The 144,179-nt window shown below is 42.9% G+C and overlaps 1 protein-coding gene across 2 annotated transcripts; it reads left to right on the forward strand.

Moving 5' to 3' along the window:
• The first annotated feature begins 48,651 nt into the window (after positions 1 to 48,651).
• On the forward strand, positions 48,652 to 119,046 carry ACE (angiotensin I converting enzyme). 2 transcript variants are annotated; one of them, XM_073607680.1, is made up of 26 exons: positions 48,652 to 49,033; positions 49,113 to 49,377; positions 67,570 to 67,737; positions 78,827 to 78,920; positions 81,200 to 81,343; positions 83,669 to 83,860; positions 89,247 to 89,344; positions 89,891 to 90,063; positions 90,807 to 91,030; positions 92,511 to 92,655; positions 94,057 to 94,155; positions 94,470 to 94,592; positions 95,545 to 95,756; positions 97,594 to 97,730; positions 99,271 to 99,429; positions 100,772 to 100,856; positions 102,244 to 102,387; positions 103,253 to 103,444; positions 106,814 to 106,911; positions 107,300 to 107,469; positions 110,150 to 110,373; positions 110,518 to 110,662; positions 112,488 to 112,586; positions 113,378 to 113,500; positions 115,514 to 115,695; positions 118,534 to 119,046. In XM_073607680.1, exons 2-26 carry the CDS (start codon positions 49,165 to 49,167, stop codon positions 118,743 to 118,745), a joined length of 3,855 nt encoding a protein of 1,284 aa, XP_073463781.1. In that variant the 5' UTR covers positions 48,652 to 49,033; positions 49,113 to 49,164; the 3' UTR covers positions 118,746 to 119,046. The 2 variants fall into 2 exon arrangements, with proteins under 2 accessions (XP_073463781.1, XP_073463779.1); XM_073607678.1 differs by having other exon boundaries at positions 48,652 to 49,377.
• The last annotated feature ends 25,133 nt before the right edge of the window (positions 119,047 to 144,179 follow it).

A 144,179-nucleotide genomic window follows, 5' to 3' on the forward strand; every position in this document is an offset into this window, starting at 1 on the left:
AGGAGGAGGCGGCAGCACATCACCAACGAGGCAGGATGCCCTCCAGGGGCCAGCCTAAGGGCAGCACATTGACTGCATCACACCCCAAAGCTCCACATGTGCAGGGCGCTGCAGTCTCTGCGCGTTATTCAAAAAGTTCTTTGGTGTGGGCCTTTTTTGAGACGAGTGCATCAGATCGCACCGCTGCTATTTGCAACATATGTCTCAAGCGTATCTCGCGTGGCCAAAACATCTCCCGCTTGGGTACCACATGCTTGACCAGACATATGTTGACCTGCCATGCAGTTCGTTGGCAAGCGTATCTAAAAGACCCACACCAAAGAACAAAGAGGATCTCTCCTTGCTCCTCATCAGCTGAGATTTCCAACCCCACTAGACCTTCAGTCCTCTCTGAGACCTGCAGTGAGAGGAATGAAGGTGTAGAATTAGGTGTGTCACAGCCAAGTACTTGTGGGCAATCTGCTTTTGGTACACCGACGTCAGATTGTACCAGGCAAATTTCCCTGCCCCAGCTGCTGCACCGCCGAAAGAAGTTTGCTCCCAGCCATCCACATGCCCAGCGGTTGAATGCTAGCTTGGCAAAATTGCTAGCACTTCAACTGCTGCCTTTTCAGTTGGTAGACTCTGCCCCCTTCCGTGAGTTTGTGGAATGTGCGGTTCCTCAGTGGCAGGTACCCAAACGCCACTTTTTCTCACGGAAGGCGATTCCGGCTCTCTACCGGCATGTGGAAGGCAATGTCCATGCCTCGCTGGACAGGGCGGTCAGCGGTAAGGTGCATATTACCGCTGACTCATGGTCCAGCAGGCATGGACAGGGACGTTACCTAAGTTTCACGGCGCATTGGGTGACTCTGCTGGCAGCTGGGAAGGATGCAGGACAAGGTGCAGTAGTGTTGGAGGTTGTTCCGCCACCACGCCTCCAAAATGCTGATTGTGACACACCTCTCTCCTCCACCCCCTCCTCTTCTTCTTCCTCCATGGCCTCTTCCTCGGAACCAGCGGTGCTCCGTAGGCGTTCAAGGGGCTACGCAAGTACGCAGGCCAAAAGATGCCATGCGGTGCTTGAGCTGGTGTGCTTGGGGGACAGGAGCCACACTGGGGCAGAGGTTCTGTCAGCTCTGCAGGGGCAGGTTCAGAGGTGGTTGACGCCACGCCAACTTAAGGCAGGAATGGTGGTTTGCGACAATGGCACCAACCTCCTCTCTGCCCTCCGACAGGGACAAATGACCCATGTGCCCTGTTTGGCTCACGTCCTTAACTTGGTGGTGCAGCGGTTCTTGGGCAGGTACCCGGGCTTACAGGATGTCCTGAGGCAGGCCAGGAAAGTCTGTGTGCATTTCCGCCGGTCATATAATGCCAGTGCTCGGCTGACGGACCTCCAAAAGGAGTTTAACCTGCCCAAGAACCGCCTAATCTGTGACATGCCCACCAGGTGGAACTCAACGTTGGCCATGCTGCAGCGGCTGCACACGCAGCAGAGGGCCATCAATGAGTACCTGTGCGACTATGGCACCAGGACAGGGTCAGGGGAGCTTGGTTTTTTTTCCCCACGCCAGTGGGCCATGATCAGGGATGCATGCACTGTCCTGTCACCATTCGAGGAGGCCACGAGGATGGTGAGCAGTGACAGTGCATGCATCAGTGACACTGTCCCCCTTGTCCACCTGTTGGAGCACACGCTGCGTGGAATAATGGACAGGGCACTTGAGGCAGAACAGAGGCAGGAAGAGGAGGACTTCCTTAGCTCTCAAGGCCCCCTTTATCCAGACAGTGTTCCTGCGTGCCCGCCGATCACACAGGAAGAGGACGAGGAGGAAGAGGAGGAGGAGGAAGATTGTGTCAGTATGGAGGTGGAGCCTGGCACTCAGCATCAGCAGCAGTCTTTAAGGGATCAGTCCCAAGAAACACATGGACTTGTACGTGGCTGGGAGGAGGTGGCTGCGGACCATGTCGTTCTTAGTGACCCAGAGGACTCCGGACCGAATGCCTCAGCAAACCTACGCTGCATGGCCTCCCTGATCCTGCAAAGCCTGCGTAAGGATCCTCGTATTCGTGGTATCAAGGAGAAGGACCAATACTGGCTGGCAACCCTCCTTGATCCACGTTACAAGGGTAAGGTTGCGGACCTTATCTTGCCATCGCAGAGGGAGCAGAGGATGAAACATCTTCGGGAGGCCTTGCAGAAAGGTCTGTGCAACGCGTTCCCAGAGACTGGGAGGTTACAAACTCCTGTTTCTGGACAACGTGTTGCTGAGGCTTCGGTCAGTCAAAGAAGGAGCGGTGGAGAAGGTGGCCGTCTGACCGATGCGTTCAGACAATTTTTTGGTCCGCAGCCCCAAGGTATGATCGGTTCCAGCAACCATCGCCAGCGTCTGTTTTACATGGTGCAGGAATACCTAGGGGCAAGATCAGACTTGGACACCTTTCCCACCGAAAATCCTCTGGGTTACTGGGTCTTGAGGATGGATCACTGGCCAGAGCTTGCACAGTATGCAATTGAGCTACTGGCCTGTCCTGCATCCAGCGTTCTTTCGGAACGCACATTCAGTGCTGCTGGAGGCGTGGTAACCGATCACAGGGTGCGTCTGTCCACCGACTCGGTCGATCGGCTGACCTTCATAAAAATGAATGAGTCTTGGATCACCACCAGCTACCAAGCACCTGATGCTGATGTAACCGAATAATTTTTTTTGAAATCTCAGATCCCTTCAAAGACTGCCTATGCTGATGCTGAGTGACTATCCCTGAGTAATTATCCTCTTCCTCCTCAATCATCACGCTGATAGCTTGTAAGAACATTTTTGGTTCTGGGCGCCACCACCAGTGCCTAAGGCACAATTTTTCAGCCCCTGTTTAACAGGGGCGTGTAATTACAATTTTTGATGTAATACTTTGCAGCAGGGCTCGTTCCTGCATTCCAACTAGAGTGTCTGTGAGGGGTTGCAGTGTTGTGGCACCAGCACCAGTGCCTAGGGCCCAATTTTTCTGCCCCTGTCTAACAGGGGCGTGTAATTACAATTTTTGATGCAATACTTTGCAGCAGGGCTCGTTCCTGCGTTCCAACTAGAGTGTCTGTGAGGGGTTGCAGTGTTGTGGCACCAGCACCAGTGCCTAAGGCCCAATTTTTCTGCCCCTGTCTAACAGGGGCGTGTAATTACAATTTTTGATGCAATACTTTGCAGCAGGGCTCGTTCCTGCGTTCCAACTAGAGTGTCTGTGAGGGGTTGCAGTGTTGTGGCACCAGCACCAGTGCCTAAGGCCTAATTTTTCAGCTCCTGTTCAACAGGGGCATGTAATTACAATTCTTGATCTAATATTTCACAGCAGGGCCCTGTGAGGGCTTACAGTGTTGTGGCCACAGCAACACCTAAGGCCCAAATTTCTGCTGAGTATATAGGGCAGGACCCTACTTTCAAACATCTAACTTACAAACGACTCCTACTTGCAAACGGAAGGAGACAACAGGAAGTGAGATGAAATCTACCCCTAGGAAGGGAAATTCTCTCCTGTAAGAGTTAATATGGGAAAACAAGTTCTCCTTTCCACTGATGCTTTCCAATCCTTGTTCCACAAAAAAACCCAAATTTTCAAAAAACATTTTTCATTGGGACAAAAAAGTGAGGTGAAATCTTCTGAAGAGGAGGAAAGACAGCAAAACAAATGTCACAGGGGTGATAACCCTTCCCTATGTTTTCCAAAAAGCTTAGAAAAGATTTTTTGGCTGGAGCTAAACACGTTAAAAATGTTCAAAATTACAAACAGATTCTACTTAACAACAAACCTACAGTCCCTGTCTTGTTTGCACCGCCTGTATACTGCTGTTCAGAGTATATAGGGCCTGGTGGCCCCACACCTTTCCTTATTTTAATTTGGGTGCGGGGTTCCCCTTAATATCCATACAAGACCCAAAGGGACTGGTAATGGACTGGGGGGTACCCATGCCGTTTGTCTCACTGATTTTCATCCATATTGCCATGACCCGACATGACATTAAACCCGCAAGCAGTTTTAAATGAGATTTTTTCCTTTAAAAATGACATTTGGTGCAGGGACTGTTCTAAACATGGGAAACACGCGTCACTTTACAGGCATACTATAGACACCCCCCAGGTACGATATTTAAAGGAATATTTCACTTTTTTTTTTTTACTTTAAGCATCATTAAAATCACTGCTCCCGAAAAAACGGCCGTTTTTAAAAGTTTTTTTTGCATTGATACATGTCCCCTGGGGTAGGACCCGGGTCCCCAAACCCTTTTTAGGACAATACCATGCAAATTAGCCTTTAAAATGAGCACTTTTGATTTCGAACGTTCGAGTCCCATAGACGTCAATGGGGTTCTAACGTTCGTGCGAACTTTCGGTCCGTTCGCGGGTTCTGGTGCGAACCGAACCGGGGGGTGTTCGGCTCATCCCTAGTACTGATTCTTGTTCCAGGGATACCCATAGTTTATGGGTGGAATGTCTACACCAGTCGGACACTCTGTTCAAATGGACCGTTGTGCAGTAGAGAGCTGGGTCAGGGAGGCCAACGCCTCCTCTAAGCTTTGGTCACTGTAAGAGTGATCTCTTGAGTCGGGAAGGTTTACCCTGCCAAACATACTTAAAGAAAGTCAGATCGGAGCTTGCGGAAGAAACTCTGAGCAATCTTAACTGGCAGGGCTTGTAGGAAGTTTTGTATTTAATCAGTTTCTTCCTCCATTCAATTTTCCTTTATAATCAGAATTTTCATAAATTTCTAGTTCAGTTAACATTCATTAAATATTGCTATATTTGTGCATAAATCTAAAACATATTTAAAGTGAAACTACGAGCTAAATAAAAAATGTTGCAATCTGTCGCTAACATTAACATAGACAATTTTGTTTTTTTATGAGAACTTCCTGTAACTTTTTTTTAACCTGTTGATCCTGCCAGTAGGGCCTTTCAGCAAAAACAGCAGTCACAGTTGGGATAAATCCTATTAAATTGGTGGGGGTACATACAATGTTCAGCTTTTTATTCATATGGCCTAAACCTTTTCTATAAAGAAAAAAAACTGTTTAAAAGCAATAGCTGGTTTTGGGCTTTAATGTGTTTGTCTTCCACTTAAAGCTGAATTCACAGTATGAACTTAATTGCATACTTACATGGGTCCAGCAATATTTACTGTGCGTAAAGAAGACAGTTTACTAAGCAATCTCTACAGTATGGGAGATGCAGCAGTATCTTGACAGGTCCAAAGTCACCTTGGAAACCTTTCTAAATATAACAGAAACTGGTAATATTGTTTCTAAGTCCCTTGTCAGAAGGTTTGCCTGTTCACTGGAGCTCCTCTTCCGACCCCTTTAAATCTCTGTTGTGGATGGCACTATTTTTAGTTGGGGACATTTCCGCTCTTATAAAATGCCTGTTAAGATGTCTATTGGCCTGCTTCACCATGAGTCTGTCTCCTTCTTTGTTCTACCACAAGCCATGTCTGTGCTCACCCTGGGCTTCCCCTGGCTCCAATACACCCGAGTGCTGTGCATTTTGGCTCAATATATGCATGACCAGGTTGTCTATTCCAAATGCAAGGTGGATTAGTTGCCAGTACATCGTGCCTATGATTGTGTCATCAACCTTTTTCCAGGCTCTGTACCTCTGCTGATGTACATATGATTCCCGAAACATACACTGGGGACCACAACTACTACTCCACTAGGTGTGTCATCTAAGGTCTGTGAGAAGACGTGTTTCTGTTTTCAGGAGCGTCCGTGAATGGTGGTCTTCAAGATAATGATAGAATTGCAGGAGGCAGCCACCACTGAACCACTGGTGTCTGAGATTTTTGTGACTCATGAATTTGGACAAGTTTTTCAAAAAACAAAACATGGACTTCTATGTGGGTCTCAATGGGTTTGAGGAGTTTGCGGTGTACGTATCTTGGTTTTTCTTGGGTTCTTTTTCTCTGAATATCACAGAGTGGCATGCCTGGAATGGGCTATTGTAGGAAAACTCCAAGGACTTCATATGGTGTCTGCAATTTTCCTTGCTGATGTGTGCCTTTACGTTGGACAGGCACTCTGTCCCTGAGTTGAAGGTCAAAGTCTGATGCTTCCAACTCTCCAGGAAACCGGAGTGTGTTCAAGTTCTTCTGTGGGAACTGCAGTTCATAGGTTTGTGAGTCCCTTAAGATTATGGGCAAACAAAAGGATGAGCAATCTGTCGAGGAATGTAATGTATGGTTGTATTTCCAAACCACTTTGGCTATGTAATAGGTCATTTTCTTTGTTTATGATTAGCTAAGTCTCTCAGCAGTTGTATCAGGGTGCAATTAAATCTTTCATATGCCCCATTGCATTGTGGGTGGTTTAGGGTAGTGTATGACACTGAACAGACCACACAGTGTTGGCAAACTTGTTTAACCAACTGGAACAGACCAATCAACATGACTTATCTCTTGAACCAGGTGAATGTTTTGTGGATACCCCAGTGTTCCTCTACATGTGGAGTCTCTCTGCAACAGAAAGGGCCTGTCCCCCTGACATTACAACCTGCCAGGTCGCTGATGAGTAGGGATGAGCCGAACACCCCCGGTTCGGTTCGCACCAGAACCTGCGAACGGACCGAAAGTTCGCATGAACGTTAGAACCCCATTGACGTCTATGGGACTCGAACGTTCGGAATCAAAAGTGCTCATTTTAAAGGCTAATTTGCATGGTATTGTCCTAAAAAGGGTTTGGGGACCCGGGTCCTACCCCAGGGGACATGTATCAATGCAAAAAAAACTTTTAAAAACGGCCGTTTTTTCGGGAGCAGTGATTTTAATGATGCTTAAAGTAAAAAAAAAAAAAGTGAAATATTCCTTTAAATATCGTACCTGGGGGGTGTCTATAGTATGCCTGTAAAGTGGCGAGTGTTTCCCGTGTTTAGAACAGTCCCTGCACCAAATGTCATTTTTAAAGGAAAAAATCTCATTTAAAACTGCTTGCGGGTTTAATGTAATGTCGGGTCCTGGCAATATGGATGAAAATCAGTGAGACATACACCATGGGTACCTCCCAGTCCATTACCAGGCCCTTTGGGTCTTGTATGGATATTAAGGGGAACCCCGCACCCAAATTAAAATAAGGAAAGGTGTGGGGCCACCAGGCCCTATATACTCTGAACAGCAGTATACAGGCGGTGCAAACAAGACAGGGACTGTAGGTTTGTTGTTAAGTAGAATCTGTTTGTCATTTTGAACGGGTACATTTTTAACGTGTTTAGCTCCAGCCAAAATATCTTTTTTAACCACTTGCCGACCGCCGCACGACTATATACGTCGACAGAGCGGCACGGGCAGGCAAAAGGACGTATATGTACGTCCTTGCCTGCCCGCGGGTGGGGGGTCCGATCGGACCCCCCCCCGGTGCCTGCGGCGGTCGGCAAATCTCCCCCGGCGATCGGAGGTGAGGGGGAGGCCATCCATTCGTGGCCCCCCCCTCGCGATCGCTCTCAGCCAATGGGATCATTTCCCTGCCTCTGTATTGTACACAGAGGCAGAGGAAATGATGTCATCTCTCCTCGGCTCGGTATTTTCCGTTCCGGGCCGAGGAGAGAAGACTGCAATGTAAGTGCACCAACACTACACACACAGTAGAACATGCCAGGCACACTAAACACCCCGATCCCCCCCCCGATCGCCCCCCGATCCCCCCCCAATCACCCCCCCCCCGTCACAAACTGACACCAGCAGTTTTTTTTTTTTTTTTTTTTTTTTTCTGATTACTGTATTGGTGTCAGTTTGTGACAGTTACAGTGTCAGGGCAGTGAGTGTTAGGCCCCCTGTAGGTCTAGGGTACCCCCCTAACCCCCCCTAATAAAGTTTTAACCCCTTGATCACCCCCTGTCACCAGTGTCGCTAAGCGATCATTTTTCTGATCGCTGTATTAGTGTCGCTGGTGATGCTAGTTAGGGACGTAAATATTTAGGTTCGCCGTCAGAGTTTTATAGCGACAGGGACCCCCATATACTATCTAATAAATGTTTTAACCCCTTGATTGCCCCCTAGTTAACCCTTTCACCACTGATCACTGTATAACCGTTACGGGTGACGCTGGTTAGTTTGTTTATTTTTTATAGTGTCAGGGAACCCGCCGTTTATTACCGAATAAAGATTTAGCCCCCTGATCGCCCGGCGGTGATATGCGTCGCCCCAGGCAGCGTCAGATTAGCGCCAGTACTGCTAACACCCACACACGCAGCATACGCCTCCCTTAGTGGTATAGTATCTGATCGCATCAATATCTGATCCGATCAGATCTATACTGGCGTCCCCAGCAGTTTAGGGTTCCCAAAAACACAGTGTTAGCGGGATCAGCCCAGATACCTGCTAGCACCTGCGTTTTGCCCCTCCGCCCAGCTCGGCCCAGCCCACCCAAGTGCAGTATCGATCGATCACTGTCACTTTCAAAACACTAAACGCATAACTGCAGCGTTCGCAGAGTCAGGCCTGATCCCTGCGATCGCTAACAGTTTTTTTGGTAGCATTTTGGTGAAATGGCAAGCACCAGCCCCAGGCAGCGTCAGGTTAGTGCCAGTACCGCTAACACCCACGCACCGTACACCTCCCTTAGTGGTATAGTATCTGAACGCATCAATATCTGATCCGATCAGATCTATACTAGCGTCCTCAGCAGTTTAGGGTTCCCAAAAACGCAGTGTTAGCGGGATCAACCCAGATACCTGCTAGCAACTGCGTTTTACCCCTCCGCCCGGCCCAGCCCAGCCCACCCAAGTGCAGTATCGATCGATCACTGTCACTTACAAAACACTAAACGCATAACTGCAGCGTTCGCAGAGTCAGGCCTGATCCCTGCGATCGCTAACAGTTTTTTTTGTAGCGTTTTGGTGAACTGGCAAGCACCAGCCCCAGGCAGCGTCAGGTTAGTGCCAGTAGCGCTAACACCCACGCACGCACTGTACACCTCCCTTAGTGGTATAGTATCTGAACTGATCAATATCTGATCCGATCAGATCTATACTGGCGTCCCCAGCAGTTTAGGGTTCCCAAAAACGCAGTGTTAGCGGGATCAGCCCAGATACCTGCTAGCACCTGCGTTTTGCCCCTCCGCCCGGCCCAGCCCAGCCCACCCAAGTGCAGTATCGATCGATCACTGTCACTTACAAAACACTAAATGCATAACTGCAGCGTTCGCAGAGTCAGGCCTGATCCCTGCGATCGTTAACAGTTTTTTTGGTAGCGTTTTGGTGAACTGGCAAGCGCCAGCGGCCTAGTACACCCCGGTCGTAGTCAAACCAGCACTGCAGTAACACTTGGTGACGTGGCGAGTCCCATAAGTGCAGTTCAAGCTGGTGAGGTGGCAAGCACAAATAGTGTCCCGCTGCCACCAAGAAGACAAACACAGGCCCGTCATGCCCATAATGCCCTTCCTGCTGCATTCGCCAATCCTAATTGGGAACCCACCACTTCTGCAGCGCCCGTACTTCCCCCATTCACATCCCCAACCAAATGCAGTCGGCTGCATGAGAGGCATTTTTATGTCCTCCCGAGTACCCCTACCCAACGAACCCCCCCCAAAAAGATGTTGTGTCTGCAGCAAGCGCGGATATAGGCGTGACACCCGCTATTATTGTCCCTCCTGTCCTGACAATCCTGGTCTTTGCATTGGTGAATGTTTTGAACGCTACCATTCACTAGCTGAGTATTAGCGTAGGGTACAGCATTGCACAGACTAGGACACACTTTCACAGGGCTCCCAAGATGCCATCGCATTTTGAGAGACCTGAACCTGGAACCGGTTACAGTTATAAAAGTTACAGTTACAAAAAAAGTGTAAAAAAAAAAAAAACACAAACAAAAATATAAAATAAAAAATAATAGTTGTCGTTTTATTGTTCTCTCTCTATTCTCTCTCTCTCTATTCTCTCTATTGTTCTGCTCTTTTTTACTGTATTCTATTCTGCAATGTTTTATTGTTATTATGTTTTATCATGTTTGCTTTTCAGGTCTGCAATTTTTTATACTTTACCGTTTACTGTGCTTTATTGTTAACCATATTTTTGTCTGAGTACAGCATTCACGACTTTGAGTGGTTATACCAGAATGATGCTTGCAGGTTTAGGTATCATCTTGGTATCATTCTTTTCAGCCAGCGGTCGGCTTTCATGTAGAAGCAATCCTAGTGGCTAATTAGCCTCTAGACTGCTTTTACAAGCAGTGGGAGAGAATGCCCCCCCCCCCCCACCGTCTTCCGTGTTTTTCTCTGGCTCTCCTGTCTCAACAGGGAACCTGAGAATGCAGCCGGTGATTCAGCCAGCTGACCATAGACCTGATCAGAGACCAGAGTGGCTCCAAACATCTCTATGGCCTAAGAAACCAGAAGCTACGAGCATTTTATGACTTAGATTTCGCCGGATGTAAATAGCGCCATTGGGAAATTGGGGAAGCATTTTATCACACCGATCTTGGTGTGGTCAGATGCTTTGAGGGCAGAGGAGAAATCTAGGGTCTAATAGACCCCAATTTTTTCAAAAAAGAGTACCTGTCACTACCTATTGCTATCATAGGGGATATTTACATTCCCTGAGATAACAATAAAAATGATTAAAAAAAAAAAAAAATGAAAGGAACAGTTTTAAAATAAGATAAAAAAGCAAAAAAATAATAAAGAAAAAAAAAAAAAAAAAAAAAAAGCACCCCTGTCCCCCCTGCTCTTGCGCTAAGGCGAACGCAAGCGTCGGTCTGGCGTCAAATGTAAACAGCAATTGCACCATGCATGTGAGGTATCACCGCGACGGTCAGATCGAGGGCAGTAATTTTAGCAGTAGACCTCCTCTGTAAATCTAAAGTGGTAACCTGTAAAGGCTTTTAAAGGCTTTTAAAAATGTATTTATTTTGTTGTCACTGCACGTTTGTGTGCAGTTGTAAAGCATGTCATGTTTGGTATCCATGTACTCGGCCTAAGATCATCTTTTTTATTTCATCAAACATTTGGGCAATATAGTGTGTTTTAGTGCATTAAAATGTAAAAAAGTGTGTTTTTTCCCCAAAAAATGCGTTTGAAAAATCGCTGCGCAAATACTGTGTGAAAAAAAAAAATTAAACACCCACCATTTTAATCTGTAGGGCATTTGCTTTAAAAAATATATATAATGTGTGGGGGTTCAAAGTAATTTTCTTGCAAAAAAAAATAATTTTTTCATGTAATCAAAAAGTGTCAGAAAGGGCTTTGTCTTCAAGTGGTTAGAAGAGTGGGTGATGTGTGACATAAGCTTCTAAATGTTGTGCATAAAATGCCAGGACAGTTCAACCCCCCCCAAATGACCCCATTTTGGAAAGTAGACACCCCAAGCTATTTGCTGAGAGGCATGTCGAGTCCATGGAATATTTTATATTGTGACACAAGTTGCGGGAAAGAGACAAATTATTATTATTTTTTTTTTTTTTTTGCACAAAGTTGTCACTAAATGATATATTGCTCAAACATGCCATGGGAATATGTGAAATTACACCCCAAAATACATTCTGTTGCTTCTCCTGAGTACGGGGATACCACATGTGTGAGACTTTTTGGGAGCCTAGCCACGTACGGGACCCCGAAAACCAAGCACCGCCTTCAGGCTTTCTAAGGGCGTAAATTTTTGATTTCACTCTTCACTGCCTATCACAGTCTCGGAGGCCATGGAATGCCCAGGTGGCACAAACCCCCCCCCAAATGACCCCATTTTGGAAAGTAGACACCCCAAGCTATTTGCTGAGAGGTATAGTGAGTATTTTGCAGACCTCACTTTTTGTCACAAAGTTTTGAAAATTAAAAAAAGAAAAAAAAAATTTTTTTTTTTGTCTTTCTTCATTTTCAAAAACAAATGAGAGCTGCAAAATACTCACCATGCCTCTCAGCAAATAGCTTGGGGTGTCTACTTTCCAAAATGGGGTCATTTGGGGGGGTTTTGTGCTACCTGGGCATTCCATGGCCTCCGAAACTGTGATAGGCAGTGAAGAGTGAAATCAAAAATGTACACCCTTAGAAATCCTGAAGGCGGTGATTGGTTTTCGGGGTCCCGTACGCGGCTAGGCTCCTAAAAAGTCCCACACATGTGGTATCCCCGTACTCAAGAGAAGCAGCAGAATGTATTTTGGGGTGCAATTCCACATATGCCCATGACCTGTGTGAGCAATATATCATTTAGTGACAACTTTGTGCAAAAAAAAAAAATAAATAAATAAATTGTCACTTTCCCGCAACTTGTGTCAAAATATAAAATATTCCATGGACTCAACATGCCTCTCAGCAAATAGCTTGGGGTGTCTACTTTCCAAAATGGGGTCATTTGGGGGGGGTTTGTGCCATCTGGGCATTTTATGGCCTTCAAAACTGTGATAGGTAGTGAGGAGTAAAATCAAAAATGTACGCCCTTAGAAATCCTGAAGGCAGTGATTGGTTTTCGGGGCCCCGTATGCGGCTAGGCTCCCAAAAAGTCCCACACATGTGGTATCCCCATACTCAGGAGAAGCAGCTAAATGTATTTTGGGGTGCAATTCCACATAGGCCCATGGCCTGTGTGAGCAATATATCATTTAGTGACAACTTTTTGTAATTTTTTTTTTTTTTTTTTTTTTCATTATTCAATCACTTGGGACAAAAAAAATGAATATTCAATGGGCTCAACATGCCTCTCAGCAATTTCCTTGGGGTGTCTACTTTCCAAAATGGGGTCATTTGTGGGGGTTTTGTACTGCCCTGTCATTTTAGCACCTCAAGAAATGACATAGGCAGTCATAAATTAAAGACTGTAAATTCCAGAAAATGTACCCTAGTTTGTAGGCGCTATAACTTTTGCGCAAACCAATAAATATACACTTATTGACATTTTTTTTACCAAAGACATGTGGCCAAATACATTTTGGCCTAAATGTATGACTAAAATTGAGTTTATTGGATTTTTTTTAGAACAAAAAGTAGAAAATATCATTTTTTTTCAAAATTTTCCGTGTATAGCGCAAAAAATAAAAACGGCAGAGGTGATCAAATACCATCAAAAGAAAGCTCTATTTGTGGGAAGAAAAGGACGCAAATTTCGTTTGGTTACAGCATTGCATGACCGCGCAATTAGCAGTTAAAGCGACGCAGTGCCAAATTGTAAAAAGTGCTCTGGTCAGGAAGGGGGTAAATCCTTCCGGGGCTGAAGTGGTTAAGCTTTTTGGAAAACATAGGGAAGGGTTATCACCCCTGTGACATTTGTTTTGCTGTCTTTCCTCCTCTTTAGAAGATTTCACCTCACTTTTTGTCCCAATGACAAATGCTTTTTGAGAATTTGGGTTTTTTTGTGGAACAAGGATTGGAAAGCATCAGTGGAAAGGAGAAATGTTTTAACTCTTACAGGAGAGAATTTCCCTTCCCAGGGGTAGATTTCATCTCACTTCCTGTTGTCTCCTTCCGTTTGCAAGTAGGAGTCGTTTGTAAGTTAGATGTTTGAAAGTATATACGTATATATGTTTGAATGTATATACTCAGCAGAAATTTGGGCCTTAGGTGTTGTTGTGGCCACAACACTGTAAGCCCTCACAGGGCCCTGCTGTGAAATATTAGATCAAGAATTGTAATTACATGCCCCTGTTGAACAGGGGCAGAAAAACTGGGCCTTTGGTGGTGCTGGTGCCACAACACTGTAAGTCCTCACTCGCTCTTGGTGGGTGCAGAAATGGGCCCTGCTGTGAAATATTAGATCAAGAATTGTAATTACATGCCCCTGTTGAACAGGGGCAGAAAAATTGGACCTTTGGTGGTGGTGGTGGTGCTGGTGCCACAACACTGCAACCCCTCACAGACACTCTAGTTGGAACGCAGGAACGAGCCCTGCTGCAAAGTATTGCATCAAAAATTGTAATTACACGCCCCTGTTAAACAGGGGCTGAAAAATTGGGCCTTAGGCACTGGTGCTGGTGCCACAACACTGCAACCCCTCACAGACACTCTAGTTGGAACGCAGGAACGAGCCCTGCTGCAAAGTATTGCATCAAAAATTGTAATTACACGCCCCTGTTAAACAGGGGCTGAAAAATTGTGCCTTAGGCACTGGTGGTGGCGCCCAGAACCAAAAATGTTCTTACAAGCTATCAGCGTGATGATTGAGGAGGAAGAAGACCACCTATTGGTTCAGAGGTGGTCCTGTGATGTCTGTCCTGCGGGAAGAAGCCGAGCAATTGAAAGATCCGGAGGAGGACTCATCTCGGAGAGGACCGAGTGAAAGGCTGGTATCTCAAGAGGAGCCTGGTGACTCAATTGGAGGATGCATCCTAACCAAATCTACCTCACAGTACTGCCGGGTCGGCTTAAAGGTTCTGGTACTGTGTTGCTGTGTTCGTTCAACTAATACTAAATCCTGTGGCAGAGGATCGTCCAACTAATACTAAATCCTGTGGCAGAGGATTGTTCAACCATTATTGTTCCTATCAAGTCTGTGGCAGAGACTTTTGTCCGTGCATCATTCCGGCTGCTAGGTCAGTGAGAGAGGCCTATCCGGGTGAGCAAGATCCGTTGACTGAAGGAGTACTTGTCTACCGGATCTAAAAGTTCCTCAGTGATCTGCACAAGGTATCTGAACTTTCCCTTAAACCCTCCATCCCTCTACTGCTCAAGTTGTTAAAAAAAAAAGCATTGGAAAAAAAGAACTAAATGACTTGTGCATATATAGGTGGGCGCGAGGCCCAGTACAGACTCCAAGTTTCTAGTGTGGTTAACTGTGAGTAAGGGGTAGCGGCAAAGACCCAATTTAAACCCGCAGCTCCTTCAGGGGTTAGTGATACACATCTGTTGAATATTATTAACCCTGACAAACAACTGTGATACCATAGGTGGAGATTGCTGTTTCCACATGCTGGGGATGCATGCCCTCGCTGCATTCAAAAGATGTTTCAACAGGGATTTAGGGGAATTTGGCCATTTCAGCTATCCTGCAGTACCTGCGAAGTTACAGCAATGTGGGTTCAATCAAAGGGTGTGGGGTCGAAAATCGGGAGTAAAAAAAAACACAGTCCATGGAAGGCCAGCTAAGGAGACCGGTACTGATTCTTGTTCCAGGGATACCCATAGTTTATGGGTGGAATGTCTACACCAGTCGGACACTCTGTTCAAATGGACCGTTGTGCAGTAGAGAGCTGGGTCAGGGAGGCCAACGCCTCCTCTAAGCTTTGGTCACTGTAAGAGTGATCTCTTGAGTCGGGAAGGTTTACCCTGCCAAACATACTTAAAGAAAGTCAGATCGGAGCTTGCGGAAGAAACTCTGAGCAATCTTAACTGGCAGGGCTTGTAGGAAGTTTTGTATTTAATCAGTTTCTTCCTCCATTCAATTTTCCTTTATAATCAGAATTTTCATAAATTTCTAGTTCAGTTAACATTCATTAAATATTGCTATATTTGTGCATAAATCTAAAACATATTTAAAGTGAAACTACGAGCTAAATAAAAAAATGTTGCAATCTGTCGCTAACATTAACATAAACAATTTTGTTTTTTTATGAGAACTTCCTGTAACTTTTTTTTAACCTGTTGATACTGCCAGTAGGGCCTTTCAGCAAAAACAGCAGTCACAGTTGGGATAAATCCTATTAAATTGGTGGGGGTACATACAATGTTCAGCTTTTTATTCATATGGCCTAAACCTTTTCTATAAAGAAAAAAAACTGTTTAAAAGCAATAGCTGGTGTTGGGCTTTAATGTGTTTGTCTTCCACTTAAAGCTGAATTCACAGTATGAACTTAATTGCATACTTACATGGGTCCAGCAATATTTACTGTGCGTAAAGAAGACAGTTTACTAAGCAATCTCTACAGTATGGGAGATGCAGCAGTATCTTGACAGGTCCAAAGTCACCTTGGAAACCTTTCTAAATATAACAGCAACTGGTAATATTGTTTCTAAGTCCCTTGTCAGAAGGTTTGCCTGTTCACTGGAGCTCCTCTTCCAACCCCTTTAAATCTCTGTTGTGGATGGCACTATTTTTAGTTGGGGACATTTCCGCTCTTATAAAATGCCTGTTAAGATGTCTATTGGCCTGCTTCACCATGAGTCTGTCTCCTTCTTTGTTCTACCACAAGCCATGTCTGTGCTCACCCTGGGCTTCCCCTGGCTCCAATACACCCGAGTGCTGTGCATTTTGGCTCAATATATGCATGACCAGGTTGTCTATTCCAAATGCAAGGTGGATTAGTTGCCACTACATCGTGCCTATGATTGTGTCATCAACCTTTTTCCAGGCTCTGTACCTCTGCTGATGTACATATGATTCCCGAAACATACACTGGGGACCACAACTACTACTCCACTAGGTGTGTCATCTAAGGTCTGTGAGAAGACGTGTTTCTGTTTTCAGGAGCGTCCGTGAATGGTGGTCTTCAAGATAATGATAGAATTGCAGGAGGCAGCCACCACTGAACCACTGGTGTCTGAGATTTTTGTGACTCATGAATTTGGACAAGTTTTTCAAAAAACAAAACATGGACTTCTATGTGGGTCTCAATGGGTTTGAGGAGTTTGCGGTGTACGTATCTTGGTTTTTCTTGGGTTCTTTTTCTCTGAATATCACAGAGTGGCATGCCTGGAATGGGCTATTGTAGGAAAACTCCAAGGACTTCATATGGTGTCTGCAATTTTCCTTGCTGATGTGTGCCTTTACGTTGGACAGGCACTCTGTCCCTGAGTTGAAGGTCAAAGTCTGATGCTTCCAACTCTCCAGGAAACCGGAGTGTGTTCAAGTTCTTCTGTGGGAACTGCAGTTCATAGGTTTGTGAGTCCCTTAAGATTATGGGCAAACAAAAGGATGAGCAATCTGTCGAGGAATGTAATGTATGGTTGTATTTCCAAACCACTTTGGCTATGTAATAGGTCATTTTCTTTGTTTATGATTAGCTAAGTCTCTCAGCAGTTGTATCAGGGTGCAATTAAATCTTTCATATGCCCCATTGCATTGTGGGTGGTTTAGGGTAGTGTATGACACTGAACAGACCACACAGTGTTGGCAAACTTGTTTAACCAACTGGAACAGACCAATCAACATGACTTATCTCTTGAACCAGGTGAATGTTTTGTGGATACCCCAGTGTTCCTCTACATGTGGAGTCTCTCTGCAACAGAAAGGGCCTGTCCCCCTGACATTACAACCTGCCAGGTCGCTGATGAGTAGGGATGAGCCGAACACCCCCGGTTCGGTTCGCACCAGAACCTGCGAACGGACCGAAAGTTCGCATGAACGTTAGAACCCCATTGACGTCTATGGGACTCGAACGTTCGGAATCAAAAGTGCTCATTTTAAAGGCTAATTTGCATGGTATTGTCCTAAAAAGGGTTTGGGGACCCGGGTCCTACCCCAGGGGACATGTATCAATGCAAAAAAAACTTTTAAAAACGGCCGTTTTTTCGGAGCAGTGATTTTAATGATGCTTAAAGTAAAAAAAAAAAAAGTGAAATATTCCTTTAAATATCGTACCTGGGGGGTGTCTATAGTATGCCTGTAAAGTGGCGAGTGTTTCCCGTGTTTAGAACAGTCCCTGCACCAAATGTCATTTTTAAAGGAAAAAATCTCATTTAAAACTGCTTGCGGGTTTAATGTAATGTCGGGTCCTGGCAATATGGATGAAAATCAGTGAGACATACACCATGGGTACCTCCCAGTCCATTACCAGACCCTTTGGGTCTTGTATGGATATTAAGGGGAACCCCGCACCCAAATTAAAATAAGGAAAGGTGTGGGGCCACCAGGCCCTATATACTCTGAACAGCAGTATACAGGCGGTGCAAACAAGACAGGGACTGTAGGTTTGTTGTTAAGTAGAATCTGTTTGTCATTTTGAACGGGTACATTTTTAACGTGTTTAGCTCCAGCCAAAATATCTTTTTTAAGCTTTTTGGAAAACATAGGGAAGGGTTATCACCCCTGTGACATTTGTTTTGCTGTCTTTCCTCCTCTTTAGAAGATTTTACCTCACTTTTTGTCCCAATGACAAATGCTTTTTGAGAATTTGGGTTTTTTTGTGGAACAAGGATTGGAAAGCATCAGTGGAAAGGAGAAATGTTTTAACTCTTACAGGAGAGAATTTCCCTTCCCAGGGGTAGATTTCATCTCACTTCCTGTTGTCTCCTTCCGTTTGCAAGTAGGAGTCGTTTGTAAGTTAGATGTTTGAAAGTATATACGTATATATGTTTGAATGTATATACTCAGCAGAAATTTGGGCCTTAGGTGTTGTTGTGGCCACAACACTGTAAGCCCTCACAGGGCCCTGCTGTGAAATATTAGATCAAGAATTGTAATTACATGCCCCTGTTGAACAGGGGCAGAAAAACTGGGCCTTTGGTGGTGGTGGTGGTGGTGCTGGTGCCACAACACTGTAAGTCCTCACTCGCTCTTGGTGGGTGCAGAAATGGGCCCTGCTGTGAAATATTAGATCAAGAATTGTAATTACATGCCCCTGTTGAACAGGGGCAGAAAAATTGGACCTTTGGTGGTGGTGGTGGTGCTGGTGCCACAACACTGCAACCCCTCACAGACACTCTAGTTGGAACGCAGGAACGAGCCCTGCTGCAAAGTATTGCATCAAAAATTGTAATTACACGCCCCTGTTAAACAGGGGCTGAAAAATTGGGCCTTAGGCACTGGTGCTGGTGCCACAACACTGCAACCCCTCACAGACACTCTAGTTGGAACACAGGAACGAGCCCTGCTGCAAAGTATTGCATCAAAAATTGTAATTACACGCCCCTGTTAAACAGGGGCTGAAAAATTGTGCCTTAGGCACTGGTGGTGGCGCCCAGAACCAAAAATGTTCTTACAAGCTATCAGCGTGATGATTGAGGAGGAAGAAGATAATTACTCAGGGATAGTCACTCAGCATCAGCATAGGCAGTATTTGAAGGGATCTGAGATTTCAAAAAAAATTTGGTTACATCAGCACCAGGTGCTTGGTAGCTGGTGGTGATCCAAGACTGATTCATTTTTATGAAGGTCAGTCGATCGACCGAGTCGGTGGACAGAAGCACCCTGTGATCGGTTACCACGCCTCCAGCAGCACTGAATGTGTGTTCCGAAAGAACGCTGGATGCAGGACAGGCCAGTAGCTCAATTGCATACTGTGCAAGCTCTGGCCAGTGATCCATCCTCAAGACCCAGTAACCCAGAGGATTTTCGGTTGGAAAGGTGTTCAAGTCTGATCTTGCCCCTAGGTATTCCTGCACCATGTAAAACAGACGCTGGCGATGGTTGCTGGAACCGATCATACCTTGGGGCTGCGGACCAAAAAATTGTCTGAACGCATCGGTCAGACGGCCACCTTCTCCACCGCTCCTTCTTTGACTGACCGAAGCCTCAGCAACACGTCCAGAAACAGGAGTTTGTAACCTCCCAGTCTCTGGGAACGCGTTGCACAGACCTTTCTGCAAGGCCTCCCGAAGATGTTTCATCCTCTGCTCTCTCTGCGATGGCAAGATAAGGTCCACAACCTTACCCTTGTAATGTGGATCAAGGAGGGTTGCCAGCCAGTATTGGTCCTTCTCCTTGATACCACGAATACGAGGATCCTTACGCAGGCTTTGCAGGATCAGGGAGGCCATGCAGCGTAGGTTTGCTGAGGCATTCGGTCCGGAGTCCTCTGGGTCACTAAGGACGACATGGTCCTCAGCCACCTCCTCCCAGCCACGTACAAGTCCATGTGTTTCTTGGGACTGATCCCTTAAAGACTGCTGCTGATGCTGAGTGCCAGGCTCCACCTCCATACTGACACAATCTTCCTCCTCCTCCTCGTCCTCTTATTGTGTGATCGGCGGGCACGCAGGAACACTGTCTGGATAAAGGGGGCCTTGAGAGCTAAGGAAGTCCTCCTCTTCCTGCCTCTGTTCTGCCTCAAGTGCCCTGTTCATTATTCCACGCAGCGTGTGCTCCAACAGGTGGACAAGGGGGACAGTGTCACTGATGCATGCACTGTCACTGCTCACCATCCTCGTGGCCTCCTCAAATGGTGACAGGACAGTGCATGCATCCCTGATCATGGCCCACTGGCGTGGGGAAAAAAAAACAAGCTCCCCTGACCCTGTCCTGGTGCCATAGTCGCACAGGTACTCATTGATGGCCCTCTGCTGCGTGTGCAGCCGCTGCAGCATGGCCAACGTTGAGTTCCACCTGGTGGGCATGTCACAGATTAGGCGGTTCTTGAGCAGGTTAAACTCCTTTTGGAGGTCCGTCAGCCGAGCACTGGCATTATATGACCGGCGGAAATGCACACAGACTTTCCTGGCCTGCCTCAGGACATCCTGTAAGCCTGGGTACCTGCCCAAGATCCGCTGCACCACCAAGTTAAGGACGTGAGCCAAACAGGGCACATGGGTCATTTGTCCCTGTGGGAGGGCAGAGAGGAGGTTGGTGCCATTGTTGCAAACCACCATTCCTGCCTTAAGTTGGCGTGGCGTCAACCACTTCTGAACCTGCCCCTGCAGAGCTGACAGAACCTCTGCCCCAGTGTGGCTCCTGTCCCCCAAGCACACCAGCTCAAGCACCGCATGGCATCTTTTGGCCTGCGTACTTGCGTAGCCCCTTGAACGGCTACGGAGCACCGCTGGTTCCGAGGACAAAGCACAGGAAGGGGCCATGGAGGAAGAAGAAGAGGAGGGGGTGGAGGAGAGAGGTGTGTCACAATCATTAGCATTTTGGAGGCGTGGTGGCGGAACAACCTCCAACACTACTGCACCTTGTCCTGCATCCTTCCCAGCTGCCAGCAGAGTCACCCAATGCGCCGTGAAACTTAGATAACGTCCCTGTCCATGCCTGCTGGACCATGAGTCAGCGGTAATATGCACCTTACCGCTGACCGCCCTGTCCAGCGAGGCATGGACATTGCCTTCCACATGCCGGTAGAGAGCCGGAATCGCCTTCCGTGAGAAAAAGTGGCGTTTGGGTACCTGCCACTGAGGAACCGCACATTCCACAAACTCACGGAAGGGGGCAGAGTCTACCAACTGAAAAGGCAGCAGTTGAAGTGCTAGCAATTTTGCCAAGCTAGCATTCAACCGCTGGGCATGTGGATGGCTGGGAGCAAACTTCTTTCGGCGGTGCAGCAGCTGGGGCAAGGAAATTTGCCTGGTACAATCTGACGTCGGTGTACCAAAAGCAGATTGCCCACAAGTATTTGGCTGTGACACACCTAATTCTACACCTTCATTCCTCTCAGTGCAGGTCTCAGAGAGGACTGAAGGTATAGTGGGGTTGGAAATCTCAGCTGATGAGGAGCAAGGAGAGGTCCTCTTTGTTCTTTGGTGTGGGTCTTTTAGATACGCTTGCCAATGAACTGCATGGCAGGTCAACATATGTCTGGTCAAGCATGTGGTACCCAAGCGGGAGATGTTTTGGCCACGCGAGATACGCTTGAGACATATGTTGCAAATAGCAGCGGTGCGATCTGATGCACTCGTCTCAAAAAAGGCCCACACCAAAGAACTTTTTGAATAACGCGCAGAGACTGCAGCGCCCTGCACATGTGGAGCTTTGGGGTGTGATGCAGTCAATGTGCTGCCCTTAGGCTGGCCCCTGGAGGGCATCCTGCCTCGTTGGTGATGTGCCGCCTCCTCCTCCTCCTCCTCCTCCTCCTCTCCTATCAGGCACCCACGTTGAGTCAGTGACCTCATCATCCCCTCCCTCCTCATCACTGGAGCAAACCTGGCAGTATGCTGCAGCAGGGGGAGCATGACTGCCAGATTGCTGTCCTTCTTGGGCACCCCCTCTGTCCGTGCTCATGTTACTGCCTTCATCAAGCTCAGTATCATCATCAGAGCCTTCCAAACGCTGGGCATCCTCCTGGAGCATGTACCCAACACTGTGGTCAAACAGTTCGAGGGACTCCTCAGGAGGACATGGTGGGGCTAGGGAAGGAGTCACTGATGACATTGAGCCGAGGGAAGAGGCCGCTGCTTTGCCAGACAAAGTACCCTGGGCATGGGTGAGAGAGGATGAGGAGGATGAGGACGGCTTGGTCATCCACTCGACCAAGTCTTCCGCATGTAGCGGCTCAACACGGCCAGCTGCCGAAAAAAAGGCCAAGCGTGTCCCATGGCCACGTGCTGATGAGGATGCACCGTCTCCACGACCAGCACTAGACACAGAGCCTGCTTGCCCTCTCTTATTGGCTTGTGACTGTCTGCCTCTCCTTCTTGGCCTTCCAGACATACTAATGGCCTGTAGCTGCACTAAGCTGGGATATATATATATATATATATATATATATATATATATATATATATATACTGCAGCTAGCAAAATCAACTGCCTGCCTGTAGTATGAGAACACCACCAACCTTCTACAGGTAGCTTTAGCTGAACACTGTGCAGAGCTCGCAAAAAACTAACTTGTAGCTTTTTTAGCTGCCTGCGGTAGTGATAGGATCAGGAAAACACCACCAACCTTCTACAGGTAGCTTTAGGTGAACACTGTGCAGAGCTCGCAAAAAAATAACTTGTTTAGCTGAACACTGTGAGGTGGACGCACCACACTAACTTGTATTTTTAGCTGAACACTGTGAGCAGGACGCACAGCACTAACTTGTAGTTTTAGCTGAACACTGTGAGCAGGACGCACTGCACTAACTTGTAGCTTTAGATGAACACTGTGTAGAGGTCTCACTACACCAACTTGTAGGTTTAGCTGAACACTGTGAGCAGGATGCACCGCACTAACTTGTAGGTTTAGCTGAACACTGTGAGATGGACGCACCACACTAACTTGTAGTTTTAGCTGAACACTGTGAGCAGGACGCACCCCACTAACTTGTAGGTTTAGCTGAACACTGTGAGCAGGACGCACTGCACTAACTGTAAATAGTCTAGCTGCCTGACTGTGGTACTAATAGGATCAAAATAACGCCAGCAATTTTATTCAGGTAGCTGTAAATACTGTAACAAGACAAGCCTGCCTTTCAGTAAGAAGATAACAGGAACGGATCTAGCTGAACACTGTGAGCAGGACGCACAGCACTAACTTGTAGTTTTAGCTGAACACTGTGAGCAGGACGCACAGCACTAACTTATAGTTTTAGCTAAACACTGTGAGCAGGACGCACTGCACTAACTTGTAGCTTGAGATGAACACTGTGCAGAGGTCTCACTACACCAACTTGTAGTTTTAGCTGAACACTGTGAGCAGGACGCACAGCACTAACTTGTAGTTTTAGCTGAACACTGTGAGCAGGACGCACTGCACTAACTTGTAGCTTTAGATGAACACTGTGCAGAGGTCTCACTACACCAATTAGTAGTTTTAGCTGAACACTGTGAGCAGGACGCACTGCACTAATTTGTAGCTTTAGATGAACACTGTGCAGAGGTCTCACTACACCAACTTGTAGGTTTAGCTGAACACTGTGAGCAGGACGCACTGCACTAACTGTAAATAGTCTAGTTGCCTGACTGTGGTACTAATAGGATCAAAAGAACACCAGCAATTTTATTCAGGTAGCTGTAAATACTGTAACAAGACAAGCCTGCCTGTCAGTAAGAAGATAAAAGGAACGGATCTAGCTGAACACTGTGAGCAGGACACACTGCACTAACTTGTAGCTTTAGATGAACACTGTGCAGAGGTCTCACTACACCAAATTGTAGGTTTAGCTGAACACTGTGAGCAGGGCGCACCCCACTAACTTGTAGGTTTAGCTGAACACTGTGAGCAGGACGCACCACACTAACTTGTAGGTTTAGCTGAACACTGTGAGCAGGACGCACCCCACTAACTTGTAGGTTTAGCTGAACACTGTGAGCAGGACGCACCGCACTAACTTGTAGGTTTAGCTGAACACTGTGAGGTGGACACACCACACTAACTTGTAGGTTTAGCTGAACACTGTGAGGTGGACACACCACACTAACTTGTAGGTTTAGCTGAACACTGTGAGCAGGACGCACTGCACTAACTGTAAATAGTCTAGCTGCCTGACTGTGGTACTAATAGGATCAAAAGAACACCAGTAATTTTCTTCAGGTAGCTGTATATACTGTAACAAGACAAGCCTGCCTGTCAGTAGGAAGATAACAGGAACGGATCTAGCTGAACACTGTGAGCAGGACGCACTGCACTAACTGTAAATAGGCTAGCTGCCTGACTGTGGTACTAATAGGATCAAAAGAACACCAGCAATTTTCTTCAGGTAGCTGTAAATACTGTAACAAGACAAGCCTGCCTGTCAGTAGGAAGATAACAGGAATGGATCTAGCTAAACTGAATACAGTGTATATATATATGCAACACCTGGGATGCATATATATACACAATGCACTGTAAGTGCAGCTAACTGACTGACTGTTCTGCCTAATCTATCTAACTCAAATCAAATGTCACTGTCTGTCTCTCTCAATGAACGCCGAAACACACACTACACAGGACCGCCGTGCAGGCGGCCTTATATAGTGTGGGGCGTGTACTAAATCCCCTGAGCCATAATTGGCCAAAGCCTCCTTGGCTTTGGCCAATTACGGCTCTCTGTTCAGACGGCGCTGTGATTGGCCAAGCATGCGGGTCATAGTGCATGCTTGGCCAATCATCAGCCAGCAATGCACTGCGATGCCGCAGTGAATTATGGGCTGTGATGCGCCACACGAATTTGGCGCGAACTGCCCATATCGTTCGCAATTCGGCGAACGGGCGAACAGACGATGTTCGAGTCGAACATGGGTTCGACTCGAACACGAAGCTCATCCCTACTGATGAGATATGCAGAACATTATTCTGCTGCACGTTATTCCATTCTAGACCATTCACTCAGAGGTTTGATGGTTTCTGGTAGTAGTCTCAATCTTTGACTAGGATTGGGCCAGTCACCTCTATTAGGGAGGCCACCCCTAGATCTTTAACTCTGTGCTTATTACCAATTATGCACTTCTAGTACATCCAGTACATGGATTTACCTGAGACAATTGAGTGTGACCTTGTGTAAAATCTTCAATAAAAACTCTAGTAGTAAAGGCTTTTTATACTCACAAAAGGTGCTTAAATGATAATTTTACCTTTTGTAAAATAAATAAATGCACATGTGTAGCACTTACTCTCCTCGGAGCTGCTGGTTTAAGCGGGCTTGTTACCTTCACTCTCCTTCCCTCTGTTTCACCGGCACCGGGTCTAGGGTTCCGTTGAGTTTACCTCCGGACGATACAAGCACCAACACTTGAGTACATTTGCTTTATTGAATAATTAACAAAGGAAGTAGCAGGAAAGAGGCAGAAGGGAAACTGCAGGGAAAACTCAAATACCTTTCTGTAGGATTCTCGACAAATGTCCATTAGAGTTGAATATTACAGTGGAATGTGCTCCCCTGGTGGGACACACTCTTTGCTCGCCTGGATAGGCCTCTCTCACATGCCTAGCAGCCAATACGTAGCACGAACTAAAATCTCTGCCTCAGACTTGCTTGGGATGAACCCGTACGATCCTCTGCCACAGGATGTATTGGTTTTGCGGTGAATGTCAGTCACAGTGCTTGAACCTTTAAGCCAAACCTGGCAACACTATGCTGTAAAGTTACTTTAGGATACGTCCTCCAACCGAGTCACCAGGCCCCTCTCCAGACCAGCACTCTGCATGATCCTTCCATGACGGGTCCTCCCCTGGGATCTCCTCGGTTGTCCTGCTTCTTCACTCTGGATAGACAGTTCAGGACCATTCCTTGGCTGCTGTGGTAGGCCCCAGACAAGCTTCTGGGCCCACCCATGCGCCGCATCGACGCGGGCCTCCGGAACGGAGGACCACGAGGTAGCACTCTAACGCATACCAGGAGGGCCAGCAGGTGGCTGTAAAACGACCCCGTCTGTCCCATAAATACCCTCTCCCAGAATCCCCCTCGGAGGAGCACCTCCACCGAGTTGTCTCCGGGACAGAAGAGCATCCATACCCTTTGACACGTTGCCTTTCCAACACTAGCCGATAGCAACAACGACACCCACCGGCCTAGTATGGAAACACATGCAACGTCAGCCAAGCTGGAACAGAGGCAAATCTAAGTTCAACTAACGAGAAATTTACTAAATTTACCTATCAGATGGTAGATCGCAAATCTATACTGCAGCTTGGATCACGGGTGCAATGTCTGGCTCATGCAGACATTCAATACAGTTGTCTGCCCATATCTCCTGTCACTGAATTGTGGGAAAAATCAATGAACTATGACAGCGCTCATCATTGCAGTTAATTGAGAATTCAAGCCAGTGACTGCATCTAATAGTATTCAGTCATTGTGCAACATATAAAGTTTCACCTAGCTCAGCTGATTTTTACTTCAACTTTTTTCAAGCTGGGTGATGCTTGCAGGGCCACTAAAGGCTCAGATTTAAGCTGATTTGGCAGGAATCTGTTAAATTTGAACCTTCTATAGGGGCCTTAAGCCTAGGTTCACACTGAAGTGATTAGGCATGCGATTTGACATGTCTTGCCGGCAATGGCACCGTCCGAATCGGTGTGACGCTGACTTTGCGGCACCGCACTGATTCCCAAAAGTAGTTCCTGTGCTACTTTTGACGACTCAGGGAGACGATTTGTATAGACATCTGTGCATGAACCCGCACAGATGTCTGTCAAAGTCGGACTGCATTACCGGGTTGAAACATGCAAGTTCAGCTGAACTCATAAAACACAGACTAATAAGGTTCTCTGACATTATCTGAGCTGTAAAAAGCATAGGCTATAACTGGGCTTTAAACATGAGTACCAGTACTCTATAATACACCATGTGGAGCTTTAGACATTAACCACTGCATTACCTGTACCCAAAGGTGGCTCTCTAATTAGGCAAATTAGGTGGTCGCCTTAGGCCTCGCTATCAAAGGGGCCTCGCGGCTCCCTAATTTGCCTGATGTGTGTGTGCGAGAGAGGGAGGGAATGTCCCTGGTCCGTGTCCCCAAGCTGGACTGGTAAAGCGTCTTATTGTATACAGCGCTGCCTGCTGTAAGTTGTAGGGGTGGAGGCGGGGCTGCCGGGCCACTGCTGAACCCGTTAGGAGGTAGGGGCGGACTGGGCTGGGGAGCAGGGAAGTTTCTGATGCCTCGTAAAAAAGGCCGCTTGCTCCGCACTGCTGCAAACAGGCGTGACACCCGCCGCTACCCTGTGTTCTATCTGAGTGGTGCACATAGCGAGTATGCTATATGCACCAGCACACAGAGTCCAAAGCAGTCACTTCTGTGAGGTGGAGTGATCTCTGCCCGACAGGAGCTTTCTAGTCCCGCCTGGCGTGATGTCATTCACAGGCCGGGAGGCTGGATGAAAAAGGCAGAGGAGAGGGAGTGCTGCTGCCAAGACCTGCGAGGAGCCAGTCAAGCCCCGTGCAACAGTGCAAGTGAGTTTGCAGAGGCTATAAAACCGAAGGCACTATTGTGTCAGTATCTTAGTTGTGTGAACTGCCTGAAATGATTAACTCCTTGGGGGGGTTGTTCATTTGTAACGCTATTAGTAATATGCAGCGTGGAGGGGGTTCATGTACTGCCACTGGCCACTGATGCATTAGTGACCAGTGGCAGTTAATTAACCCCTCTGTGCTGCATTAGTGGCACCAGTGTCAGAGTTTATTAACCCCTGTATGCTGCAGCATGAAGGGGTGAATAAACCCTGACCCTGGTGCCACTAATGCAGCACAGAGGGGTTAATTAACTGCCACTGATCACTAATGCATCAGTGGCCAGTGGTGTATTTTATTTTTGTGCTACCCTAGGCAAACTAAAATTGAGCACCCACCCCAATCTAAATTTGTCCCACCCCAGGCGCAGTATACTGTTATTGTCTCAGGGTCTGATGGGGAAACCACAGCCATTCACAGTGAACAGCTGCGGCTTCCTCCTCAGACCCCGAGACATCGGGGTAGAGGATGGGGTTGGCAGGACAGAGGATGTGACAGCACTGGTGGGCACTGATATGCGGCATTGGTTGGCACTGATAGGGAGGCAGTGATGAAGCTACACTGATATGTGGCACTGATGGGAACCGATAGATGGCACTGATGGACACTGGTTGTCACTGATATGTGGCACTGGTTGGCACTGATAAGGAGGCAGTGATGAAGCTACACTGATATGTGGCACTGATGGGAACCGATAGATGGCACTGATGGACACTGGTTGTCACTGATATGTGGCACTGGTTGGCACTGATAAGGAGGCAGTGATGAAGCTACACTGATATGCGGCACTGATGGGCACTGGTTGGCACTGATAGACGGCACTGGGCACTGGTTGACACCGATAGACGGCACTGATAGGCACTGGTTGGCACTGATAAAAGGTACTGATGGGCACTGGTTGGCACTGATAAGGAGGCAGTGATGAAGCTGCACTGATATCTGGCACTGGTTGGCACTGATAGAGGGCACTGATGGGCACTGGTTGGCACTGATAGACGGCACTGGTTGGCACTAATACACAGCACTGATAGGCACTGTTGGGGCTGCACTGATCATCAGGACAGGGGCGATCAGTGTCCAGGTTATCAGTGTAGATGTCCCCTTTTACACTAGCCATTTACTGGCTCTCTCCTCTTTTCAGGCTGTGACAGCATGAGGAAAGGAATGTCGATAACCGGCAAGTTTACATCGTGATTAGCGATGATTGAACTCAGCTGATCATGTAGCAAAGAGCTTCTGTGATTGGCTTTTAATCCTAATTTTTGATCAGCTGTTCTGAAGGACACAGTGATCAGAGTGCACTGGGTGTGTGCGCCGCACCTGGATGACCACACTGTAGCCGTCATTCAGTTTTAGTGCGGTCCTCTGGGGGGTGGCACCACTCCAGGCAAATGCCTTGTTTGCCTCACAGCAGATACTCTCCTCCATACTGCCTATTAAAAATAGCATTGTAAATTAAATAACCTCCACCCCCCCCCCCCCAAAATATTAAAATGGTTATAAAGCTGGCCATACACTATACAATTTTCTTACTCAATTGTCATTAGATTTATCTTTAACTATGTAGTGCAAGGGCCTGCCTGACTGCATACAAACTGAAAGTGCTTAGATTTGACCTCCTATTATATTTATATATGGTAAATCTAAAGGAAAGTTGTACAAGAAAATTGTATAATGCATGGCTAGCCAAAAAGCTGTAGGTTTTTTACTTTCATGCATTTTATGCATGCAAATAAAAAACATTTTGTGTGCTACCCCTTGATACTTACCTGAGTCCTTTCCCAGTACTGTTAACAAGAGTATGGAAGAGCCGAACACCCCCCGGTTCGGTTCGCATCAGAACATTCAAACGGACCGAAAGTTTGCACGAACTTTCAAACCCCGTTAAAGTCTATGGGACGCGAACGTGAGAAATCAAAAGTGCGAATTTTAAAGGCTAATATGCAAGTTATTGTCCTTAATAGGGTTTGGGGATCCTGCCCCAGAGTACATGTATCAATGCAAAAAAAAGTTTTAAAAAATTGCCTTTTTTTGGGGAGCTGTGATTTTAATGATGCTTAAAGTGAAAAAATAAAAGTGAAATATTCCTTTAAATATCATGCCTGGGGGGTGTCTATAGTATGCCTGTAAAGTGGCGCGTGTTTCCCGTGTTTAGAACAGTCCCTGCTCAAAATGACATTTCTAAAGGAAAAAAAGTATTGGAATCAAAATGGGGGGTGGGTACAGCGCTACTCCAGTGATGTTATAAAGGTAATTACACAATAAGCAGCTAACACACCTCTAAGACAAAGACAGAAGTAATTGGATCGACAAATATATATAACGTGTAGCGCTATGTGTATAAACAAAAAAACTTAAGTTGGAGCCATCTTTCAATGGCCAAAAGTGAACATGAAAAATACTTCAAAAATGAAATAAAAGTGACTCTATACAAAAAGTGCACTATATAATACAAAATGATATGTAAAACATAATAATATCAACAATACACCAGTAAAATGTGAAGACAGGACCAAATTATAATTAGATGGGAAATCAACCCAAAGAAAAGTCTGTAAATAATTAAAATTGTGTTCCTGGTGAAAATCAAAAACCACCACCGACAGTCTTTGAGGATTAACTGATGAAAACAACAACGGAATGTCACTGATGGGTGAGGAGGTAAAACACCAAATGAAATGTGACGTCTTGAATAGGTAACAGGACCATCACCAAATCATCTGCGGAGGCTTACCGGAAGTAGGGGACTTGAAAAGACATACGTCTTACAAGTCTCAAAACGCTTGTTTAGCCGCCAAGGCTGGCAGGATAAAACATCGGGTATCCACAACTTCAATTCAAGGAGGGGGGAAGATCTCAACAGCTCAAACCGTCCAGACGTATCCACAGACCCACCGGATGTTTATTTAAAAACCATGAGAGGAAAAAAAACTCACATGGCATAATATCGTTTAAAAAACATACATTTAATGGAACAAATAAAAAAAACACTCACATGGTATATGATCATAAACAGCTCAAATAATGTCAAACGCGGTGATCATAGGGAATCCACCCAACATGTTTCGGCTGCCAAGCCTTCATCTGGGGTGTGGACCCCCCCTATCCCACCGCTATTTAAACTAAAAATGACCCCCACTGGGAGTGTCACAACACAGGAAGTGGCCGACTGACGTCACTTCCGGTTCTCAAATTAGTGTGTACATACTATATATAAAATGTATCATAGAAACAGTAGGCGATGTTTATATCGCCAATCAAAAGATACATAGTCAGAAGTAAAAGATGTAAAAAATGCTGATATTGTAGCCGGCCGGTCCGGAAGTATTCGGGGTTAAAGCCAAGCCACCTTCTCGGCCCGGCCAGATTGTATGGGACAGAGCGTCATCACGCTCCGCCCCCTTCTTTTTCCCTCGGTCAGACCCTGGAGCCATGCGCGGAAGCGGAACTCACAAACAGGAAGTTCGCCCGCGCACCACGCCTCGCTTTGGGCGGTGGATCGTATAGGTCGAGGCACCACAACGCCACGCCCCCGGATCTCGCATCTATGTCTATTAAAAGTGCGGCCGGCCTCATTGAAGGTCCGCCCACATTACCGCCCACATAGCTAGAGAAAGCCCAACCTCCTGTCCACAACGGCATGTAAACTCCCTATATGGAGAGCCGTAGTTGGACGGAGAGGGCCGGAAATGAGTCATAGCGCTCTGGCCATGAAAAGCAGTGTCAGCAAAGGTGGTAAAAACGAACATTGTGTAAAACATATATGCCGTGGGTCAAAAAATCCGGCGAAAATAACAGGGAGTGAATATTAAATTTGGGAAGATGGTGACACTACCAATGGGGGGCATCCCACCTAACATATATACTCCAACATATGTAGGTATGTAGATATAAATTCCGAATATTTGTTCCAAAAGGTGCAAAGATAAAATGGAATAAAATGAATGTACCAAAAAATTGGAGGTCGTAGATAAAATAGCTAAGCCTGATTGATAAATGAGTTGATGTCCCACTCCACGTTAATACCTTGCGGAAAGTGGGAACCCAATCAGGTTGGAGACCTACTGGATTTATGAATTGGGTTCCCACTTTCCGCAAGGTATTAACGTGGAGTGGGACATCAACTCATTTATCAATCAGGCTTAGCTATTTTATCTACGACCTCCAATTTTTTGGTACATTCATTTTATTCCATTTTATCTTTGCACCTTTTGGAACAAATATTCGGAATTTATATCTACGGTAGCTTATCATTGCTAGTTGTAGTGTTTTGATTACTAACAATTTATTTTTGTTTTTTGATTCATTTTTTGATCTAATCTTTCCCCATATGGCAAATGTTTCCCTTTGCATAGGATTTTTACTGTCAGTTCTCCCTACATATGTTGGAGTATATATGTTAGGTGGGATGCCCCCCATTGGTAGTGTCACCATCTTCCCAAATTTAATATTCACTCCCTGTTAGGCTTCATTATTTTGTTATTTTCGCCGGATTTTTTGACCCACGGCATATATGTTTTACACAATGTTCGTTTTTACCACCTTTGCTGACACTGCTTTTCATGGCCAGAGCGCTATGACTCATTTCCGGCCCTCTCCGTCCAACTACGGCTCTCCATATAGGGAGTTTACATGCCGTTGTGGACAGGAGGTTGGGCTTTCTCTAGCTATGTGGGCGGTAATGTGGGCGGACCTTCAATGAGGCCGGCCGCACTTTTAATAGACATAGATGCGAGATCCGGGGGCGTGGCGTTGTGGTGCCTCGACCTATACGATCCACCGCCCAAAGCGAGGCGTGGTGCGCGGGCGAACTTCCTGTTTGTGAGTTCCGCTTCCGCGCATGGCTCCAGGGTCTGACCGAGGGAAAAAGAAGGGGGCGGAGCGTGATGACGCTCTGTCCCATACAATCTGGCCGGGCCGAGAAGGTAGCTTGGCTTTAACCCCGAATACTTCCGGACCGGCCGGCTACAATATCAGCATTTTTTACATCTTTTACTTCTGACTATGTATCTTTTGATTGGCGATATAAACATCGCCTACTGTTTCTATGATACATTTTATATATAGTATGTACACACTAATTTGAGAACCGGAAGTGACGTCAGTCGGCCACTTCCTGTGTTGTGACACTCCCAGTGGGGGTCATTTTTAGTTTAAATAGCGGTGGGATAGGGGGGGTCCACACCCCAGATGAAGGCTTGGCAGCCGAAACATGTTGGGTGGATTCCCTATGATCACCGCGTTTGACATTATTTGAGCTGTTTATGATCATATACCATGTGAGTGTTTTTTTTATTTGTTCCATTAAATGTATGTTTTTTAAACGATATTATGCCATGTGAGTTTTTTTTCCTCTCATGGTTTTTAAATAAACATCCGGTGGGTCTGTGGATACGTCTGGACGGTTTGAGCTGTTGAGATCTTCCCCCCTCCTTGAATTGAAGTTGTGGATACCCGATGTTTTATCCTGCCAGCCTTGGCGGCTAAACAAGCGTTTTGAGACTTGTAAGACGTATGTCTTTTCAAGTCCCCTACTTCCGGTAAGCCTCCGCAGATGATTTGGTGATGGTCCTGTTACCTATTCAAGACGTCACATTTCATTTGGTGTTTTACCTCCTCACCCATCAGTGACATTCCGTTGTTGTTTTCATCAGTTAATCCTCAAAGACTGTCGGTGGTGGTTTTTGATTTTCACCAGGAACACAATTTTAATTATTTACAGACTTTTCTTTGGGTTGATTTCCCATCTAATTATAATTTGGTCCTGTCTTCACATTTTACTGGTGTATTGTTGATATTATTATGTTTTACATATCATTTTGTATTATATAGTGCACTTTTTGTATAGAGTCACTTTTATTTCATTTTTGAAGTATTTTTCATGTTCACTTTTGGCCATTGAAAGATGGCTCCAACTTAAGTTTTTTTGTTTATACACATAGCGCTACACGTTATATATATTTGTCTAAAGGAAAAAAAGGAATGAGCCCTGCTGCAAAGTTTTGCATCAAAAATTATTATAATTTTTATAATTTTTAAAATATTTTGTGTTTTTTGGTGAGTTTTTCTGGTTTCTTTGGTGAGATATCAGGGGTCTAAAGAGCCCAGTCCTTCTCTGTAGCCTCAGCTGTACTGCAGTTTGAATAGGAATGAATAGGAGACAGAGGCTCCTATTAATTCATAAACAAAAGCATAGTAAACACAATTTACTAGGCTTCAGTTATGAATGAACACAGTGAGCGATCAGTACCGATCACTCACTGTGTTCATTTAGAAAAGAAAGGGGTTGGTAAATTACATTTACCAGCCCCTTTTCCCGGCCCCCATCCTAAAGATCCCCTATAGCAGTCAGCGGGAGATAAGCCAGCAGCGCTGTGGGGGAGGGGCACACAGTTATTTTTTATCGCTTTTATTAGACATGTGCACTGCCAAAAAATTCATTAGTTTTTCTTACATTTGTTTATTGTTTTTTCCGTCTTTCGGGTCATTCGTTATGATCGCAATTGGTAAATTCGTACATTCGTACATTCGTAATTTCATAAATTCGTACATTCGTACATTAAATGTAAATTAGAAAATTCGTATATTCGTAAATTCGTACATTTGTAAATTAGAAAATTCGGAAATTTGCAAGTTCGAAATTTGAAAATCCAAAAACCCGAAAATCTGAAATAGTAACTAACTATTAAATTATAGATATTGTAATTTCCTTTCAAATTTGGCTGTTAGTGAACGTAACAAATACGAATTTATCCAAATTACGAATTATCCAAAATAACGCATGCTGCATCTAAACAAATGGAACGCAACAAATTGATAATAAATAATAATAATAATAATTAAAAAATGTTATTATTATTATTGTTATACATTATTATTCATTATGTTCCATTAGTTTGGATACGGCATTCGTTATTTCGGATAATTCGTAACTTCGGATAAATTTGTATTTGTTACGTTCACTAACAGCCAAATTTGAAAGGAAATTACATTACCTATAATTTAATAGTTAGTAATAGTTAAGTTATTATTAGTTAATTATTATTTCAGATTTCCGAATTTACAAATTCACTAATTTACTAATTTACGAATATACTAATGTACGAATGTATGAATTTATGAATGTACGTATGTACGCATTTACGAATGCACGAATTTACAAATGCACAAATTTACGAATGCACAAATTACACAAATGCACGCATTTACGAATGCACGAATTTACGAATGTACGAATGTACGTATTTACGAATGCATGAATTTACGAATGTACGCATTTAAGAATGCACGAATTTATGAATGCATGATTTTATGAATGTACGTATGTACGCATTTACGAATGCATGAATTTACAAATGCACAAATTTATGAATGCACGAATTTACGAATGTAATTTATTTACGAATGTACGTATTTACGAATGCATGAATTTACAAATGTACGAATTTATGAATGTATGAATGCACGAATTTATGAATGCATGATTTTATGAATGCACAAATTTACGAATGTACGCATTTATGAATGCATGAATTTACGAATGTACGCATTTATGAATGCATGAATTTAAGAATGTACGCATTTAAGAATGCACGAATTTAGGAATGTACGAATTTACAAATGTTCAAATATTCGAATTTACGAATATTCGTAAAAAATTGTTTTTTTATTTATGAATTTGTTGAAATTCGTTAAAAAACTAATTCGGAAGAAAACGAATTGCACACGTCTAGCTTTTATTATTTTTCCCATTGCGGGCGTGAGTGGGGCCTCATGTCTAAGTTTTGCCTAAAGGCCTCACAAAGCCTAGAGCCGCCCCTGCCTGTACCTGCTGTTAGAGAGTGCTTCAAGTAGCAGGAATCAGACACCTAATTTCAACATCAATGGAAGATATTTATAAAACTAGGGCAAGCTAAAAACTGGGCAGTTTCTAAAGAATTAAAAAAAGATGCAGTTTTGCTTATTAACACCTGACAAAGTGGTATTAAAAGCAACTGCGTTTCATAAAGCATGCTTTGTAAAAGATATCATTTCTAAAAAAAAAAAAAAATAAACACCACAGGAAAAATATGCCTGGTGCAAAAGCATTTATTTCAACTTGACCCAGTTTTATATGCAAATATCTTTGATGTGCAGTGGCCCTTAGGATAGCTTAACGAAAGTTCCCCTTTAAGGGATAACTCAGCTTATGAGCAGACAAATCAAGTTAATTAAATACGACTCTCTTGCAGGTAGTCAAGCAAGGCTGTGGTTTTCGATCCCCACTGAGGCTGATGATAAGACTTTGCTTTTCTGCTAATATTAGGAGGAAGCCATAAGTAACAAAAACATACATTTCATTTGTGCTTTTAAGCAGTATGTGTTACAAACTATAATCTGCATTGATATAACCAAAGTCTGTACAGGTAAGTTTATCAAATTCTATAGATATACTAGGTCTATGCTATGAAGTCATGTCCAACATGGTCTGTGGAAAGGTTGGAGCAATTGTGAAAGGCATGAATTGGAGCAAATATCTACTGATACTTCTAGTGCCACACTAGTTACATTGAATTTTAAACATCTGTGTACTGATTTTTTTTGGCTCTGCAGATTGGGAAGTTCGTGCAAGTTGTATGCATGTCTCAGAACTACACAAAGTCAGGAAACCACAGCTCAGACCGCTTTTTATTGGTGTTGATACATACATGTTAATGTCATGGCTCTGCTAGTACTGTATACATCTAATGTTCCCTACTTCTGTGAGGAACACCATGCATATACTACATACCTCCCAACTGTCCTTGATTTCGAGGGACTGTCCCTGATTTGGAGCAATGTCCCTCATTCCTCCTCATTTGTCCCTCATTTTGGTCTGATTTATATTATTGTTTTCTAAAATGCACTACTGATCTTTCAAAAAAGTGTTTCTCAGTGCTAAACTTTTCACCCAATTTCTAAATTGTTGCAATTGTAAATGTCAAAAGCCAAAGGAATAGTAGTGGTTAAAAAAAAAAAAAAAAGTTAATTCACCCCCCCCCCTTCTTTTTTTTTTTTTTTTTTTTTTTTTTTTGTAGTTTTTTTTTTTTAATTCTTATAATTCTCCTTTTAAGGGGGCATGGGGTGTCCTATGCCTACATACATTTGCTAATAGGTGTCCCTCGGTCCCATCTTGAAAAGTTGGGAGGTATGTATACTAGCAAAGCCTTGCTGTTTGTTGAAAACTACTGCTTTTGGCAAATGTATTCTGGTCTTCCATGTAATCCTCCTTCACCCCTTATACCTGCCAGTGTCTGCAAACACTTTTTTTCTTTTTATAGAGCATAGATAGGACTCCAGAGATTAGCGTTTAATAAAAAAAAAAAAAAAAAAAAAAAAAAACTCATAAAAAAAAAAAAAATGATCAGCTTGTAATATGGTGTTATAAAGGCCTACAATCAAATGTATTACACGTACTGTAAATAAGACCTCAAAAGATCTTGCAAAGAGGTAGAGAGAGATATACAGGGCTTTTTTTCAGCGGGAACGTGGGGGAACGCAGCTCCAGCATTGAATGTATGTAATAGCGTGGGGTGTGCTGGAGGGTCTATTTATGTTGGCTGCTGGGGGATCTATTGTCACTGGTGGGGATCTGATTTTGTGTGAGCATCTATTGTTGCTGATGGTGAATCTACTGTTGCTGGAAGGGATCTACTATTGAGGGAGAGGTCTATTTTTGCTGGCTGCTGGAGGATTTATTGATACTGCCTGCTGGGAGATCTGTTGTTGCTGCTGGGGGGGGGGGTCTAATGTTGCTTGGGTGGATATTTTGTTACTGGGTGTGATATTTTGTTGTGGGTAGTTCACTGTTGCTGCAGGATATCTATTGTTGTGTGGGGATCTATTGCTGGGATTATATTGTTGCTGACTGCATGGGATCTATTTTACTGCTTTTCTTTTTATCATCATGTTCCATACGAATGATTTAGCACCACAAAACGATACTTCGTTCTGTGTTCTCTAAAAGGGGCAGTACTGGTAGGTGGGTAGGGGGTGGAATCAAGGGACGGTGGTCAGAGGTGGGTAGGGGGCAGAGACAAGAGGTGACTCAGACGGGGGGAGTTCCTGCACCTCTTCTCAGAGAAAAAGACCTTCTGCTCTCTCATCACCTCCTCCCATGCTTGCCCCCAGGACTTTTCCAAAGCCACCCCAATCTGTCCGCCTATCTCCTACTCTATTAGCTTTTAGACGATCCCTGAAAACACTTCTCTTCAGAGAATCCTACCCTATCCACACCTAACAACAACTGTTTTTTCATTTTCTCCATCAGCTCACCCCCCACAGTTATTACCTTTTGTTCCGATTGACCCTCCCTTCTAGATTGTAAGCTCTAACGAGCAGAGCCCTCTGATCCCTCCTGTATTGATTTGTATTGTAAGTGTACTGTCTGCCCTCATGTTGTAAAGCTCTGCGCAAACTGTTGGCGCTATATAAATCCCATATAATTTTTTATATATACACACACACACACACACACACACACACACACACGACAGAAAGTATTCAGACCCCCTTAAATTTTTCACTCTTTGTTATATTGCAGCCATTTGCTAAAATCATTTAAGTTCAATTTTTTTCCTCATTAATGTACACACCACCCCATATTGACAAAAAAACACAGAATTGTTGACACTTTTGCAGATTTATTAAAAAAGAAAAACTGAAATATCACATGGTCCTAAGTATTCAGACCCTTTGCTCAGTATTTAGTAGAAGCACCCTTTTGATCTAATACAGCCATGAGTCTTTTTGGGAAAGATGCAATAAGTTTTTCACACCTGGATTTGGGGATCCTCTGCCATTCCTCCTTGCAGATCCTCTCCAGTTCTGTCAGGTTGGATGGTAAACGTTGGTGGACAGCCATTTTTAGGTCTCTCCAGAGATGCTCAATTGGGTTTAAGTCAGGACTCTGGCTGGGCCATTCAAGAACAGTCATAGAGTTCTTGTGAAGCCACTCCTTAGTTATTTTAGCTGTGTGCTTAGGGTCATTGTCTTGTTGGAAGGTAAACCTTTGGCGCAGTCTGAGGTGTGTCGGAAAATCGTGAAAAATCGTATTTCTCTGGACATTTCCCGGGAAACAATAAAATCGTGAAAATAGTCTAAATCCCAGAAATGTCCCGGGAAATTCGGGACAGTTGGTAAGTATGCATGTGGAAGCATGTAATGCTTTTCTGTAGCTGAATGCGCTCTAAATTGTCACGTGCTTACATGCGTTTTTGCTGTTTAAGACCAGGCTAAAGGGTCCTGAAACCAAATATTTCTTTGTGTAAACGCAGCCAGACTGAATGCACCTAGACAAAACTTTCAAAATTTTTTTTTTTTTTTTTTCAAAGGAAACCCTGGAAATAATTTTCAAGCCTCGGGGAGCCCCAGTGGTGGTCAGGCTGCCACCCTTATAAACAGCTAAAAAAAGAGATGTGGTGTTATGTTGCTGGTTCTTCCAAGTGGTGTTAGCCCTGGAACAATGCAGGCACAATCGCATGGGAGGTCAATCAGCCACAGCTCATGTAACCTATGGAGGAACTCTAGTTGAGAACGGCTGACCTAGACGCTCCAAAACATCTAGGTGTGCATTCAGCCGTAGAAAAGCATTACAAGCTTGTAGATGTATTTAGCAAAGTACCTCCAAATGCATCTGGAGGCATGTATTTTAAATGCCATTGTGCATGGGGACTTTTTTTAACTAAATGGGCCCCCAGGTGGTTTATGCCATAATGTGCTAGTATGCACCACATATTCCCACATTCTGACTTGCCTGTCAAAGGAAGCCCTCCAATTGCTTCCAATTTTGCCAAGTTTTGGGAACCCCTTTTGGGATCTGACTGTTCCGCCGATTGAATGGACCAGCCGGGTTGATTTCACCCTCGCGCATGCGCACGGGAGTTACATCATCATGGAACAGAGTGGGTGTCAGAAATGTACTCTGAGCTGCCCATGCACAGCTTAGTGTATGTTACAGCTCACAGGCAGAGGGAAGCATTTGACAGAAAAAGACTGATAGGGTCTCTTCTGTCATAAAAACCCTACCTGACTGCAATTTTAAAAAAACTTGAGTTGAGTACCACTTTAAGCTTACTCCCCAGATAATTTTTCCTGCAATTAAATATAACAAATGCAGGAGGTCTGTGTGAATGAGGGCTTAACGTGGAACTAAACTGTATCTGAGCACCACAAACTTAAAATGCTATTCAATTCAGTCTTAATATGCAAAGCAAACCCACCCATCCATCCAAGTCTCCATGCTTTATTTTGTTAAGAAGACACTTTGAAAAACACCCCCAGCGTTTTCTAGCTGTGACCATCTTAAGCAAGGGCAGATGGTTCATTTAGTGTTTAGTTCCTAAAATCTATCAGCCTTTAGCTTAGTAACGCAGGCAGGAGGGTGTGCTTAGCTTAGAAAGCCCCTCATCCTCTGCTCCACGTGAAAGGGGAAAAAGACATTGACAGGTAGATTCCTGGGATGTATGACATCATTTTGGCCTAGGCTAGAAACCACAAAGCAACTAAAAAAAAGTAAAAAAAAAAAAAAAAAAGGTTTGAAGGGCCTCAATATAATATAGCTTTCTACCCATTTACAATTCTAGTAGCAAAAGGATCAATGGTCAATGTTGAGTGAGCATTTAGTTCCACTCTAAGGAGAACAGTGGCGTCACCTCACTGCCTACAGCCATAGAAAAGCATTACTGCTTCCAGATGTGTTTTAGAAATGACTTCCAAACCCATCTGGATACATGCATTTTGACATCTGTGTGCCAGAGATTTCAAGTTTTTTCGTGCTTTCCCCAATCCATTTCTCCTGCATTTATTAAAATAAATGCATGAGGACTTAAAGAGGAAGTAAAGCCTCTGAAAAAAAAACAAAACAAAAAAAACGCCCTGCAAGACAAAGGCATAATGAGCTAGTATGCATAGCATACTAGCTCATTATGAATTACTTACCTGAGATCGAAGCCCCCGCATCGGCCCTCGTTCGCCTCCTCCGACGGTGCCATCTATCTCAGAGTGACTTCCGGGTATCGCAGCTCTGGCCAGTCACAGCGCTGGAGCCGCGATACCCAGAAGTCACTCCGAGATAGATGGCGCCATCGGAAGAGGCGAACGAGGGCCGATGACGTCACTCCCACGCGTGTGTGCTGGTGCCGCCAATAACGGCATGATCGCCGTTAGAAACGGCACGCTCAGTGTGCCTGCAGTCAATGTCTACGTAGACATTGGTGCAGCTATTTCTGCAAAAATCTCATAAACCTTTTAGGTTTGGGAGATATTTCTTGCACCTACAGGTAAGCCTTAATCTAGGCTTACCTGTAGGTTAAAGTGGTTGTAATTGGTTTACAACCACTTTAAAGCCTAACTCCGGGAGGACTATAAGTCCTCTTTTGCAGTAGGGTTGTACCCACAATGCAAGGTCAACTGCTGGTTTCCCCTGCAGATCTTGTACTTTTACCCACTTACAAAGAAATGAAATGAAGAAATGATAGGTGCGTTTTAAATGATAGAGACAGAATTTAAACAAAAAATCCAGAAAAACTCCAATACAAATGTTATAAATTGAGTTGCAGTTCAGTGAGTAAAATAAGTATTTGATCCCCTACCAACCAATAATAATTCTGGCTCCCACAGACTGGCTACAGTATGTGCTCATGTGGTACACAGATTAGTCCTGTCAATTTTAAGAAGGTGCTCCTAACGACAACTCGTTATGTGTATAAAAGACACCTGTCCACAGAATCTTTCTTTCATTCAAACTTCACCATCATGGGTAAGACCAAAGTGCTGTCAAAGGACGTCGGGAACAAGATTATAGACCTGCTGGAATTGGCTACAGACAAGGCTGGAATTGGCTACAACACCATCAGCAAATGGAAGAAATGCAAGATAATCATCAATCGCCCTCGGTCTGGAGCTCCATACAAGATTTCACCTCATGGGTTAAGGATGATCATGAGAGAAGTGAGGGATAAGCCCAGAACTACACGGGAGGAGCTTGTGAATGATCTCAAGGCAGTTGGGACCACAGTAACAAAACAAACTATTGATAACACAATACGCCGCCATGGATTGAAATCCTGTCGCGTTTGCAAGGTCCATGTACAGGCCCATCTGAAGTTTGCCAATAAACATGGTAATGATTCGGAGAAGGATTGGGAGAAAGTGCTGTGGTCAGATGAGACCAAAATTAAGCTCTTTGGCATTAACTTGACTCTCAATATTTGGGGGAAGAAAAATGCTGACGATGACCCCAAGAACACCATCCCTACAGTCAAGCACGGAGATGGAAACCTTATGCTTTGGGGCGGTTTCTCTGCTAAAGTTACAGGCCAACTTTGCCGCATTGAGGGGCCAATGGACAGAGCCATGAATTGTAAAATCTTGGATGAGAACATTCTTTCCTCAGCCAGAACACTGAAGATGTGTCGTGGATGGGTCTTCCAGCATGACAATGACCCAAAACATCCCACCGAGGCAACAAAGGAGTGGCTCAAGAAGAAGCACATTAAGGTCATGGAGTGGCCTAGCCAGACTCCAGACCTTAATCCTATGGAAAATGTATGGCGGGAGCTGAATCTTCAAGAGACCTTAAGGATTTAGAGAAGATTTGTAAAGCGGAGTGGACCAAAATCCCTCCTGAGATGTGTACAAACCTGGTAACCGACTACAAGAAACGTCTGACCTCTGTGATTGCCAACAAGGGTTTCTCCACCAAGTACGAAGTCATGTTTTGCAGAGGGATCAAATATTTATTTTACTCACTGAACTGCAACTCAATTTATAACATTTGTATCGTTTTTTTTTTTTTTTTTGGTTGATATTCTGTCTCTATTATTTTTAAATGCACCTATCATAAAAATTATAAATCCTTTATTTCTTTGTAAGTGGGAAAACTTACAAAATCTGCAGGGGATCAAATAATTTTCCCCACTGTAGCCATCCTGAGAGTCTGCCTGACAATGCACCCGTGATCTGCTGATCATGTGCGCAATGCTTTACAGGCTCCTAGGAAGAAAAAAATAATAGAGGGGGGAAAAAAAGCACTTCTTCTTCTCTTTAAAATCAAAGGAGCTGGTCAGAAAATTATTGTCTAAAGAGTAGCTGCATCCAATCAAATGCAATCGCTGTTGGGTATTCTGACATCTGTGAGTGTCAGATGTATAAATACAATAGCTGGCAGGAGAGATTCTTCTATCCATACTGTAGGGGGAATCTATCGATTTTTCTCTTTCACATGGGGCTGAACAAAAGGAATATTACAATGTATGGCCAGATTAATACGGGTTGTATGTAAAAATAGATGCTTGCTTACAGGAATATGCAACTGTAGTTGTGTGTGTGTGTGTGTGTGTGTGTGTGTGTGTGTGTGTGTGTGTGTGTTTTTTTTTTTTTTTTTCCTTTCTATCTGCTAGAAGTTCAGCACTGAGTTAACCATGTAACCAAGGATTATAACAAACTTTGTTGTAGAGTCCTAACTATTTCTGTTCTGAAGGAATAGCTCTTTGTTCATGTGTTGTGCAGAATTGAATCTGGATGGGTGATATAGATATAGATGGATGTGTGAAAATTTTTTTTTCTTTTCCCCATTTTTGATAAGCTGATGCACTTTGCAGGGCTCTATTGAGGAGAGTGGCAGGGTCCGCATTCCTTTTTAGAAATTCGCTTTTAGAAAAATCTCACAAACTGGATATATATAATATATACTTTTTTTTTTCACCTCCTGGATTGTCATATTTTACAGAAAATAGCCCTGTAGATTGAAAAAGAAATATAAGTTCTAATACCAAATAAATTACAATATTGCCTGTGGTTGCTTGTGTGTGTGTGTATATGTATGTGTGTGTGTGTATATATGTATATGTGTGTGTATATATGTATATATATATATATATATATATATATATATATATATATATATATATATATATATATATATAAATATTATCTGTGTGTATGTATGTAAAATCTATCTCGTTAGAGATATATATTTATATTTTACCAAAAGTATTGTGACGCCTGCCTTTACACGCACATTAATTTTAATGGCATCCCAGTCTTCGTCCGTAGGGTTCAACATTGAGTTGGCCCACCCTTTGCAGCTATAACAGCTTCAACTCTTCTGGGAAGGCTGTCCACAAGGTTTAGGAGTGTGTCTATGGGAATGTTTGACCATTCTTCACCATTCTTCTCTGCTCTAATTCATCCCAAAGGTGTTCTATTGGGTTGAGGTCAGGACTCTGTGCAGGCCAGTCAAGTTCCCCCCCCCCCCCCCACCACCACCACCACCACCCCAAACTCGCTCATCTTTATGGTCCTTGCTTTGCACCGGTGCAAAATCATGTTAGAACAGGAAGGGGCCATCCCCAAACTCTTCCCACAGTTAGGCGCATGAAATTTGTTCAAAATGTCTTGGTATGTTGATGCCCTAGGAGTTCCCTTCACTGGAACTAACTTGAACCTTCGGCTCCCTCCACATATTTTCTATGGGATTAACGTCTGGAGACTGGCTGGGACACTCCAGGACCTTAATGTGCGTCTTCTTGAGCCACTCCTTTGTTGCCTTGGCTGTGTGTTGTGGGTCATTGTCATGCTGGAATATCCATCCACTACCCATTTTCAATGCCCTGGCTGAGGGAAGGAGGTTCTCACCCAAGATTTGATGGGTATATGGCCCCGCCCATCATCCCTTTGATGCAGTGAAGTTATCCTGTCCCCTTGGCAGAAAAACACCCCCAAAGCAGTGGCAGCCTGTCCATTATGCCCCCCCCCCCCCATCCATGAGCTTTGCAATGCAGGGACGCCGAACCATGGATTCCAATGGGGGGTTGGTTTTTCTTAAGCATGTGCTCTAATAGGCTTCAAAAAAGGGTGGGCTCTGGGTGCAGAGCATTGCGCCGGATGCCAACCCAGTTGTGTGATAACGAATATTTATCTCCACACTAATCTTCCTCTAGGCCAATCAGGAAGCGGGTCTGAAACCCGTCACCTGATTGGCTGAATGAACAGGTGATCCTTTTGGACGCCCAGCAGGTGGAAAGAAGAGACGCAGGGCAGAAGCATGGAGGATACAGGAGCCACCGCCTGACCCACAGCTCGCTGCTGTCACACGCTGCCTGACCCGCCTCCCATCCCACAGCTCACCGCTGTCGACCGCTGCCTGACCAGCCACAAAGTTGGGGTAGGTGCCAGGCAGACAGTGAGCAGGCGGGCGAGAGGAGTGCTGGTAAATGCCGCCGGGGGGGGTTTAGGGTTGTGCTGGTTAAGTGCAGCAGGGGGGTTGTGCTGGTTTAGTCCTGCTGGGGGTGGGGTCAGTGGTGGTTGTTTGCTGCCCCCCCCCCAAAAAAAAAGCCCACCAGCTGCCACTGCCCCAAACATTTCCACCTCTATGTTTGATGGCGGGGATGGTGTTCTTGGGGTCATAGGCAGCATTCCTCCTCTTCCTTCTCCGAGCACAGCGAATTGATGCCTCTGTTCGCCTCTGAATCATTCAGATGTTCATTAGCAAACTTCTGATGGTCCTGTACATGTGCTTTCTTGAGAAGGGGGACCTTGCGGGCGCTGCAGGATTTCAGTCCTTCATGGCGTAGTGTGTTACCAATTGTTTTCTTGGTGACTATGGTCCCAGCTGCCTTGAGATCATTGACCAGATTCTCCTGTGTAGTTCTGGGCTGATTCCTCACTGTTCTCATGGTCCTTAAAACTCCCACAAGGTGAGATCTTGCATGGAGCCCCAGACTGTTATTTTGTGTTCCTTCCTTTTACAAATAATCGCACCAACTGCTGTCACCCTTTCACCAAGCTGCTTGGCGATGGTCTTGTAGCCTATTCCAGCCTTGTGTAGGCCTACAATCTTGTCCCTGACATCCTTGGACAGCTCTTTGGTCTTGGCCATGGTGGAAGAGATTGGAATCTGATTGCTTCTGTGGACAGGTCTTTATATACAGGTAAAGAGCTGAGATTAGGAGTACTCCCTTTAAGAGTGCTCCTAATCTCGGCTTGTTACCTGTATAGAAGACACCAGGGAGTCAAATCTTGCTGATTGATAGGGGATCAAATACTTATTTCACTTATTAAAATGCAAATCAATTTTTAAAGCGGAGTTTCGCTAAAAAAAAAAAATTTAGATGTCAGCAGCTGCAAATACTGCAGCTGCTGACTTTTAAAATAAGGACACTTACCTGTCCCGGGGTCCAGCGATGTCGGCACCCGAGACCGAACCGTCCCTCGATCCTCGGGTGCTGCCGCCGCCATTCTCACTGAGGGAATCAGGAAGTGAAGCGTTGCGGCTTCCCTGCCCGGTTCCCTACTGCGCATGTGCGAGTTGCGCTGCGCGTCTACACTGGTCCCCGTTGTGTTGTGGGAACTGTGTATTTCCCACAACACAACGGGGATGGGCGGGGAGTCTGCAGCTAGCTATACCCGGAAGTGGGTGCAGATACCTGTATCATACAGATATCTGCACCCCCCTCCCCCCTGAAAGGTGCCAATTGTGACACTGGAGGGGGGGAGGAATCCGATGAGCAGAAGTTCCACTTTAGGGTGGAACTCCGCTTTAACTTTTTTTTAACTTTTTTAAGTTAAAAAAAACCTTTTTTAATTTTCTGGATATTTTTGTTATTCTGTCTCCCCGCTGTTAAAATAAACCTACCATTAAAATTATGTGCTGATCTTTTCTTTGTCAGTGGGAAAACATATAAAAACAAAAGGGGATCAAATACTTTTTATTCTCGTGTGTGTGTGTGTGTGTACATACATACACTTCCCTTTTTTTTTTTTTTTCTTTTTTTTTCCCAACGAAAGTGAGATTACCTTTTTAAAGACTATGTGCAGCACATTTAGGCTGTCATATGGAGAGGACAGTGCAATATAGCGCATTGGTATGCATGTGGAATAGGACATGGATATTGTGAAAGGGCAGTTGATGTGATGTTGTTTCCCGTAGGGGGAATTTGACATAGATATTTGAAAAGGGCACTTTATACACTCTCTGTGCACTGTGAAAGGGCAAATGGTGCAGTTTCCTGTACGGGGGAAAAGGACATAGATATATGGAAAGGGCAAATGATACAGCGTAGTTTCCGGTGTGTGTGTGTGTGTGTGTGTGTGTGTGTGTGTGTGTGTGTGTGTGTGGGGGGGGGATAGGACACAGATATTTGGAAAGGGCAGATGGTGCAGTTTCCTGTAGGACAGTGGTTCTCAACCTGGGGGTCGGGACCCCCTCGGGGGTTGAATGAAGATTTGCCAGGGGTCACCGAATCCTGGGCTGTTCCTAAAGCCCACGCTCCTCTCCCTGCCTTTTCGCTGTTGCCCAGCAGGGCTGTCCCTGGAGCCCACAGCCGCCCACTCAGCCTCTTCTCAGCCACCCATTCAGTTCACGGCATGGCTGGGGGACAGAGACTAGAGGTCAGCTGACTGGTGAGGAATGTGAAGTGGGAGGGGCTGGAGGAGACCCTATCTCCTGATTCGGCATAGGTGTCACTGCTGGGCGACACCACAAAGTCAGAGACACAGTGAACCTGTGATTAGAGTTGCCATTAAAAATCCCCAGTACAGTTTTCAGATAGTAAATGACCTTGATCAAGAGCACCCAAGTTGGCTGATCAGAACTCCCCCCAGCACTGCCACTTATGCCAACTCCCTGCCAAGGAGTAAGAGAAGGAATAAAAATGGAGAATGGAAGGGAGAGGAAAAGAGGTGGAGGAACAAAGAAAAACGGAGAGAGAGAATAAGAGAACAAGAAAGGCGGCTAGAGAGAGGGATGGGGGGGGGGGGACAAGAAATTAAGATAGAGATGAAAGGGAAAGAAAGGAGAACAAAGAGAAAGAGTGGTACATCCTAAAATGTACCATAAGGGGTGTTAATACTGTATGAGTGGAAGGGACTGGGTTAGGGGCAGGGGCAGATCCAGAGTCTAGTCTCGGGAGGGGCACTGCCAGAAAAATTTTTTTTTTTTCTGGGTACATGTATCGGGGAAAAGGCTGGTGTTGGCGCTTCAACCATCACGGCACCATGGTTGTTATGGTGTCAGGATGATTGAAGCGCATTATTACTATTATTACATTGTTGTAAAAAATTAAATAGTTTAACTCACCATAATGCAGAATCAGTGGAAGCCCCGAGTTTGTCACTTGCCACGTCACCTGTCACCAGCTGCAGATTGTCACTTGCCACATCGCCTGCCACATGTTGCGGATTGTCTCTTGCCACGTCGCCTGTCACCAGATGAAGATTGTCACTTGCCACCTGCTAAGGTGGTCTCTTGTGTCCCAGAGACAGGCAGCAGAGAGATGTTGTAATCCCCCATTAGTATAGAATTGCCCCTCAGTGCAGAGCCCCCATTAGTATAGAATCCCCCCTCAGTGCAGAGCCCCCATTAGTATAGAATCCCCCCTCAGTGCAGAGCCCACATTAGTATAGAATCCCCCCTCAGTACAGAGCCCCCCATTAGTATAGAATCCCCCCTCAGTGCAGAGCCCCCCATTAGTATAGAATCCCCCCTCAGTGCAGAACCCCATTAATATAGAATCCCCCCTCAGTGCAGAACCCCCATTAATATAGAATCCCCCCTCAGTGCAGAGCCCCCCATTAATATAGAATCCCCCCTGCACATGTCAACCCACATATACATGAAGTTTACAGACCTCAGAACAGCGCAGACAGATGCACACAGCCGTGTGTGTCCCTCGGGCTCCTCCTCCTCCTGTGTGGATGTAAACAGAGAGGAGGGGGAGGCGGCTTCAGTCCGCTGCGCTGAGGCACACAGACAGCGCAAGACCTGAGGATCAGGTCAGCGGGCGGTGTTAGCGGTGCGTGCCGCTACCTACGGGTGTCACCCCTCTGGCGGGTGTCACCCGGTGCGGACCGCACCCACCTAACAGCGCCACTGCCGCTGTCTCCCTCCGCAGAGCCGCCCGGCGGCTCTTTCACATATGGAGCCGCCCGGCGGCTCTCTCACCTACGGAGCCGCCCGCCGGCTCACTCACCCGCATTCCCCCCCCCCCCCCCCCCCCCGGATCTGCCCCTGGTTAGGGGCACAAATTACTTGTCTTGCCTTGGGTGCTGACAACCCATGCTACAAAAATAATTATACTGTTAGGGGTCCCCACAACTTGGGAAATTTTATCAAGGGTTCATGGCACTAGAAGGTTGAGAACCACTGCTATAGAGGGAATAGGACACAGATATTTGGAAATGGCACTGTATAGACTTGCTGTACACTGTGAAAGGGCAGATGATGCAGTGCAGTTTCCTGTAGGGGGCAATATGTGCAGTGTGATAAAACTATGAAGCAAGTGCTAGGATGTGGGCACAGTGTGTAGGGCACAGTGTAGGGGGGGATATGGAAGAAGAGGGCAGAGCATATACTAATAGACTGCTGTGTGACAGAGGGCAGTGCAGATAGACGAAGAAGGGCTATGCTGGAAGTGCAGTGAGAAGTAGAAGACTGTGTATTGTCTTCTCTCCTCGGCAGACCATGGGATTACAAGCAAGGAGTTGAGATGCTGTTGGATGTGGTGCTGAGAAAGACGAGAGAAGAAGGCAGCAGCTGTCAGAAGAAGGTGGACGAGGTGTTGGAAGGACTTTGGAATCGTGTGATGGGTGACAATGCTGTAGAATGGAGAGGGACAGCCCGTGTCTTATCTCTATGAGGAGGTAGCAGAGGGTTGGCTTTCTCTCTTTTTTTTTTTTATTGATATAAAGACCTTACACCGTGACTCTTGTCTCACTACAGGGGAGGGGGGCGAAGGTGAACCGGGGGAGCACCTGCTGGTCAGAGCGCTGAGATGGTCCGGATGGTCCTCCTGGGTTTGCTCCTTCTGGGGAGCTCTCTAGCCTTGGACAACAGCTACCTGCCCGGCAATTATGGGTCCACAGAAGCGGACGCACAGCGATTTATCAATGACTTCAACAGCACAGCCGAACTGATCCTGTACAAGAGTGTGGAAGCCAGCTGGACCTACAACACCAACCTAACAGAACATAACTCCCAGCTCCAGGTAAGCCGACCAGAAATAGACCTCAGCTAGTCCGACATTGCTGACCGCTCTCAGCGGCTCTTCCCAGCGCTGAGCTTCACCTTTTTTTACTATAGTTCGCTACCCAATGTTAGATTGTATTCAGCGAGCCGATAAACCATGGAAATGATCGAATGGTCTCAACCTATAATAGATCAGATGGGTCTGTACTGGGCAAAATAGGCAAAACCCAAACATTCCACCCAAATCCTATAGAAGTTGAGGAAGAGCCACAGGTTTTGATGCAAAGTACAAGATCTGAAAAGGTAGCTGAGGAATGCATGGTTACACTACATTCATACATTGCTTATTGTTAAACAATCCTGACTGCAATTATTAGCTAATATTATACAGGATTTATATAGTGCCAACAGTTTGCACAGCACTTTACAATATAAAGGACCATATGGTCACAATACAAAAGGGTTAGGAGGGTCCAGCTCATGACCGCTAACAATCTACAAGGGAGGGGCAAGTGATACAAAATGTAGTAACTGAGTGGGGATGAGTTTAAAGAAGTTAAGGTTCCCAAGCCCACCCAAAAAAAAAAAAAAAATTATTCTGCCTAGGTGGATCTGATGCTGCATTTGTCCCTCGCCACCTCTACAGTGAGAACTGAGCAATCAAACACTGCTGATCGCTTAGTTCCCCCCTCCAGCGCTCACTAGAGTTCAGAGCTGTGCAGAGGCGAGAGGGGCTGGCTCAGTTTCCCGGTGGCTCACCGAGAGGCCCGGCCAGCTGCCGGTCCATGCTGCTGGGTTGATCCCAAATGTAAAGTCGGGAGATCAATCCAGTGTCTGGACCGGCTGAGTGATGCCTGAAAATGGGTCATAGGACTGCATTCCTGTGATCCATAGAAGTAGAGAAATATTCCCCCCTAGGTGGATCTGATGCTGCATCTGTCCCTCACCACCTCTACAGTGAGAACTGAGCGATCAAACACTGCTGATCGCTTAGTCGTCCCCCCCCCCCCCAAGCGCTCACTGGAGTTCAGAGCTGTGCAGGGGCGAGAGGGGCTGGCTCAGTCTCCCAGTGGCTCACTGAGAGGCCTGGCCAGCTGCCGGGCGGATCCCAAATGTATAGTCGGGAGATCAATCCAGTGCCTGGACCGGCTGAGTGATGCCTGAAAATGGGTCATAGGACTGCATTCTTGTGATCCATAGACATAGCGACTAAAAAAAGCTTTGGCCGTACTTCTCCTTTTAATGGAGAACGTTAAAGTGGAATTCTGGGATAATTGCTCATAAACTGCCCACTTCAGTCTGGTCAGCCAGCAACGCTGCAGGGAGAGGAGGGAGCACTGACAACAGATGGACCACTGAAGCCTATGGGCAAGGTCATCGTTCTAAGCTTTATTAGTCTTTGTCAGAGCGCTCTCCCCTGCCACTGGCTGTCTGACAGGGGAGATTACATGACCAGACCAGAGCAGCCTGAAAATAGGGAATATACATCTTTCTTACACACGTTAGTATAGGTTATCCCGGAGTTCTACTTTAAAGTTTAGTTGTTAGGTGAAGATGGGATAGACTTTCCTAAAGAGATGAGGTTTTGGAGACCGTCTAAAGGTGGACTGAGTAGGAAATGGTACAACAGATTGAGGGAGCGAGTTCCAGAGGATGGGAGAAGCTCAGTAGTCCTGGAATCCACCTGCTCAGGAGGGAATCTGTCCGCCGAATCCCTGCTGAGCAGGCAGATGGCTGTTCTGTGTCCGCTCCGTTTATGCAGAGCGGACACACACGGCCTGCTCTTCTCTATGAGCAGTTGAATGTAAATGGACAGCTTGTCCATTTACAACCTACTGTCATCCCTTCCTATCCACCAGACAGATGGGGAACATCTGTTTTTAGCAGATCGGATCAGATGTCGGTGGGTGTCAACGGACACATGTCCGTTGACACCCACTACCCCATAGAGGGCAATGGATGGTCTGATCTGGCCCGCCTAAAAAAAAAAAACTGACAGGTGGACCTGATCGGTCCGCCCATGGGAAAGGGGCCTTAGTCTCTGACCTGAAACAAGTATGCATATCTGGAAAGTCAGACACCATTACTCTTCTAGTTTCAGGTAAAATGCACAAAATATTGCAGCTAGTGGGCAAATCTAACTGTAAGCAAACTAACATCTGCAGAATGGGAGGTAGCAATTTTAATCTTTATGTTGTTCCCAGGAAGGGTTTCCTTCAAAGTGACCCTTCCACCACAGGGTGACATATATAATAAAGCCAGCTCTGTAAAAGACCTCATCTATTCATTCTTTTCATTTGAATACTTTTCTCTACTGACTGGCACTCAAACAAAGGACAACGTTGCATGGCAGAAGTGCTAACCATGAAGTCACTGTGCTGCCCCTATAGCTATACTTAAATTTGCCCTGTGTCTTGAAACGCTGCTTCTATGCCCCTGCTCCTTCTCTTAAAGAGCTGGTCTTGTTTTATATCTGGCGACTTTATAAAACAACTTTTGAGTGTTTGGTCTATTAATTGCTATATGATGGCCCATTCTCATGGTGGACCCTGGTCTTCCAGAATGCAAGGCCTCAGCCATAGTAGGAAATGGGTCGAGGGTTGTAGAGTAGCATATGGATGTGGCCCAGGCCTTTTCTGCAAAGTAAGTGTGGCTCTGGTCTGGGCCCCTCAGTGAAGAACTTGAGAGCGGAGCTAAAAGTTTGTGTTTAGATGGGTAGCTGCCACTCCGGTTAGGAAAACAATTAAAGGACAACAAATATGACATCTTTTAAGTATATAGCGGATGAATGTGGGACTCCTAGGTCTTGTATACTTTTCTTTCACCTTACAAAATACCACTAGGAAAAAAGTCTTGTACACTTCAAACAGCAGTAATCCTTATGCCGCGTACACACGAGCGGACTTTACGGCATACTTTGCCCGGCGGACTTTTCGACGGACTTTACGACGGACTTTCCGAATGGACGGACTTGCCTACACACGATCAACCAAAGTCCGACGGATTCGTACGTGATGACGTACGACCGGACTAAAACAAGGAAGTTGATAGCCAGTAGCCAATAGCTGCCCTAGCGTCGGTTTTTGTCCGTCGGACTAGCATACAGACGAGCGGACTTTTCGGCCGGACTCGAGTCCGTCAGATAGATTTGAAACATGTTTCAAATCTACGTCCGTCAAACTTTTGAGAAAACAAAGTCCGCTGGAGCCCACACACGATCGAATTGTCCGCCGAAATCCGGTACGCCGGACCAAGTATGCCGTAAAGTCCGATCGTGTGTACACGGCATTAGATATCAGACATTATCTTGCATAGCTTGAAATGCTTGCCAGCTAAAAAAACGAATAATTCTTGCTGCTTAGGGTTAGAACAGCCATACAAAGAGGAAGGCATACTATTCAGTTTGAGAAAAGATTACATCTACCTGTTCCTGTAATTACCGGCATGTGCCCGAGCTGCAGTGAACTGACTGCCCTCAGGCACCCCTGATTTTTAGTGCTAGAGAAGAATGTTTAGCTTGGCCAATGATTCTTGTTTGGGCAATGGAGAGAGAAAAATAGACTGTGCTGGCAGATACCGCTGGCATCGCTTATTACAGGGAGAAACAATAGTAAGGTTAGACAACCTGTCATGATGGCTAATTGATGGTGGTTCCTAGTTGGCTGACAGTCATGCACCAGACTTTATGGATACATGGTTTTCATTTGACAGTTGATGTCCCTGACATGGGACAGCAGATCTGACCACCAGGATACTCTTCTGTATGTTGTGTCCTAAGCCTTTCCTTACTGTCCTCCACAATGCACACTTTGCTGGTAACCATACATGCACAGATAGTGTTCCAGTAGTGTAGTTTAGCTACCTCTGTGGATATACAAGTTAGTGGGACTTCAGGAAAGATACGTGAGCTGATTTCTCATGATTTTGTCTGGGAAATCTATTGCAGTCAATTGGCTGACCAGGGGGCTGCCCTTATAGGTTGTAGTGTGCCCTATTTTCACCAATCGGCAATATGACTGTGGTCAGGTGACGTTCATCTTATATCTATGGGTACTCTTATACTACAGTATTTTGTTACATTTGTGAGTTCACGTATTTAAACCCTATACTGCCTAAAATTAGGGGTTAGCAACCAGTAGATCGTGGTCTGGGCTTGTTGTCTCTCCATCCAAGAGCATCAAACAGAGAGCAATGCAGAGGGACTACTTGTAAAGTTGGATCTGCAGTAGAGCGCAAGAGCTGCATAAGCTGATGCCTCCTCTCTAGTGCCGGCTTCTGTCCCATGTAGAGTAATACCAACTGCACTCCATCTCTTATCTCGGCTAGCACTGCTGCTCCTCTGAAAAGTGATCAGAATGTGTTTGACAGATGGCGAGGATATGTTGCCTCCTCTCCACCTGATTTAAACCCATGATTGTTGTGCAATGCACTTGATTGCGACACAGTAGTACAGCAGTTAGAGGTTTTAAATCCAGTGTGAGGAGGTGACACTGTGCCCAGTGATCTTTGACTTCTCCCATGTTTTTCAGGTAGCTCTCCCCCTCTTTAATCATTTGCCACCTGCCAAATGACGGAGGAGTGGTGCGGCTCTCATTCTGGGATGACGTCATATGACGGCTCCCTAGAACGGCCGCTGTGGGCGCGTGACGTTTTGCGGCCGCGCCATGTTCCTAGGACACTGTGCTACCCCGATCTCGGTAAAGAGCAGATGATGCGGCTCTTTAAGCATGTGATTGGCTGTGTCCAATAAGTGCCGCCTATCAACGCCCACCAGTGCTGCCCATCAGTGCGGAATATTGATGCCACCTCATCAGTGCATCCTATTGGTTCCGCCTCATCAGCGCACAAATGTATTTATTTTTCAAAATTTTCAGGGTTATTTCTTACAAAAAAAAAAAAAATCCAGCAGTGATTAAATGCCACCAAAAGAAAGCTCTATTTGTGTGGGAAAAAAATATAAACATTTAATTTGTGTACAGTGTAGCATGACCAAGCTTAATTGTCATTCAAAGTGTGACAGCGCTGGAAATTGGCCTGGGCAAGAAAGTGCCCAGTAGGCACGTAGTTAAGGTTGCCTACCCCTGGCCTAAATGTTTGATTGGTAACAAACATTTGTGTGCAGCTAGCTGTTCTGCAAACCATTTCCAGTGGTATAAAATTGAATCTGGTACAGTTTTGTATCATAGTTACATAGTAGGTGAGGTTGAAAAAAGACAGAAGTCCATCAAGTCCAACCTATGTGTGTGATTATATGTCAGTATTACATTGTATATTCCTGTATGTTGCGGTCGTTAAGGTGCTTATCTAATAGTTTTTTTTTTTTTAAACTATCGATGCTCCCCGCTGAGATCACCTCCTGTGGAAGGGAATTCCACATGTTTGCCGCTCTTACAGTAAAGAACCCTCTGTATCTTTACAAAGAATCCATTTTTAAGTGGCACCAAGATCTCAGTACTTTGCAGCTTTCTGCTTTGGAGTCAGGGAATGAAGTAAATGGAGCTCGGTTTTCCACTGATTACTCAACAAAGACAGCAAATATGACTTTCTCATTTTAAACTTCTCTACAACACTGTTATATATGCTTTTGTATGGACAGTCTTCTATAACCTTGCAACTCGGCATAGTTTTTAATTCCTTTGTTATGGCTGACATTTCTGCTGGTCATAGGTATGCAGTTAGTTGCCAATTTCTTTCCTCTATATTAAGCTGTATTGCCAGTTCCTAAGGTGTTAGGTTGTGCATTGAGCAATAGATCTTGCTTTACCTTCTGTGAAAATACTACATTTTTACTACAACGTGGCACGTAACTCAGGAAATCAAGGATATTTCTTTTGTCAAATAGGTAATATAGTGATCACATTCTCATCCTCATAAAATGGAGTGCTGGCTTATCAGTCCTACACAGACCATGTAAGGAAAATCTCTCAGGCTAATTAACCAATGTCATGCTCCAGTATAGTAAGAATAAACCCTGACCGTAAGCATCTATGTTTCCTGTACTCCGCTTTGGGCCGTGTCAGAGAATTCCCAAAATAACTTGAGAAATAGAGGGGGAAATTGAAACATTGCCTAGGGTAAAAGTGCATTTCAGGATAAAAATGAAAGTGAATCGTAAAACAAGAACATCATTTTTCATATAGTGAGGAGGAATCGTATGTATTTCTTCTCTGCTGTCACATTTTCTATTCCTTTTATAGATGCTACACAGGCTAATTTGTGTTTTATGTCATCCGTTAAGTGCATCATTGTAGGGCGAGAGATCAAGCTCATCCAGTGTCGCCAACGGTCAATATTTTTACTGCAGCCAGTAAAAAATGGGCACTTTTCTCCTACCAGTAAATGCCAGTGACAGGAAAAGGTTGCCAGAAACATGGCTGACGCTCAGCTCAGAACTGCACATGCACAGTTTCAGTCCGCAACCAGCCAAGATCATCCGAGTGCCTGCTACAGTGTGTTTGGGCGGTGCCAGCGGGTCTGGTGGAGGCGGTGCCTGAGCGTGACTTGTGTCTGTCATAGTGCATGGGACCTGGGTGGCTATTGTGAAAGATAATGTTACACCGAGTAAATTGATACCCAACATGTAATGCTTCAACATTGCGCCCACTCATGGAATGGCGACTAATTTTTACCATTAAAAATCTCCATAGGCGACATTTAAAAAATTCTATAGGTTGCATGTTTTGAGTTACAGAGGAGGTCTAGAACTAGAATTATTGCTCTTGCTCTACCGATCGCGGCGATACCTCACATATGTGGTTTGAACACCATTTTCATATGCGGGTGCTACTCACAAATGCGTTCGCTTCAACACCCGAGCTCGGCGGGACGGGTGCGTTAAAAAAAAAAAAAGTTTTTTTTTTTTTTAAACTTATTTTACCTTTTTTATTTTTTATTCTTACACTGTTTAAAAAAAATGTCACTTTTATTCCTATTACATGGGATATAAACATCCCTTGTAATAGAAAAAAAAGCATGACAGGACCTCTTAAATATGAGCTCTGCGGTCAAAAAGACCTCAGATCTCATATTTACACTAAAATGCAATAAAAAAAAAAAAAAATTTGTCATTTAAAAATTTTTTTTTTTTAAATTTCCCTTTTAAGACGTATGGGCGGAAGTGACGTTTTGACGTCGCTTCCGCCCTGCAATGTTATGGAGACGGGTGGGGGCCATCTTCCCCTCACTTGTCTCCATACCCAGCAAGGGGTAACATCCGATCGCCTCCGCTGCTGCCGACAGGTCCTGTAAGCGGCGGAGGACACTGGAGTGCGGCAGGAGGCCCTCTCCCGCCATTGATAAAAGTGTTCTCTCAAGATCGCTTTTATTGGAAAGCAGACCACCGGCCGAAGAAGAGGATACCGGGGTTATGGCAGCTAGCTGCTGCCATAACAATGATATTCCTCTTCAAAGTTAGGACGTGTATCGGCGTGCGATGGTCCGTAAAGTGGTTAAAGCACATTGCTACTTGCATATTTTACTGGTTTGTAGCCTAAATACTTACTTTTTCCCTTTTAAACTGTAATTTTGTAACTGTTGGAAATGGCAGTAAAAACGTGGCGGTGTCAGTAAATTTTGCGTGTTGTGTCAGTAACTTCCAATCTTTTTAGGTTGGCAACACTGAGCCCATCCATCTTTTACAGCACAGGTGCATTACGTATCAGTGATTTGCTTTATTCAGCTCCAGCCTATCTCCACCTATTACCAGACATTTCAGCATTGCAAATGTGCTGGTGAGCTGAATACCCCTCTAATGTCATGTAACTCATGGGGACTCTAGTGGTGAAACCTCCCCATTGCAGTTATTCATCGTCCCCCTTCCACATGTTTGAAATAATAAGGTTATTGAAGCATCGGAACATCCCAATCATTTTGGCTTTTGTATAAAGTGGGGTTGATTTATTAAAGCTGGAGAGTGCAAAATCTGGTGCAGCTGTGCATGGTAGCCAATCGGCTTTTAACTTCAGCTTGTTCAATTAAGCTTTGACAATAAAACCTGGAAGCGGATTGGTTTTTATGCAGAGCTGCACCAGATTTTGTACTCTCCAGGTTTAATAAATCAACCCCTATGTCCAAGCCAAGTTCAAGGATGGGCTGCAAATGTATTTGCATCTTCATCATTGGGCTGCCCTTACATCCTGTGTAGATACCGTTTTTATCGGCATATAACACGCACTTTTTTCCCCTGAAAATAGGGGGATATTCGCGGGTGTGTGTTATACGCTGACAGCGTACCTCGGAGGGGAATAAGGGGGACGAGTGCCGATGGAGATCACCGAGCCGCCATCTCCTCTCCACTTAGCCCTCCAACACACAGTCCCGCCTCCGCCACTGGCATTGGACCAGTGTTCTGTCTATCACAGGAGCTGGTCCAATGCCGATGGCGGAGGCGGGACTGTGTATGTGACTGCCGACTGAGAGTGAGGAAACGGATGACGGCTCGGTGATTTCATACGAGAAATGGTGAGCTGCATTTAGGGGGCGGATGGGCGCTCAACAGGCTGCGGATGGGCGCTCAACAGGCTGCGGATGGGCGCTCAACAGGCTGCGGATGGGCACACAAACATGTATTTTTTTTTCCTGAAACTTCCCTCTTAAATTGGGGTGCGTGTTATACGCCGATAAATACGATAATTGGTAACTGGAACAATTTATCTCTGGCCCTCGGCCATCTCTGGCCACTAGCAAAGACAGCACAGGGTAGCATGGAGTGAAAGTCTGAATCCCAAAAGAAAAGAAAAAACAGTGCAGTCCACGCTAAGGATGCATCATAGGTTTTCATCCTGCGTTGCCCCTGTGGCTATGCTAATTACCTCTTCAAGGGTTATTGGGTCTTTGATCCTTTATTTGAAGCATGGTTGGGTTGCTATAAGATGCATACTGCAGCGCAGCTGGAGGGGCAGTTTAGGAAAAGCCCTCACGTTTATTTACCCTAAGCTGCATACTTGGTACACTGAGCAGAGTATGCATCCAGCTGCTAACAGAATAGAGACCAAATTTCAGAATATGCTCAGTGGTGAATTTAAAATGAATTTCTAAGTAGGGCGGCACAGTGGTGTAGTGGGTAGCACTCTCGCCTAGCAGTAAAAAGGGTCGTTGGTTCGAATCCCAACCACGACACTACCTGCCTGGAGTTTGCATGTTCTCCCTGTGTGGGTTTCCTCCGGGTACTCCGGCTTCCTCCCACACTCCAAAGACATGCTGGTAGGTTAATTGGCTTCTGTCTAAATTGGCCCTAGTATATGAATGTGAGTTAGGGACCTTAGATTGTAAGCGCCTTGAGGGTAGGGACTGATGTGAATGTACAATGTATATGTAAAGCGTTGCCTATATTGACGGCGCTATATAATAAATAATAATAAGTCAATCATCCTAGCTAAACTTTTTTATATGTAGTATATTCACTATTCTAACCTCAATGACCAGATGACAAAAAGATTGAGAGCCCAGCTCAGGTGCACAGAAGCATTTTAAAGGACAAATTCGTAAAAGAGCTCCTAAGGCCCCTTTCACACTGGGGCGGTGGGGCGTCGGCGGTAAAATGGCGCTATTTTTAGCGCCACTTTACTGTTTTAGCGGCGGTATTTGGCCGCTAGCGGGGCAGTTTTAACCCCTGCTAGCGGACGAAAAAGGGTTAAAACAGCCCGCTGCGCTTTGCCCGCGGTATAGCCGCGCTGCCCCATTGATTTCAATGGGCAGGAGCGGTGAAGAAGTGGTGTATACATCGCTCCTACACCGCTCCAAAGATGCTGTTTGCAGGAGGTTTTTTTTTCCCTCCTGCCAGTGCACCGCTCCAGTGTGAAAACCCTCGGGCTTTCACACTGGAGACACAACAGCGGCAGTTTCAGGTTGGCTTGCAGGCGCTATTTTTAGCGCAATAACGCCTGCAAATCGCCCCAGTGTGAAAGGGGTCTAAGTGTGTGTGTGTGTGTGTGTGCGGAGAAGTTTATACATTTTGCCTGTATGAGCAGCCATTGTAGGCTAAAGCGGACTCAAAAGTGACAGATATTAACCGACAAGAATAGTGACCCACTGTACCTCCTTTTTTGAATATGGCCTTTTTGATAAGCTTGGACTCCTGACATTTAAAAAAAAAATGAATGTTCTTTTAAAGCCTTTTTTTATATACGTCAACGTAACAAAATAACCAGACAGGTATAATGAGTGAGATTGATGATTCGTGAAAGGCTGCACATAATTAAGCCTGTACGTTTCAGCGTACAACAATAAAATAGTCGTGTTAACAGTTGTCATTCAGATGGTTTTTCTTTCCCTTGTCAAGAATGAATCCATGTTTAGGCAACAGTAGTAGTATGGAGCATGATTAGAAGCTGTTCTGACTCTGTTGCTGTACGGCTCTGATCTGCATTCCCAACGTGTCTGTGAAGACAGATGTTAAAACAGATAAAGAAAGCAATTAGGCTTTAAATGCCTACAGTATATCCAGCTGTACAAGAAGTGGGACAAACAACAAAAATAAACAACCCTGAAAAAATGAACTCAAGCTGAGTAGTGAGCTAACGAGCTGTAATCAGCAGAACGCAATGGCGATTAAATAATAATTGGATGGGAGAGGGAGCGGTGCTGTTGGAGTAGTGATAGGACTGTGATGTAGAGTGACTTTGTCTTTGGGGCCGGATTACAGATGTCCGTAGACGACGGTGCAGCTAGTAGAGGATTAACTGCTTAACAAACTCTATAACCACTCTCCTGCCTGGGTAAAGTTTAAGAGCCAGGGGTATAGAATAATGAAAGGTGTGTGTTGTTGGTTGTTGTTTTGGTGGTTATTGTTGTGGTGGTTGTGGTTGTTGTTATGGTGGTTGTAGTTGTTGTGTGGTGGTTGTAGTTGTTGTGTGGTGGTTGTGGTTGTTGTTATGGTGGTTCTAGTTGTTGTTTGGTTGTTGTGGTGGTTGTAGTTGTTGTGTGGTGGTTGTGGTTGTTGTTTTTTCTAGTGTAGATTGTCTAAGCAAAGCTTGGATCATGGTCACACCAAACTCCATTTCTATAATAGGAACCTAGTGGGGTTTTGAGTGAAGCCTAGTGATAAGGGTGATTTTTAGGTAGCTTGGTTAGGGTTGCCACTTTTTCTTCAAGCCAAACACTTTAGCGGGGCACAGAAATTTTTTAAAATACACTATAGGATTGGGAAACCTTTTTTGGGCACTCCAAAGAGAATAGTAATGTGGCAAACATAGCGACGCCCCCCACTCTCCTGTCAGGCCCTGGTCCGAGCCACATTCCTATCTGAACAATGTGTCTTGGTTTTTAGGTGGACTGAAACCTGGACACATGATTCAAAACCTGGACACTCTGGGTTAATCCCAGACAGGTGGCAACCCTAAGCTTCGTATCACTACTGAAATCGCCAGAATTGCATCGCTGACTGATGGGACAACTGCTTCTATGGTATCGGCTAAATGAGAAGAATTTTAAAGGAAACCTTTCCAGAGAGAAACTTAAAGGCAGCCATTGCGCAATTCTCATTCTAGTAGTTGCTGTCTGGTCTGATGATCCCTCCCATCTGAATATCCAGTCTTTTTACCGGTTTCCTTACAGTTTTATATCTTAAAAATAAAAAAAACTAACTCCAAGCAAATTTATTCTTTTTTTCAGTTTTTAAATAAAGTGGGAGAGTTCCACTAGGGATATTTTTTCTTCCATTCCCATTTGGTTTCATGTACAAGGGATGTTTGAAAACCTCTCCTGACCGCTGGAAATTGACCGCTAGTAACCGACGATTAAAAAAGTCAATTTTTCCACATTTAGCGGTGTTTGCGTTTTTTTAGAACTTTTTACATTGTTAATGGTTAGACATGTATCCCCATTGAAAATTCCTATAAACGAAACGCTTATCAATGCGAGTTACCGCGTTTGCACGCTGTTACAAGCATTTGGCGTTTCAAATGCCAGTAAACTTCCATCCTGAACGCAACTTTTTGCTTTAAAAAAAAAGCCACTAAACTCAACTGCCTCTAAACAACTGTAAACTACTCGGTGTACATGGACAGATAAGATGCCATTGAGGAGAGTTCAGGGGCTGCTGAAAAAAACGCCCAACTGCTTCTAAACATCCATTTATCAGCAGCAGTGTACATGAGGCCTTTCTGTGATGCAAAATGTGGGAAGTCTTTAGGTTGTCGGCAAGGTACGGACAGCAATAAAACCTTTGCCAAGCCTTTTAACTCTACCCCACTAAAAATGTGCTCCCTGTTGGAAAGATTTCCTATCTTTACAGGAAGTCATGTAATATGTCCCTAGTAGCGGCACAGGTGGAAATCAACTCCTGACAGTTTCCTCTGCTTTTATTCATAATAAAGGAAAATGTGCATGGATCTGAGCTTCCAAAAAACTACAATTCCCTTTTTAAAAGAAAGTCAGTGTGTACTGTACCATGAGGTCAAATGTAAATTGCAGAAGTAAAAACGCACAATCTATGAGTTCATTAACAAACTGGGTACCCTCTTGGCGCATGTGTTGAGGCCGGTAAGTGAGGACCTACGTGACTTACACTACTTATTCTGAAGATTCCAAAGTTATGAACTCGGCCTAGATCGCTCAAACTTTCCAGCATTTCTATCGCAAATGATATAATCTTAGATTCCAATTTGGACTCCTTCCTCTAAAATGGACCTGATTGACAATTTTTTTTACAGTCCTTGGCTATGCCCACATTCTCCTTGCATGGTAGAAAAGAGATTGAAGGCCCTATTACAGTTGAAGAATTGTTGATTATGATTTATACCTCTAAGCCCCGGGACCAGATGGGGTTTTTCCCTCGGCTACTACATGTCTTTCCAAGAGATCCTCTCCCCTCACTTTGTGCAAGCTTACAATTCTGTCAGGGCAGGCCAATATCCTCCACAAAATCTATTGAGGGCCCACATTACGGTAATGCCGAAACCAGACAAAGACCTCACCCATGCAGTAATGACAGGAAATTCCCCATTTAAACATTGACCTCAAACTGTTCTCAAACATTTTAGCTAACAGGATACTTCCATATGTTCCCCAGCTGATCCACAGTGACCAGGTGGGTTTTGTTCCGTTCTGAGAAGCAAGAGACAACGCTACAAAAGTCATTGTGTGGTTTTTTTTTTTTTTTTTTTGTTTCTTTGTTTTTATACATGTTCCTAGTTGGAGGCCTTCACCTTTTTATACTTTTTGTCTCTGGATGCAGAAAAGGCCTTTGACCAGGTAGACTTGCAATTTTTGAAGTCCACATTGACTCATGTGGTTCTGAGTCATCACAGGATGTCTTGGATTTCCTCCCTCTAGTCTATATATCAAGCAGCCATGCAAATTAAGAATCCTAACCAATGGCACTAGATAGGGGTGGTACCCTATCTCCTTTAATCCAACCAGCAAATCTGTTTTTCACAGCACAAACTCTCCAGCAGAATGGGTAGCATTTTATATGGCTGAGACAAACCACTTAACATTGTATTTGTTGTGGATGATTTTGCCAACCCTAAAACAATTATTTCCAAATATACCTTTGACAGTGAATATTTACATACCTTCAATTATGATCATTAATAATTATTAAACCATGGAAAATACTGTGTGAACTATATATACAGTCAAAAACACTGTGTGACCAAACAATAATGATAGATAGAAAAGAAAGTCCCAGTGCTCTTCAGATCAGACCCATTTTCACAAATCTAGATCTGTAAAAAAAAAAGCACATATATATATATATATATATATATATATATATATATATATATATATATATATATATATATATATATATATATATATATATATATATATATATATATTATTGTACTCACAAGGTATAGTGCCTGCCGGCAGCAAATTCAAAAAGAAAAAGAGAAAGGATGTTCAAGGGTTGTCTGCCGGTATTTACATTTTATAACAAGATACACAAAACCATCATATAATAATATGTTTTATATGATGGTTTTGTATCTTGTTATGAAATGTAAATATCCGCAGGCCACCCTTTCTCCTTTTTTTTTTTTTTTTTTCTTTTTTTTTTTATTTCCTTATTAGAAAGCCAAGCATGTTTTACAAATGCAGTGTGAAAGCTCACTATATACAGTGTTATTAGTGAAAATAGTAAATATTCGTTTCATTTTAAAAAAAAAAATATTTAATTTAACTTGTAAAAATCGTTATCATATCTGGAAAAAAATAAATTTTAAATATGAAAGTGGCTGTAGTACCACAAATCGCTTCCGTGCCCTCCAGGCTAAACACCAGCTTTGTGTGAGTGTCAGAAAAAAACGCAGTACTATTCGCCGCGAGTGTCTTCAAATGTCTGTGCAAATTACCATCTTTGACGTCTTCTCCCGTGGCCATAATTCTCCTTCCCAGAATCGCACTGTGCAGCAGGAAATAAGGGTGCTTTCCTCCTACAAACCTTTTACTACTCTGCCTGTTAAATATGCTGTAAACCTAGTAGATTAGAAGAATCAACCAGCTCTTATTGAGATTTGGCGCACCAAACATGCAGTTATCTGGAATGTGCTCCATTGACACAATGGTACACCATCTTAAAGTGCGTTCCTTTTCATAACCCCAAACCAAGAATAGTTGCATTAAACAGTCTGTATGCCTTCAACATTGATTGTTCGCTTAATACGCTGTAATTTTTTATTTTTTTTTGTCCTCCTAAATAAAGACACTGAACTCTAAATTAAACCGTAAAAAAGTGTTACGTTTCATTTTACCTGTATGAGTGTGTTTTGTGTATAGGTACGTGTTTACTAGGTCATGAAGCCAAGGAAAGAAATTTTGGTATATGTTTCCATTAAAACAGGACACATTATTATTATTATTATTTTTAGCTTTTATAGTATGTTCAACCTTATCCTAAAATGGATCGGTGATAGAAGCATTTGAACTATCCTGGATACTCATCTGGGCAGCTGAAGGCAATCGAATCAGTACCAGAGCTGTCAGCAATAGTGACTGCATAGTTAATAAATTGTGGGGGCATTATCCATAGGAAACAGCAGGTATGGGGGAACCACTGGTCTTCCTGTATGGGGCCCAGGCCTGCAGGGTGAATTGGATGTGGGCAGCGAGAGTGATCAGTTCTGTGGGTGGGGAGGTTGGGTAATTACTGGAGCCAATCCCCTGTATGGGTCTCTACAGCAGCTGAAAGCTGGATTCTTTTCCTCTCCCTCTCGTTGGCTTTCAGCTGCTGCAGAGAGCCATACAGAACACAGGGGATCGTTTCCAGTAATTACCCCTCCATTAAACGGATCACCCTCCCTGTGCACCATACTTTTCTTCCTGCTACCATGGCCCCCCTGTGTGCCCCCCACCCAACAATATGATCCTTCAAGATGGAGAGTGGGTGAGGGTCCAGTAAATGTCTTATTTACCAACACCTTCCTTTCCTGAATGAACACAATGTGGTTGATTTACTAAAACTAGAAGACACAAAATATGGTGCAGCTGTGCATAGAAACCAATCAGCTTCCAGGTTTTATTGCCAAAGTTTAACTGAACAAGCTGAAGTTAGAAGCTAATTGGCTCCCATGCACAGCTGCACCAGACTTTGCACTATCCAGTTTTAGTAAATCAACCCCAATGTGTTCATTCAAAACTAAAGCATTGGCTGTATGGGGCCCCGTGGTTTCTAACATCTGCCATGGGAAACCATTCCCTTATCCTTTTATATAACCTTACCTAGAAATATATGAAAAAGATGTTTTGTCTCCCTTCAACAAGTTTTCACTGGACACTTTATGCTTCAAGGCAATGCAAACCCACAAAAGGACAGGCTTCACTTTTCATCAGTTTAGAGTCTGTGTAGTTGATTTACTCACTCTACCCAAAATAGATTTCAGTTTCTGGTAAGTACTAGAGAGTTAAATCTATGTGTGACTTCCCCTGCGTTTCCGAGTTCTCAGTGCTTCCCTATTCCACTGAGAAATTTCAGACTCCTGGGTTTTCTCGGGTATTTTTTTAATATAAAGTGGAACTAAACTCTCTCAATCAATATTTAACTATTTTTAAACCTTATGCTGCTAGCATTAGTAAATAGACGCTTCTGGTTTATGGCCTAGGCCAAAATGATGTCCTCCATCTCAGATGGGCATTTTTTTTTTTTCATCTGGAAGTGGACTTTCTTGGCAAAGCACACCCTACTGCCTTTATGCCCAAGCTAAAAGCAGATGGTTTCTAGGTAGTAAATGCAGCATGAATCATCTGCCCTTACTCAAGATGGCCGTGACTAGAAATGCTAAGGGGTGTTTTCTTTTTAAAGTGATTTTTCATCAAAATAAAAGCATGGAGACATGGATGGAAGAGTGGGTTAGCTTTGAATATTAAAATGAATTAAAGAGCATTTTCAGTTTATGGTGCTCGGATACAGTTTTTAGTTATTTTCTAAACAGGCATATTATAAATGTAGCTATTGTAAAAGTAAAATTCAGGTGTTTTAGGGGAAAAATAACAATCTCCTGCTAGTGAACAATATATTGTAAGGATTTCTTTAGCAAACATGAATGCAGATTCATGTCTTTGTCTACTTTTTAGAAATGTTAGCCTGACCCACCAGTGGCAGCTGGTGAAGTTTTAGGATGGGGGCGCCAGACCCTGCCCTTTTTTGACCCCTCCCACTTCTCATAAGCCACACCCCTTATAGAATCCACCCACACCGTCCCCTGTATTTCACTTGCTTCCACCCATAGTGTCAGGCGTATACAGCCCCAGCATCACAGATAGGTGTGTGTATATAGGTCAGCAAGACCATGTCAATTCTCTCTGGGATTGGGAGAGTTTGCCTTAGTTACCCCACGTGATCAGCCCCAGCCCCTGTTGTCATAAGATGTTGTCAATAAGTAACAACCTTTTTTTTAGCCTTGGAAGTGTTTTCTAAACTATCCCGCCAACAATGGTTGCATTGAGCATGAGGGGCAAGTGATGTAGGAATAGGAAGGAGTTGGAAAGCACTTCTTGGTGTCTGGAAGTGACATAGGATAGATGTCCAAGGCAGTGTGTAGAACTTCAGAAAGTCCACAAATATACTGGCATGTTGGAAGCACTTTTGCCCTGATGGGGTTAGGTGAGGCGGCATGTTTTGGAAATCCGCTGGAGACCTTGCCAAGAGTAGTTAGGGGCACAAAAAGCATGCTTCCGGTGGGTAACTGGGTATTTGGGTAAGGCTAGATGTTTCTCATATGAAAAAGGCCTCTGAAGTATGTGCCATTGGCATCAAACAAAGCCAGCACTTTACACAATACTCTTGCCCCTAAGAAGCTCTGAACCATTCACATTGGGTACTGCCCCTGAGAAGCTACCATCTAAAGTCTCCATCACGTCAAACTCTAGGACTAGTTAGTATGAATACCAGTTTACCCATACCTCCCAACATTTTGAGATGGGAATGAGGGACACAAACTAGCAAACGTAAGTAGACATAGGACACGCCCCCTGTCACACTCCCTTAAAGGAGGATTAACCAAAAAAAAGGTTAATTAAATCCACAAGTGCTTTTTTTTTTTTTTTTTTTTTTTTTTTTTTTAACCACTACTATTCCTTTATATTGGCTTTTAAAATTTACAAATGCAGCAATGCAGAAATTGGATGAGGTTTAGCACTGGGAAACACTTTTTGAAAGATAAAACGTGCATTTTATATACAACTATATGGATCAGACCAAAATGAGTGACGACAAATGAGGGGAAAAGAGGGACATCGCTCCAAATCGGGGACAGTCCCTCGAAATCGGGGATAGTTGGGAGCTATGGTTTACCTACTAGCATGGCTTGGGTGTCCTGCTATCCAGTATAAGTATTCTAGAACTAATGTTGGCTGCTCTGTTATTACACACCTCTGTGAATTGCATCAGGTTTGTTTTTTAAAAAGCCTATGGAAGAGCTAATTGGTGAGTATAATTTTCTTCTATTTGACGTATAAGATTTACTGAGAACAGGCCATGACTGTGTGTGTGTTGTCACAGGTCTGCACAGTCTGAAGTGGTGGAATATGTGTTTTGTTAATATCTAACAGAATTTGCAATATTTTGGTTGAGTAACCAGGTAAAAGCCTCCAATTATACTGCAGATATCAAAGTATACTTGCAAATGAAGCAAATATATTTCCTGCCTATAGTAAAGTCTTGAAGGATAATAACTTGTGATATTGTTAGAACACTTACAAGTTTTCGCTTAGTTTGTCAGCATGTTGCACCTCATTAATGCTGCTTCCTTGTTCTTATGACTCCTTAAAGGTACAAGCCTCCCTAGAAGAGCAGGAATTCAATGAGGTATGGGGACAAAAAGCCAAGGACCTTTTCAATAAGACCTTTGACACCTTCAAAGATGCACAGCTCCAAAAAATCATCAACTCTATCTGGACCTTGGGTGCTTCTAATCTGAATGCATCAGATCGTCTAGAGGTGAGTGTTTGTTTTATCTCCACCTTTTGTGAAGGACATCCAAGTAACCTCCCTGTACCAGTTTCTGGTTGCATCTTTTTTACACCCTTGTAAATGAAAAATATTTGTACTGTGATTAAGAGGTTTGGATTTTTTTTTTTTTTTTTTTTAATGTGCATAAAGCAACCATATATAATATTGTATTACTGTTCTTTTTTGGAGTGTGTTGTTGTTGTTTTTTTTTTTTTTTTTTTTAAACATATGGTATCGGAAGAAGAAATTCAGGAAGTGGCTATTGCTGACACAGCAAGGCACAGTCTGTCATAAAAAGCTCTGAAGGTCCAAATTCTGAGTTGGGTTTTGACTCAACCTTGTCTGATGGCAAGTGAGCAGTGGTGCTCTGCCATGGTTACATTCTTCAAAATGCCTTTACTTTCTTCAAGTAGGCCCAAAAGGATTGTCAAGCAGCTCTTGGGCTTCCAGGTGACACTGCATCTCTCACGCAATGCAGATGTCTTGGCAAACAATTGAGGTGTACAAACATTGTGTTATAGGATGCAATAGGGCAATACGTACAGTTGTGCTCATAAGTTTACATACCCTGGCAGAATTAGATTTCTTGGCCATTTTTCCTGGAATGTGAATGATAACACAAGCTTTTCTTTCCCTCATGATTAGTGTTTGGCTGAAGCCAGTTATTATCAATCAACTGTGTTTACTCTTATTTTAAATCATATTCACAACAGAAACTACCCAATTAACCCTGATCAAAAGTTTACATACCCTGGTGATTTTGGCCTGATAACATGCACACAAGTTGACACAAAGGGGTTTGAATGGCTATTAAAGGTAACCATTCTCACCTGTGATCTGTTTGCTTGTAAAATAAAAGGTCAGTGATTTTGTGGGCTCCTGACAGACCCTTGCATCTTTCATCCAGTACTGCACAGACGTTTCTGGATTCTGAGTCATGGGGAAAGCAAAAGATTTCTCAAAGGATCTGCGGGAAAAGGTAGTTGAACTGTATAAAATGGGAAAGGGATATAAAAAGATATCCAAGGAATTGAGAATGCCAATCAGCAGTGTTCAAACTCTAATCAAGAAGTGGAAAATTAGGGGTTCTGTTGAAACCAAACCATGGTCAGGTAGACCAACTAAAATTTCAGCCACAACTGCCAGGAAAATTGTTAGGGATGCAAAGACAAACCCACAAATAACTTCAGGTAAAATACAGGACACTCTGAAAACCTGTGGTGTGGCTGTTTCAAGATGCACAATAAGGAGGCTTGAAGAAAGATGGGTTGCATGGTCGAGTCGTCAGAAATAAGCCATTACTATGCAAATGCCACAAAGTATCCCGTTTACAATACGTCAAACAGCACAGACAAGCCTCAAACCTTCTGGCACAAAGTCATCTGGTGTGATGAGACCAAAATTGAGCTTTTTGGCCACAACTACGCTACATTTGGAGAGGAGTCAACAAGGCCTATGATGAAAGGTACACCATTCCTACTGTGAAACACGGAGGTGGATCGCTGATGTTTTGGGGGTGTGTGAGCTACAAAGGCACAGGAAATTTGGTCAAAATTGATGGCAAGATGAATGCATTATGTTATCAAAAAATATAAAATACTGGAGGAACATTTGCATTCATCAGTCAGGAAGCTGTGCATGGGACTTACTTGGACATTCCAACATGACAATGATCCAAAACACAAGGCCAAGTCGACCTGTCCATGGCTACAGCAGAATAAAGTGAATTCTGGAGTGGCCATCTGTCTTCTGACCTCCAATATCTTTGAGCCACTCTAGGGAGATCTCAAACGTGTGCGTCATGCCAGACAGGAACTGGAGGCTTTTTGCCAAGAGGAACAGGCAGCTTTACCATCTGAGAAGATAAAGGGCCTCATCCACAAAAGACTTCAAGCTGTCATTGATGTTAAAGGGGGCAATACACGGTGTTAAGAACTAAGGTGTTAAGAACTAAACTTTTGATCAGGGTCATTTGGGTAGTTTCTGTTTTCATTATGATTTAAAGAGTAAACACAGTTGATTGATAATAAATGGCTTCAGCAAAACGCCAACCACGAGTGAAAACAATTTGCGTTATCATTCATATTCTCTGAAAAATGGCAAGTTTGGATTGTTTTACTGATTTACCAATATAAAGACAAGTTTCTACACTGGCCACCAATGTAATGGGGATTTACACTGACCACTAATGTAATGGGGATTTACACTGACCACCAATGTAGAGGGACCTTCACACTGGGCACTAGTGTGAATGAAAGAGAATGAGAAGATTTACACTTGCCACCAATGTAACAGACATTTAGCCTGTGTTCACATTTGTGTGCCGAACGCATGCAAAATTGCTTTCCTGACACCACAGAAACATACTGCCCTTTAGCACATACACAGCAGTGATATTATTTGTTAATGAAGCCCTCCTGCATCTGCTGAGATGTGCGTATTCACATGCACCAAAATTCACGGTGCTGTGGCACCATGTTATTTTGAAAAAGGGTTCCACTTCCAATTTGCTTACCTTTGCAAAACAGGCTGATGTTAGGCCTAATGACCACAGTTGTAGGCAAAATTTTCCTGCATGCCCCTTTTCTTCCCCGGTGGGCAGCATTCAGCAGAATTGATGGTGGATATGACCTCAGGGGGTCATGATATACATATGAATGACGTCGCTATTTACATATCAATGCCGCCAGTCCACGGCTATTTACATATTAATGTCACCGCTATTTACAAATCAATGCAGGTTATTTACATGTAAACACAGGGTCTGCAGGGGAGTCATCTGTACATGGCAATAGGGGCAGAACTTCGCAGCATTAGCAACATCTCCCACTGAGATATCAGGACACAGGACTAAAACTTCAAGGAAATTTAAACTGGGATAGTTGGCAAGTATGAGGCTCCATTCACACTAGCGCGTTTTTTGATGCATTTTGCATTTTGCAGAAATGCACGGGAATTTTTTAACATGGGTTCCTATGGAACATGTTCACATCAATGCCTTTTTGTTTCTCTGCATTTTTGGAAAGGGTCGGGGACTTTTTTTCATGCAAAAAGCAGCGTTCTGCATGTAATGGATTTCAATGGACAAGCATCAAAAACGCAAGTGCACCGTTTTTGCAGCGTTTTTGATGCGTTTTTGCCGTGTTTTTTTTTTTTTTTTTTTTTTTTTTTTTAATTTTTTTTTTAGACTGTAAAAAAAAACTGAAAAAAAAAAAAACCGCAAAAACGCGGCAAAAACGCTGCTCAAAAACGTGGCAAGCATGGAAAAAAAAACCTCCAAAAACGCTCAAAAGCAACATGCATAGGTGTGAATCGAGCCTGAGGCAGCTGCTTTGGGCCCCACAACAATGATGGGGCCCAGGGCAGCTGCCCCTTTTCCCCTGCCTTAAAGATGGCCCTGGCTTTACTGCATATACAAACTGATTTTACTGTTGTGGGTTTAGCAACACTTTAAACAGTGGGTGACCTAGCTGTGTTGCCTAAATCTTATAGTTAAGAAAACTTGATATGCTATCTGGTAGTTGTGTAACTCTCCTAAATATAATTTTTTTTGACCTGGCGTATTTAGCTAGGATATAAAAATTATTAAGCAGCTGTCATGATAGTAGAATGGTATTTAACCATAACAAACACAAAAGGTATTCGTTAGACTTTATAAAATAGTACACAGATTTTGTTCTGTTACACACATTATGCAGTCACCTACTTTTAATATACGGTAGAATCAATGACCTAGTAATTTAATAACAGCACTTCATTCCTGGAAAAAAAACAATACATAGCCAATAAGTGGGCTCTTCATGACATAGTGTTCATTGTATGCTTGTGATATAAATACAAGTCCTATGGCAGTACATGTTGTAAAGAAAATCGTGTGCTCTTCTTTCTTAGTCCACTCACACAGCCCTCCTCCCTATTCTTCCTCTACTCCTGTATCCCTGTTGTGGGGATTGTTGCCTGTACTGACCTTGAACAGGCCGTAAGGAGCCAGCGACGGATGTAGAGAAATGTCAGGGATTGTCGGAGCTCTTCAGATGGAAAGCAATTCAAGCATTTAATGAGTTCAAACACCCGGCAACTGCACACTGGATCCTTGAGAGAAAGGAAAAGATTGCAGCCAGCTGACACGCAAGAAAGGCTGAATACACACAGATTCTGTGCTTGCTACTTACGGCCAAATTGCCATAGGGCAATGGGGCTGATTTACTAAAGGAAATAGCGGTTTACCTTGTAAAGTAAACGTTCACTTTACAAAGTATTTATTTACTTAACTTGGTGAATAGGTTGAAGCTGTGTTCATTTTGAATACCCACTAATATATGGGGGAAGAAATGAAAGAAAAAAAAATAGATGTTTTTACGTACGTGCACATGATTGGATGATTGAATTGAACACAACTTCATCTCTTTTTCGCTAAGCTGAACCTTCACTCTTCAAAGTGAACACACTCTAATAAATTAAACTTTCTGTGCTGTAACCTGTAGCAGCCGGAGATCATTTCACACTGATCTGACTTGAACTGAAGTCTGTTGTGAGCAATTGCAATTTATGGCATTATTTTTCTGGTTTAGATTGCCACATTACAATAGGGATGGGGGATCCCACCCGACTGTCGACTGTCACATTAGAATAGGGATGGGTCCCACTTGACTGCCACATTATAGTAGGGATGGCTCCCACCTGACTGCCACATTATAGTAGGGATGGCTCCCACCTGACTGCCACATTAGATTTAGATTAGGTATGGCTTCCACCTGACTGCCACATTGGAATAGGGATGGCTCCCACCTGACTGCCACATTATAGTAGGGATGGCTCCCACCTGACTGCCACATTAGAATAGGTATGGCTTCCACCTGACTGCCACATTAGAATAGGTATGGCTTCCACCTGACTGCCACATTGGAATAGGGATGGCTCCCACCTGACTGCCACATTATAGTAGGGATGGCTCCCACCTGACTGCCACATTAGAATAGGTATGGCTTCCACCTGACTGCCACATTAGAATAGGTATGGCTTCCACCTGACTGCCACATTAGAATAGGTATGGCTTCCACCTGACTGCCACATTAGAATAGGTATGGCTTCCACCTGACTGCCACATTAGAATAGGTATGGCTTCCACCTGACTGCCACATTGGAATAGGGATGTCTTCCACCTGACTGCCACATTAGAATAGGTATGGCTTCCACTTGACTGCCACATTGGAATAGGGATGGCTCCCACCTGACTGCCACATTATAGTAGGGATGGCTCCCACCTGACTGCCACATTAGAATAGGGATGGCTCCCATCTGACTGCCACATTAGAATAGGGAATAGGGATGGCTACCACCTGACTGCCATACAATAAAAAGGATGACTCCCACCTGATAGAGTAGAAGAAACATATTTTAGTGCTGGCTAGAAAGTGAATTGTAAAACCTAGAAAAGAGCAAAAACCTTTTGTGAAACATAAAGGACTGACAGTGGTTTGCCTTGAATTCCCTGGAAAAGATCCCCCTATCCAAAACTAGGTTCACACAGCCTGTCGAGTAATTGTTGGTGTAGAAATGAGGAAATGTATGCTGAATGCAGAAATTTCACTTCCCATACATGAATAGAAATTCATGTATAATCTATGTGCTTTGCCCAGGATGTTCTTTGTCTCCATAGATCTCTTAAGGTTCAATGTAAAAGTATTTAAGTTGCCCAGAGCAATCAGATTCAAATAAGAATGATACCTGGTTGCTATGAAGAACCGTTTTTTTGTTCCAGATTTCATAAATATGCCTCATTGTGTCATGGAGTATTATGTTCTTATATTCATTCAGCCAGTATTCCCATATTTTGAAAGGCTACAAATTTTGAAAAGCTACAGAATAGTGTATTCTAGTGTCTAAGTATGGCTAGAATCCATTATCCCTTCAGGATGCTTCATATGCAGCTAAAGTTTCATTATTCCATACCCAGCAGTATTACAAAATCTCATGAGCAGAAGATGAATTGGTGAAAATAGTAGTCATTTTTATTTTATTTTTATTTAAAATGTAAAGCAATTACATTTGTAACATAGCTCACAAAGTAGTTGTGAGTTGTGAGCTGATTGTCCTTATCTTTCCATGTCACCTAGTTCAAACTCATCATCCTTCTTCCCTTTTTTTTTTTTTTTTTTCTAATCTTCAGTTAATATGCAACAGAAATGAAACCATAAAATTATTCTGCCTAATTATTCTCGCATTCTTCTAATGCGAGCTTTTGATGGAAGGAGATTCATTTTATGAGACAGATGACACCGAAGCAGTTCCTGTAAAAGTGGTGTTTTAAAACAAGGGGAAACCGTAAAAGTTTCAAACTTATTGAAGGCTTATGTCAGAACTCCTCCTTTTAGCAACAAATGTTTACGGTGGTTTTGCATATTTTGCTAGAAGGTAATTTCCCAGATTTTACTTTAGGGCCAACTGAGCTTTCTGTTTTGAAATTACATTTCAGGTACATCCAAACAAAAGGTGTGCAAGGTCTTATGCCCCGTACACACGGTCGGACTTTAAGACGGAAAATGTGCGATCTGAGCTTGTTGTCGGAAATTCAGACCGTGTGTGGGCTCCATCGGACTTTTTCCATCGGAATTTCCGACACACAAAGTTTGAGAGCTGGCTCTAAAATTTTCAGACCACAAGCTTCGATCGCACATTTTCCAATCGTGTGTAGACCATTCCGACGCACAAAGTGCCACGCATGCTCAGAATCAAGCAGAAGAGCCACACCGGCTATAGAACTTCATTTTTCTCGGCTCGTCGTACGTGTTGTACGTCACCACGTCCTTGAAGTTTGGAATTTCCGACCAACTTTGTGTGATCTTGTGTATGCAAGACAAGTTTGAGCCAATGTCTGTCGGAAAAAATCCGATGGATTTTTTTTGTCAGAATGTGCGATCGTGTGTACAGGGCATTACAGTTCATTTTAGAAAGTTGCCACATACTGAGTAGAAAACCCTGTCTGCCAGCATACTACAGTGAAGGAACCCATCTCTCTGCAGAGGTCCAACATGCCCACCTGTGGAGTAATGGCTAGAGCTCTCCAACCAGCAAGTATTAGATTTGCTGATTGGATAGCTGCAGCACTCCTTCAGCAAGGGGCGTGTTGGACCTCTGTAGAGAATCCACTGCTTCCAAAAAGAGAGCTGAAGGTCCTTGAATGAAGAATGCTGGCGGGGACAAGCTACTTTACCTAGAATGTGGCTGCTTTTTAAAGAAAACAAACTATAACTGAAAGCTTACTTGGACTTTAAAGTTTCTGACACTACAGTGGCTATTAACAAAGGTTTAGGAGACCGTGGCTCTTTAATGGCAGATCCATATATAACTGTCTGTACTAGAGTTAATATCTATGGGTCCTTTTTGCTAACTATTAACTTCTCCTTAATCCCATTAATCAGCATGTTTTTTTTATTGCACAGACAGAAAACACATTAACAGAGTTGGTGTTCTACTTTAAAAGTTATTAAAGGCAGCTCTTAGGCAATGGGAGGGAAGGGTACAGTATGGCAGTTTTTCTTACCATATATTTTTGGACAGAAGCACTTATGGAAAACTTTCTTTCCTGTAAGAATCAATAGGTAAAACTGCACTATAAAAACGGATCTCCTGCAGCAACAGTACATACAGAAAGTATTCAGTGCTTCACTTTTTCCATGTTGCGTTGCAGCTATATTAAAAAATGGATTCGATTCATTATTTTCCTCAAAATTCTACAAACAATATCCCATAATGACAATGTGAAAGCAGTTTGTTTGAAATCTTTGCAAATTCATTATAAATAAAAAAAACAAAAAAATCCCATGTACATAAGTATTCACAGCCTTTGCCATGACACTCAAAATTGAGCTCAGGTGCAACTTGATTGGAGTCCACCTGTGGTAAAATCAGTTGATTGGACATGATTTGGAAAGGCACACACCTGTCTATATAGGGTCCCACAGTTAACAGTGCATGTCAGAGCACAAACCAAGCTATGTAGTCCAAGGAATTGTCTGTAGACCTCAGGTTATATAGAGGCACAGATATGGGGAAGGGTACAGAAATTTCTGCACCATTGAAGGTCCCAATGAGCACAGTGGCCTCCATCATCCATAAATGGAAGAAGTTGGGAACCCCCAGGACTCTTCCTAGAGTGAGCCGTCCGGTCAAACTGAGCGATCAGGGAGAAGAGGCTTAGGCTTCGTACACATGGTTTGATTGTGTCTGATTTTTGTCAAAAGCACGTGTGCAGGATTTTGTCTAGCATACTATCCGCAAATTGTCGTTTGACAAACCCGAACGGAGTGACGTACTATGAAAGTATAAAAAAAAAGTTTATTTCTCAAGCGCCACCCTTTGGGCCCCTTATACTAATTTTCATGTTAGTAGAAGTTAGTAGAATTTTGGTGAGCGTTGATTCGCGATTTTCAGATCGTACAAATCAAGTGCCTTTTTAAATACATTTTCTTAACTACATCAGTATCACCAGCAAAGCAGCTTCATTATTTCGACATTTCAACAATTGCCGCGTCACAAATGTTAATTCTAGATTGCGAGCGGTAGTTTACAAGACCAAACCCTTCCCAGTCGTTCCTTGATTCCGAGCATGTGTGTTTGTACTTTTGACTTTTGTGTGACAATTTCTGTATTGACCATCTGAAAATCAGATGTTAAGTTCACATCCAACAAAAACTTTATAGCCTGCACATCCAGCTTTTGTCTGATGTAAAAGTCAAATTGTCTGTCGAATGCACCGTACTAATGATCAGAAAATCCGCAGACAGCTTGACTTACGACTTTTCCCTTCTGATTTTCGTACCGTGTGTATGAGGCCTAAATCGGTGAGGTGACCAAGAACCCGATGGTCACTCTGACAGAGCTCCAGCGTTTCTCTGTGGAGAGAGAACCTTCCAGAAGAACAACTATCTTTGCAGCACTCCACCAATCAGGCCTGTATGACGTTGTGACCAGAAGGAAGCCACTCCTTTAGTAGAAGACACATGACAGCCCATCTGGAGTTTGCCAAAAGGCATCTGAAGGTCTTTTTAGACCATGAGAAACAAAATTCTTTGGTCTGATGAAACAAAGATTGAATTTTTTTGGCCTAAATGGCAAGTGTAGGGTTGCCGCCTCATCCCTTTAAAACCGAACTTATATTAATTACACAGGTTCTGTGGCTGATTAAGATGGTATTTAAACTCTCTTGGTGCCTTATTTGCAATAATTTGGCCTCAGAAGCTGTGTAATTAATATGTGTTCGGGTTTAAAGGGATGAGGTGGCAACCCTAGGCAAGTGTCATGTCTGGCGGAAACCAGCAATCGCTCATCACCTGGCCAATGCCATACAGTAAAGCATGGTGGTGGTAGCATCATGCTGTGAGGATGTTTTTTAGCGGGAGGAACTGGGAGACTAGTTGGGATCGAGGAGAAAGAGAAATGCAGCAATGTACAGAGACATCCTTGATGAAAACCTACTGTGGACTTCAGACTGGGGCGAAGGTTCATCTCCCAACAGGACAATGACCCTAAGCACACAGCCAAGAAAATAAAGGAGTGGCTACAAGTCAACTATGTGAATGTCCTTGAGTGGCCCAGTCAGAGCATAGAATTGAACCCGATTTGAACATCTCTGGAGAGATCAGAAAATGGCTGTGCACCGACGCTCCCCATTCAACCTGATGGAGCTTGAGAGGTCCTTCAAAGAACAATGGGAGAAACTGCCCTAAAATAGGTGTGCCGCGCTTTGTAGCATCATACTCAAAGACTTGAGGCTGTAATTGGTGCCAAAGGTGCTTCACCAAAGTCATTGAGCAAAGGCTGTGAATACTTATGTACATGGGATTATTATTTATTTTATTCTTTTCTAATAAATTTGCAAAGATTTCAAACAAACTTCTTTCACATTGTCATTATGGGGTATTGTTTGTAGAATTTTGAAAAAAATAATAAATTTTAATCAATTTTGAAATAAGGCTGTAACATAACAAAAAGTGAAGCGCTGTAAATACTTTTCAGATGTATTGTTTTAACTGCTGTGCACACCATTGGTACATATCGGACTGACCACCATGAGAACTATACCTCATGCTTGGCTAGTTGTTCTATAACCTATTCCAACACAGCGTTTTAAGACCCGCCACTTAGAATCCTGGCCTGTCTGACTTGCTTGTATCTAGTGATCCAACACTTCTGAGCTTCTTAATAGGATCCACTGTTGCCCTGTCTGGCGACCCCAGCAGTTGTGACTTTTGTGGCACTCTGAAGGGTGGTGCCTTTCACCAAATGCTTTGTACATAAACTCTGAAAGCAAACTCTGCCTTCCCTAAAGAGCAACAGATCCACCTACTGTCATGCTTTGGGATACTTCAGAGCCTGTGTGGGCATCCAGGCCAGGGATAAATGGATTACTCATGCAGGGGTCTATCTGGACCCCCCCCAAAAAAAAAAAAAAAAAATCAAGATCTCTGTTTTATAAATCCAACTGTCACAGATGGCATCAAGGGGAGATGCAATGTCAGTCTTCCAAAGCATGCTGGAAATCTCTTCCTCCCCTAAATAAACACCCTAATCCAGTGATGGTGAACCTTGGCACCTCAGATGTTTTGGAACTACATTTCCCATGATACTCATGCACTCTGCAGTGTAGCATCACGGGAAATGTAGTTCCAAAACACCAAGGTTTGCCATCACTGCCCTAATCGAAGAGGACCACCTAAGCCATTATAATGTCTAGATATGGGGGCAGATATTAATGATTTATCTGTAACAGAATAATCCAGAGAGACCAGCTGCCCAGAATGGGGCACAAAATGGAGGGTGGGGGATTGACCACCATAATAACTAAAGATTATTTAACCCTCTGTGCCCATCCAAAACCAGTTTGTTTTATGTGCAGTTGACCTTTCAACCTCCATTCCACTGTACTATGCAAAACACAGGAATCATCAACCATTACTCTCTTCTCCATTAGACTGTTCATTGCTTTTTATTGCGTTATGGAAATGTAAACCTTTTTTTGCTTGGCTTTTCTAAATGTATTTGTTTGATCGTAACATTTAAAAGCTTTTTCCCACAGTACAATACAATTCTCAGCGACATGGACAGAATCTATTCAACAGCCAAAGTGTGCCCTCCCAGCCAAACCACAGACTGCTGGTCATTGGAACCAGGTATGCATTGTTTACTTCTGAAAACCACTTAAGCTCCAGAGTCCATCTTGCACTTCACCGATGGACCTATAAATTCTGTAATTACTTTATTACTTATAACGCAGACGTTTTTTTTAATTTTAATTTTAATTTTTTTTATTTATTTATTTTAATTTTTTTTTTATTTAGTGGGGGTGTGGGGGGAGGCAGTTGTTTACAGGGCTTTCTGGTGGTATTGTCTTGCAAAATTTTAATGTCTATTTTTTTTAAAGGTAAAGTGAAAGCGCAGCAGTCCTGCAGCTCCACATGGGTCTAAATCTGCATGTAGAAATACAGATTTTACAGCCCAGCAAATTCTAGCTAGAACCTGGAAAAAACAAACATTTTGCAATAAAGATTTACGATGGTACCCAATATACCAGTATAAGAAATTGACACTCCCTGCTTTTTGGTTTCCTTTAACTTTTTAATAATTTGCAGTACAAAATTTGTAGTTGGGATAGCAGATGACTCATCTGACTTTTTTTTTTTTTTTTTTTTTTTTTTTGGGCAGAATGAGAATATGTTTCATGGGGGTCACATGCAGAAAAAAAGTTCAAATGTAGGTTTTATATCCTAGTTATGATTGGCAGCATTTTTTCACAAAGTGGAGACTGGAACATGAGCAAGATTGTAACACAAGTGATTAAAACTACCATAAAATGCCACAAGCTCCTTGGTCTTCACAACTGGCTCAGGGATTGCATTCCACCCATGTGGCTGGTTGAAAGTGTAAACCCAAAAACAAAAATGTAATATATTGCTTATCAATCCTTAGATGTGGCTGCATTTGTTTATTTTTTCAAGTTAGTTTTCTTTTCCTTTTATCTTCACCTAGTGATCAACACACTTCTGTCTTAGGCAGGCCAGAGATTATGCAATTTTCATGGTTGCAGGAAAGAAAATCACTGGAGTCAGTGTTGATGGGGGGATCCCTCGCTGTGGAGCTATTGTGTCTCCTAGTGAAGGGGCGGGGGTGGGTGCGTGCGGTGCCATTCCTACTGGGAGAACACAATGATAATTGCTAGCGGCTATAGCCACCGGCAGTAAAAATGCTAAAAATTTGACATTCTGGTTGTACCCAGGTCGGTCAATGGATCGACTTGGGTACAATTAGCCTGCTCATAAATGGATCGAATCTTGGCCGGTCCCTGCTGAACAAACTGAGATTCAGCTCAGGTTCACTTTGACGGCGGGTTAGAAATCATGCGAGTTTAGCTGAACTTGCACAATTTTCAAACCGGCAATGCAGTCTGACTTTGGGGGCGATTTGACAAACATCTGTGCAAGTTCATGCACAGATATCTATTCAAATTGCACCCGAAGTTGGCAAAAGTAGTACTGGAACTACTTTTTGGGAATCGGTGCGGAGCTGCAAAGTCGGCGTTGCACCGGTTCGGACGTTGCTGGCAATAGCCAGCGATTTGACATGTCAAATTGCATGTCAGAATGGCCTGCTGTGAACATGGGCTCAATCTGTCTATGGCCGGCTTTAGGGTAGCTCCTCTTTTTAGGGAGAAGAAGCATTTTTAGTAGCATTGTCTGCAGAAGGTAGTGTTAAGATGGCCATAGACAGTTTGTGTGTGCTCTTCTTCTTTTTTTTTTTTTTTTTTTTTTTTTCGTTTAGCGAGACATCTAAACTAAATAAAGCTAACAGTATTCTGTCAGCAGGACCCACTGTTGATCAAGGAAAGTTTTTCAACATGTCACTTCGACAGCAGTCAGTCAATTGGGATAAATGTTGACAATTGTACGCACCCCCTGTCAGTGTTTAAATGATTTCTCTCAACCCCTCTAACTTCCCCTTTTGCTGCAGTTTAGTCTGTTAAATTAATTAGAAAAATAACCGTAGGATCAGCAAGAAAAAAACTGTTACGCAAGAAACAATATAGACTGTTGTGTTTTAAGATTAGTGACCGACTGCATCATACATATATCATTATGATTTTGCCTTTTAGTACCACTTTAATCTTCACAATCTGAAAATATGGCTCCATACTGGAGTGCAAAGTTTTAACATAGGGTACACAAAAAAAAAAAATAGATTAGATAGGATGGAGAAAATATATATTATTATTATTATTATTATTATTATACAGGATTTATATAGCGCAAACAGGTTACGTAGTGCTTTACAACTTGAGGGTAGACAGTACAAATACAATACACTTTAATACAGTAGGAATCAGATGGCCCTGCTCCTTATACATATAATACATTTTTAATTTTTTTTTCTGATGAATGATTTTTACTTGTTTTAGAACTTACTGAGATCATGGCAACTTCACGCAGCTACAAGAAGCTACTGTATGCCTGGGAAGGCTGGCATGACTCTGCTGGAAAACCTTTACGAAACAAATATGAACAGTTTGTGCAGCTCAGTAACAAGGCTTACAGAATGGATGGTAAGTGATAACTGAGTGTAGTGAGTGCTATTGCACCATCTGTAATTTGGATGCTAGTGGTGACTTTTTATAGTTTTAAAGAAACTATAAACTGTTTTTAGATGAAATTATTTGTGTGCAAGTCCTATTCTTTTTCTTCTTGAGTCTTCTTGAGCACCTGGCTGTGCTCTAACTGAAGTGACCCATTCCTAGGCCATTTCTGCAGTTCTGAAAGTGACCTCACACCTGAAAAGCTGCAGGGGCTGCCTGGTAATAAATTGTAAAGGTTAGAGCCTTGGTGGAAACTAGAGAATCTGTTTGGCCGTGTATTAGTAAATAATCACACCACACAGACGGTAGTCTTTCTGGTGGAACAGCTATTCTTGTTTACTCACTCTAATGCCCCGTACACACGTTCGGATTTTCCGACGGAAAATGTGCGATCGGAGCGTGTTGTTGGAAATTCCGACCGTGTGTGGGCTCCATCGGACTTTTTCCATCGGATTTTCCGACACACAAAGTTTGAGAGCAGGATATAAAATTTTCCGACAACAAAATCCGTTGTCGGAAATTCCGATCGTGTGTACACAAATCCGACGCACAAAGTGCCACGCATGCTCAGAATAAATAAAGAGATGAAAGCTATTGGCTACTGCCCCGTTTATAGTCCCGGCGTACGTGTTTTACGTCGCCGCGTTCAGAATGATCGGATTTTCCGACAACTTTGTGTGACCGTGTGTATGCAAGACAAGTTTGAGCCAACATCCGTCGGAAAAAATCCTAGGATTTTGTTGTCGGAATGTCCGATCAACGTCCGACCGTGTGTACGGGGCATAAAACTTGAGTCCCTTCCAACAAGACATTTTCTTAAAATCTGGCTTGGGGACCTGAGATATGCATAAAATATATACTGTTATGTTTTTATTGAGATATATATATATATATATATATATATACACACATATAATAAACATTTTCCAAACTGATGCATGTCCTTGACCTCTCCTTGCTTAAATGAATAAATACAATAGAGCTGGCCACCCAATCCTTGAATTGGACAACGTTCAAGCCATGGGTGGCTTAGTTGCCACCCTCTGGCTCAACAAACTGTGACTGAAAAATTCCTGAACACTGACAGCAGCCTATCAGCTACAATCAATGTTTGGGACATTTAAGTAGCCATGGGTGCTGCGGCTGCCTGAATACATTAGCTGGCAGTGGGGTTTCCACCATCTGTGGTGTTCTTGAAGAAATCTATTAGATTTCTCTAGAAATCTATGGGTGTATGGCTAGTCTTACTGTGGTCATGTATAGCCAAGAGCTTCAATAACGGCACAATGAGCCATGGAATGCACTTGTTTACCACTCTTTAGTGATCCTTTACCCCTGATCTTGCATCATTTTATTTTTTTTATTTATTTTTTTATGTTCCATTTTATGACTTAACACCCTAACTGTACTCTTGCATTTTGTCCTTGCTACATTCCATTCTCTAACTTAGTAATAGTTTGTCAGGATTACGTGTTTATCATTTATCTGTGTGTACTTTGGTCCATTCCTATTGCACTAGCAATGATATGATGGTGTGTATGTGCTGTTGTTGGAATTACAGAATGGATGCCTCATACAAAATAACATCCTTACTGTACTAGTTTAAAACTTTCTTTTTAACAGACGAACACTGGTGCAACGAGAAGGGTATAACTATTTCACACCTTTTAGTCTATGGGTAGTGATAGAAGTTGCTAATTCTGCTAGGTCATTGGGACTGCTTTCCCAATTACTCTTTAGCCCCTCTGTTGAAAAAAAAAAATGTTTAAACCGTTGTAGTTTCCCTTTAAATGACTGGGGGAAAAAAATGTATCAGCCTTTGTTTGTTTTATATCCCACAGCTACCCTTTTCTGTGTATGTGTGTGTATGTATGTATGTATGTATGTATGTATGTATGTATGTATATATAGTGTGTGTGTGATATAGAGATATATATAATTTCAGAACTAGCAAGCTGTATATTTTGTTGTAAATAGGTTGCTACCACAAGTGCCAGTAAACGGCAGTAAAGATAAGATATTAGGTAGTATAAACTTAGTACCAAGATAATGCTATTGGGTAGTATAAAACTAGTAAAAGATAAAGCTATTGGGTAGTATAAAACTAGTAAAAGATAGGCATCTGTCCATTTTATAACACATGACCTAGAATGTCAGAATTTCTGGTTGATTGTTTCCCTCTAGTGGAGCCGATGTGCAATGCCCTGATGTTGTAAAAAAAATTGTGATTTTGGTCTGGAACCCCTTAATTGTTGTATGTTGGATTAAGTAATGTTGGCTCTTTTTTCTCTACAGGATTCGCAGACACAGGAGCATGGTGGCGTTCTTGGTACACCTCATCCACTTTTGAGAATGACCTGGAGCAGCTTTATCAGCACCTGGAGCCCCTGTACCTCAATCTCCATGCCTTTGTTCGCAGAAAACTGTATGAGAGATATGGGGAAAAATACATAAACCTACAAGGCCCAATTCCTGCACATCTCGTAGGTGAGCTTATTGACAATGATGACAAATTGATATAAGGTGACCCTATGGGTTTGTAAGTGTTTCTTAAGGTGTGTGCGTTTTTTTTGTTTTGTTTTGTTTTGTTTTTGTTTGTTTTTTGTTTTTTTTGTATTCCATAACCTAGTGCAAAATATGATACCTATAGCAACCAGATTATTGCTGTTTGTTGTATTTAGAAAACTTACCCGCATGCGTTATTAGTATGCCCCCCCCCCCCCCCCCCCAACTATAGACTGAGGGATTTGTTCTTGGTCCTGCTCCTGAGAAGTACAAGGTAGAGGTGTCAAGACACTAGGTGTGGGACAGACATCTTCTCAGATCAAGCCTAGGCCTAGAGGGGTGCGGGGCTGCACCCCCCCCCCCAAGATTTTGGTTGTACTCCCTCATGGTCTCTGCAAATGCATTCGCTGATCCATGATGCAGTCTGATAGGGACAACTGATGTAGGTGGTACTCTGAGGATCTTGATTCAAGATGGGGTTCTGATGGGAACCCTGATGTAAAGGGGGACCCTGATGAGGATTCCTGTAGGGGGGGGGGGGCTCTGAAAAGGACACTTGATATAAGCGGGCACAGGATGATCCTAATCTAATGACAGCGTAATTATTACATACTAGTGTTCCCTGTTTACTCCTCCACTCCTTCTGCTTTGCGCAATCTGAGCGTAGTATAGTAACAGATTTTTTGTGGTCAAAAGACAAATAGCAACTCACATTGTGACATGAGGAAGTGGAAAACCACAAGATAGAGGGCCCCATCTATGCTGTCATCCAGCCTGACATGGACTTTCCAGGCTGTAAGTTGTAGGAAGAGGCTCCCCATCCCATGCATGAGCTGACTGCTCATGGATTACATACAAAAAGTGCCATTTCTTCTTCCCATGTGAGTTGCTAATTTACTAGTATTTCTCAGTACTATTAATGCTGCACTTAGTTTAGCATGATTTTAACTGTCACAATGTGAGTTGCCATTTGTCTTTTCATCACCATAAATCTGTTGATGTACTACTCAGCTTGAACACTGCTGTTCTTATCAGTTTGCCTGGAGATACTTCAGTCTCTTCAGAGATGCTGCATCTGGTACATTGGGATCAGCGGAAGGTTACCCGCTGCTGTGCCACTTTTCTGACGTTGATCCCTCCTGTTAATGAATTGTGCCAAATGCATGAAGCATTTGCGACGCTTTTGGTTCTGCCAGCGACTTGTGCACCAAAGTCAGGTAGATCTAAAAACACAGATACGTAATGAAGCCAAAAGGGTGTATAAACCAATAATAAAATGCTGTTTTATGCAGACTTACCCTAGGCCAGGGTAGAGGCACCAGCCCATGGACATTTTAACCCTGGTTGGCTTTCTTGGGATAACGCGTCTGCTGGCTGGGAGGAGACTCCAACGAAGCCGGAAGCGATGTCCGGACATCACTTCTGGTTTACAGAAGCATTGAAAGGGGCGCGATTTTTAAAAAATGGCGGTATTCAAAACAGCCAAACTTGGCATTTTGAATGCCTTTAAAGGCAAAGGAGGGATTTGGGGTCTTGTAGATCTCAGATCCCTCCATAAAGACTTACTGTCACTGCTTATTACTGTCAAATGGGATGTTTATATTCCTTCTGACGGCAATAAAAGTGATAAAAAAATGTTTTTTTAAAGGGACAGTGTAAAAATAAAAAAAAATTTAATTTGAATAAAGAAAAAAAATGTTTAACCACTTGACATCCACGCTATGGCCGAATGACGGCCACAGCGCGGACCTGAATTCCCGGGAGGCTGTCATATGACAGCCTTCCCTGTGCACGCGCCCTGCGCACGCCCCGCAGGGCACGCGCCGAGCGCATTGTGATCACCGAGCCACTGAGACTCGGGTAATCACCGATCCAAGTAAGGGGACGGTCCCGGCCCCTTACCATGTGATCAGCTGATCACAAAAGATCAGTAATCATTTTTTTTTTTTTTCTACTCACGCTGACAGTGTGAGTAGAAAAAAAAGCCGATCACTGGCTCAGATGTGAGGGACATCGGTCCCGAAGTGGAAGAGGCACATCTGCCTCATCAGTGCCACCTAATAGTGCCACCTAAGAGAGCCCACAGTGCCACCTAAAAGTGCCACCTATCAATGCCCACAAGTGCCAGCTATCAATGCCCACCAGTAGTGCCACCTAGCAATGCTGCCTATCAGTGTAACTGATCAGTGCCCATCACTGCCACCCATCAGTGCCCATCACTGCCACCCATCAGTGCCCATCACTGCCACCCATCAGTGCCCATCATGGCCGCCTATCAGTGCCCATCACGGCCGCCTCATCAGCGTACATCAATGAAGGAGAAAAATTACCTGTTTTTAAATTTTTTATAACAAAATATAAAAAAATAATTTTTTTTTTTTTTTTTATTCAGTTTTTTTACATTTTTTTTAACATAAAGTAAAAACTGCAGAGGTGATCAAATACCACCAAAAGAAAGCTCTAATTGTAGTGAAAAAATGATAAAAATTTCATATGAGTACAGTGTTGTATGACCGCGCAATTGTCATTCAAAGTGCGTCAGCGCTGAAAGCTGAAAATTGGTCTGGATAGGAGGGGGGTTTAAGTGCCCAGTAAGCAAGTGGTTAAAGCGCCCCATCACTCCATGCTCGCACGCAGAAGCAAACGCATACATAAGTCACGACCGCAAATGTAAACGGTGTTCAAACCACACATTTGAGGTATTGCCACAATTGTTAGAGCAATAATTCTAGCACTAGACCTCCTCTGTAACTCTAAACTGGTAACCTGTAGAAATATTTTTAACCACTTCAATACAGGGCATTTATACACCCTTCCTTCCCAGACCAATTTTTAGTTTTCAGCACTCTCACACTTTTTGAATGCCAATTTTCATACAAATAGAGATTTTGGTGGTATTTAATCACCACTGCGTTTTTTATTTTTTGCAACATAAGTGAAAATAGAGCAAAAAGTTTGAAAAAAAAAAAAAAAATTTTTTTTAGTTTCTAAGATAACATTTTGCAAATAAGTCATTTTTGTTCATAAATTTGGGTCAAAATCTATACTGCTAGATCTCTTTGGTAAAAATAACCAAAATTAGTGGATATTATTTAGTCTCCGTGAAAGTTATAGAATCTACAAGCTATAGTGCAAATCATTGAAAATTTGATCACACCTGATGCACTGATGGCCTATCTCATTTCTTGAGGCTCTGAAATGTCAGGAAAGTACAAATACCCCCCAAATGACCCATTTTTGAAAAGTAGACAGTCAAATGTATTTAGTAAGAGGCATTGTGACTTTTTTGAAGTTGTAATTTTTTCCCACAATTCTTGGGAAAATTAAGATTTTTTTTTTTTTTTTCACAAAATTGTTATTTCTCACACACAGCATATGCATACTTCCAATTACACCCCAAAATACATTCTGCTACTCCTCCTGAGTATGGCAATACCACATGTGTGGGACTTTTACACAGCCTGGCCACGCAGAGAGGTCCAACATGCAGGGAGCACCAGGACAGTGGAATTGCCCACAAAATGACCCCATTTTGGAAAACAACCCAACGTCTATTCTATGAGGCATAATAAGTCTTTTGAATGGTTCATTTTTTTCCACAGGTCTTCGGAAAATGTGGAAGGAAAATTAAAACTTTTTTTTTACCATAAAGTGGTCAGTTTTTAAGATATTTCGAACTCAAAGCATGCATATAGCAAAAATGACACCCCAAAATACATTCTGCTACTCCTCCTGAGTATGGCAATACCACATGTGTGTGACTTTTACATAGCCGGGTCACATACAGAGGCCCAACATGCAGGGAGCACCGTCAGGCGTTCTAGGAGCATAAATTATACCTCTAATTTCCTAACGACCTATTACACTTTTTTGAAGGCCCTGGAGCACCAGGACAATGGAATTGCCCACAAAACACCCACAAACACCCAGACGTATATTCTACGAAGCATTATGAGTCTTTTGAATGGTTAATTTTTTTACACAAGTCTTCAGAAAACGTGGAAAGAAAATGAAAATCTTTTTACTTTTACACAAAATTGTCAATTTATAAGATATTTCTAACACATAGCATGTATATAGCAAATATTACACCCCAAAACGCATTCTGCTACTCCTCCTGAATATGGCGATACCACATGTGAGACTTTTACACAGCCTGGCCACATACAGAGGCCCAACATTGAAGTAGTACCTTCAGGCGTTCTAGGAGCATAAATTACACATCTTATTTCATTCCTACCTATCACACTTTTGAAGGTCCTTGAGCACCAGGACAGTGGAATTACCCACAAAATGACCCCATTTTGGAAAGCTAACACCACAACGTACATTCTATCAGGCATGGGCTGCAGATGGGTACTCAGGTACTCTGATGGGCTGCAGATAGGTACTCTGATGGCCTGGTGACAGGTACTTGGGTACTCTGATGGGCTACAGATAGGTACTCGGGTACTCTGATGGGCGGTGACGGGTACTCTGATGGGCGGTGACGGGTACTCTGATGGGCGGTGACGGGTACTCTGATGGGCTGTGACGGGTACTCTGATGGGCTGTGACAGGTACTCTGATGGGCTGTGACAGGTACTGGGGTACTGGGGTACTCAGATGGGCTGCGACAGGTCCTCAGGTATCGGTGAATGAGGAGGAGAACACAGTAACATCTTGTTACCGTGGTTTGTTGACATTCTGTGACCGGCTGTGATTGGACACAGCCGGTCACGTGGTAAAGAGCCAATTTCATTGGCTCTTTACTGCGATCGGGGTTGGGCTGTGTCAGGGTGACAAGCCTCGTCCCCGATCGCCACTCTGCGCGTGCCCTAGGGGCGTGCACGAGCGCCGTGCTTGTGGACAGTACATGTGACCGGCTGTGATTGGACACAGCCGGTCACATGGTAAAGAGCCATTTTTTATTGGCTCTTTACACGGATCTGGGATGGGCTGTGTCCGAGGGACACACCTCATCGCCGCGCTGCGGGCCCCCGGGGGTCCGCAGGAGTGACGAGAAACCGAGGATGTCATAGGACGCCCACCCAGGATGGGAGCTCCTATCTGACATCATATGACTATAGCCCGGTATTGAAGTGGTTAAAGCGTCGCCTAGGGAGATTTTTAAGTATCGTAGTTTGTCGCTATTCCATGAGTGTGTGCAATTTTAAATCCTAACATGGGTGGGGGGGGGGGCTGTGTAATATGTGGGGGGGGGGGGCTGTGGAATGTAAAAGGGCCAGATTATTATCTTAATTTATTAGCAGGTGAATGCGGCCCTCCATGTATTAATACATTGAATCTGGCCCTTAAGTGGAAAAAGGTTGCTGACCCCTGCCCTAGGCTGCTTCATGTATTAACTGATTGGTGTCAATTTCTACAGGTAACATGTGGTCACAAACGTGGAATAATATCTATGACATGATGATTCCCTTCCCTGACAAGACCAATGTGGATGTAACCAACACTATGAGGGAAAAGGTAAACAAGCTTAAGCGGTGTATTAATAAGGGGATTTCAAGTAAAGTAGATCTTTAAGCAGACTTAGTTAAGTGTGTGTGTGTGTGTGTGTGTGTGTGTGTGTGTGTGTGTGTGTGTGTAATGTTCTACATGCCACAGGGTTTGTAATTCTGTTGAGCTAGTTTTTGTGATTCACACAGCTGTGCCACAGTGTCGCCACTATTTCCTGTTTTAAGCGTTATAGATCTCTCCTGTCAGCTCTGTGTCATCAGGTTTCTCACTGGACATCCGATTAGTATCATACTGGATGAGCATCCTTCTGATTTTATATATAGAAATATATGGCAAAGTGCACTCCTGATGCAGAAACCAAAAATGTCTGCCCATAGCAGAGCCCTGGCTATCTCAGCTGTGGTAGTGGAGATCATGCTGATCACAGAAGCAATAAACTCAGCAGAGGATCAAACCCTGCCTTTATTCCAATATGGAACATGTAAAATACTGAATGAACATTTGCTGTTGTTTGCAGATAGAAATATGCAGTGATTTTTTTCACACTCTATGTAGGGCTGGAACGCCACCCACATGTTTAGGGTCTCAGAAGAATTCTTCACTTCTCTGGGTCTGTTGGAGATGCCACCAGAGTTCTGGGAGAAGTCTATGCTGGAGAAGCCCGCAGATGGTCGGGAAGTGGTGTGTCATGCCTCTGCATGGGACTTCTACAACAGAAAAGACTTCAGGTAAGTCAACACCTATAGGAGTGATTGTATATCCCAGGCACTGCACTATGTTCCCTGCACTTGTTTTATATTAGACCATTGTGAGGTAGGAGTCTTCAATAAATTATGATTTACTAAAGCTAAGATCTCTATAAATCTCTTTCCAAGAATCTAGTTGGCTGCCAGGAGTAGTGCTTTTTTGAGTCCCTTACTAAAAACTTCTTGCACTGCATCTAGCCTGACCACATACAATTGGCAGGCAACGAGAAAGCCTATTCCCCTGGTGTTTGGAGGATCACGTAATCTTAAGCAGTTTACCGTAAAATTAAATAATATATATATATATCTCAGTTTGTCCAATTTTGCTGTGTGTACGCTTTGCTTGGCATCATGTAGTATAATGGGAGGCCGCAAATCTTAACGTTATTGATCAGTATATGGTGCTAAATTTGTGATCAGTGGCTCTCCTGTTGCAACCATTGTAGGTAAATGTTGGTTGGCTAAATATGGTGATTGTGGCAGTATCTGCATTTTCTTCATTTGACTAGTTACTACAGCATAGAACACCTGGGTATACTTTACTTGTATACAGCAGTGATTTGTAAGGCTCTCCAAGTACCTAATAGTATGTGGGGGCTTGAATTTTTTTTTTTTGGACTCCAGGTGCAACTAAGCATAATGAAGATTTACAACAGAGAACATTTTAAGATTCCTAGGCTTGTATTAATCTAAATCACTGCAACAAACTTTTCTTCTGTTCATAGGATCAAGCAGTGTACCACGGTTACCATGGAGCAACTGTTCACTGTCCACCATGAGATGGGACATGTGGAGTATTACCTGCAATATAAAGACCAGCCAGTCTCGTTCCGCCGAGGAGCTAATCCAGGTTTCCATGAGGCTATAGGAGATGTGCTGTCTCTCTCCGTGTCCACCCCAGGACATCTAAAGACTATTGGCTTGCTCACTGAAATCACAGAAGATCCAGGTGAGTTGTTTTATCATAACCTCCTAATGAAATATGATTTCCACATTTAGGCTCGGTTCACACTGGGGCGACTTGGGATCCGACTTGTACGCCCTCAAGTCGCCCCAAGTCGCCCCAAGTCGCTTTGCATTTAGATTACAATTGTAGTGAATTGAACCGTCTTAACTGACACTACTGAAGTTGCTCCGACTTCAAAAAAGGTTCCTGTACTACTTCTATCCGACTTGTAGGCGACTTGTACCCATTCAACTCAATGTAAGTCGCCTGCAAGTCGGATCTCTCAAGCGACTTTGCAGAGAAAACCCCTCCCTCCCCCCTCCCTCCCAGAGAGGTGATTGGCCACAGGCGAAGTCGCCTGTCATGGAGGCGACTTCAAGTCGCCTCGTAATTTGCCGAAGTCGCGCTAAAGTCGCGCTGAAGTCGCGGTACAAAGTCGCGCTAAAGTCGTGTTGCCCATGTGTGAACCGACCCTTACAGAGTTTAAGGGAAAAAATAAAGATACTTTTTTTGCTGATGTGGTGTAGCTGATGTGGTGTAGCCTGGACTGTATCTACAAGGTGTGCATGGGGGGTCATTGTTTCCTGTGCCCCTGGGGTCTGGGGTGCCAGCAAAGCTACTGTCATCTTTTTTTTTTTTTGTATGTATCCAGGATGTTCTATGTCAACAGCTACATGTCCTTTCAGTTATTTTCTTTAAGTTATGTTCACTTCATTGATATAAAAGATATTAGACACCGCTGTGTCAAAAAAAAAAAAAAAAAAAACGTCCAAAGAGGAGCTCCAGTCCATTTTAATGTTTTTTAAAAGCCAGCAGCTACAAAAACTGTAGCTGCTGACTTTTTTTAATACTCGCCTGTCCCAGGATCCAGTGATGTGCAAGACGGAGAGCTGGCCATTCTCTCCATCTTGTGTCCCCGGCGTTGGCATCTCACTTTTGGCACCTGGCTGTGATGGCTTGCGAATTCACAGCCAGGTGTCCCCTGCGTCAGGGGCACTGCTCATTGTGAATGCTCTCGCAGTCTTCTGGGACCTGTGAAGTGTCCCAGATGACTGCGGGGAGAAGGGAGGGAAGGTCAAAACCAGGTACCCGCTTCCTCCCCTCCTCCCCTAATCCCCTCCTCCCCCCCATAAAAAAAGTGAAATTTGGGGAAGAGGGGGGAGGAGGCCTTAAAACGGAACTTCCCCTTTTGGGTGGAGTTCTTCTTTAATGTGTTTGAAAGAAAACTTGATGCAGCAACACATGACACAATCATGCAAAGACCAGTCAGCTGCATACATTTCCTTCAGTGTTCCTGCCTGATCTGCCCCTAAAATGCTATACAAATATAGACACTCCACAAGTTTATCAGAAATTGATTTTGTGTGTGTGTGTGTGTGTGTGTGTGTGTGTGTGTGTGTGTGTGTGTGTGTGTGTGTGTGTGTGTGTGTGTAATGATCTATATACATTTATAACAAACGCACTTTTATGTGTTTTTTCTTAGAGAGTGATATTAATTACCTCCTGAAGATGGCTTTGGAGAAGATTGCCTTCTTGCCCTTTGGCTACTTGATTGACCAGTGGAGGTGGAATGTTTTTAATGGGCGAACTCCTCCCAGCCGATACAACTATGACTGGTGGAATCTCAGGTAGGGTTTAGAAGGCAACACAAGAAAAGTGGGCACAATCACACGGTCTGTGTTCGGGGGCATACTCCGGGACAGATGTCATATTGGGAGCCGTGGCTGTGTCCGTGCAATGTTTGTGTTCCAGTAGACATCAATGGGAGAGGCCTGCAAGTTGATGCTGGGAAGACCTGTACATCTCTGTGCGGGTAAACATGACCCTCTCGCAGGGTACATGTTGATATGCAGTGTGAAAGTTCAAAATTAAAAACCTTAATCCCTCTACAGATTATAATGACAACTTTTTTTTCCGATAGAACATCATGTTCTTAGATGCCCCCTCCACTACTTTGTCTCATAGTTTTTTTTCACATTTAGTAGGGGCATGAATAGTTTGCTAATTAAATTGTGGAACTGCAGTTGTAAACTGATCTTTTATAAAATTGCACTTTTTTTTAATTCATTCTTGTTTGGAACATATGAATACACGTTTCAGTGGCTACAGTAGAAGGTTCCCATTGGATTTTTCACTTGCTCATGGCTAAAATTATTATTATTATTGTACAGCATTTATTTAGTGCCAGTTGTTGGCACAGCACTTTTTTAAATTAAAGGGAACCAGTTCAATTTTAATACAGAAGAATTAAGAGGGCCCTGCTCATGGAGCTTATAATCTAGTAGGAAAGGTGGTACAAAAGGTGATAGCTGTGGGGGATGATCTGATGTGGATGACCGAAGAACAATTTTTAGGTGGCGTTGGGTTCACATCTTACAATCTGTACATAATTATTCTAAGAATTACGTATTGTTGAGTAACAAATAGTTTATTACATTTGTTAATATGCCAAAATATTTTTTATAATGGTAAAATGGATCCCTATTGCAGATGTGATTTAATAATATGAAACCAATCCTTAAATTGTTTATAGATTTTAATAGTTAATGCTGTTGTGGCCTCTGTCTAAACAAATACCATAACTGCATATTGGGTATAAATGTATTCAATAGGCATTTGTTTAAATTAACCACTTCAGCCCCGGAAGGCTTCACCCCCTTAATGACCAGGCCATTTTTTGCGATACAGCGCTGCATTACTTTAACTGACAATTGTGCGGATGGACCTGTCACCCGCCAGCTCAGCGGAGATCAACGGAGCGATCTCCCGATGAGCTGGCGGACTCCACTGAGGGGATCCGGCCCGTGTGAAAAGGGCCTATAATAGAATTCTGTGCATCCAGGATCTGATTAGACAACCCAAATGCAGCTAAACGCATGTAAGTGTGGCGAAAAGCAGGAATATCTAGTAATTTGGAAAATGTAAAAGTTGTTTATACATTCCACAACTTTTGGAAAAGCTAAACACAGGAGTACCAGTGTAAACCCTTTTGTGTGTTTTATCTTATTATGTTGTTATTGTGTATTTAGGACTAAGTATCAAGGTATCTGCCCTCCAGTGCCCAGAAACGATGTTGAATTTGATCCTGGTGCAAAATACCACATTCCAGGCAACACCCCATACATCAGGTAACAACATGTTTCAGTGCTGGCACATATCATGCATGAAATAACCTGCACTGCCACCTCTACATTTCCTATGTGCAGATCTGTTCCCACTCTAAGCAAAAGGGACAATTTTATATTGAAGCAAAATACATTCTTAATATATTTGAAGATGCGCAGTTTAAGTTTTTACAAAATGTTATAGACTTTTTTTTCTTTTCTACATTAGTATCTAGAGACATTACTTTAAACGTGCTACTCTAGAAATCAAAAGAACACACATTCCTGTACCTATTTGTGAATATATCTGAATGATGGCATTGTTTTTTGTATTTTAGATACTTTGTAAGTTTTGTACTGCAGTTCCAGTTTCACAAGGCACTATGCAAAGCAGCCAACCACACAGGCCCCCTGCACAGATGTGATATTTACAAATCCAAAGAGGCAGGAGCACTCCTTGGGTGAGTATAGGAGGTTGTCATGAAAACCGTCATGACTCTACTAGTTTAGCCTCGATCCTAGAACTACTGTTTTTCTATGCTGGGCAGATAAGAACGTGAATATCTTGGCTCACCCGTAGAAAGCAATTGTGCTTTTTGCATTTAAAGGTATACTGCAGTTAAACCTGACAATCTGGCATTTAAAATAAGACCTGGCCTAGGTGCTTGCTGCCTGCTCATATTTACCTTGGTATTAATGCACCAGCAACTCCTACTTTAAAAGTCCCTCTGGCAACCAATAAACTCTTCTGGTTTGCTATGTTCCTAAGCCTGCAGATATGCAGACCAGAGAATCTTCAGTTCCCTCCATCAAAAAACATTAGGGAAGCTGGAAAGTTATTATGAGGCATGCAATTATACACACCCCTGATAATAGTTTCACACTTCTGATGCACCTCAACTGCAAGGCTCCTAAATGGAGGCAGGTTGCACAAAAAAGGTAAGAATCTCCAGTCCAACAGAGAGGCACGCTTGGGGCTCCATTCAAGTTAACTGCAAGGCATCAGAGATAAAATACATAAAACTTAATTGATAAAGTGTATGAAAACCCCAAAAAATTCTCATATTTAAAAGTCTGGTGTGTTTTATACTGGAGCGGAAAAACTGCAGTTTAAAGTAGATACCTGTTCTCACTGTTCTTTCAAAACTTGAAAAACACTTGATATTTGGTGAATATAAGCATATGTATAAGAGTATTGGCAGCAAATGAGAGCTATGTACAAACACGTGAAATAAGCGCACACTACAAGATGATACATTGATTATGTTAAAGGCTGTTTGAAACCCTTAGTATTTTACTGTTTTGAATCCCTCTCTGTGCTTCTCTCCCTCTCTGTCTTGTACATTATTCTGATGCTTCTGATAAGTATGGTATTGCTTAGTGCTAATGAGGAATGGTTTCTTCTCCTCCTAGCAATGCCCTTCGTACAGGTTCTTCTAAGACTTGGCAGGAGGTTCTAAAAGACATGACTGGATCAGACAAAATGGACGTTGGGCCTCTGATGGAATACTTTGAGCCGGTCACAAACTGGTTGAAAGAGCAGAATGCTAAAAAAAATGAAACTCTGGGTTGGCCAGATTTTGCTTGGAGACCCCCCTTGCCTGATGGATATCCTGGGGATATTGGTAAGCTGGTATAGCCATTCCTTTTCCAATAAAAACAACTGTATTGTGTGAATGTACTGATCTGGGGGGCTATGCATCATTTACAAACTTTGATGTGTGCACACATAAGTTATCCCGTGTAATGTAGTAAAAAACAGTCCTGCAGTAAGCTTGATTAAAAATGGACCACCAAGCACGAAGCTGAATTACACTATGGAGACTTTCTTGGCTACTAAACAAAGCCATTTCTCCATTTTGTTTTTCTGGTTTAGCTACATAACTTCTGTGTCACCTGCATGGACAATAGAGCGTAAATCTGCAATGTGATGATGCTGACTAAAGAGTAGGCAGTTGACACAGAAATCTACAACGCTGACATAGAAAATGAATTTTGTAATGGTTAGCTATGCATTGTCGCTTGGTTATGCGGTGTAGCTAAAGCTTTTGAATTGTAAAGAGTCTTGCAATACAGCCTGTGTGTGTATGAGCTGAGCCCATGCCCTCTCCACCAATCCAGCATATTTGTCAGCTCACTCCCAGTGACAGAATGAGGTTCCGCCGTGCAATAGTGCAGGCCTTATGCGTGCACATAGTTAACTCCTGTACCATGCGGTAGGCACCTGGGGTCTCCATACAATGGGTTCAGTCCCAGATACTTTTGAGAGAACCGATCACTAGGGATGAAGCTAGAGCACAGAGTCCCTCTCTACCAGAGGACCTGTTGCCTACGCCAGGTACTTAGCCTTGTGATAACTTTAATGTTGTATTAAAAACAGATATATAGAGAGAAGAAAGGGAAAAAAAAATACGTGTGTATGTATGTATGTATGTATGTGTATATATATGTATATATATATTACTCTCACAAACGTGTAGATGCAGGAAGACCATCAAAATGGCTGACGCATTTTGAGGGGAGATAGTCTTCCTGTGTCTTGCTTGTGTTATTAGGTCGTCAGGACACTATGGATACAGATATGCTTTACTGTTGATGCTGTTTTGTGAGTATATATCTGCTTTTATTACAACATTAAAGTTATCGCAAAAAGATTGCACAAGGCTGGTGCTCCCTCTGTTCTTTGTTTTCCAGTGTGACCTTTAGGTTCCCCCAACCCCTTGAGGGCAGCAACGTTTTGCTTATATTGGAGTAGCTGACGATCGGTAGACCTTCTTTGCCAGTACATTCCTCTTGAGCACAGGAGATTGTTCTTTTGGTCTACCTCTTTTAATGATTTCAGACAAGGCTTGAAAGGGTTAACAAAATTTGACTAAAAAATTTGGAAACGGAGCAGTATAAAGTGCAACACAGTCCTTCTGACAACACTGTGGCTGTCCAGATGTGAGTTCATAATTGGCAAAGTCCATTCCTGTTGTATGCCCTAAGGGTGGCCGACGAAGGTTGCTTTTGGCTACATCCATCATGGTGGGTTGGGCCTTCCTGCTTTCCATGCAGTCCTGTCCAGAGGCCCCCTTGAGCCTGGCCTTCCCCTTATTTATACAAATGGGGAAGGCTGGACCCTAAAAACCCAATGCAGAGCTTAACTCTTCCCTATCCAGGACAGTCTTATCTTGCTAGCCTAAAACAATGTACCTTTAGTGGGCACCTGTCTAAAGTGTATATAAAAGCCAATTACTATATATTTTGAACTGAAAACTGAAAAATCTCAAAGAAACCCACTAGTACACAAAGTAAATCTATAAACTTAATGCAGATATGCTGTTGTTTTTGGGAAATGAACCAGGGCTAATGTTGTGAAGTGACATTCTTACTCATTTATTAGGTTTAGATCCCTATATAATTGTGAGGCGAGGTCTACAATATTTTACATTATGATATATGTTGTATTTTGATTTCTAGAAAAAAATGCTAATGAAAAGCAGGCAGAGGATTTCTTAAGTGAGTACAACAGTACAGCAGAACAGGTGTGGAATGATTATACAGAGGCATCATGGACCTATAACACCAACATCACAGAACACAACAACCAAGTCATGGTAAGAAAGAAAAACCAATTCTTGTTTTTATTTTAAATTGTACGTTCTATTCCCTTTATAAGGTGGATTATCCATGGCTATGCCAGAAACCCTTGCAGCTGACCAAGGGGGGACGTTGGGCTGGGCAAGTGAAAACCTTGTTTAATAACGAATACTTCCACCTGAGTTAAATTTTGGTACTGAGAACTGTCTGTCTACTCCATCTCCTCCAGACAGTTGGCAAATGGTATGTACGTTTTAGAGAATGTCCAAAGGAAGATGAAAAATGGCTACAATTACACTTTTACCTTATCTTACCTTGCAAAGGGGCAGCAGCTAACATGGAGACTAGTGTCTGATGCAGTCTGTTCTGTTCATACCCCATCCACTATTTCTTTTTGATTAAATTATAACTAAAGGCAAAACTTGGATAGAGCATAACGTGTTAGAACAGCTGTCAGGTTTTCCATGTCTGTGCCCACATTAGGGAAATTCAACATCCTCTGTTTGTCCTGTTTACTGTTCTCACCAAAAGTGAAATAAAATCCCTATTTTTGGGTTTGCCTCCTGAAGAAGAATAGAGGGGGGAATGTTGCAATGTGGGGACAACCAGGGATTCCTTCATTTTGGAGGGATTTCCTTTCACTTCCTGTTTTGGCCATGTGTCAGGACGTAAAGGGAAATCCTCCTAATTTGGAATACAAATGGCAGTAAAAAAACACAGGAGTTATAACTTTCCCTTTAGTCTATCTTTAACTGCCTTCATTCCACTTAAACTGTCCAACGTATCCAAATAAGAATAACAAAATATCTCGCTATGCCTTTTTTTGCTTGCTGGATTGGAGCTATGGCAATCTGAGTAGGAGAAAAATTGGCTGCACCCAAAACAAACTGCCCGCAGATTGCATTAAAAAGGCCAAACGGAAATGGGTAGGTTGCTGGACAGTACCTTGAGATAGGTCGGGGTCATGAATGGCAGAAAAATGTATTTAGCTGCTGGAATACAATAGAATAGTTCCACTTTGAAGGAATATGCTGCCACAAACTGGTATCTCTAGTTGAAGCACATCTTATGTGGCCAGATAGAAAAGGTCACCAGGTCCAGAGTGGACAAAATTTGAGCAGAGTTTGTTTCCATGCTACGGATGTAACAAGTACATTTCTGGTTTGTAATTAACATTATGTTGTCACTACCTCATACAATAAGATATATGCTTCATTATGGGTGTTTAGCACGTTTTCAATTAAAAAAATAAATAAAATATCATCTTTATGGCCTGCGTCTGACCGTGATTTCTGGTTCCTAAATGGCTAGGACCTGGGCACCAGGCTGCCTTTTAGCAATGTACATATATTTATTTTCTTCAAGGTACTAAAGAAATCAAAGGGGAAAACAACTACTTCCTTTCTTTTCTTTTTTTGTAAGGGTGGGGGGGCTCTAATAGGTTGTGTAGATTTGACCCTGGTAACTTAAGTCCTAGTTTGGTAGTAAGTATGTCTTTGAACTAAGCATTGTAGTAGATGGTCCCTGTATAATGTATCATCTCATTATGTTTTACAGCTGGAAAAGAACCTAGCTATGTCCAGCCACACTCTTCAGTATGGACGACAGGCCAGAAACTTTGACTACAGCGATTTCCAGAATGTAGAGCTACAGCGACTGTTTAAGAAGCTCAGTGATATTGATAAAGCCGCTTTGTCAGAGGCAGAGCAGAAAGAGGTAATTGTGCATAGGAAAAAACAATATGGCCTTCCCATTCTTGTCAACCAGTGTGATTACTGGACAAAGCATTGAGCAGTGTTTTTTTTTTCCACTAGCAATTGATAAGATTACTTAAAGTGGTTGTAAAGGCAGAAGGCTTTTTATCCTAATGCATTAACATAAAAATCCTTCTGTGTGCAGCAGCCCCCCTAACACTGACCTGAGGTCCCTCTCTGTCCAGCAATGTCTCAGCCATCTGAGATTCCCCCACCTGATTGGCTGAGACACAGCGGCAGCACCGTTGGCTGTCAATCAAAGTCATCTAGCCAATCAGTTGAGAGAGGGGGCGGGGCCAGGTCAGGGCTCCGTGTCTGAATGGACAGAGGGAGCTGTGACTCGACTCAGGTGCCCCCATAGCAAGCTGCTTGTTGTGGGGGCACTAAACAGGAGGAAGGGGCCAGGATCACAGAAGAGGAACAAGAGAAGAGGAGGATCAGGGCTGCTCTGTGCAAATCCTCTGCATAGAGCAGGTAAGTATAAACTGTTTGTTATTTTTAAAGGAAAAAAAACAAGACTTTACAGTCACTTTAAAGTGATTTGTAAAGGATCACCTTGTAAAACAACCCATTCAATTTAAAATGGTAATGAAAGACAAAGTATTTGTGTATAGATATAAAAGAAAAAGATTATAAATACCTTTTTTACCCTTACATTTCCTCTGTTCTCAGCTGCTTAAGAGCTGGGGTAGGAGAAGCAGCAGCACACTGATCTCAGTGAATGGCTGTGCAGTGGAGACGTGTCAGGACAAGTCTGATCATTGGAGGAGAGCTGGCTGAGTTCCTAGCACAGCTAGAGAACTGACCATGGTGTGATCTCCTGCTTAGTGTGGTCAGTTTTTAAGGGGAAAGCAGAGGGACTGGCAGAAAAAACAGGGATTTCGCACAAAGGAAGCAATACATAGAGAACAGGATACATTTTCATACAAGTACATGATACAGCAGGCGCACATAGGCGTGCACACAGGGTGTGTGCCGGGTGTGCCCAGGCACACCCTAATCACCCAATGCGCATTAGTATTATCGCTCTGTGTAGCAGCAGGAACATGTGAAAGATCTACCTCTTGCTGGCTCTGCCATAAGAGAAGTGTCTACGCTCTTCTCTTTCACTGTGGCAGCAGAGACATCAATTTGCCGGGGTCATATATATGTAGACACATGCATGTGTCTTTGAGCTTTAGGGTGCACACCCTAATGCAATAGGCTGCGCACACCTATGCAGGCGCATATCAGGAATATGAAGTGTTGGGGTATCTTTAAGGAAACATGATATGATATATATTTTTTTTTTTTTTGTACTCCAGTACAATCAAATTGTTTCTGACATGGAAACCATCTACAGCAAGGCCACAGTATGCAATGGTACTAAGTGCATACCTCTGGATCCAGGTAAGACTGCTTGTATTTTCAGATGGAACACTCTTTAACAGAACCCCTCATGTGCAGTACAGATCAGTGATGTTCATTTATGTTAAGGAGTATAGATGGCTGCAGCTGTACATTTTTCAAAGCAGAAATGTATATTGCGCTGTTCAAATGAGGTGTCAGGAAGAATGCAGTTTTGTTTTTGTGTTTTTTTTGTGTGTTTTTTTTTTTTTTTTTTGTGATTTGATCTACCAATAAAGGGTCTGTTTATAAAGAGGATGTGTCACCAAATATTCTCTGGAGAATCTACCAGATTTTCGTGTTTTTTTTTTTTTAAATGGCAATAATTGTGCACAAAATGATGTTTGGTGAAAGTCACATTCTCTGCTTTCTAATTGGACCCCTGAGTGTCAGTATAATGTTCAGAATGCTTGTGGGCTCTTCAGGAACCTCCAGGGAGGGAGGACCTTTTATGGATGGCCTTGTGTCAAGTTATCTTAAAGAACAGCAAACACAGAATGATCTGAAATTTAGACTGATCCTTCTCCTTGTACCCCATTGGCTAACCTCTGTGTCACTCATTTTACCCTATTGACTGATTTCTGCGTTGCATATTTTTCCCCATTGCTGTTGCAGTATTATATAATTGTAGGCAGCAGAGTTGGCAAGAAACAATAATATGACAGGTTTGGAAAGAAACAGAATATTTTCAGCTATACAGCACCTTGATCTATCATGGGGATTTTTTTTTTTTTTTCATTCATTGTTCTAGCTAGTACCTGCCATCAAGAAATTGTGACATGCCTTCCTAGGTTTACTAATAAGGAACTAGTGTTATGCCCTGTACACACGGTCGGACTTTGTTCGGACATTCCGACAACAAAATCCATGGATTTTTTCCGACGGATGTTGGCTCAAACTTGTCTTGCATACACACGGTCACACAAAGTTGTCGGAAAATCCGATCGTTCTGAACGCGGTGAGGTAAAACACGTACGTCGGGACTATAAACGGGGCAGTAGCCAATAGCTTTCGTCTATTAATTTATTCTGAGCATGCGTGGCACTTTGTACGTTGGATTTGTGTACACACGATCAGAATTTCCGACAACGGATTTTGTTGTCGGAAAATGTTATAGCCTGCTCTCAAACTTTGTGTGTCGGGAAATCTGATGGAAAATGTGTGATGGAGCCTACACATGGTCGGAATTTCCGACAACAAGGTCCTATCACACATTTCCCGTCGGAAAATCTGACCGTGTGTACAGGGCATTACTGTTTTGTCACATTGTGTTTCACATACAATAATTCTGACACTCATGTGCAAACATTAATTTTTACAATTTAATTTTACAATTTAAATATAATTTAACATAAAATTCATTATCTATTTTTTTTCTGTCTGTTTCAAGATATAACTGCACTCCTTGCCCAGTCACGTGACTATGACGAACTGTTATGGGCATGGAAAGGTTGGCGAGATTCTTCTGGCAAAAAAATGCGCAGCCATTACAAGAGATATGTAGAGCTGGGTAACAAGGCAGCAACTCTCAATGGTAAGACAGATTCCCATCTTTGAATTTCTATTGTACTGTCATGCTTAGTTTCTCTGACAGGTAAACTGCTTAATCCTCTTGCAATTCCTCCTTGGTTTGCCATTGTGGAACCACACTGTTTCCTGATCCTGGACTGCCGACCTTGGGAATCTTGTTTTTTGGCCATTTTAACATCTCAATATGGGACCTTTTAGGATCAAGCTGGTTTGACTTAAAGGATATTCCAACCCACAGGGCCCATATTTTCTATGTCATCCAAGGCAATTTATATGTGGCAGTCTCTGGACGTGGACACCTGGTATCCACTTGGGGTAGGCCTTCAGTGGCCATGATATGGCACCCATGATTTTTTGGAGGAATGCTTCTGCTAAATATACACATTTTCTAAGTGGTACTATTCCCTGAAGAAGATTTATAACAATAATTTTGAAACGCGTTGGATATCACTTCTGCAGTATTCCTTGTCAGCAACCATGATTCAGGGGAACAGCAAGTAGATGGGGATTACCAAATGTGCAATGTTTACAAATTTCATTTATACAATGTGCAATGTTGATAGTACTATTCAAAATTTTGTATTATTAATATGAGACCTTTTTAATACAATTTTATCTACAATAAATTTAATTTTCTAAAAGTGAAGTTTTCTATATATATTTTTTAATTGCCCATAAAATCCCACTTTTTGAGGTTTATTCCATGCAATCCTCTACATATTTCCCTTTTAGTTCTTACTTTATGCCTCATTACATCATTTTGAAATGTAATTTCGTAACATTTTGCAGCACATGGCAGGGAAAATCCAACTGCTTATTTGCCTACATACGTATCAATGTTATACTTAGTTCCTTATCTCTTCTACCAGGTCATGCAGACAATGGTGCATACTGGAGGTCATGGTATGAGACGCCAACTTTGGAAAGTGATGTTGAGAGGCTTTATCATGAGCTGCAGCCACTTTATCTTAACCTGCATGCTTTTGTACGCCGAGCCCTCTACAAGAAATATGGAGACCAGAAAATCAACCTTAAAGGACCCATCCCGGCCCATCTACTTGGTGAGATCCCTGTTGATTTTAATTGGATTTCTGTATTTGTATAATAATTTATTATACAGGATTTATATAGTGCCAACAGTTTTCGCGGCTCTTTACAACATGGGGCAGACAGTATAGTTACAATACAATTCCATACAGGAGCAATCAGAGTGCCCTGCTTGTTTAGAGCTTACAATCTAGGACTGTGGGGGAGATTTACTAAAGCTGGAGAGTGCAAAATCTGCTGCAGCTCTGCATAGAAACCAGCTTCCAGGTTTTTTGTCAAAAGTCAATTGAACAAACTGAAGTTAGAAGCTGATTGGCTTTCATGATCTGGAGCCTGAGTTTATTTCCAATCCTACGGAGGTCCAAAGGGAGGCTTGGCTGTCAGAGCAGGATGCTTTCTGTTTCACTTCCGCTACGGCGGAACGGAAACTATTTTTTTAGCAAACTACCATTCTATGAGGAGGGAGAGCATACCGGTCGCCTTTTAGCAAAAATTGCCCACTCACAGCAGACATCCCCATCCATTGGAGCGCTACGGACTTCCACTGGTGTAGTCACGAACTCACCTGATGAAATTATGCCAGCGCTTGTGTCCTACTACTCAGATTTTTCCCTAACTCTGCAAACTTACACAGAAGATTCTTTACACACATATCTTGGGAAAGTGGAACTATCGACTTTGTTGGATAGTGCAAGGCAACAACTAGATGCCCCTCTGACTTTGGAGGAGCTTCAAGTGGCGACCGGGATGTTCCCTAACGCCAAAGCACCGGGGGAGGATGGTGTTCCTGCAGGGGTGTAAAAGCAACACGACCAGACCGTACTGCCTAAATTGTTAGAGGTGTTCAAAGAAGCCCAAAAAAATGGGTGCCTTCCACCCTCTGACTAAAGCCATTATAGTCTTACTCCTAAAGCCCGGTAAGGACCCCCTGGGCCCTGGCTCCTATAGACTGATATCCCTTCTTCAGACAGATGTGAAAATACTGGCAAAGGTGTTGGCCATAAGATTGAACAAGGTAATATCCACCGTAATTCCTTCCGATCAAGCATATGCCTCAGAACTCCACGGCTATAAATTTATGCAGGCTGTTTATCAATATACAGTCAAGGTCTGATAACATGGGGGATAGAGCTTTGCAGAGGGCCTGGAAGCATTGCAGTTTGCTAAGTCAAATAAGCTGTACCCCACTTATAATTTGATGCAGAAAGTATGGAATAAAGTCAGGGCAGTGCAACAAGTTGAGGGATACACCAGGCTCAGCCCAATTTGGGTGAATAAGCGGTACGTGGAGTTGGAGAAGCTACAATATAGCGCAAAATGAAAACAATATGGGATCACTCATATGACAATATGAAATATTTGGGGATGGCAAGCTACGCCCCTTCCATGCTTTACAACTAGAATTTGCACTCTCCTCATCCATGCAATTTTATTATCAGCTTCAGCATTCAGTTAAGGCCCAAATGGTAATTGACGAGTGGACGCAGATTCCCACACCAATTTTCATGTATGAGGTGACCTCTTACAAGGGGTTTATCTCATGCAGCTACTCCATGTCTTCCTGACAGCAACGCAGCGGTGACATCCAGGTGGGAAAGAGATGTCAGAGCATTTGAAGAAGACCAATGGGAGTATGCTCTTGCAGCGGTTCCCCTGTGTTCTTTGAATGTGGCCCAAAGGTTATCCCAATTGTGTGTGCTTTTACGTGTCCACTATACACCAGCTAAACTGGTGAGAATGGGTGTGCGTGATGATTCATCTTGTACTAGATGCATGAGGAATCATGGCAACTTAATCCATACAGTATGTTGTGGAGGTGCCCCAAACTACTCATATATTGGAAGGAGGTGATGGGGATTATTAATCATGTATTTCAGATTCATCTTGTAGAATACCCTAAACTATGCCTGTTGTGAATTATAGATAAAGTCCCGGTGGAGGAGACCTCTAGACTAGCTATAGCTAGGGCCCTTTTCCAGGCCAGGAAATACATTTAGAGGAACTGGAAATCGACAGATACCCCCCCCACAGTGAAGGAGTGGTTGATGCAAATGGGCGACACTATAAGGCTGGAAAAGTATATCTACCAACACAGGAGTAGTGCAACAAAATTCAGAAAAATTTGGGCATCATGGATAGCTGCTCCTGGTTTAGCCCCTGTAGACCTGAATATGGACCGCTTACTTATGTAACTTGGCTGCGGTGACAGTCTTGGTTATTTCAACTACTCTGTGACCGAATGTATTCCATTGTTGCAACTGAATCGTATGCGGTTGAAATGTGATTATGTGCCAAGGGTGCTATATACTAAATTCAAGGTGTTTCAGCATAATGTGTATCGATATGGAATTCTGCATTGTTTCTCTGTTTTATTGATTTCTCAATAAAGTTCCTTTTGATTTAAAAAAAGAAGCTGATTGGCTACCATGCATAGCTGCACCAGATTTTGCACTCTCCAGTTTCAGTAAATCAACCCGTGTATGAGTACAAACAATTAAGTTAGGCCTCTAAATACATTACATTCTTCCCTTACTACCCTTCAACACACTGTAGCACCAGGCTGAGGTGCTAAACAATCTGCTGTTACATTTGTTGGTTGTGGGACAAAGGCACCTGGAGGAAAACATGCAACTATGGGAAGGACAGAGTGTGTCCTTAGAGGGACACAAACCAAACAGAGCTGCAAGATGAGTTCCAACTAAGAAGCCATTAGGCACCCACTGAGATCTGATTTCTGCAGGGATAGGTGCTCATTCCAGGCACATACTCTATGAAAGTGTAAATATCATTTCATAAGCTGTAATTTTGGTCACAAGTATGCTGCTGGCATTCAGTAAAAAAAAAAAATGGCAACTCCTAGATTACTGATTCCTAAGGAATGGGAAGTTGTAGTTATAGCAGGCCCAGCTATTAAAACAGTTACCTAAATTAAAACCATAGACTGCAATGTAGCATGAGAAAAATCATTTCTGTTCTACTTTTCTTCAGGTTTTAGTAAATTTTGGCGAGGATGATGTTAAGCCCTATCCCTATAAAGTACACTATAACGGGACTTTACCCCCTGTAAAATGATTGATTCTTGAGATGAGGAACACCTAAACCAATAATTTGTCTGTCTCTTACAACCTATTCAACCTAGCTGGCATGGTAGAAGCCAAACAAGGTTTCCTCAAAGATCTCGAGTAGGTGCCCAACTGCATTAAATGAACAATTTAACAAACCATTTCATTTTTTTGCTATAGGGTTTGCATTGCTGATCTACTTATTTTTACAAATGGTAGATATGCACACAACTAATGATTTTCTTTCTCTTTTGTCTCGTTTTCTCTTTCGCTTTTTCTCTTTCACTCCTTTTTTTTTTTTATTTTTTTATTTTTTTTTAGGTAACATGTGGGCCCAGTCATGGTCAAATATATATGATCTTGTTTCTCCATTTCCGAATGCAGCACAAGTGGATGCTACACCTGCGATGGTGGCTCAGGTTAGTGACTGGCATACCTACAACAGGACCATTTAAACCACTTAATTCTGCCCAGGACTGCAGTAAATGCCAATTATTACACCTAGGTCACATTATTGGGGTCAGTGGCTTGTAAGACCTATCATATCGCCATGGCTGTTATCTGAAATTATGTAGTCAAGTTGTGGTTCCTGACTTTGCACACGGTAATGTCATTGGTCCCCTTTTCACTGCAAGCCTGTGGATCAACTCTGCCCCAACTGAACACAGGGAACACTCTAGCTTCTTTTTTTCTTTTTTTTTAAACTTCCTGAAATACAGATGAGGTTTATATAGAAGAGAAGCACTACAGATGGTAGCCTATGTGACAAAGAAGCTGTAGCTTTCACTGGTCTATTTGTTTCCCCAGAAATGGACCGCCAAAAGAATGTTTGAAGAATCGGACAACTTCTTTACCTCTCTTGGACTTCTTCCTATGCCTCCAGAATTCTGGGCAAAATCCATGATTGAGAAACCTGTTGGCAGAGATGTGGTTTGTCATGCTTCCGCATGGGACTTCTACAACAGAAAAGATTTTAGGTATGGAAATCTAAAATTAGGTTAACTTATCTGGCTTACTGTGTGAATGGAATTCCTATTTATTTTTATTAATAGGTGGTGCATATTCAGTTTATTGTGACATACCTATATACAGGCTGTAGCATTTCACACCATCTACCAGTATTGTACTGTCCACCTATAAAGACCAATAGCATTTTTTAAAAAGAAATCCTCTTAAAATCCTTTTTCGTGGGGTTATGTTGTGTTTATTTGCTTAAAAAATGTTTTTTTTATCTGCTTTTTTTTTTTTTTTTTTTTTTTCATTCTTTTTAACTGCCCCTATACAAGCTTATATGTTTGTAGTGGGAGCAGCATGTGACAATGCTTAATAATTATTTCAGGGGGCAGAGCACAAGGAAGTTGATCACACGCACTACAAAACGAAACATTAAAAATTCAGATTTTTTTTTTTTTTTTTTAATTATTATTAAGAAATGTTTACCCATTCAATTTGTTTTGAGGTAAATAATTTTTACCCTTCTTCTTCTATTGATTACATTATTGTAAATGAACAAAATACCATAAAAACATGGGGCTCAAAACTGCAACATGCCACAGCTCTAAAAGAGGTAACAGAACTTTTAGTATTAAAAAAAAAAAGGAAAATAATGGAGTGAAAACAATACTACATGCCCTTTATCTATTTGGTTTTTACTGTGCAGAATTTTATTTTTTTATTTTTTGTCCTATCCTTTCATTGACCTGGTATATTTAGGTCTTTTAATCTTCAGCTACTCACCTAGAAATTAATGCCAGCTAAATTCAGTGGAATAAAATGGTTCTGATATCTGAAGAGCAGAACAAGTCACAGTCCTAATTCTTTTGTACCTTTCTGGGTGATTAAAAATCTAGTGAGCGTTAACTTTTTTTAATTTTTTTTCCCCAATGTGTTGTCCTAGGGCAAATTGCCCGTAAAAAGGTGCTACCAAGCTGATTTCAATTTTTATGGCGGTTTGATGAACTGTACAGGGATAATTTTGTTTCATTGTCTTGTGATCATGGCCTTTACACTAATTGGACCATCACGCTTTATGATGTGCTCATTAGTAATTAGGATTATTGCTTTATGAGACATCTGATGCTTATGGCCATATAAAATTAGCACTATTGATAAATGAGGACTTCTGCAATGAGTTCCGGGATATGAGATTCATCTCATATTATCTGGGGAGCTTTTTCCTCTCTCTTTGTTTTGGAGACCATTCTTACTAGAGCAGAAAATGATGGGCAATCCAAAGGTTTACAGCTGTCACCCAAACAGGGATAAAAAGGGAAGTCTTCCAATGACGAAACCGGTTTAAGTGCCAACTAACGCCTTTCCTGTTGTGTCTCCAGGACAGGAAATGGAGAAAAGTCTCCCCAAAGGGACACTGCAAATAACAAACAAACATCAGGTCTTTTAACTATTCCCTACTCCATAACTAATACAATTTTGGCTTTAGATGTACTTGTTTAAAATAGTTGACAGGTTCTTTATTATCTCTTAGCGTCAATCAGAATTGGCATAGCACAATCAACGCTGTGGGAAAAAAAAGAAAAACAAATATACTGGGTTCACAAGTAAATATCACTGATCTGTTTCACTTTCGTAATTAACCAAAGTACATTTTGAAGCCAAACTCCAGCCAGAATTGCATTTTTAAATTTTGGATGGAATGTAGTACAGTAAAAAATAGTTTTTTTTTCTGTCTGCGACCATGCCTGTGGGAGATTTTTTGCATCACTTCCTGTCCCTGGGATAAGAAAGGGGTGGAGTGGTTGTTACTGGGATGGGGAGGCACAGAAAGCAATACAACCCAGTCAGAAGATCAAATCCTTTTTGCTTTCTGCAAAAATGTTCTTTGAGTTTTTTCTTTTACGGTCATTGGGGGTTAAGGGGGCACACTTTTTACATCTGGAGGAAAAGAGATTTAGTCTCCAAATACAGAAATGTTTCTTCAAAGTAAGAGCTGTGAAACTGGAATAAACTCCCTCGAGGGAGTTCGGTCCAGCTCAGTAGATTGCTTTAAAAAAGGCCTGGATTGTTTCCTCAAGGCAATTAATATCACTGGATACTAATATTTTATAGGTAAAGTTGATCCAAAGAATATCCGATTGCCTCTTGGTGGATCGGGAAGGAATTTTTTTTCCCTGCTGGAGCAAATTGAATCGTGCTTTGCTGAGGTTTTTTTGCCTTCCTCTGGATTAACTGTAGGTATAGGATTGTGTACATTTGTATCATTTCTCTCTCCCTTTTTATAGGTTGAACTGGATGGACTTGTGTGGTTTTTTTTTTTTTTTTGTTTGTTTGTTTTTGGTTTTTAACCAGACTAACTATGTGACTGTCTGTGTCCCGATTGGAGAGTGATCCTATAACTTCTGTCCTGCTGGGTAGTAAGAAGTATCCCACTGGTAACACAAATGGTAACAGAAACCTGACAGAGGCCCTAAGCTTTCCTGCTCTATCCAAAATCAAATAACGATTTGTCTGAAATTGGGCTTTATTGTGTTTTTATCCACATGTTAATGTTTGCTAAACATGTGGTCACCATTGAGAATGATGAATAACCTTTTTAATAACAGGCTAAGTTATGGACAAAAACATGGATTTGTGAACCAGTAAAGGTGTGCTTGTGGGCAGTATAAATAAATGCTAAATATTCTGATTGTCTTCTTTCAGAATCAAGCAATGCACAGTAGTCACCATGGATGACCTTATCACAGTCCACCATGAAATGGGCCATGTTCAATACTTCCTGCAGTACAAGGATCAACCAGTTTCATTTAGAGAAGGAGCCAACCCTGGCTTTCATGAGGCTATTGGAGATGTATTGGCCTTGTCTGTGTCCACTCCAAAGCATCTCCACAGCATTGGGCTCTTGGACAAAGTTGAGGACAATACAGGTATGACTATTGGAACCTACAAAAAGCATATTTCTATTAAAAAAAAAAAAAAAAATCTAAAAGGGATATTGCATTTACAATTTCAGAATTTAGTTGTGTGTATCAGAATATACGATGCTTCTTACTTTGTATTTCTCATACTAGAGAGTGATATCAACTATCTTATGAGTATTGCACTGGATAAAATAGCCTTCCTACCCTTTGGATACTTGATGGACCAGTGGCGTTGGAAAGTGTTTGATGGAAGAATTCCTGACTCTGAATATAACCAGCAGTGGTGGAATCTCAGGTATAACGTTTTCCCTTTGTGTTGTTTTTAGCCTTTTCAAATAGCAATATTTTACAGATCAACATCAATGTTGTGCTTTGTTTAAACGTGTGTTTTTTTTTTTTTTTTTGTTTTTTTTGTTTTTTTTTTTTTAATCATGGATAGATTTTGCTGTCTCTAATCCTTCTCAGTGGGATAGATAGATGAAGGGGAAATCTAAAGGTTGTCATAGTGGAGTAATCTCACAAATGAGACACTATTACAAGTGGCAACCTCCAAAACTGATATTTCACCTCACTTTAATAAAATTTCTTGTCATGTCAGCAGGAGAGGAAGTGTGGAAAAATCTCCTAAACGGACAAAAAAAAAAACAAAAAAAAAAAAACTGGAGGTTCTAACACTTTAATGCTCTGCCCAAATAAAATTTAAATTGATTGTCAACGATCACCTTGTAAAACAACCTATTCAGATTAAAAATGGAAAGAAAAGTTAAAACAGGTGTATAGATTAAAAAAAAAAGAAAAAGATAAATACTTTTTTTTTCTATTTTCCCCTTTTTTATCAGTGATCACATGCCCTCTGTCCTCAACTGCATAAGAGCTGGGGAGGAGAAACAGCAGCACAATGAATGGCTTTGGCGGCGGGGGGGGGGGTGTGTCAGGACAAACCTAATCTTTGGAGAGCAGTCTGAGTTTCAAGCACAGCTAGAGAACTGACTACGCTATGCTCTCCTGCTTAGTGTGGTCAGTTTTTAATAGGAAATCCAAGGGACTGGGAGGAATACCAGAGATTTCACATAAAGGAAACAATACAAAGAGAACAGGACACTTTTTCAGTGCATGGTACAGCAGGCACATATCAGGAATATGAAATGTTGGGTATACATTACCTTTTATTACTTATTATTAATTACTCGATGGCACTGAATCTAGCACCCCGCTTGATTTTTTTTTTTTATTTATTTCGCACTTAACACTTTTAAAAGACGGGAAGATATGCTTTTTCCTTTTGCCACAGTCCTAAATAAAAATAATAAAGAAAGATATCTGAAACTGACACAAATAAAAGCCCAGTAGGGGGTCTGGCCTTCCCCCTACAAAAAAAGTTTTGCCTCGTAAAATATTGTGAGCAGGATGGGAAATTGCAGAAATTCTTTCTAATGGGTGACCTGGTTAGCAAAAAAAAGTTTTCTAACCATTCCTCACTTAAAATGCAAAATAAAAAGTAGCAAAGCCTACTAACAGACCTCAAATAAATGCAGACCGAATGCAGGCTGTACTGCCCTGGCAAGTGCCAGGCCAGACACTATTCTGCTTAACAGTAGCATGCAGGCAGTGCATTTGGCTTAAAAAGATGAATGCAAGATCTAACAGGTCTTGAATTCATCTCCATGAGTCCTGAACTGTGTTTACAGTAAAAGGGAAAAAAAAAAATCTCCATTGAGGATAAAAAATTGCTAAGTATGGCCTAGGCCTATAAAGTGCAGTGCAGGCCCAGACTTGATCTGAAGTCTGTATAAATTTTTGTCATTTTTTTTTTTCTGTACTTTTTACACACAAAAAAACTAAAAGATTGCAAAAATCTTTTAGTTCTTTTTTTTTTTCTGTAAAAGTACAGTGACTTTGAAGCTAAAGCCCCGGAAAGCCGCTAAATACTAAGTAAATATACTGTACACCTATATGTAAACTGGCTTCTATACCAAAGGGTTTGTAATTCTGTTCAACCAGCAGCCTTGTAAATCTACAGTAGTTCTCTAGATCAGCCTGGATTTCAGGCTTACATTTTAACTATTCTTTTCTGATTTTTAAAGCTGTTTTACCAAGTATGACCATTTTTGTTATCCTAGATTGAAATATCAGGGATTGTGTCCTCCAGTCTTGAGGTCGGAAGATGATTTTGACCCTGGCGCTAAATTCCACATTCCTGCTAATGTCCCATACATCAGGTAACAGACGTAGCTGGTGTGGTTTTGCGTTAAAGAGCATCTCCTTCTTTAGTTCTTAAATCCATATTTTATTTGACGTTAAAGTGTTATGGTTTCTTTTTAAGATACCCTTTTAGAGTTTAAGGATTAGTATTCAGATTAATGGAGTACTGAAGGGTGGATTACAAAAACCAAGTTGGCCAGCCAGGTTTCATACAGCACAATGGTTAACCGTTTTCTGTATTAAATGGCCAACATAAAAAGATGGCTAGGTTTTTTTTTTTCTGTGATCTGACATGCAAAAAACTGCAGCAGGACCTACTGAGTGGTAATTTACAATAAGCTCTATAGATTATTACATACATGTAATTCTTGTCAAAACTTTACATGATGTATCATACTTTTACTTAAGGGGAATCTGTCCCCAAGAAAAACAATACATGGTTATGCAGCACTTTACTAATTCGACACAGGAGCATTATTTGTAGAGTCTGACATTGCTAAACTGGATCATTATTTCAGACAATAATACAGAATAAGTTTTGCATGGCGTATACCAGTATGAGCTCCCAACTCAATGAAGTTTTTCAGTTCTAGATTTGGAGATTTTACAAAGAAGGTACAAAAACGTCAGACTGGTGTGCAATAGCAGCACGCCTTTACAAAGGAAATATTGATAGTTCCATTACAAAAAGAAGTTTTTGGAGCTAAAGTCTGGATTATACAGAACTGGTCTACAAGAAATAAACACCACTGTTTCCATATATTGCTGTTCTTCATAGAGTAATATTGCTGTCTTTTCTGGTTTTAAGGTATTTCATCAGCTTCGTCATTCAGTTCCAGTTCCATGAGGCTTTGTGTAATGCAGCCAAACAGACTGGACCCCTTCACACCTGTGATATTTATCAGTCCAAGGAGGCCGGAAAATTGCTTGGGTAAGATAAGCCACGAGTGAAACCTTGTGTTGGTTCCTATTAGAAGTACTTTATGAAGGTCCCACCTCATACCATTCGCTGCCACTTTTTCTATGGGGGGGAAAAAACAAAATGAAGGTTTGAAGCCAATTATTGTGCTCTTTATGCAGGAGGAACTGGGAGTTGAGACCTTAGTAAAGCTGGCCTATCTATATCTATAGATATAGATATATAGATAGCCAGTGGGCTAATGGGGGGGGGGGGGGGAATCAACATTGCACAGCTCTTTCTATTTGTTGCCTGCAAGTACTCACATTCCTGGTGCTTGCTAATTGCTACCAAACACATACCTGAAGTCTACATTTGAGTTTTGGGTAAACGGGGATGGAGTGGGTTTCAGGGAATGTGGAGTTGTGTTTCTGAAGTGTTTTGACAATGTTGAGACATTGTATTCTGATAGCAGGACTCTCCTCTGTCAGAATACACACTGATCAGCAGCTGCAGCCCATTTGCTGCAAGCTCTGATGGAGAGTAATTTTCTAACATTCCTGTTTGACGGAGGTCGATAGTTTGATCAACTTCTGTCGAGCGGGAGCAGCTGCACGTGGATTGAAATTCAGCAGGGACCATCTATGGCCAGCTTAACACCAGGACTCTTCCAGCCCAAATTGTCTGAGTTCTAAGCACAGCTTGTAAAGTCATTTCACATGAAACCTTGAATTTCCTATTAATCTGGGACACCACATGAACACATTTATGATTAGTGTTCACCAACGGTTTGAAGAGATACCTTTTTTGTTTTATGGGCTGGGTTTTATATAAAAATTCAGTCTTCCTATTAACTGAGAAGGTCTTGCAAAAATGATAATTAACTTGTTGGGTTTCCCAGGCACTGAATCTTCCCTAGAAGCCCATACCTTGCAACTTTTATGAATATGTCTTCATAGTCTTTAGTATTCCAGGCAACTTACGTTTATTTCTGGTTTTGACTGTAAATTGGAAAACTGGTTTCCACTTGCAGAGCTTTCGATCACCTCCTCGAATGGAGCTTGTCCAGTTATAGAATGCAAAACCACCAGTGATGAATGACAGGGCTTGGCTTCTTAAAGCCCTGTCTATGAGATTTTTTTCTGTAACAGAAAAAGGAATTTCAATGCTCCTGAAATAATATATGGAACTGCTAATCATTTTTTTTTTTTTTTTTTGTATATCTGGTTTGACTGAATAGTTTCCCAGCGTAAGTAGAAATTATTTTTTTGTCTCGGGAGTTTAGGAAGACACGGAGGCCACATAATGAGATTGGAGGAGAAGCGGTCTAACCTTAAGCTGAGTTGGGTTTTTTTCCACTGTCGGCGATAAGGATGTGGAACTCTCTTCCACAATCGGTGTCAGGAGAAAGAATTGATAGATTTAATAAACTCTTAAACGTGCATCTTAGCGAACACAATATACAGGGATATGGGAAATGATTATTGACACAAATGTACACACACCCACATGGGTTGAAGATACTTTGGACTAGTGTCTGTCTTACGATGAAACTATGGTTTTAAAAACCCACAGAAAACAGGCTTTTAAAGCTTTTTCTAAAGACTTTTAATGGTTACCCTGCACGGACCATAAAAGCAGGTTAGCATGTATTAGAATCTGTGAGGACAGATGTTAAGAAGTTTTTAAATATACCCTTAAAGTTGATTTGTTATAACTGTTCAATAAGGGCAAACCTTTATTACATTTGTGTTCTTGGGTTTAAATGATCACTTTACCCATCATCCTCTGCTTTGTGAGTCACTGGCCTGGAACACTGTGGCACACCTGGTGAGCACATTTGTTTTGGGCCAATGACACATTATACAGAGAAGCAAGGGTAATAACAGTCCTGGAGCATGTATATTCAAAAACAAGTTAACTACTGCTCCCCAATTTCTGTGCTGACAGATTTTCTTTGTTGACCTGTGGTCTAAAAATCGCCGGTTGACTGCCTATGGTTTATCATGGTTTTCTACATATATATAAATGTTCTTACATCTGCAGAGATGCCATGAAGTTGGGTTACAGCAAGCCTTGGCCTGATGTGATGGAAGTTATTACTGGACAGAGAAACATGTCAGCTCATGCCCTCCTGAAATACTTTGAGCCTTTGACCAACTGGCTAATTGAGCAAAATACCAAAAATAAGGAAATCATTGGCTGGCCAGAATACAACTGGAGTCCAGGTAGGTACCAGCCTTAGTGTTAGTGTGAAGCACCTGGATTTCCCTTTTTAACTGGGTTTCCAGGCAAAATAATATTAGAATTATATTTGAAAGTGACTAAATGGAGCCATCTCTAACTATCGCAGTTCCACGTCAACAACATTTGGACCTTTGCTGCGTTGTTGATATGCTTGGGTGACTAAGGTTTTATAACCTAGATAAGTTGATTATCAGAGAAGAGCTGTTACATTTTATTATCACTCAGATACAAGAGTTCATAAACAAGTGGAATTTTATAAACAACGCATATTTTGTTGTTCCAGCTCCTGGTCTTTCTGATGATTTGGGGTATTTTAACTCATTGGTAGCACCAAACGGTGTGTCCACCCCACTCCACAAAGTCTGTTTTTTAGGGCTTTTTCTGCCTACTTCTATTGAAAAGAAAGTAAAGAATCACAGCAAAATAGTATCCCGTGCATGGGTTCTCACCATCAATGTGTCAAAACAAAATATTCCACCTTGTGGCTCTTCTTTGCAGTATCTCTGCTTAGACCTCCTGCCTTAGTCCTCTTGACCACTTAACACAGTCCCCTTGCTCATGCACAAAACACTGAACCTTCCTCAGCTCTGACTGTTTTTCTCCTGAAGCTCCCTGCTGCTACATCCTTACAGGCTCAGCCTCTCACTGTTCCCTCATGGACAGTATGGAGCAATGTGCTGCTAACATTTTGCTCCCTTGCACAAACCAACCCCTCAGGAGGGTGAAGCCACTAACCTCTAATCCCAGCTCTAACATAAGCCCAGCCATACCTGGCTCATTAGTGTGTGTTACCCCTTTAAAAACTGTATTTGGAGAAATATGTAGGCTGTCATTGTTGACCTCTCATTTTAAAAATGGCAGTTGCCTGGTTGTTATGCTCAATACTTGAGTCACCAAACTGGAATGTATTTGCATATGAGAAGTCCTAAATGAACTAATGTAGACTAAGGTGGGATATTTTATAGGTGTATACTATGCATGTGTGTGTATATCAGTGTGGATAAAAATCAACAATTAAAAAATAAATAAAAAGATTTTTTTTTTTTTGTTTTATCAATTTTTTTTTTTAATAAAATGCTCTTTGGAGTAAAAATCTATCTAAAGATAATTTTCTATTTAAGATACTTTAATAATTTAGTTTATTCAGCATGAAATGGAGCTTAGTTATGTAGCTTGAGGCTGTATGTTCTGCAATATTTACCTTTTTGGTAAACTCATTCAATGAATCCAAGCTCTGCAAGCGGAGATGACGTTCACTGCATTGATGAATTCACACAATTTCACAGTAACCATGAGAAACAAAGTTCAGGAATATTTCTTTATCCCATTGTTTTGCAAATCTATGTACACTACAAACTGTATGATTGAACTAGTTCTGATATCGCTGTTTTACTAACCTGAGCGCTTATTATTCTAAATAGGAAACGTTAATTTTGTTTGCAAATATTAGATTCTAACTACCAGCAAGTATATTCCCTTACATTTTAAAGAGCACCTGTCATTTCAGATCCATTATGGCAGCGCCTGTTAGCGGGCATCCACTCACTTGCTGCCGCCACGTCCCCCACCTTGTTGTGTCACTGTCACATCACCAGCCATCCCATTAAAGTGAATGGGACTGTCTGTTAGTCAACAGCGGGTCAGAGGAGGAACCGCTGCGGGACAGATGACAGTTGCTCTTTAACTGTTATAATTTTAAATTGAGTTGATTTAAAGAGGAAGTAAACCCTGATGGGTGTTACTTCCTCTTTGTTTCCCTGCAAAGGTAAAGCCTGCGATGTCCCCGTCTTCCTCGCTAGTAGCGAGCGTCCATTCTTCACCCCTCTTCCTTCCGGGGCCACGAACTTCGGCTCTGTGACTGGCCGGAGTCACGTGACGCCTTTAACAGCATGCCCCAGCTTTGGCGCATGCGCAGAAGAAATCACCCTACGGCGATTTGCAAATTTTTCATAGACCTTGCAGGTCTGGGAGATATTTCAAGCACCTACAGATAAGCCTTAAAGGGGTTGTAAAGGTTCACGTTTTTTCACCTTAATGCATCCTATGCATTAAGGTGAAAAAACATCCGACAATGCCGCCCCCCCCCCCCCCCCCCGTTTTGCTTACCTGACCCCTCGAAAGTCCCGCTCTCGCTCCCGACATCCTCTTCGCTGCTCAGCCTGGCTGTTGATTGGCTAGAGTGGATGGATTAAAAGCAGCGCAGCCATTGGCTCGCGCTGCTGTCAATCACGTCCAATGACGTGGTGCGCTGGGGGGCGGGGCCGAGTGATACAGTCAGCGGCTATTACCGCCAACTGTTTCACGAGAGCGCGCCTGCAAGAACTAAACACCATGCGAGAAAGCTCGCATGAAGGTATTTAGTTCTTGCGGGGAGGAGCTGACACAGGGACCCCAGAAGACCGGGTTCAGGACCACTCTTTGCAAAACGAGCTGCAGAGTGGAGGTGAGTATAACATGTTTGTTATTTAAAAAAAAAATACCTTTACAACCCCTTTAATCTAGGCTTACCTGTAGGCTAAAGTGGTTGTAAAGGGTTTCAAGCCTTTTACTAGCGATTTAAATTGTGATTTAAATCGACTTGATTTAAATCAAATCTACCCTGATGTATATACAATGTAATATTTTCTGACAATTTGCATTTAAAAATTAGTAGTAAGTCAGAGACATCCATGCAACTACCATTTTCAGAATAGGAATAGTAGCCCACATATTTGACCTAATACAGGTTTCTTATAAGGCTTTAAATACTGTGAAGATGATTGATATAATTGATATGAAGGAATTCAGTGGCATTCATGTATACAATTTTCTCCTTTTAGTTACTAATGACGTCTCAGCAGAACCAATACCACCACCCTCAAAGGTCGACTTCCTGGGAATGAAATTGAACAGCGGGCAAGCATCAGCAGGAGCCTGGGTCCTCTTGGCTCTTGGAATAATTCTGGTCATCACCACCATTGTCTTAGGTGTCAAATTCTCAAAAGTAAAACGTAGGGCAAAGAAATCCACTTCTGAACTGGAGTTGAAATAACGAAGCACCACCGTCATCCAGCAAGGGGTCCTCTGTAAGACGATTTCCTGCATTCCAAGACTTGGGGACACTAAGTGTGCAAGTAACATCACAAATCTTGTTGACTATGCAAAGAAACTTCATCCTTAGAAGAACAATCCACTAGCTCCTTCAAAGTCAAAAAAGGATGAACTTTTACATCGGTGCTTAAGGGAAGGGAGGTTTGGGGCAAATGGGAAAGATTTAAATTGTTATTGGAATAATTGTGTCCGATTTTTCTCCAGCAATGGGAGCAATAAATATTGTAAGTGAAAACTTTAAAGCATTTCCAGTCTCCATTATGTGGACAAACAATAGCCCAAACAATTGTCCAATATGTGCACACACCATTCCCTTTTCAAGATGGATTCTGAAGTAGCATTACAAGCAACCATGTTATTATTATGTTTTGTTTTCTTTCGAAAGGGTTATCGAACAGGCAGTTTACATATGTGTAGGAAAATCTCACCCTCACAAAATATACTTTACGTTTAAGTGAATCAGATATATTGGAAAAAAAACACGAAAGCACGAAACCTTTGCTTATTATCTCTGTCTCATTGTGGAGATCTTCCTTGCTTTGTGTGGCCAGCACGACAGGAGAACATTTCTTAATAAGGGCTCAGTAATAAATTCCATCTAATTGAAATTCTCATATCTCTTGGAAGTGAGCATAAAAAACAGAATGGGAAAATGGCAAAGAGACAGGTCAAAACTGTTTGACCAATTTTCACTAAAACAGAAATATTTGGTAGTCCTTCACATCCACACAGTCTCAACTGTTGCAACTGATGTCTGAAACGGTTACAGTGCTAGGAAATATCGAGTTGTGTATGGCCACAGTCTCAAACATCTGCTAAGTTTTTCAGTTAATCGCATCATTCCTTTGATAAACTTTTTGTACATGAGCCTAGCCTGAGGGAAATGGAAGCCCATCTGTCCTGACAGCTGTAATGGTGCAAACTTTGGAAATGATGGAGTGCCTTGTCTGTTGTTGGGCCGTTCAAGACCGTTCTTACTGTAATAAAAGAAATGTCACTGGCAACTAATTGGGTCAGGGGTAACTGTTCGGTGCCAAGCCTTATTATGAACACAGTAGGAGCAAGTAGCCAACAATCCCAACGATCTGTAATGATGAGCAGACAGCTGCTAGCTCTGACACTAAATCCCAGGCTGCCGTATAAAACACATGCTCTTGCTAAATGAGCAAATCAATTATTCACACAACATGCCAAAACTGTGTTGCTGTCCTAACTTTCTTTACTTTTCACATAATCTGAACAATTTGCAAAGCTCTGGTGAGGATTGACTGAACGTACTCCTAGATAGAAGAGGACATCTCTAACCTGCTCAATTAAGGACAGCTCACAAAACAATTGGTCTATGGCCAGCCAGAGAAAGAGGTATCCTTAACCTGGACTGAATTTTCCAGGTGGAATTACTGTTATTTCCATGTGAGAAGGCTCAGCCAAGCAATGCACTCTTGGTCAAAATGAGCATGCATATTTATGTCGTCATGGACTATAGAGTTATTTTGTTTTGGCAGGATTTTTTTACATCCATACCTGAACCTGCACAAGGGACTAGACATGTGCACACTGAAATATTTTGTTTCGGAATTTCGTTTTCGTCTGAAAAATACATTTTCTTTCTCGAACATCACGGGACACAGAGCCACAGTAATTACTGATGGGTTATATAGGTATCACTGGTGATTGGACACTGGCACACCCTATCAGGAAGTTCAACCCCCTATATAATCCCTCCCCCTTGCAGGGATACCTCAGTTTTTACGCCAGTGTCTTAGGTGATGGACGTGTAAAGATGTCCTGTGCTGAGCTCCAAAGGGAATATCCTAAGATCCTATACTGGGGCAAGCCAGGCGAACCGGATCCATTCAAAGTGTCTTTTCATGGCCGAATTGAATGGTACCCGGGCCTCGTGTCCGAAGAAACGAGGTTTTACCCGTAATGCTTCTCTTTTTAGAGAGCTGGACCCCGCAGATCAGAAAATGGCTTTAAACTTCCTAATTTCTGGCGAGGTGCTTTACGGTCCCAGAACTGTTGGATCCCCCTACTGATGGGGGCCCCAGTCTCTGACGGTTTTTTCAAACGGAGCCCACCGTGAGAGGTGAAGATTGGGTCTGTGTAAACAGCACCCTGCGGCTGGATAAGGTAAGAGGAGATTCCACAGAATTTTTGAGTTCTAGTGGCTTTTCTCCTTTAAGGTAAATGCATGCTATGCCTATTGTGACCACCGGGGGCTGCCAAGAGCACAAACCTACACATGCTGAATGTCTGTCTCAGGTGTTGTAATCGCTGTGTATGTCCCAGCGTATCAAGCAGGCTGCAAGCAGGTAAGGTGGATGGGGGGATTTCTCATGTTTGAATGTTCCCCCCCAGGCTAGAGAGGGGCCACAGGGGTCTAGAAAGTGGTTATACCACCCGGGCTCTGTGGCCTAATGGCCACCATCTCTGAAGATAGCCGTTCAGGCAAATCTTGTTACCAGTCTCCCTCCTTCCCCCCCCCCCCCCCCCCATCCCCAGCCTTTTCTCCAGAGCATGACAGGAGAGTCGGCAGTGCGGGAAGCGCTCGTTTTTTTCAAAACTCGAGGGGGGGGGGGCGGTAGAGGAGGGGGCGGGATGTCAGCACAGAGTGTTTAGACTCCCACTCAGGCCAGCTGCAGGCTATTAAAGGCACTCTGTACAGGTGCACTCAGCCTTCTGAGAGACACAGAGCTGACGATCGCATGTAAGGTGGGACACAGGCATTCTCCTAGGCAGCATTTACTGAAGTAACACCAGACTGAGCATTGGGTAGCAAGGCTTTTAGCCAGACTACATCGCTCAGCGGACAGTGTTCATTTGTATACCTCACACCTTGTTGCTTTGCACTATGGGTAGAAGAGGTTCAAGCACCCCAGGAACCAGAGACACTAGGGGATCTCGTTCAGGTTCTGAGGGCCCCCTGTCGGCAGCATCCTTCCCCCCTAAAGATGGACCAGGGACGGCTAGCCAGGGAGAGCCATCGGGGTCAGGGGCTACACCTGCTTCTGGCACTTCAGCCCCTGTATATATTACCCAAGAGGTTTTTTCCTCAACCATTAATGGTCTAGAGGAAAGATTAATGGCCGTGATTACGTCTTCACTCAGTGGAAGAAAACGCACTAGGCTTTCCTCTGTTCCCCAAGACCCTCAGACAGAGGAGCTCTGGGATAAAGGAGATGAATCCCTTTCAGAGGATCGGGATGGGATGGATGATTCCTCTTCGGAGGATTCAGGTGGAGAGGGACCCTCTGCGACTTCCCAAGAGGAGAAAGTCTTAGTGCAGATCCTCACTGGATTGGTCCGCTCCACATTTAAGTTGCCCATACCTGAAACTGCTAAAGAATCCTCTTCTGCTTTGGGGTCACTGAAACCTTTCCAAGCAGCACATGCTTTTCCTGTTCATACTTTACTTGAAAAGCTTATTTATTCTGAGTGGGATCACCCAGACAAACGTTTTTTTCCGCCGAGAAAGTTTTCAACACTTTATCCGATGGAAGAAAAGTTTATTTAAATGTGGGGAATTCCGGCTATTGATGCCGCCATTTCCTCAATAAATAATAGCCTGACTTGTCCTGTAGACAATGCTCAGATGCTCAGGGATCCTGTAGATAAAAGGATGGAATCCCTATTGAAGGATGTTTTCTCCTTAGCAGGATTAGTGGCCCAACCTGCAATAGCAGCGATTGGAGTCTGTCAATACTTAAGAGACCATGTTAAGCAGGTCATCAAAGTATTACCTGAACAGCAGGCCCAGGGGTTTGCTAACCTTCCAGCGGCCTTATGCTTTGTGGTTGACGCCATTAGAGATTCTATCGTGCAAACCTCCCGTCTTTCACTGGGGTTGGTGCATATACGTAGAATCCTATGGTTGAAAAATTGGTCAGCCGAAGCACCATGTAAGAAGCTACTGGCTGGGTTTCCATTTCGTGGTGCAAGGTTGTTTGGAGAGGACTTGGATAACTATATCAAGAGAACCTCTTGTGGGAAAAGCACTCTCTTACCTGTCAAGAAGAAGAGTAAGCGTCCCTCTTTCAAACGGACTCTTTCCCCAGCGCCGGGGGCTTCAGCCTCCAGGCAGTCTCGACGGCCGCCTCCATCGGGGTCCAGAGACAAGAGTCAACCCCAGGGACAAAAGAAGTCCTGGGGAAAGAAGCCTACTAGGCAAAACACTAAGACCTCTGCATGAGGGGGCGCCCCCGCTCACTCGAGTGGGGGGAAGACTGCGACAATTCTCAGAGCTCTGGCAGGAGGACTTCCAGGACAGATGGGTAGTCTCCACGGTAACCTTAGGGTACAAGCTGGAGTTTCAGGAATTCCCTTCTCCTCGGTTCCTCAGATCAAATGTTCCCAGAGACCCAGAGAAGAAGCAGTCGCTCCTTCTAGCGTTAGAGCGACTTTTGTCGCAGGAGGTCATTATGATAGTTCCCGCAAAGGACCAGGGATTGGGCTTCTATTCCAACCTTTTTACGGTCCAAAAGCCAAATGGGGATGTCAGGCCCATTTTGGACTTAAGGGATCTGAACCGATTCCTAAGGATTCAATCCTTCCGCATGGAATCAATTCGAACAGTAGTTCCCACCCTGCAGGGAGGAGAATTTCTGGCATCAATAGACATCAGAGATGCATATCTGCATGTGCCCATTTTTCCTGCTCATCAGAAGTTTCTGCGCTTCGAGGTAGGAGGGCGCCATTTCCAGTTTATGGCTCTGCCCTTTGGGATAGCCACTGCACCTCGAGTGTTCACAAAGATCTTGGCTCCTCCTCTGACCAGATTAAGGGCTCAGGGTATAGCTGTCATAGCATACCTAGACGACCTGCTCTTGATAGACCGGTCGGTAGCCTCTTTGAATGGAAACTTGAGGACCACGGTCAGGTATCTAGAACACCTGGGTTGGATCCTCAACTTAGAAAAGTCTTTCCTAAAACCAGTAAGAAGACTGGAATATTTAGGTCTGATTATACATACAAGCCAGGAGAAAATATTTCTACCCCAGGCAAAGATCACTGCTTTGAGAGAGCTGATTCTGACAGTAAGGACCAAGAAGGGTCCCTCAGTCCGCCTTTGTATGAGGCTACTAGGGAAGATGGTGTCTTCATTCGAAGCAGTTCCCTATGCTCAGTTTCACCCAAGAATGCTGCAACACAGTATTCTGTCGACCTGGAACAAGAAGGTTCAGGCATTAGACTTTCCGATGCACCTGTCGCATGCGGTGCGTCAGAGCCTCAATTGGTGGCTCATACCCGAAAACCTGCAGAAGGGGAAATCCTTTCTACCGGTTACCTGGACGGTGGTAACAACAGATGCCAGTCTGTCAGGTTGGGGAGCAGTTCTGGAACAGGCTGCGGTCCAAGGAGTATGGTCCAAGACAGAGAGGACCTTACCCATCAACATTCTGGAGATCCGGGTGATACATCTAGCTCTAAAAGCCTGGACTATCAGGCTACAGGGTTGTCCGGTCAGGATCCAGTCCCACAGCAGTGGCTTATGTCAATCATCAGTGAGGCACCCGGAGCCGAGCTGCTCAAAAAGAGGAGAACCAGATCTTAGTCTGGGCAGAGATGCATGTGCCATGCATATCGGCAGTTTTCATCCCGAGAATAGAGAATTGGCAGGCGGACTATCTAAGTCGCCAGCAGTTACTTCCAGGGGAATGGTCTCTGCATCCCGACGTCTTTTGGGCCATATGCCAAAGATGGGGGGTTCCAGATGTAGATCTCTTTGCATCCCGATTCAACAAAAAGATAGACAGATTTGTGGCAAGGACAAAAGATCCTCTTGCATGCGGGACGGATGCGTTGGTGATTCCGTGGCATCGGTTCTCACTGATTTACGCATTCCCGCCTATTCTGCTACTACCACGACTCCTTCGCAGGATCAGGCAGGAAAGGAAGTCGGTACTTCTGGTGGCCCCCGCTTGGCCCAGAAGGACTTGGTATGCAGAAATAGTAAGGATGACGGTAGGTTCCCCGTGGACACTACCGGAACGCCCAGACCTGTTATCTCAAGGTCCAGTGTTCCATCCTGCCTTACAAACGATAAATTTGACGGTTTGGCTATTGAGACCCACGTTCTGAAGAGTCGTGGGCTCTCAGGTCCTGTCATATCTACCTTGATTAATGCAAGGAAGCCAGCTTCCAGGATGATTTATCATAGAGTCTGGAAAGCTTATATAACCTGGTGTGAATCCAGAGGTTGGCATCCCAGGAAATATGTCATAGGTAGAATCCTTGATTTTCTACAGATGGGATTAGAGATGAAGCTGGCCTTGAGTACCATCAAGGGCCAGGTCTCTGCTTTATCAGTATTATTTCAGCGGCCACTTGCTTCGCATTCTTTGGTCCGAAACTTTATGCAGGGGGTGATGCGTCTTAATCCTCCGGTTAAAGCGCCCCTAAACCCCTGGGACTTGAATTTGGTCCTGGCTGTGTTACAGAAACGGCCTTTTGAACCAATAAGTCAGATTCCTTTGGTCTTGTTGACAAGGAAATTAATTTTTCTGGTGGCCATCTCTTCTGCTAGAAGAGTATCAGAATTATCAGCTCTTTCCTGTAAGGAGCCTTATTTGATTATACACAAGGATAGAGTGGTACTACGCCCTCATCCTAGTTTTTTACCGAAGGTGGTTTCTGATTTTCATTTAAACCAAGACATTGTCCTACCTTCCTTTTTTCCAGATCCCTGTTCTCCGGAAGAGAGATCTCTACATTCGTTGGATGTAGTAAGAGCAGTTAAGGCCTATCTAGGGGCAACTACTCAGATCCGCAAGACGGATGTTTTGTTTGTGCTGCCAGAGGGTCCCAATAGAGGACAGGCAGCGTCAAAAGCTACCATTTCTAAATGGATTCGACAGTTGATCATTCAAGCTTACGGTTTGAAACAGAAGATTCCTCCGTTTCAGATCAGGGCACATTCCACAAGGGCTATTGGTGCTTCTTGGGCAGTGCATCACCGGGCCTCTATGGCTCAAATCTGCAAGGCCGCAACCTGGTCTTCAGTTCATACATTCACCAGATTCTATCAGGTGGATGTGAGAAGGCATGAGGATATCGCCTTTGGGCGTAGTGTGCTGCAGGCAGCAGTACAGGGTCCTCAGGTCTGATTGCACCCTACTTGGTCGTGGTTCCCCCCCCTCAGGTAGCATTGCTCTGGGACATCCCATCAGTAATTACTGTGGCTCTGTGTCCCGTGATGTTCGAGAAAGAAAATAGGATTTTTTAAAACAGCTTACCTGTAAAATCCTTTTCTTTCGAAGGACATCACGGGACACAGAGGTCCCACCCCTCTTCTAATACACTATATTGCTTGGCTACAAAACTGAGGTATCCCTGCAAGGGGGAGGGATTATATAGGGGGTTGAACTTCCTGATAGGGTGTGCCAGTGTCCAATCACCAGTGATACCTATATAACCCATCAGTAATTACTGTGGCTCTGTGTCCCGTGATGTCCTTCGAAAGAAAAGGATTTTACAGGTAAGCTGTTTTAAAAAATCCTATTTTTTTTTAGCTACTCCTGAAATTAGTTTTTATTTAAAAATGATTATTATTATACAGGATTTATATAGCGCCAACATTTTACGTAGCGCCTTACAACTTGAGGGTAGACAGTACAAATACAATACACTTTAATACAGTAGGAATCAGAGGGCCCTGCTCCTTAGAGCTTACAATCTAAGAGGGAAGGTCAAGAGATACAAGAGGTAATAACTGTGGGTGATGTGCTGATTGAGAAGATAAATGTACAGTTGTTAGGTGGGGGCCAGATAGGCTTCTCTGAAGAGATGAGTTTTCAGGGATCGTCTGAAAGTGGATAAAGTAGGAGAAAAATGCACTCATCCGAAATAATTAAGGTCGAATCTGTCATTGAAGGCTTATGGTGTCTGTGGAATGTTCTAAGAAGATTCAACGAAGCAGCTAAACTGTACGGCGCTGCAATCACACATTTCCGGTTGAATGTTCCGCCTACAAGCTATAATAGAATTCTAATGTTGTATGACACTAGTAATAATTATATTTATTAATTATTACTGGTCAACCAACATTAGAATTCTTCTATAGCCTATGGGTGGAGCATTTGACCATAAATGTCCGCTCGCGGCGACTGCTTCGTCAAATCTTTATGTCGAATCTTTTCTCTCTATGTTGAATAATCTTGGACTAATAGAGTTAGTTTAGGCACGTTCGACCTTTTTTTGCTATTGTCTTTATAATGTTGAATATTTTCTCTCTGTTAAATCTTTTTTTCTCTCTATGTAGAATAATCTTGGACTAATAGAGCTAAGGTTAGGCACATTCGACCACAGGTTCGATGGACACAGATTGCTATTGTCAGCGTCATGTCGAATCTCCTATCTTTATCGAACTGTTGTCGCAACGAAAACAAAAATTAAGCATTTGTTTATGTCGGATCTTTTGGTACCTGCGCGTTCGTTATCGTTTGTTAAAACGATAACGAAAATACCCGAAATGCGGACGAAAATGCATTCGGAAGAAAAGGAATGCACATGTCTACAAGGGACTACTGAGATCAATTTATATTAGACCTAGGTCAGATGGGTACTGGAACCCTCTCCCATTGTTGCTTAAATCTGGACTTCGCCTATCTAAATGCAAATTGTTACACAGAAAATAAATGTTTTCACTTTGCCAGCAGTTGAATATGTGGGTGGGGGATTGGGGGTCAAAAATTAGTATTGTGCAGGAGCCCTTTGTTAACTCTGTCACCACTGCCATCATGTCTATGGTTATCCTTACTAGCTAGACATCTCCATATCTTTGGGTAGTCTTACCAGAGAACACTTTTTTACCAGTTCAAATTTTGGGAAAACCTAATTTCCTAAAATTAGAAATGTTTTTACAAATAAAGCATATGAGCCAGGAGCTTATGGATACATATCAACCCACATTCCTTTTTCCCCATGTTCATTTATGGTGAACGATTTAGCAATATCGTTTTCTTTGTTGAGGAAAAGTTTATAGTAATTCTTAAAATTCTGTCACAAAGAAGAGCAATAAAACCAACCTGTTAAATTACACATAGATCTAATGGGGCTCAAGCTGAAATGCTAAGGATACAAAGGATCTTTTTACCAGTTCATAATATTGGGGAGTGTATTGTTGCAAAGCTGTCAATCCAATACACTTGAAAAGGGTGATTTAAGGAAAAAAAAAAAAATAGTTAAACGTTGCTAAAAATTCACTGTGATGGTCTTGTCTTTGCTAACTTCTAATTGGCTCCAAAAACTATAGTCCAACTTTAAATTTAGCACACCGTAGCTTCATAAATACAGCTCCCAACAAAGAGGATTTTATATAATTTATAGTAATTTTAAGTACAGAGGACCTTCAGCAGGTGGCACTGTCACCCTTTCTGTTTTAAGTGATTCTCAGCAAGAATACTGCAAAGAACAGACTTTATTCAAAATGATGTAAGACATGTCTTCATGTATGGCCAGTCATGTTCTCCCTTTTGGATTTCTAGATTAGAAAATTAAAGCAACCATATAGATGCTAGGGGCAATAACATTTTTAGTTCACTTTCTTTCATAATCTAATAGTTGCCACTGAGCACACATCAGAGAAAATGGGCCTGGTGTGCAGCGAATCCTGTAGTACATATAGTCCAATAAAGAGAGCGGCACTCATCGGTCTTGAGAGGTGAATGCACAGTGAAGATTTTGTTTCGACGAGGAAGACCAGCTCATGCCTCATCAAAAGAAAAATTTTCACTGTGCGTTCACCTCTCAAGACCCGTAAGTGCTGCTTTCTCTTATATTTATAAAAATTTTTTATATATATATATATATATAAATAAATTTGTGTATGTATATATATATATATATATATATATATATATATGTATATGTGTGTGTGTGTGTGTGTGTGTGTGTGTGTGTGTGTATATATGTATATGTGTGTATATATATATATATATATATATATATATATATAATATATATATAATTTTATTAAGCTTGCACTATTATCATAAGTATTGGGATGCCTGCCTTTGCACGCACATGAACTTCAATGGCAATCCCAGCCTTGAGCCGCGTACACATGATCTGATTTTCCGACGGGAAATGTGTGATGACAGGCTGTTGGCGGAAAAACAGACCATTTGTACGCTCCTTCGGACAATTGTTGTAGGGTTTTCCGCAGACAAATGTTGGATGGCAGACTTTAAAATTTTCCCCATACAAATGTCTGTTGTCGGATTTTCCGAGCGTGTGTACACAAGTCCGTCGGACAAAAGTCCAAAGTACAAACACGCATGCTCGGAAGCAAGGACGAGCCAGAAGCAGTCAGTCTTGTAAACTAGCGCTCGTAATGGAAAATTAACATTCGTGACGTGGCAAATTATGAAATCTCGAAATTCAGCGCACAATTCTCTTCTTCTTTAATGGGATAATAATGAAGCTGCTTTGCTGGTGATACTTTTTTTTTTTTTTTGTGATATCAAGAATAATATTATGCTTTTTTGGGGGGGGGGGGGGGGCAAGTTACCACACCACCATTATCCTGTAGTTTGTAAGATCAAAGATACAACTATGTTGGTGTCCCTTGTCAATTTTACATTGTATTTTTTTGAAGGTAACTGCCTACTCCCAAAATGTCATTTGAAGTAAAATACATAGCCAAGTATTATTCTCCACAATGTTTTTATTGTGCATGAAAAAAAAAACAAATAAAATTAGACGTGCTATCTGCCAATAGAACTTAACCAAAAATTGCATTCTATGCATCCAAAAATATAGAGAATATACCAAATCAAATCATTATTCAACCAAAAAATAAAATAAAAGCCTCATGCATGTGTCCTGCTTCTTACTATAGGGGGTCAGCAATGCCAAGAGTTGGTGAAAGCAGGGGTCTGCCATTCGGAAATTATCCAGATTATTCGCCTGGAGCTCCTGCAGCAAAGGCATATGATATAATTGGTCACAATTAATAAAGCAACCAATTTTTGGTCCAAGAAATCCTCCTCCTGTACCTGGACTGGACTTGGGTCAAAGCAATAACTCCAAGACCATTAATAAATAACACGTTATCTCTCCGATTCTGCATCATGGCTGGTTGACGAACGGCCATTCAGAAACTAAGTGAAAAGCGCAAACTGAAAAGCGTGAATCAACACTCACCAAACTTCTACTAACACGAGATTAGCAGAAGGAGCCCAATGGGTGGCTCTAAAGAGCTGAAAAAACATGTAGTACGTCACTATGTTCGTGTTTGTTGGCCGACAATTCCTTGCCGTTTGTATGCAAGACAAAATCCAGGCACACGCCTTTTGGACAAAAGGCTCAGGTTTTGTCTGTGGAAAATCCGATCGTGTGTATGAGGCTTTTGTCTGTAGGCTACAATATTAAGTTGGCCCACCTTTTGCAGCTATAACAGCTTCAACTCTTCTGGGAAGGCTGTCCACAAGATTTAGGAGAGTGTCTATGGAAATGTTTGACCATTCTTCCAGAAGCGCATTTTGTGAGGTCAGGCACTGATGTGGACGAGAAGGCCTGGCTCACAGTCTCTGCTGTACTTCATCCCAAAGGTGTTCTTCTCAGGTTGAGGTCAGGACTCTGTGCAGGCCAGTCAAGTTCCTCCACCCCAAACTTGCTCATCCATGTCTTTATAGACCTTGTTTTGTGCACTGGTGCGCAGTCATGTTGGAACAGAAAGGGGCCATCCCCAAACTGTTCCCACAAAGTTGGGAGCATGAAATTGTCCAAAATGTCTTGGTATGATGACTCCTTAAGAGTTCCCTTTATTGAAACTAAGGGGCCAAGCCCAACACCTGAAAAACAACACCACATCATAATCCCCAGCAAATGATTTGAACCAGTGCTCAAAGCAAGGTCTATAAAGGCATGGATGAGCGAGTTTGTGGTGGAGGAACTTGATTGGCCTGCACAGAGTCCTGAACTCAACCCGATAAAACACCTTTGTGATGAATTAGAGCGGAGACTGCGAGACAAGCCTTCCCATCCAACATTCTGGAAGAATGGTCAAACATTCCCATAGACACACTCCTAAACCTTGTGGACAGCCTTCCCAAAAGAGTTGAAACTGTTATAGCTGCAAAGGATGGGCCAACTCAATATTGAGCCCTACAGACTAATGCCCCGTACACACGGTCGGATTTTCCGATGGAAAATGTCCGATCGGAGCGTGTTGTCGGACATTCCGATCGTGTGTAGGCTCCATCGGATTTTCCGACACACACAAAGTTTGAGAGCAGGATATAAAATTTTCCGACAACAAAATCCGTTGTCGGAAATTCCGATCGTGTGTACACAAATCCGACGGACAAAGTGCCACGCATGCTCAGAATAAATAAAGAGATGAAAGCTATTGGCCACTGCCCCGTTTATATTCCCGACGTACGTGTTTTACGTCACCCCGTTTAGAACGATCGGATTTTCCGACAACTTTGTGTGACCGTGTGTATGCAAGACAAGGTTGAGCCAACATCCATCGGAAAAAAATCCTAGGATTTTGTTGTCGGAATGTCCGAACAAAGTCCGACCGTGTGTACGGGGCATAAGACTGGGATGCCATTAAAGTTCATGTGCATCCTAAAACTTTTGACAATATAGTGTCTGTCTATCCTATCTATTCGCAGAGCCCTAGATTCTGCAGCTGAATATATGGTTTAAGAAAAAAAGGTAATCTTAATATCCAATTCTGTGCAATTTCAGTGTGGTACATGTATAGACAGGGCCAAAGGTGTAATAGGGCATTCAGCAGCCGGCACATTGGGTCACTACTGTATTTAGGGAAGATGTGTCCTAGGCATAGGTGAATAATGCAATGCTACCATTAGATTGATCAGTCTGCCGGTTTAAATACACCTCATTTCCTGACAGTTACTAAACTGATAGCATGGATAAAATGCAACTCAGGTGGTGTTCAAGAGACCAAAATTAGGATAATGGATTTATGTAAAATCTGACTTCTGATAAAGGACAAATTTGTCTTCCTTTTTCCCACTTACCTACTCTGACGGGTGGCTTCACTAACCAGTGGTGAGGTGTAGGAGGAGGCTGGCCAGTACATGACTTTACCAGGGGGTCCCAGGTTAAATATAAGGTTATATTTTGTGCAGACACTTCTAGGGACCTTCAGCTTGTTCCCAATTTAGTATTTATTTGGGGGCTAAATTACATGGTCATACTTTACTCTAAAAATGCTACCTAAAGATTTACCCATTGTTTGCAGTTCTCATTAGGCTAGAATTACTTTAGACCTTTAGTAGCTCAAACATGCTATTTTGTTAGGAGTAGAAGTTTCTGAACCGACAGCACAAATGACTCCCAATGGAGTGTGCTACACAAGTAAGAATCTCACACAACTGCACAATCCTCCCAGATGCTATTGCAAACTACTTATGTGACATGGTCCATAGGAAGCACTTTGTTCTACTTGTTTAGTGATACATTTTCAGCCCTAATAGGTTCCATTCAAAATAATCAGAATACCCAAAATATGGGTGCTTTGAAGGTGTATACTTGGCGTCTGTCTTGCTTTACTACTCCTTCACGGCCTGGTGTACCACTGACCTGGAACAAATATGCAGGTGGTGGTGTCAGGATATCATATATACATTTCATATATATATTCCAGGTCACTGCATAAGTAGTGAAAATAAAGAAGAAAGCCACACTTCTAGAGAATGTATGTACAAAATGGAAAATGGGCCCAAATGCATGTTGCCATGTATGCACTAGGAAAGCTTAAATGGGCCTATTACTTAGGGCACTTTCACACTTGCCGGCGGTAAAGAGCTGCTATTTTTAGTGGTGCTTTACCATCGTTTTAGCGGTGCTTTTCAGCCGCTAGCGGGGCGCTTTTAACCCCCGCTAGCGGCCAAATAAAGGGTTAAAGGTGCCCACAAAGCACCGCTTCGGCGGCGCAGCCTATTGATTTCAATAGGCAGGGGCGCCTCAAAGATGCTGCTTGCAGGACTTTTTTTTAACGTCCTGCCAGCACACCGCTCCAGTGTGAAAGCACTAGGGCTGGAGTGATGGGAGAGATGCTATTTTTAGCACTATAGCGCCTGTAAAGCGCCTCCAGTGTGAAAGTAGCCTTATGCCGCGTACACACGAGCGGACTTTACGGCGGACTTTGCCCGGCGGACTGGATTTCGTCGGACAATTCGATGTGTGTGAGCTCCAGCGGACTTTGTTTTCTCAAAAGTTGGACGGACTTAGATTTGAAACTTGTTTAAAATTTATCCGTTGAAATCGAGTCCGGTCGAAAAGTCCGCCGTCTGTATGCTAGTTCGACGGACAAAAAGCCACGCTAGGGCAGCTATTGGCTACTGGCTATGAACTTCCTTGTTTTAGTCCGGTCGTACGTCATCACGTACGAATTCGACGGACTTTGGTGGATTGTGTGTAGGCAAGTCCGTTCATTCACAAAGTCCGTCGGAAAGTACGTCGAAAAGTCCGCCGGGCAAAGTCCGCCGTAAAGTCCGCTCGTGTGTACGCGGCATTAGGCTTTACAGCAAATTCCTGTGTCAATTGCCTGCAACTCCAGAACTCCTACAAACATAATGGGGGTCATTTATTAAAGGTAAATCCAATTTGCACTACTGAGGGGGACATGCAAGGAAAATAAAAGACAGCATTTTTGCTTGCACATGATTGGATGATAAAATCAGCAGATCTTCCCCTCAGATCTGCAGCGATCTACAGCGACTGCACTTTCAATGCACTTGTAGTGAAAAGTGGATTTGCCTTTAGTAAATCAACCCCAATGCACCTTCACTGCTGCTAGTGCATTCACCTGCCAGTGGCCAGATCAGGAAAATAAATCCAAAACAAAATGATAAAAGTGAACAAACAAAACACAAATATTTCCACGCTCGCCCTCAAAAATGAATTTAATAAATATGTGAAATGGTGCAGCTCAATCACTATATTTCAACCGCTATGATAAATTCATCGACAAAGTGCAGCACAACCACATATAAATGATATACATAAGACTACTAATCCTTATCTGCATTATCCTGAGGATATCAGTGGATCAGATTACCCAGTGTGCTGGGACACGCGTGTTTGGACCTTACCTTGTGTAGGTCTAAATTTGAGGTAAGGAGCCGTTTTATAAGGTGGAGCTGCACTGTGGTGGATTAGTTATTTTCTGGAGCATGAGTTTATGCACAGCTGGTATTGGGTAACAATGTATATTGAAGCACAAGGATATGCATAAGAGACTTTATTATATCATATAAAAATGACTGGGTGACCCTCAATGTGATACAGCACCTCATCCCAATAAGTTGAATAATCAAAGGGGAAATACGGGGATTATAGCGGTGCCAAAACATACACACTACATCATAGTAAAAACCAGAAATATTTTATTAACAAAAAATTCTTAAAAGGTCAACATAGAGTTCACAAAAACAAGGTGTGCATCATAATAAATATATTTAAAAAAAAAACAATTGTGTAGCGGAAATTTTGTTTACGAAACTTGGCCTGAGAAGCGTGGCGGCCAGTTCCGTAGGTAGGTATTTAGATGTCCGACATGTTTCGCTTCCTCAATGGCTTCCTCAGGGACAGATGTTTGATACCTATAGCGCTACCGAGGCGGGGATCTACAGGACACCGCCTCGGTACCTGCCTTTTCGGCTCGCATGACATACTGAGCGATACTACCAGCTATACTTTTATACCAACCATTGATTTAATTCATTTAATTCATTGCACTATGCCATTCGAGTGCTATACCTACCTCATGATCTATGGTATCCATAATATCCTTAACTAATCGTTATCGGTGTCCTGCATATTACCGGTTCAATTAATTATTAGATACTCTCTGTCAGGTCCTTCTATCTGCCCCCTGCAGCTATTGAATGTAGTCTGTGCTTGAGGCCTTGCTGAGGGTGCCTTGCGCCTGTCCCTGGTGATTTACAGATTAAATTGTAGCACTATAGGTATCAAACATCTGTCCCTGAGGAAGCCATTACTGGCGAAACATGTCGGACATCTAAATACCTACCTACGGAACTGGCCGCCACGCTTCTCAGGCCAAGTTTCGTAAACAAAATTTCCGCTACACAATTGTTTTTTTTAAATATATGTATTATGATGCACACCTTGTTTTTGTGAACTCTATGTCGACCTTTTAAGAATTTTTTGTTAATAAAATATTTCTGGTTTTTACTATGATGTAGTGTGTATGTTTTGGCACCGCTATAATCCCTGTATTTCCCCTATGATTTATTATATCATAATTGGTCACATGTATATGAAGTTACCATTTTTTTTTGTATATAATAATTTTATTTACACTGATGCAAATAAGTATTAATAGCCTTATATATTAATATATATGTGTGTGTGTGTGTGTGTATATATATATATATATATATATATATATATATATATATATATATATAAAATCTGTGTTTATACTTCTATCTACCTAAGCTGAACATTGACTGACTGCTCAAATGCATATTTGGTAAATCTGTTTGTCACTGCTGTTTCAACTCAATCTGTAGCCACGCTCACATTATTTCAATGTTTATTTAGCTATTAAGTCTTACCTAAATTATGGGTTCCCTTATTACAATTTTGGCCTTTTGGTCCTCTGCTAGCTGTGTGCCCAATATTACCTCCTGATTGATTAATTGCCAGATTCTATACACACCCAACACAGTATAAAAACAAGGCCTTCTTTACGGGGGGGACACATACAGGGTGCTGCACAAGCAGGGGGTTCCAAAGAAGTGGGGTTCTTTAAACAAGTGGCACTTCCGCTCTTGCACTTCAGCGATTTGCACAAAGCAAACCACAGCAGACTGCAGGTGACCTCATTTCCAAATGTACTCGTCTTCCTCTATGAAACATGCACCCTTTACCTCTCCTCCTTTTCACAATTGTAGCCTCTCTCCTCAAACTCACCTTTTTTCACCCCTCTGCTCCACCCCACAATCTGTACATATCACCCTCACTTCTCCCCTCCCCCTATTACTGCACTCATCACCTCTTTCTAACTCTAAGCCCACTTGCTAACAAAACCCCCAGGATACTGAAGCATGTCCCCTCATACAAATCATATTCTCATATTACCTCCCTTACTCTTCTGCTTCTCCTAACCGCTGGAGATATTTCCCCAAACCCTGGGCCTCCCTTATTTAACTGTACCCAACACACCCATCACCCCACACCCTCTGGCAGTAGTCGCAATCTACGCAATTTAGTCTCAGTTCCTCTTCTTCCCCCTCTCCTGTGCCCTCTGGAATGCCCGCTCTGTCTGCAACAAACTCACCTCTGTTCATGACCTCTTTGTCACCAATTCCTTTAATCTACTTGCTGTCCCCGAAACCTGGCTCCACGAATCTGACACCACTTCTCCTGCTTCCCTCTCCCAGAGTGGCCTTCACTGGACTCACTCCCCTAGGCCTAATAGATGCAAGGGAGGTGGATTGGGATTCCTCCTATCCCCCCAGAGCACCTTCCAGGTTATTCACTCTCCTCCCTCTCTTTCCCTCTCATCAATTGAAGCTCACTGTATACGTCTATTCTCTCCAACTTCCCTAAGAATTGCTGTGATCTACCGACCCCCTGGACCATTATCGACTTTCCTTTGATGAGTTTTCTGCCTGGCTACCCTACTTTCTCTCTTCGGAAATTCCCACAGTCCTTCTCGGTGATTTCAACATCCCTACTAATACAAACACTCCTGCTATTTCTAAACTTCTTAGTCTAACCTCTTCATTTGACCTGAAGCAATGGGTACAGGCTTCTACTCACTCTGATGGCAACACCCTTGATTTTGTATGCATGTCCTCTAAAAAATAATTATTTACAATGAAGACCGTTCACCTCGATCCGGTTAAAAAAAAAAAAAGGGCCCTGTGCATGTTTAGTGGGGGTGCGATTCGAATTTAATCTTCAGCTATGCCCAGTCTTCACAGAAATCGCGTTAAATTTGCACTTGTTACACAAATCACACTGAAATCACACAGTGAAATTGCATCAGATTTGCGCCGTATCAGTGTGAAGCGGGACTCAGCAGGACACCATGGATTCACAAATGTTCTATAATAACGTAACAACCTCAGAGTGCCTCAACTGAGCCTTCTTGTACTACTCTTATACAGCTCTACAATATTGTTGGCAATTAGCAGGTGCCGCTGACTAGGAGCTCTCTTTAGGCTGGATTCACACCTATGCATTTTTTGTGCTTTATGCATTTTGCAGATTTGCACTACAGAACATGTTCAATTGGAAACCATGTTAAATGGACTGTAATGCAAATCTGCGAAATGCAAAAAGCACTAAAAATGCCTAGGTGTGAATCCAGCCTTAGACAGCAATTAGAAAAAAATACTTGTGCCTATAAAGTACAACACTGCAAATAAAACATTTAGGGGCATTCTCATAACTTTAAACTAGCAGCTCTAAAAGCTTTGTGAGCACAGAGCTTAAGTCATGCGGGAGCAATCCTACGATATTGTTTTTACAGATGCCATTCGTTTATATAGCATAAACCACCTTTTTCCCAATACAAACCGGATTAGTGTCTACTAAGGATAAATTGGATGCGTGTTAAAGCCAGTAATAGCCGGCATGACCACAACTTACAATTACTGCTGCAATACACAGCTCTGTGAGGGCTGTATGCAGTTATTTAGTAGGACACAGCTAAGGCTTTAGCAGTTGAACCAATGATTTGGCAGGAGATGCATACTTAATGTAATGTGATTTAACGAAAAAAAAAAACTCATCTCAATTGTGAATCCTGGTGAAGGGAATATTGTGGGTCCAGCTTACGCTGTCAAGATAGAATGCAGTCGCTGTGAATGAATAATAATTTGCCAGCTGTACAAGTCAATACTACAGCAGAATATCTATCAGATTTTGTCTAATTAAAAAAAAAAAAAAAAAGCTGGGTCAACATGATGGTGATCCAGGCATGGCTCCAGGGTGTCTTAAGCAGAAGAGTGTTTTGTATTTTGGAACAGCCATTTCTGGGGGGGGGGGGGGGACCAAAATGGCGACCTGTGTGGCTGCATGTCCTGGAGCTCTACTGGAAGAAATCCCAGTTACTCCATCTCCTGTGTATGTCTGCATCAGTGGGGGGGAGTACCTGTGTCCTGATGCCTCACGGGGGGCAAGGGGCTTCATTTCCTGCTGTTTATTAAGGAGGTTGTCCAGGCCCCAGGAGACCACATGTCTGAGTGCCAACAATCAGTCTTTCAGAAACCTTGAAATCAGAATGAGACAGAAGTACAGTTAAATCACACTTGTTTAATAATAAAAGTAAAAAGGACAAACGTAGTCAGCCAAGCCAGAAGTCAGGGATCAATGTAGAGAAACAGCAAGCAGAATCTAGAGCCAGAAGGGATGTCAGCAAAGCAAGTCTTTAAACAGGAACGCAGGAGATCGTCACTGTGCTGTTGACCAAGGCGAAGGCAGACTGAACGGCTTAAGTAGGCAGGAATGACGAGCAGGATATCATCAACAGCTGAGTAACTGTGGAGAGAGATGGGAGCTGGCAATTAGCCAACAGCTGAGCGGCCAGCTCAAGGAAGGAAGGGCTGAGCCCAGCCCTGACACAGTCTCCAATATGGCTTCCCAAACTGAGGGGAAAAAGCCTGCTGAGACCCTGCAAACTGTCTTTAATGATGTTATGGCAGCTACTGCAACCTGCCAGGCCGCACTAACTTCAACCTGCCAGGCCGCACTAACTGATTGAGGCTGTGCAGCCGGATGTGGGACTGCTCCCTAAGGATCTCGAAAAGCCATTTTCAATGATCTGGACTTCATTCTATCAAAATTCTGGGGCATGGCAAGACCTACAAATATTTTCATGAACTGAACCATTCCATTTACTGGAATGTGCACACACTTGAATGTAAAGCACATATAAGGCATGCACTTGTGTGTAAATGGCGATTGCCCCACCCGTGGGGTATTGCAGGGAGATTGAGAGCAATAATTCTAGGATCATAATTTACAGTTAACTTTGAATCGATAACCCGTAAAGGCTTTTAAAGCCTCACCAAATTGGAATTTTGAGTAAATTTTTTGGACATTTTAAAGGCGCACACAAATTTAAGGCTGGACATGTTTGGTATCTTTTATATTTTACCCCCAAAAATAGGTGTTATATTTTGTTTATACACTAAAATTAATTTTAGTGTATTTTTTCCTAAAAATGTGCATTTGATAAACAGTTGCACAAATATCATCCAAAATTAAAATTGCAACTGCCACCATTCTATTCTCCAGGGCCTCTACTTTCAGAACAAATGTATAATTGTTGTGGGTTTACAGTCATTTTCTATCAAAAATGGCGATTTTTAACTACATGTGTAAACAATAAGAAAATTGCTCCGGTAGACAAGTGGTAAAAGGTACCATATATGTTATCCTTATTAAAATTATATATCTTTTATTCATGAATCATTAAAAAAAATAGTTATGCTGCTTGGCAAGGTTGCCTGGATGGAAAGACCGTGACAGAAATACATCTTTTGGCAGGTAAGCCAGTTCCTCTACTGTATATTTAAACCACATATTCAACTATTTTCCTGGACATTGGGGTCAATTCACTAAGCATTAAATAACGGCTAATAAAATGCGGTAAAATACCGCATGCTGTAACAATTGTGCTAGTGTTCAATTCTTTAAGAATTTTGAGTTAAATGCCGAATGTGGTATTTGTTCAATTTAGCGGTAATTATCACATTATTTAGCTGGTTGCTAAGGAGCGGGCTGGGATTTGTCAAACAGCCTGGAGGTCGGGGGACCCCCAGGCTGCTTTTTGACATTGCCGGTTGCTAAGCAGCGGGCCGGGAAGCTGCATCCTTAACAATAGATGACTCATCAGCTGTCAGCGGGCTTCCCTGCTAACAGCTGATTGTGAAAAAAAAAAAATCAGATCATTTAAAAGTGTAAAAAAAAAAAAGTGTGGAGCTCCCCCCCCCCCCAGTCCATACCTGGCCCTTCGGGTCTGGTATAAATTTTAAGGGGAACCTCACACCAAAAAAAAAAAAAAAAACGGCGTGGGGCCCCCCCACCCGAAATTTATACCAGGCACGTATCCGATCAGGCACCCTGGCAGGTCAGGAAAGGGGGGGGACGAGCGAGCACCCAGCATGCAGCGGTCCAGGGGCGGGAACCACCAGGTGACATAGCCAGATGGCCCGCCCCTTACCTATATAAGAAATGTCAGACGGCGAAGCCTGCAGTAGGCAGCCAGTCTTAATTGGCGGCGGCTGCGTCTTTGCTATTTTTTTGTTTTTTTATTTTTCTGGTCCGGCATGCAGCATGATTGACGGTGCATTTACATTGGGGACGCTATTTTATTTTTATTTTTTAATAAAGGAATTGTCAAACTGTGTGTGTTTTTATTAATTTTACACTTTTTTGGTGAATGGGTAGAGGTACTATGTACCCAATACTCATTAACATGGGGGGGTGAGATCTGGGGGCCCCCTGCTTAAAGGAGACTTCCAGATTCCGATTAGCCCCTTGCCCGCAGACCCCCACAACCATTGGACACAGTGACCCCCCCCTCCCCAAAACAGCACCCCCCCCTATGTTGAGGGCATTTGGCCTGGTATGGCTCAGGAGGGGGTAGGGGCACGCTCTCCCCCCTCCTTTTTATGAAACCAGCCAGGTTGCATGCCACTGTTAGCGGGGAAGCCCACTGACAGCTGATGAGTGATCTGTTGTTAAGGACACGGTGTCTGGCTTCCTGGCCCGCTGCATAGCAACCAGCTATTTGTCAAAAAAAAGCCTGGAGGTCCCAAATACCACCAGCAAAACCCTGCTGGTAATTATTGCATGCTTTTTTACTCTCTGGTCCATTTGTGAATTGGACTTGAGAGCTTTTTATATGATATTTACCAGCGTATTTTTAATTTATTTTTTGGTAAATACCGCATATTTTTTAGTGTTTTTTTTGTTTTGTTTGTGGATTGGACTTAATTCACCGCATGCAATAATTTATGCAAATGAAAATATGATACTCTTATCGCATGCAGTAAAGCTTTGTGAATTGACCCCACTGGGTTTAAAGATATAGATGCTGTTTAGGTATTTCATGCATTGCAAAGGAAAGCATGACATTTTGCAACTAGTGCAAATAATCTTATTTTAAATCATTAAAATGTTTCTTATTTTTTTCAGCCCATTTTCTGATTTTGTAATAGATCCAGTGCTGCCCTGATTGCGCTCCTGGTTTTGAAATAACGTAAACAATAATCATAAGCAGAGAAGCACCATTAATGTTTGATGGTTTCCATTCAAACAAGTTATCGTCTACTCCTTGTTGCGCCTAATGAAGATGATTTCTCTAGGAACTTGTGTTCCTCGCTTGTAAAAGCACCAGGGAGCAGATCTTTCAGCTGAGTGTCCCAGTGGAATGAGTTTTCCACTACTATTTACTAACTAAGGCTCCAACCTATACACGCAAATCTGCAGGGACTGAAGTAAACTGATAACCTAGCATGCCACTCCTCTGTTGCAAGCCACTCAGGTTCTTCCTCCAGTGAATTTCATAGTATTACACTCAGAATCCGTGCCAACAGACGCAGTATATGCTTGTGCATTAATGTTCTTTATTTTAATAATATTAAATGCATAAACTAAAGTCCTTTGAGGAAAGGGAATCGTCTGTTGGAATGCTTCATACAGTATGTTAAAGAACTGTTTAAGCTAAAAAAAAATAAGACATTCATGTTCAGCCATATTTTTTTCAAAAATCCATTTGCCCCTGTTCTGTCGAATTATGCCTCCCGTCGAAAAATGTATCCAATGAACTGCGCATGTGCAGTACGTCACATCACTCCACCTGATACCCCGATCAGCTGGCGTGACGTATATCGACTGGGCATGCACAGTTCGTCGGATGCATTTTTCCAACAGGAGGCAATCCACGGGCAGCGCGCGGAGGGAGAGAACCTCACTCCCTGTAGCATGACGTATTAACTGGGCACGCGCAGTTCGTCGGATGCATTTTTCGACGAGAGGCAGGCCACGGGGAGCGCGCGGAAAGAGAATTTAAATGTAAGATTCTGCCTTGCACTCTGTGCATCTCAACACTGATGTAAGGGAGAACTCAGCTGGGAACACTAATGTAAGGGAGAACTTCGCTGGGAACACTGATGTAGGGGAGAACTCCGCTGGGAACACTGATGTAAGGGAGAACAGAGATCAGTGTTAGCAGGAACACAGACTTCTATCTTCTTCCCTGTCAGAACGGCGATCTGCCTTGTTTACATAAGCAGACTGCCGTTCTGCCTCTCTGGGGAACGATCACAGGTGGCCCGCTCATTGGCTCCCCCTCTGCCCAATCGGCGCACGAGCGTCCCCGGTGTCTATTGCACAAAATGATATACAGGTACGTCGCTTCGTGTAGTATAGCCGACCTGCTGCAGTATATCTGTGGTAGGCAGTCTTTAAGTGGTTTAAAAAAACAATTGCGTTTGAAAAGCTGCTGCACAAATGCCGTGTGACATAAAACATTGCAAAGTCCACCGTTTTATTCTGTAGGGCGTCTGCTTTTATATATATATATATATATATATATATATATATATATATATATATATATATATATGTTTGGTGGTTCTAAGTAATTTTCTAGAAAGAAAATCTGTTTTTTACAAGAAAACAAAAAGTGTCAGAAAAGGCCTGGTCTTAAAGTGGTAAAAAGAGTCTAAAAAAATACACTTGTGGCAGCTCGATCCCGCCACCACTCCTAGCTCCTCCTCTCTGATGATTTCCAGTGCAACTTTGGAGCGCAACTTTGATGCGACTTTTGGTGCGACTTTGATCCTACTTTACATTCTCTGGAACAAAGTCGCATCAAAAGTCACACCAAACTACTGCAGGCACCTTTTCAAAATTGCTGCCACTTTAAGTCGCACCGATTTGAACGGGTCCCATTGCAAACAATGGGGTACGACTTGCCATGTGACTTGTGAAGTGGTAAAATGTCATTGAAAAGCTGCTCAAGTGTGAATGAGCCCTTAATCTGCTATCTATAGTGATATTTGTTTAGGTAGGGAAAAATATTTATGTATACATCTTGTGACATGTCGGGGGTTCTGAAGCTCAATGGTAGCGCCAAAACAGTGAGTTTACTCCACGCCAGATAAAGCTTTCAGGGCTTTCCTGCCCACTTTGATTTAAGAAAGTACAGACAAACACAAAAACCAAAGTTGCATAGTTACATAGTTGGTCAGGTTGAAAATAGACCAGTCCATCTAGTTCTACCATTTTAAAAAATAAATAAAAACCATACAATCCCATATACACAATCCTATACCCACAGTTGTTCCAGAGGAAGGCGAAAATCCCCAGCAAAGCATGATCCAATTTGCTACAGCAGGGGAAAAAATTCCTTCCTGATCCCCCGAGAGGCAATCGGATTTTCCCTAGTTCAACTTTACCTATAAATGTAAGTACCCAGTTATATTTACATATATATTACATTAAGGAAAGAATCCCGGCCTTTTTTGAAGCAATCTATCATGGACTCTACAGCCCCCCAGCTGTTCAGTCCCTCATGGACCCTCTCTTCAGCTCCCTAGCTGCTCTGTCCCTCATGGGCTATCTCTCCAGCTGCTCTCTCCTTCATGGACACTCTCTACAGCTCTCCAGCTATTCTGTCCCTCATGGGCACTCTCTCTACAGCTCCCTAGCTGCTCTGCCCCTAATAGACTATCTCTAAAGCTCCCTAGCTGCTCTATCCCTCATGGACTCTCTTTGCAGCCCCCCAGCTGCTCTGTCCCTCATGTACTCTCTCTTCAACTTCCTAGCTGCTCTGTTTTTCATTGGCTCACACTACAGCTCTCCAGCTGCTCTGTCCCTCAGGGACTCTCTTTCAGGCTCAGGCCTTGGTCCGTCCTAACCTAGACAGCATGGTGCATATGGACTCTCTCTCCAGCTCTCAGCTTCTCTGTCTTTCATGGACTCTTTTTCAGGCTTGGGCCTTGGTCCATCCTGACCTGAACAGCATAGTGCATTCTATCTATCTATCTATCTATCTAATCTCTCTACAGCCCCCCAGCTGCTCTGTCCCTCATGGACTATCTCTACAGCTCTCCAGCTGCTCTGTCCTTCATGGACTCTCTCTAAAGCTCTCCAGCTGCTCTGTCCCTATGGACACTCTCTACAGCTCTCCAGCTGCTCTGTCCTTCATGTACTCTTTCTACAGCTCCCTAACTGCTCTATCCCTCGTGGACTCTCTTTGCAGCCCCCCAGCTGCTCTGTCCCTCATGGACTCTCTCTTCAGCTTCCTAGCAGCTCTGTTCCTCAGGGACTCTCTCTAGAGCTCTCCAGCTGTTCTGTCCCTCATGGACACTCTCTCTACAGCTCCCTAGCGGCTCTGTCC

Source organism: Aquarana catesbeiana, linkage group LG12 (genome assembly GCF_042186555.1).
Source record: "Aquarana catesbeiana isolate 2022-GZ linkage group LG12, ASM4218655v1, whole genome shotgun sequence".
Taxonomy (NCBI): Eukaryota; Metazoa; Chordata; class Amphibia; order Anura; family Ranidae; genus Aquarana; species Aquarana catesbeiana.

Bases quoted from the DNA above. Each gene is read 5' to 3' on its own strand.
- ACE (XM_073607678.1), top strand. From the start codon at position 49,165: ATGGTCCGGATGGTCCTCCTGGGTTTGCTCCTTCTGGGGAGCTCTCTA. The intron at 103,445-106,813 runs GTGAGATCCCTG...ATTTTTTTTTAG, and splicing joins CATCCCGGCCCATCTACTTG to GTAACATGTGGGCCCAGTCA. The intron at 110,663-112,487 runs GTATAACGTTTT...TTGTTATCCTAG, and splicing joins CAGCAGTGGTGGAATCTCAG to ATTGAAATATCAGGGATTGT.